This window comes from Oncorhynchus tshawytscha, linkage group LG11 (genome assembly GCF_018296145.1).
Source record: "Oncorhynchus tshawytscha isolate Ot180627B linkage group LG11, Otsh_v2.0, whole genome shotgun sequence".
Taxonomy (NCBI): Eukaryota; Metazoa; Chordata; class Actinopteri; order Salmoniformes; family Salmonidae; genus Oncorhynchus; species Oncorhynchus tshawytscha.
This window is the reverse complement of record NC_056439.1, coordinates 52,654,210-52,798,060: the sequence shown is the minus strand read 5'-3', so window position 1 is coordinate 52,798,060 and position 143,851 is coordinate 52,654,210. Positions and strand designations below refer to the sequence as shown.

Sequence of the window (143,851 nt, the reverse complement as noted above, 5' to 3'; positions counted from 1 at the left end):
AATGCAGAGAGATACTGTGATGAGATCCTGATGTCGTGCCATTCATCCACCGCCATCACCTCATGTTTCAGTATGATAAAGCACTGCCCCATGTCACAAAGATCTGTACACAATTCCTGGAAGCTGAAAATGTCCCAGTTTTTCCATGGCCTGTATACTCACCGGACATGTCACCCACTGAGCATGTTTGGGATGCTCTGGATCGACGTGTATGACAGCGTATTCCAGTTCCTGACAATATCCAGGAACTTCTCACACAGCCGTTGAAGAGGAGCGGGACAACATTCCACAGACTACAATCAACAGCCTGATCAACTCTGTGTGAAGGAGATGTGTCACACTGCATGAGGTAAGTGGTCACACCAGATACTGACTGGTGTTCTGATCCACACCCCTACTTTTGTTTAAGGTATCTGTGACCAACAGATGGACATCTGTATTCCCAGTCATGTGAAATCCATAGATTAGGGCCTAATTTATTTATTTTAATTGACTGATTTCCTCATATGAACTGTAACTCAGTAAAATCTTTGAAATTGTTGCATGTTGCGTTTATATTTTTTGTTCAGTATATAAGTATATTTATAACAAAACCAAAACTTTAACAGATTAAAAACATAATTGCGCTGCGATGACAGATATTTAGTTCAGATGGAGGCTGGGATACTTACGACTAGAGCCTTCTCAGACTCCACGATGTTCCAGCTACGATTCCTCTGGTTGATGTAGCTGGAGGAGACAGATGGACAGAGAGGTTTAGATACAGTGAAAGTATATTCAGACCTATTGACTTTCTCCACTTTGTTACGTTACAGCCTTATTCTAAAATAATTACTGATCACTCTACACACAATACCCAATAATGACAAACATTTTTTAGAAATGCTGGCAAATTTATAAAAAAAATCTCAAACTGAAATATCACATTTCCGTAAACAGGGGAGTTTCTCCCTTCCTTCTCTGCAGATCCTCTCAAGCTCTGTTAGGTTGGATGGGGAGTGTCGCTGTACTGCTGGGTGCTTAGGGTCGTTTCTTGTTGGAAAGTGAAGCTTCGCCCCAGTCTGAGGTCCTGAGCAAGTTTTCTTCAAGAATCTCTCTGCACTTTGCTCCATTCATCTTTCCCTCAATCCTGACTAGTCTCTCAGTCCCTGCCCCTGAAAAATATCCCCACAGCATGATGCTGCCACCACCATGCTTCACTGTAGGGATGGTGCCAGGTTTCCTCCAGATGTGACGCTTGGCATTCAGGCCAAAGAGTTCAATCTTGGTTTCATCAGACCAGAGAATCTTGTTTCTCATGGTCTGAGAGTCTTTAGGTGGCTTTTGGCACAAACTCCAAGCAGGCTGTCATGTGCCTTTTACTGGGGAGTGGCTTCCATTCGGCCACTCTACAATAAAGGCCTGATTGGTGGAGTGCTGCAGAAAAGGTTGTCCTTCTGGAAGGTCCTCCCATCTCCACAGAGGAACCCAGGAGCTCTGTCAGAGTGACCATCGGGTTCTTGGTCACCTCCCTGATCAAGGCCCTTCTCCCCCGATTGCGCAGTTTGGCCGGACCAGCTCTAGGAATCTTGACATTTACATTTAATTCAATGTTTCTTCACTTAAAAAAAAAACATTGTAAAAGTGAGGTTTACCTCATGCGTGTTTCATTGGATCGTACTATACAAACATTGCTATGTACGTACAAGCGATGCACTTCTACTCAGGTTGTTGTACGAACAGTTTTAAAATCAAAGACGCTAAAACAAGTGAAGTTCATTATAATAAAAAAATCGAATATGATTATTGTGTTTACCTGATGGCAGAGATGTTTTTGGTCCTCTGTCTGTCCAGATGCTCGGCCCTCTCCTCCAACTCATTCAGCTGGTCCTGGATCTCTTTGGCTCGGTCTCCTTCTCCACTCTCCTCAGCCATGGCCTGGAGGAAGACACAAGTCAAGTTCATTTGTCCTGCAACAGGATACACATGGTAATGAAATGCTGACCTGCAGGTTCAAGGTGGACACCACGTGAACAATAAATGGAATCAGAAAATACAACTCTTATGGAATCAACAGAGTGCACACACACACACACACACCGCACACACACCGCACACACACCGCACACACACACACACACACACCGTACTCAGGAGATGTTAATTTATCTACCTTATCTTTGAGTAGTGATGTTTTCTTCATGGCGTAGTTGGACGGAGCCTTTCTGAATCTGTCTTTCTCTTTAACAATCTGTGGATCAACAAACAAGGTCAAAGTTCAACACTGTAATGAACATCATTGATACGGCACAGAATAGGTATGACCGGGAAATGAGCCTGAACAAATGAGACCAACATTACATCCCCAATGGCACCCTATCCCCTATATAGTGCACTACTTTAGACCAGGGCCCTATTCCCTATATAGTGCACTACTTTAGACCAGGGCCCTATTCCCTATATAGTGCACTACTTTAGACCAGGGCCCTATTCCCTATATAGTGCACTACTTTAGACCAGAGCCCTATCCCCTATATAATGCACTACTTTAGACCAGGGCCCTATTCCCTATATAGTGCACTACTTTAGACCAGAGCCCTATTCCCTATATAGTGCACTACTTTAGACCAGGGCCCTATATAGTGCACTACTTTAGACCAGGGCCCTATATAGTGCACTACTTTAGACCAGGGCCCTATATAGTGCACTACTTTAGACCAGAGCCCTATAAAGTGCACTACTTTAGACCAGAGCCCTATAAAGTGCACTACTTTAGACCAGAGCCCTATAAAGTGCACTACTTTAGATCAGAGCCCTATAAAGTGCACTACTTTAGACCAGAGCCCTATAAAGTGCACTACTTTAGACCAGAGCCCTATAAAGTGCACTACTTTAGACCAGAGCCCTATAAAGTGCACTACTTTAGACCAGAGCCCTATAAAGTGCACTACTTTAGACCAGAGCCCTATAAAGTGCACTACTTTAGACCAGAGCCCTATAAAGTGCACTACTTTAGACCAGAGCCCTATAAAGTGCACTACTTTAGACCAGAGCCCTATAAAGTGCACTACTTTAGACCAGAGCCCTATAAAGTGCACTACTTTAGACCAGAGCCCTATAAAGTGCACTACTTTAGACCAGAGCCCTATAAAGTGCACTACTTTAGACCAGAGCCCTATAAAGTGCACTACTTTAGACCAGAGCCCTATAAAGTGCACTACTTTAGACCAGAGCCCTATTCCCTATATAGTGCACTACTTTTGACCAGAGCCCTATTCCCTATATAGTGCACTACTTTTGACCAGAGCCCTATAAAGTGCACTACTTTAGACCAGAGCCCTATAAAGTGCACTACTTTTGACCAGAGCCCTATAAAGTGCACTACTTTAGACCAGAGCCCTATAAAGTGCACTACTTTAGACCAGAGCCCTATTCCCTATATAGTGCACTACTTTTGACCAGAGCCCTATTCCCTATATAGTGCACTACTTTAGACCAGAGCCCTATTCCCTATATAGTGCACTACTTTAGACCCAAGCCCTATTCCCTATATAGTGCACTACTTTAGACCAGAAGTCTATGGGCCCTACATAAGGAATAGGGTCCCTGGTCTAAAGTAGTGCACAATATAGGGAAATAAGGTGATATTTGAGACGGACAGATACTTACGTCCTCGATGTCTTTGTCGTTGAATTTGTAGTTACAAGCCTCTTTGATGGCCTGCTCCTTCTTATTGATCTCATCTAGAGTAGGAACCTGCATACTGGCGATGATCATCTGTAGACAGAGAGGAAAACCATCAAGAGACTCTGCTCTCCGACAGGGCCGACGTAACCCGGTATAACAGAACCCTGCTTCTCCACGAGACACTCATCCAAGATCCACAACATTCATCTTTCCCTGTCACTTTGAATATTCCCTCATCTATTGTTACAAATCTTGCTGTCTACCAGGAGGAGGAGTTCAAGCAACCATGCTCCTCTATCCACAATCAGCATGTTCCCTCTGGTACTTCAAGTCAACCATCCAACCAACCAGAAATCTCAATTTCCCACTTCCTCAAGTCAACCATCCAATCAGCATGCTCCTTCCAGTCAACTCACCGCCTCCTTCCACTTCATGAACTCGTTTTCTGTGAACTCCTGATTGGACACAAACTCCAGTCTGAAGACTCGGGTATCACCACCATGCCTAGAGGAGAGAGAGATTATAGGACAGGGCACAGAGAAACCGTCACAGACGAAGAGACAGAAATAGTGAAACAGGAAGAGAAAAGGAGGAGAGAAAAACAGGAAGAGAAAAGGAGGAGAGAAAGATAGGAGGAGGAGAAAGAAAGAGAAACAGGAAGAGGCGAGAGAGAAAAAACAGGAAGAGGCGAGAGAGAGAGAAACAGGAAGAGGCGAGAGAGAGAGAAACAGGAAGAGGCGAGAGAGAGAGAAACAGGAAGAGGCGAGAGAGAGAGAAACAGGAAGAGGCGAGAGAGAGAGAAACAGGAAGAGGCGAGAGAGAGAGAAACAGGAAGAGGCGAGAGAGAGAGAAACAGGAAGAGGCGAGAGAGAGAGAAACAGGAAGAGGCGAGAGAGAGAAACAGGAAGAGGAGAGAGAAAGAGAAACAGGAAGACGAGGTGGAGAGAAACAGGAAGAGGCGAGAGAGAGAAACAGGAAGAGGAGAGAAAGAGAGAAACAGGAAGACGAGGTGGAGAGAAACAGGAAGAGGCGAGAGAGAAACAGGAAGAGGAGAGAGAGAGAAACAGGAAGAGGAGAGAGAGAGAAACAGGAAGAAGAGAAGCCAAGGGTAGTAGCAGGTAAGAGGCGAGAGAAACAGGAAGAGGAGAGAGAGAGAGAAACAGGAAGAGGCGAGAGAGAGAGAAACAGGAAGAGGCGAGAGAAACAGGAAGAGAAAAGGAGGAGAGAAAGATAGGAGGAGGAGAAAGAAAGAGAAACAGGAAGAGGCGAGAGAGAAAAACAGGAAGAGGCGAGAGAGAGAGAAACAGGAAGAGGCGAGAGAGAGAGAAACAGGAAGAGGCGAGAGAGAGAGAAACAGGAAGAGGCGAGAGAGAGAGAAACAGGAAGAGGCGAGAGAGAGAGAGAAACAGGAAGAGGCGAGAGAGAGAGAAACAGGAAGAGGCGAGAGAGAGAGAAACAGGAAGAGGCGAGAGAGAGAGAAACAGGAAGAGGCGAGAGAGAGAGAAACAGGAAGAGGCGAGAGAGAGAGAAACAGGAAGAGGCGAGAGAGAGAGAAACAGGAAGAGGCGAGAGAGAGAAACAGGAAGAGGCGAGAGAGAGAAACAGGAAGAGGAGAGAAAGAGAGAAACAGGAAGACGAGGTGGAGAGAAACAGGAAGACGAGGTGGAGAGAAACAGGAAGAGGCGAGAGAGAGAAACAGGAAGAGGCGAGAGAGAGAAACAGGAAGAGGAGAGAGAGAGAAACAGGAAGAAGAGAAGCCAAGGGTAGTAGCAGGTAAGAGGCGAGAGAAACAGGAAGAGGCGAGAGAGAGAGAAACAGGAAGAGGCGAGAGAGAGAGAAACAGGAAGAGGCGAGAGAGAGAGAAACAGGAAGAGGCGAGAGAGAGAGAAACAGGAAGAGGCGAGAGAGAGAGAAACAGGAAGAGGCGAGAGAGAGAGAAACAGGAAGAGGCGAGAGAGAGAGAAACAGGAAGAGGCGAGAGAGAGAGAAACAGGAAGAGGCGAGAGAGAGAGAAACAGGAAGAGGAGAGCGAGAGAGAAACAGGAAGAGGAGAGCGAGAGAGAAACAGGAAGAGGAGAGCGAGAGAGAAACAGGAAGAGGAGAGCGAGAGAGAAACAGGAAGAGGAGAGCGAGAGAGAAACAGGAAGAGGCGAGCGAGAGAGAAACAGGAAGAGGCGAGCGAGAGAGAAACAGGAAGAGGCGAGCGAGAGAGAAACAGGAAGAGGCGAGCGAGAGAGAAACAGGAAGAGGCGAGAGAGAGAGAAACAGGAAGAGGCGAGAGAGAGAGAAACAGGAAGAGGCGAGAGAGAGAGAAACAGGAAGAGGAGAGCGAGAGAGAAACAGGAAGAGGAGAGAGAGAGAGAAACAGGAAGAGGCGAGAGAGAGAGAAACAGGAAGAGGAGAGCGAGAGAGAAACAGGAAGAGGCGAGAGAGAGAGAAACAGGAAGAGGCGAGAGAGAGAGAAACAGGAAGAGGCGAGAGAGAGAAACAGGAAGAGGCGAGAGAGAGAAACAGGAAGAGGCGAGAGAGAAACAGGAAGAGGCGAGAGAGAAACAGGAAGAGGCGAGAGAGAAACAGGAAGAGGCGAGAGAGAAACAGGAAGAGGCGAGAGAGAAACAGGAAGAGGCGAGAGAGAAACAGGAAGAGGCGAGAGAGAAACAGGAAGAGGCGAGAGAGAAACAGGAAGAGGCGAGAGAAACAGGAAGAGGAGAGAGAGAGAGAAACAGGAAGAGGAGAGAGAGAGAAACAGGAAGAGGAGGTGGAGAGAAACAGCTACTGCCAAGGGTAGTAGCAGGTAAGAGGCGAGTAGTTTTAAATGAAGGATGTCGTACTGTAACTGTAGTCCTTTGTTCGTCCGGGTCGTTCCCAACTGGTACACTTTAGCCGTCTCTACCACGTCAACTATTTCAGCCACCTTATCACAGGGAATTACAAGAAATACTCATAATTGAACATAGCTAACTGAAAATATCAGAGTTAAATAGGAATAAGTTTCCCAGACACGGAGATTCACCATTGAGCAGGATTTTCAGTCTAGGACCAGGTTTAAACATGCACTCAAGCTATTTTATTTATTTATTTTGAAATAACTTTTACTGTTGTAAGTAATATCCCACGAATTAATACAGTAATGTACACACACATAAGGGTAAAGGAAATGTGTTTTGACCAAAATAGTTTTTTTCCCCGTTTATTTTTTTGACACAATTGCAAACTTCAAGGAGTAGTAGGCCGGTGCCCTCTAATGTCATCAGCCTCCATCTTGCCTGAGGAACAAAAGAGGAGCAATAGAGAACTAACGAGGAAGCCTCCCCCCACCCCCATGCCATGTGGATACCTGGACCACCTATTGAGATGTGCCTTTTGTTCAGTAAATCAGGTGATAAATGAGGTGAAAAAGGAGAGTGGGGTAGGACTTTAATCTGTCTCAGGGGAAACTGCCCCAATAAATGCATCTGGTTACCCTGTAAACTGGTTTGCTACTAATCTGGGTCCAGGAAACAGCCCCAATAAATGCATCTGGTTACCCTGTAAACTGGTTTGCTACTAATCTGGGTCCAGGAAACTGCCCCAATAAATGCATCTGGTTACCCTGTAAACTGGTTTGCTACTAATCTGGGTCCAGGAAACTGCCCCAATAAATGCATCTGGTTACCCTGTAAACTGGTTTGCTACTAATCTGGGTCCAGGAAACAGCCCCAATAAATGCATCTGGTTACCCTGTAAACTGGTTTGCTACTAATCTGGGTCCAGGAAACTGCCCCAATAAATGCATCTGGTTACCCTGTAAACTGGTTTGCTACTAATCTGGGTCCAGGAAACTGCCCCAATAAATGCATCTGGTTACCCTGTAAACTGGTTTGCTACTAATCTGGGTCCAGGAAACAGCCCCAATAAATGCATCTGGTTACCCTGTAAACTGGTTTGCTACTACTGTTCCCGATGCCGATCCGTACGAAGCAGCCGCTGACGGTCTTCTGGAAGAACGGCATGTGACACCAGCGCTCCAGTTTGTGGCGGGACAGACGGACACGGTTCAGCTCGTCTGGCAGTGACACGGGCTGAGATTTTGGTGGCGTCTCCTCTTTCCTGGAAACATCCCGAGACAGAAAACATAGAAACACTGGTCACTGATCGTTGGTCAAGCAGAACGGTTTCAAATATATATATATATATTTCAAATTCAACATAAAGTAATTTAGACCTATTAAGGAACTACTAATTTGCAGTGTTTAACATTGAGCTCTAGTAACCAGGAACACTTTAATAAAAAGATCAACCCACAGCTGATGGATAGATACTCACTCTTCGTCTTCGGAATAAGATGAAGAGCGTGAACTGCGATCGCTCTTTACTGAGGATTTGTCTTCATCCTCCTCCTCTTCCTCCTCCTCGTCGTCAGAGTACACCTCGCTGGTCTTCAGGGGCTGCCGTTTCGCCAGGAGCTCCGCTGTCCAAATCCATTGTTTTTTTTGTCATTTAGCAGACAAATCAAACTGTATTTAAAGTACATTTCACAAACACATATTCTGTTCTCCCAACAGAGATCAAAGGTCTGCAACATTTTCACTTCCTCCCGTTGACCCAGTGCATAAATGCAAACTATTGACGACACGTATCGCTTGACGACAATGGAAATGCGAGGGACAAACACTACACAGCCAACAGACCTGTCCTCGTTTTCTTTTTCTCTCTCTCCGCTTTCAGTTCCTCCATGGCCTGAGACTTTTTATCCAGCTTCTCATCCCGTTTAGTTCTCCTCTCCTTGTTGTGGGACATAACCTACAGGAGAACGCAGGCACAACGTACCGGTTAAGGACTATGGAACACAATGTGGCGTGTTGTTTAAAAATATACAGCACATTGGGAAAGTATTCAAGTGGACGTTTTCCACATTTTGTTATGTTACACAGCCTAATTCTAAAATGGATTAAATCATTTTTATCCCTCATCAATCTACACACAATACCCAATAATGGCAAAGCGGAAACAGATTTTTAGAAATTATAGCAAATGTATTAAAAATATATATATATTTTATTTACATAAGTATTCAGACCTTTTGCTATGAGACTCTAAATTGAGCTCAGGTGCGTCCTGTTTCCATTGATTATCCTTGAGATGTTTCCACAACTTGGAGTCCATCTGTGGTAAATTCAATTGATTGGATATGATTTCGAAAGGCATTTACCTGTCTGTATAAAGTCCCACAGTTGACAGTGCATGTCAGAGCAAAAAAGCCATGAGGTTGAAAGATTTGTCCGTAGCGCTCCGAGACAGGATTGTGTCGAGGCACAGATCTGGGGAAGGGTACCAAAACATTTCTGCAGCATTGAAGGTCCCCAATAACACAGTGGCCTCCATCATTCTTAAATGGAAGAAGTTTGGAACCACCAAGACTCTTCCTAGAGCTGGCCGCCTGGTCAAACTGAGCAATCAGGGGAGAAGGGCCTTGGTCAGGGAGGTGACCAAGAACTCGATTGTCACTCTGACAGAGCTTCAGAGTTCCTCTGTGGAGATGGGAGAACCTTCCAGAAGGACAACCATCTCTGCAGCTCTCCACCAATCAGGCCTTTATGATGGAAGCCACTCCTCAGTAAAAGGCACATTACAGCCCGCTTGGAGTTTGCCAAACGGCACCTAGAGACTCTCAGACCATGAGAAACAAGATTCTCTGGTCTGATGAAACCAAGATTGAACTCCTTGGCCTGAATGCCAAGTATCATGTCTGGAGGAAACCTGGCACCATGATGGCAGCATCATCATGCTGTGGGGGATGGTTTTCAGTGGCAGGGACTGGGAGACTAGTCAGGATCGAGGGAAAGATGAACAGAGCAGAGTAAAGTACAGAGAGAGATCCTTGTTGAAAACCTGCTCCAGAGCACTCTGGACCTCAGACTGGGGCGAAGGTTCACCTTCCAACAGGCGAATGACCCTAAGCACACAGCCAAGACAAAGCAGGAGTGGCTTCGGGACAAGTCTCAGAATGTCTTTGAGTTGCCCAGCCTTGAACCCAATCGAACATCTCTGGAGAGACCTGAAAATAGCTGTGCAGCGATGCTCCCCATCCAACCTGACAGAGCTTAAGTGGATCTGCAGAGAAGAATGGAAGAAAGTCCCCAAATACAGGTGTGCCAACCTTGTAGCGTCATACCCAAGAAGAGTTGAGACTGTAATCGCTGCCAAAGGTGCTTCAACAAAGCACTGAGTAAAAGGTCTGAATAGTTATGTAAATGTGATATTTCTAAAAACCTGTTTTTGCTTGGTCATTATGGGGCATGGTGATGTCATTATGGGGCATGGTGATGTCATTATGGGGCATGGTGATGTCATTATGGGGCATGGTGATGTCATTATGGGGCATGATGATGTCATTATGGGGCATGATGATGTCATTATGGGGCATTATGGGGCATTATGATGTCATTATGGGGCATTATGATGTCATTATGGGCCATGGTGTGTAGATTGCTGAGAAACAAACAATGTAATCCATTTTAGAATAACGTAACAAAATGTGAAAAAAGTCAAGGGGTCTGAATACTTTCCAAATGCACTATACTTTCACACGTGCTGCTGCTACTCTGTTCTTTATTTTACTCTTATTATCATCTATCCTGATGCCTAGTCACTTTACCTTCATGTACATATCTACCTCTAATACCTTATTATCATCTATCCTGATGCCTAGTCACTTTACCCTGCCTTCATGTACATATCTACCTCTAATACCTTATTATAATCTATCCTGATGTCTAGTCACTTTACCCTGCCTTCACATACATATCTACCTCTAATACCTTATTATTATCTATCCTGATGTCTAGTCACTTTACCCTGCCTTCATGTACATATCTACCTCATATACCTTATTATTATCTATCCTGATGCCTAGTCACTTTACCTTCATGTACATATCTACCTCTAATACCTTATTATTATCTATCCTGATGTCTAGTCACCTTACCCTGCCTTCATGTACATATCTACCTCATATACCTTATTATTATCTATCCTGATGCCTAGTCACTTTACCTTCATGTACATATCTACCTCATATACCTTATTATTATCTATCCTGATGCCTAGTCACTTTACCTTCATGTACATATCTACCTCTAATACCTTATTATGATCTATCCTGATGTCTAGTCACTTTACCCTGCCTTCATGTACATATCTACCTCTAATACCTTATTATTATCTATCCTGATGTCTAGTCACTTTACCTTCATGTACATATCTACCTCATATACCTTATTATTATCTATCCTGATGTCTAGTCACTTTACCTTCATGTACATATCTACCTCATATACCTTATTATTATCTATCCTGATGTCTAGTCACTTTACCCTGCCTTCATGTACATATCTACCTCAAATACCTTATTATTATCTATCCTGATGTCTAGTCACTTTACCCTGCCTTCATGTACATATCTACCTCGATACGTCGTACTCCTGCACAAAGCGTCTTTAGAAAATGTTTCCAGAAGATAAACTCACCACCTGCAGGTCCTGATGAGTCCGGTCTTCATGATGACCGGCTGATCTCTCTCGCTTCTTCCGTTCTTCCTCGTCCTTCTTTTTCTTCTCCTCTTTCTCCTTCTTCTTCGCCGTCTTCAGTTTCTTTTTAATTTCAAATCTGATACAGAAGATGTTCGATTATGGAATATAAATAGCAATAAATCAAGATATACATACCAAGGGATAGTCATTCACTTAAAAAAATATTTTTTTCCCTGTTTTGTAAAATTATATATTTTTATTTTATTTAACTTGGCAAGTCGGTTAAGATTATATTCTTATTTACAATGACGGCCTACACCGGCCAAACCCGAGCGACGCTGGGCCAATTGTGCGCCGCCCTAAGGGACTCCCAATTACAGTTCCATTGGTGATAGAGCCTGGATTCGAACCAGGGTGTCTGTAGTGACGCCTCTAGCACTGAGATGCAGTGCCTTAGACCGCTGAACCAGGGTGTCTGTAGTGACGCCTCTAGCACTGAGATGCAGTGCCTTAGACCGCTGAACCAGGGTGTCTGTAGTGACGCCTCTAGCCCTGAGATGCAGTGCCTTAGACCGCTGAACCAGGGTGTCTGTAGTGACGCCTCTAGCACTGAGATGCAGTGCCTTAGACCGCTGAACCAGGGTGTCTGTAGTGACGCCTCTAGCACTGAGATGCAGTGCCTTAGACCGCTGAACCAGGGTGTCTGTAGTGACGCCTCTAGCACTGAGATGCAGTGCCTTAGACCGCTGAACCAGGGTGTCTGTAGTGACGCCTCTAGCACTGAGATTCAGTGCCTTAGACCACTGTGCCACTTGGGAGCCCTCTCACAATCTACTGATCAGGCAATTAGGACAATCACAGGGATTTATGACATGTCTTTGGTGTGTTATTCAGGACTTTCTTTTAGAAATTCTTCATATACAGTGTGTGTGTGTGTGTATATATATATATATATATATATATATATATATATATACACACACACACACACACACACACACACACACACACACACACACACACACTGAGCAAAAATATCAACGTAACATGCAACAATTTCAAAGATGTTACAGAGTTACAGCTCATATAAGAAAATCTGTCAATGGAAATGAATTCATTAGGCCCTAATCTGTGGATTTCACATGACATGGAACACAGATATGCATCTGTTGGTCACAGAAACCTTTAAACAAATAATTGTAGGGTCGTGGGTCAGAAAACCACTCAGTTTCTGATGTGACCAACATCATGCAGGTGGACATCTCCTTTTGAGTTGATTAGGTTATGAATTATGGCCTGTAGAATGTTGTCCTGTTCCTTTTGAATACGCTGTCATACACGTCGATCCAGAGCATCCCAAACATGCTCAATGGGTGACATGTCTGGTGAGTATGCAGGCCATGGAAGAACTGGGACATTTTCAGGATCCAGGAATTGTGTACAGATCCTTGCAACATAAAATATGATTTAATTTTTTTTTTTAAAACCTTTATTTAACTAAGAGAGTCAGTTAAGAACAAATTCTAATATTGATAATGACGACCAAACCCGGGCAGCGCCGGGCAAATTGTACAGCCTGGATTCGAACCACGGTGTCTGTAGTGATGCCACTAGCACCGAGATGCGGTGCCTTAGACCACTGCGCCACTCGAGAATCCCTAAAGGCGATGGTGGTGAATGAATAACAACAATTGGCCTCAGGATTTAGTCAAGGTATCTCTGTGCATTCTAATTGCCATTGATAAAATGCAATTATGTGCCAATTCTCAAACACAACATTGGCAGCAGCTTATGGTAAAGAAATGAACATTTAAAATGTTGTTTTTATATTTTTGTTGAGCACACACACCATCTCAGTCTCAACTCTCCCGCCCGACGACAGTCTCAACTTTCCCGCCCGACGACAGTCTCAACTCTCCCGCCCGACGACAGTCTCAACTCTCCCGCTCATCCTAGTCTTACCTTATATTCTTCATATGAATAAATGAACGCAGCTCTGTACTCAAAGGATCACTTTTGCTTCTTAGTCCAGGACTAGGCTAAAATTTGCATCCAGGAAACTGTCCCTTATAGTTCCAACTTCCTGAAGTAGTCTTACCTCCTCTTGAGCACCTCCCTCTTCTCTATCCTGTTGAAGAGCTCCTGCTCCCTCTCCTTCTCGGTCATCTGCTCCAGCCGAGCCCTGTCCTCCTCGTCTCCCATCAGGTCCTCTCCGTAGTCGTCCCTGAAGACATCGTCCTCCGACGAGGAGTCTGAGCTGGAGGCAGAGCTGTTGCTCTCGGAGTCAGACACCTCACCTGGAGGAAGAGACCATTACATAATAAGAAACCCCAAGAGATGTTTATCTCAATGTGTCTTTCTGTGATTCCACGTCGCCGATCACCTGGAAGAGACCATTACAGTTAGTTAGTCAGGAGTTAGTTAGCATTATTAGTTGGTAGATACGCAAGAATCAAAATGGTCAAATAAACCACTGGCAGCAATCAACAACTCTTGGGATCTATCTCAATTAGTCTTTCAAAGATTCCTTGCATCCCATCTCCTTCTCAAGTGTATATAGAATGAGAAGATCAAGGTTTCTCACCTCGGGTCATCCTCTCCAATGTGTTTTTAGAAGGAGCCAAGGAGAGAGGATGAGAAGTAGAGGAAAGATGGAGGGGGGAGCTCGGGGTTTCAGGACAACATACCTTCCTCGGGGCAGAACTGTCAGCTGAACTGTCTCCACCAGAACTACCGGACGATGCAGCTTTATGTGCCTTCTTCTTCGCTGCCTCTTTCTTCTTCTCTGTTGTTGTCGGTTTCCCTGGCTTAACTTTCTTCTTGACTTTAGGACCACCGGCGGTCCACTAAGTGAAAACAACATGCACAGAAAAATCAGTAAACACAATGTTGTCACGTGGAGCATCAAGGACTGTATAAAAATATAGTGATAATAACATGACTCTTTCATGCCACCTAGTGTAAGGGCTGGTTTCCTGGACCCAGGTCAAGCCTAGTCAGGGACTAAAACATTTTTCAAAAAAAAAAAGAAGATCCTCAGTTGAGCATGCTTCTTAGTACAGGAAACCAGCCCTAAGGAGATCAACATAGATATAGAGAGGAAATTCATACCTCATCGTCGCTGTCTGATGTCTCCGAGTCTGATGAGGCTGCAGGCTTACTGACTGGCTGGTCATCCTGTTGGTTATCCTGTTGGTCATCCGAGTCCACCCTCTTCCTCTTGGTGGCCAGAGACAGAAGCTCCTGGGGGCCACAGGGTGAGAGACAGAGGTGAGTGCCTGAACTCCTGATACAGTATATCAAACAGACAAAGTGGAGAAGCTGACATCCTATTATAAAAATAGGTGTTGTTAACAGTTAATATGGATTGAGACGGAAGCGCCTGGGTGCCACAGGGTGGGATACACAAGACAGAGGGGTAAGTTTAAAGTAATGGGCGATTGTGTCTGAAAAGGCTTTCACAGTGATAAGACAATGGGCAGGTAGAATAGTGGAGGAGCTTACATCCTGTACAACATATATATTTTCAATAGTTAATATGGATTGACTTATACAGGATGAATTCTGTATGGCCTGCTCAGAGGACAGCAGAACAGGTAAATGTTACATTTTTGTTGACTAAACCTTTACAGTATATTTAGAGGCTGTTGCATGTGTGGAAACATAGTAGTACTATAGTTTATCACTCACTCGCTTTTATTATGTTGTCTTATTTTACAGTGAGAAACTTAAATGATTCTATTTTAATATGGTGCTGTGTAAAAATATATATATATATATATGAGCCATCATTGGGTAATATACCTCCCTGTTGAAGCTTGTGTCAACGTTTAACTGCATGTTTACCAAAACTCTGTCGGAGTTCGGAGTTCCGGCGCCGACAGAGATGGCCGCCTCGCTTCGCGTTCCTAGGAAACTATGCAGTTTTTTGTTTTTTTACGTGTTATTTCTTACACTAGTACCCCAGGTCATCTTAGGTTTCTTTACATACAGCCGAGAAGAACTACTGAATATAAGATCAGCGTCAACTCACCATCAGTACGACCAAGAATATGTTTTTCGCGATGCGGATCCTGTGTTCTGCCTTACAACCAGTGTAACCGAGTGGATCACATGCAGCGACCAAAAAAAAAAAAAAACGACTCAGAAAAAGAGGGAAACGAAGCGGTCTTCTGGTCAGACTCCGGAGACGGGCACATCGTGCACCACTCCCTAGCATTCTTCTTGCCAATGTCCAGTCTCTTGACAACAAGGTTGATGAAATCCGAGCAAGGGTAGCATTCCAGAGGGACATCAGAGACTGTAACGTTCTTTGTTTCACGGAAACATGGCTCACTGGAGAGACGCAATCCGAAGCGGTGCAGCCAACGGGTTTCTCCACGCATCGCGCCGACAGAAACAAACATCTTTCTGGTAAGAAGAGGGGCGGGGGCGTATGTCTTATGACTAACGTGACATGGTGTGATGAAAGAAACATACAGGAACTCAAATCCTTCTGTTCACCTGATTTAGAATTCCTCACAATCAAATGTAGACCGCATTATCTACCAAGAGAATTCTCTTCGATTATAATCACAGCCGTATATATCCCCCCAAGCAGACACATCGATGGCTCTGAACGAACTTTATTTAACTCTCTGCAAACTGGAAACGATTTATCCGGAGGCTGCATTCATTGTAGCTGGGGATTTTAACAAGGCTAATCTGAAAACAAGACTCCCTAAATTTTATCAGCATATCGATTGCGCAACCAGGGGTGGAAAGACCCTGGATCATTGTTACTCTAACTTCTGCGACGCATATAAGGCCCTGCCCCGCCCCCTTTCGGAAAAGCTGACCACGACTCCATTTTGTTGATCCCTGCCTACAGACAGAAACTAAAACAAGAAGCTCCCACGCTGAGGTCTGTCCAACGCTGGTCCGACCAAGCTGACTCCACACTCCAAGACTGCTTCCATCACGTGGACTGGGAGATGTTTCGTATTGCGTCAGACAACAACATTGACGAATACGCTGATACGGTGTGCGAGTTCATTAGAACGTGCGTTGAAGATGTCGTTCCCATAGCAACGATTAAAACATTCCCTAACCAGAAACCGTGGATTGATGGCAGCATTCGTGTGAAACTGAAGGCACGAACCACTGCTTTTAATCAGGGCAAGGTGTCTGGTAACATGACTGAATACAAACAGTGCAGCTATTCCCTCCGCAAGGCTATCAAACAAGCTAAGCGCCAGTACAGAGACAAAGTAGAATCCCAATTCAACGGCTCAGACACAAGAGGTATGTGGCAGGGTCTACAGTCAATCACGGACTACAGGAAGAAACCCAGCCCAGTCACGGACCAGGATGTCTTGCTCCCAGGCAGACTAAATAACTTTTTGCCCGCTTTGAGGACAATACAGTGCCACTGACACGGCCTGCAACGGAAACATGCGGTCTCTCCTTCACTGCAGCCGAAGTGATTAAGACATTTAAACGTGTTAACCCTCGCAAGGCTGCAGGCCCAGACGGCATCCCCAGCCGCGCCCTCAGAGCATGCGCAGACCAGCTGGCCGGTGTGTTTACGGACATATTCAATCAATCCCTATACCAGTCTGCTGTTCCCACATGCTTCAAGAGGGCCACCATTGTTCCTGTTCCCAAGAAAGCTTAGGTAACTGAGCTAAACGACTACCGCCCGTAGCACTCACATCCGTCATCATGAAGTGCTTTGAGAGACTAGTCAAGGACCATATCACCTCCACCCTACCTGACACCCTTGACCCACTCCAATTTGCTTACCGCCCAAATAGGTCCACAGACGATGCAATCTCAACCACACTGCACACTGCCCTAACCCATCTGGACAAGAGGAATACCTATGTGAGAATGCTGTTCATCGACTACAGCTCGGCATTCAACACCATAGTACCCTCCAAGCTCGTCATCAAGCTCGAGACCCTGGGTCTCGACCCCGCCCTGTGCAACTGGGTACTGGACTTCCTGACGGGCCACCCCCAGGTGGTGAGGGTAGGCAACAACATCTCCTCCCCGCTGATCCTCAACACTGGGGCCCCACAAGGGTGCGTTCTGAGCCCTCTCCTGTACTCCCTGTTCACCCACGACTGCGTGGCCATGCACGCCTCCAACTCAATCATCAAGTTTGCGGACGACACAACAGTGGTAGGCTTGATTACCAACAACGACGAGACGGCCTACAGGGAGGAGGTGAGGGCCCTCGGAGTGTGGTGTCAGGAAAATAACCTCACACTCAACGTCAACAAAACTAAGGAGATGATTGTGGACTTCAGGAAACAGCAGAGGGAACACCCCCCATCCACATCGATGGAACAGTAGTGGAGAGGGTAGCAAGTTTTAAGTTCCTCGGCATACACATCACAGACAAACTGAATTGGTCCACTCACACAGACAGCATTGTGAGGAAGGCGCAGCAGCGCCTCTTCAACCTCAGGAGGCTGAAGAAATTCGGCTTGTCACCAAAAGCACTCACAAACTTCTACAGATGCACAATCGAGAGCATCCTGGCGGGCTGTATCACCGCCTGGTATGGCAACTGCACCGCCCTCAACCGTAAGGCTCTCCAGAGGGTAGTGAGGTCTGCACAACGCATCACCGGGGGCAAACTACCTGCCCTCCAGGACTCCTACACCACCCGATGCTACAGGAAGGCCATAAAGATCATCAAGGACATCAACCACCCGAGCCACTGCCTGTTCACCCCGCTGCCATCCAGAAGGCGAGGTCAGTACAGGTGCATCAAAGCTGGGACCGAGAGACTGAAAAACAGCTTCTATCTCAAGGCCATCAGACTGTTAAACAGCCACCACTAACATTGAGTGGCTACTGCCAACACACTGTCAATGACACTGACTCTACTCCAGCCACTTTAATCATGGGAATTGATGGGAAATGATGTAAATATATCACTAGCCACTCTAAACAATGCTACCTTATATAATGTTACTTACCCTACATTGTTCATCTCATATGCATACGTTGATACTGTACTCTATATCATCGACTGCATCCTTATGTAATACATGTATCACTAGCCACTTTAACTATGCCACTTGGTTTACATACTTATCTCATATGTATATACTGTACTCGATATCATCTACTGTATCTTGCCTATGCTGCTCTGTACCATCACTCATTCATATATCCTTATGTACATATTCTTTATCCCCTTACACTGTGTATGACAGTAGTTTTTTTTGGAATTGTTAGTTAGATTACTTGCTCGTTATTACTGCATTGTCAGAACTAGAAGCACAAGCATTTCGCTACACTCGCATTAACATCTGCTAACCATGTGTATGTGACAAATAAAATTTGATTTGATTTGATTTGAAACAAAAAATCAACAGGCCGAATTGTTGCTAGCTACCTAACTAAATTACTATCAGGAGGTATAATAGCAAAGATAGCAAATTACCACCTTCACTGCTACATGTAAGGCTATGCTAAATCTACGATTGACATGTCTTTATAGCAACACCACTGGCTGTACAGAAACGGGACAGTCTATCGGACGCTAGCTGGTTAGCTAACATTAGCTAACTGTGTGTCAACATTTAACTTCAGCTGCGCCCCTTCGGGTCATGCAGAAAGATTGCGTTATAAATCCGTAGGTCACTGTATTATTTGATTAGCAAATTATCACAGATTATTGTCGTTGCCACATGATACTATAAACTGGAATTGAATAAAGCCAATAAAACGTCAGGCCTATAGCGCGGTGTTTTCCTCCAAAACTCCTAGGCACAGCTAACATTACCTAGGTTGTCAACACCGAGCGGAAAAACCCCCCCACATAGAAACCTCCTTACTTGATCTAAATTATCATCACTGGCGCTGTCTTCAGAGTCAGAGTCGATAACGACTCGACCTTTCCGTTTCTTTACATTCACCATGATTAAAGCTTTATGTTTCGTCTGTGGTGGCTGTTGAACTAAAACTCCGCAGTCCTCCACAACGGGCCGATATACAACTGAACATTGTCGCAACGACTAGAGAACAAGCGGAACTGAAAATCACCGGCAGTGATTTCAGGTAGGACTTTTATCTGGACGGAACACAACCTTGGATCGGTACGCTTCCGTATTAAAAAATAAAAAAAAAATCATAATTACACATTTATAAAAAATCGGTTAGAGATTATACTGATTTGTATTATACGCTACAAAGTGAAGAACACAATGCTGTTTACTTAAGGTCTGTTAGTAAATAAATTCGTGAGACCGATCCAACCGGTAACAAGTTCAGTTGTCAGTCACCGGGTAAGTAACGTTAACGACAGAAAAAAAACATTGCATTTCCTGCTATCAAAATGAGTTGATTGATATTGTACATTCTGTTATTCACTTAGCTTGTCTTCATATGACTATTAACCAGAACCTGGATGTCCTGTTACAGACTGTTGATGTGGTCATCTAGCTAATGGCTTAGTCCAAAATTTCACTAAAGGAGCCAAACGTTACTCCTTAGTCCAATGTTACATGTTTTGTATAAAGGGCGAATTGACTCTGTAAACCAAAACAGCCAAGTACTCATCTACATGTGTTGAAACAAATCCCTATACTTTAATATCACATCAAAATAATTTCTCAAACGCAAAATACACTTTTAATGTCAACAGTTTTAACCGGTCAACACAGTTGCAGCAGACAGTACCTTTTTTTAAAGTAACACGTTTGTGGCGTACCTAGCACAGGTTGTCCACTCTGTCTTCCGTCTGTTTTCCCGTAAACAAGCGCTGTAACATGGAGATATGGCCATGTGGGAATCCTAACCCTATAAACGGTGTGTATCAATTTAATTTATTTCTTGCCGATATGAAATATAAGGTCCTTATGCTTCCAAAACAGTACCGCAAGAAATCAGTGTTTTAATGTTCAGACTGAGCGTCGCGGCACAACAAAGCATACCTTTTTACAGAAGATGCTTTCGTCATCGACTTTTGTGTAATGGAACTGAGTGAGATGATCAAGGGATACCTATGGCAATGAACATGATAATGCCCTGGCTGTGACATTGTACTTGCTCCTCTTGACAGTCAATCCTTAACGACCACTTTTGTCTCTCCCCCCAACAGTAAGGCAAGAAACCAGGATTACTTTTTATGGCAGTGTCAAGAGCTACACATTTCACCCCAGCAGTGAGATTTCTTGGATCCTGCTACAAACAGAGACTCTTGACCCCACACCTGTCTGTGGGATGGAGGGCTATCTCTGGAGGAGAGTACAGACGGCCAGGCCAGACACAGGACAACACCCCCATATGGAAGAAGTTGGACTTCAATAAAGGTGTGGAGGGGATACGAAAGCATTTTACTCTGCTGAAGAATGAGTTTCTGGGCCGCTGGACAGGGCCAGAGGGAAAGCCACTGATCGAACATATCCTGGAACAGACCAGGGTGATCTGGGAGTTCAGAGGGCCAGAGAGCCTGGAGCAGTGGACAGTGTCTTCAGACCAAGAGATCGGCGGGAGGAGTGAGGCCTATCTGAAGCTAGGCAGAAACAACACTACATGTCTGATGTATGGGACCCTCTGTTCTGCTCCCCCCAGGGACGGAGAGACACGATATAGTGGATACTGCACTCTACGTTCCAAACCGCCCATGGTTAGTACTGATGTTGTCTTAACTTAGCCCAGGTGCCAGTCCGTTTCTGCCCTCTTGCCAATGAGTTGGCATGATTATACAAACACCGGTACTTGGGCTAGTCTTTCCTCCCCAGTAAGATTAAACGGCTGCCAAACATTGAGCACGTCCTTCCATCAGTTCCATGACTCATCCCTGGGAAGCATGGCCATGCGAGATGTTAACCCCCCCCCAAAATAACATGTTTTCTCTAGGGTTCGTTTGACAGTAAGAAGCATCACGATTGGTCCAGCTTCAACACCCTGCACCTGCGTATCCGTGGTGATGGGCGGCCATGGATGATTAACGTTGGTGCGGAGACCTACTTCTCACACCAGAAGGACGACATGTACAGTTACTTCCTGTACACACGGGGAGGACCTTACTGGCAAGATGTCAAGGTACAGCTTAGCCAGGGACACTTTCAGTTGCAAATGCCATGAAATAGAGACGTTATGATTCCATAGTCTACATATTAGAGGCATGTTTCGTTTTATTACAGACCATTTCCATCTGAACGGTGCGTTCTACTGAACGCGTTCCCAGTCTCCCTTGCTTGGTTTTGGATTTTCGTTTAGGGAAACTGTCTTCAATTGTTTGCGTCTCACACAGCACATAGGAAATGAGCAAGGCTATCACCGTGTGATCTTAGTTGTGACTACTATGGGACATGACCGAGGCTATCGCTGTGTGATCTTAGTTGTGACTACTATGGGACATGACCGAGGCTATCACCGTGTGATCTTAGTTGTGACTACTATGGGACATGACCGAGGCTATCGCTGTGTGATCTTAGTTGTGACTACTATGGGACATGACCGAGGCTATCACCGTGTGATCTTAGTTGTGACTACTATGGGACATGACCGAGGCTATCGCTGTGTGATCTTAGTTGTGACTACTATGGGACATGACCGAGGCTATCAGTGTGATCTTAGTTGTGACTACTATGGGACATGACCGAGGCTATCGCTGTGTGATCTTAGTTGTGACTACTATGGGACATGACCGAGGCTATCGCCGTGTGTCTTAGTTGTGACTACTATGGGACATGACCGAGGCTATCACCGTGTGATCTTAGTTGTGACTACTATGGGACATGACCGAGGCTATCGCTGTGTGATCTTAGTTGTGACTACTATGGGACATGACCGAGGCTATCGCTGTGTGATTTTAGTTAGTCCAGAAGTATTTGGGTGCTAACATTTGATTGCACATTTACAGATTCCATTCTCAAAATTCTTCCTCTCTAGTCGCGGGAGGGTACAAGATGATCAGCATCCTCTCTGGTTGGACAAAGTAAGAAAAATTATACTAAGTACTACATAGTACTCAGACAAGGGTAAAATGATGATTCACTTGCTAGGTTTTTGCAACTCTTAATGTCCGTTTTGTGCTCCTAGGTTAACACCATAGGAATAACATTGGGTGATAAGGCAGACGGTCCATTTCAACTGGAGATTGATTTTGTTGCCGTGTGTAGCGACCGTGCACACACAGAGGAGTTTGCATATGAGGTATACAAGAGGAACCCTGAAGTCTGAAGACAACAAGCACCAAGTCCCAAAAAATAAGAAGAAAAAAAGTCTGCTTCAGGAAATGCCAAATTTACTACATGTATTTACAATTCTGGAAAAAGTACAACACCTTATACGCACTGTAAAACATGTGAATTACAGATGACCAAAATATTTAACATGTTAATGTGAACAATAAAGTACATAACATTGTAATAGTGAAGTTGTTTGAGGAACTACAGAGTAAAATTGAACAATCATAACAGGTTAGAAGAGTACAGAGGACAGCCGCAGTAAAAACAGGCTCTAATCTTTACAGAAGAGTGGGGGGGAATGACAATAATTAGGTCATGACGAGGCCTCGTCTGGCTCCAAGCATGTTCACTTTCTTCTGCTTCCTGTCTTCAGTCTGTTTTGTCCTCCTTTCCTCCCTTGAATAAAAATAAATATGGAAATCAATACAGCCATTCGGAAAGAGAACAAGTTTCATGACACACTCAATTAGTTCCCTTGGACTTTTTTCATTGAGTAATCAATTAACGATTGACAAAAGCTGGGAATTCGATTACTCAAATTCCCCCTCCGCTTTTAACTTTTTTGTTCCCAACACTCACCTTGTCTGAACCGGGTGCTGTTTGTAGTTCTTCTGGTGTGAAAAAACAATCTGAGACTGGTCAGCTGTGTTCTCCTTGGTCTCTCCATAAGGCTTCAGCTTCCCTACAAACACGATAAACCGGGGCATTATTGACCAGACACCGATAAACCGGGGCATTATTGACCAGACACCGATAAACCGGGCATTATTGACTTACCCTTGTGAGGCTTGTAGGTGAGAGGCTTAGAGAGACTGGCCTTCAGATCAAAGTTGGCCTTGTTGGTTCCAGGAGTGTTAGAAAGAACACTGGTGTTTGCATTGAACACAAATGCTGTTCCTTATTAAAAAATAAAAGGAAAAATACCAAAGAAAACAGGAAGTAATCAATTCAGTTGTAATGCATAGATAATGCAAAGTAAAGACTACATAGAAATGAAATTTAACGTGATCTAGATTTAGAGAAGACGTTACCTGAGGAAACAGAAGGCTTGTTGACTTCACGTTTCCCGACAACTTTAGTCTCTTTCCCAGGAGTGACGAGCTCCACACGGGTTGACGCGCGCGCTGGTGTCTTGACCATGGACCTCTTGTGCTCATTATCCTGAGTAGCCTGAGAGAACCTTTACACAAACCAACAGTTGGACTTAATCTATAACATTTCATTCTAGAAAACGGTCACCTTTGAACAAAAGCTAGTGAGTTAACTTCTATTTTTCAGCAACTCATCATGGTGTGAAGTTCATCACAAGAGGTTTAACCAAGAAGTTTCAGCAGCACTGTAAAGTACTTTGTACTAACTAAATCAGACCAATGTTTTTAAAAAGACTCACCGAACATTGATCCTGCAAGTGGACAGGACTGTGGGTCTGAATGGAACAACAGTGTCCTGAGGGGAGTTGGTGCCAGAGACCCAGGTCTGTCTGCGTTTGTCTGTAGCTGGCTTACTGGCTGAGAGTCTACTTTTATCAGTGGCAGATTTGATGGCTGAGACCCGGGTCTGTCTGCGTTTGTCTGTAGCTGGCTTACTGGCTGAGTGTCTACTTTTATCAGTGGCAGATTTGATGCCTGAGAATCGGGTCTGTCTGCGTTGGTCTGTGGCAGGTCTCTGGGATGCTGGGCTGAACAGGGAGGCACAGCTCGACATCTGGAAAACACATCAATGACTGATCACACCAAGCAACAATTGAATAGGAACCAATTAAGAAGCTGAAAAAGATTCAACATGTACTGCTTACCCCTGGGGTTTTCCCTTCAGTCGGGTGAGAAAGAGTCTTATCGGAGAGAACCTAAAGAATATAAAAAGACAATATATAATTAACCATTTGATAAATTAGCTATGCTATTTTGTAATTAATAGTTCCTTGGGCTTATTTGAGATTGAACATCAAACCCCCACCTTGACCACAACACAAACACCACCTCTATTTATACACTGCTCAAAAAAATAAAGGGAACACTTAAACAACACAATGTAACTCCAAGTCAATCACACTTCTGTGAAATCAAACTGTCCACTTAGGAAGCAACACTGATTGACAATACATTTCACATGCTGTTGTGCAAATGGAATAGACAACAGGTGGATATTATAGGCAATTAGCAAGACAGCCCCAATAAAGGAGTGGTTCTGCAGGTGGTGACCACAGACCACTTCTCAGTTCCTATGCTTCCTGGCTGATGTTTTGGTCACTTTTGAATGCTGGCGGTGCTTTCACTCTAGTGGTAGCATGAGACGGAGTCTACAACCCACACAAGTGGCTCAGGTAGTGCAGCTCATCCAGGATCGAACATCAATGCGAGCTGTGGCAAGAAGGTTTGCTGTGTCTGTCAGCGTAGTGTCCAGAGCATGGAGGCGCTACCAGGAGACAGGCCAGTACAGCAAGAGACGTGGAGGAGGCCGTAGGAGGGCAACAACCCAGTAGCAGGACCGCTACTTCCGCCTTTGTGCAAGGAGGTGCACTGCCAGAGCTCTGCAAAATGACCTCCAGCAGGCCACAAATGTGCATATGTCTGCTCAAACGGTCAGAAACAGACTCCATGAGGGTGGTATGAGGGCCCGACGTCCACAGGTGGGGGTTGTGCTTACAGCCCAACACCGTGCAGGACATTTGGCATTTTCCAGAGAACACCAAGATTGGCAAATTCGCCACTGGCGCCCTGTGCTCTTCACAGATGAAAGCAGGTTCACACTGAGCACGTGACAGAGTCTGGAGACGCCGTGGAGAACGTTCTGCTGCCTGCAACATCCTCCAGCATGACCGGTTTGGCGGTGGGTCAGTCATGGTGTGGGGTGGCATTTCTTTGGGGGGCCGCACCTCCATGTGCTCGCCAGAGGTAGCCTGACTGCCATTAGGTACCGGGATAAGAATATTTCATTCATTCAGATCTAGGATGTGTTATTTTAGTGTTCCCTTTATTTTTTTTGAGCAGTGTAGTTCAACTCTGACCCTGCGAGGTCCAAAGACCGCTGGTTTTCTGTTCTACCTGATAATTAAAATTGCACCCACCTGGTGTCCCAGGTCTAAATTAGTCCCGGATTTTAAAAAACACAGTGGAACTGGCTTTGAGGTCCAGAGTTGAGGGATATAGTTCATTACCTTCAGTTCCTTCACGGAACTTCTGAACAAATCAACTTGCTTGGTCTTCCTTTCCACGTACGAATCGATTGACTCCATCCTCTTGAAATGTGCCTCGTGGAGCTTTCTGAAGTCTACAATAGAAAGGGTGTAAATAATATATATATTTTTTTTCTCTCTCCCCCAGGTCAGAATTTTCACTACTTATCTTGAGGCTTAATGTGTTCCCAGACAGACATTGTTTCAAGCAAGGACCTAAAAAAATGTTTTATCTTGAATGTTTTAGATCCTGTAGCTACAGAACATATGATTCAGATGACTAACTTGGTGTCGTAGGCTTCAGCATCGACTTAGTCCTCTTCAGGAGCCCCTCGTGGCGAGGGATCTTTCCTACTGGCTTCACCACCTTCTGTCCATCTCCTATGCAAAGCAATATGAGAATGGGATCAATAAACATTTTAATTTAAAAATTTTTTTTAGTAAATTTAGCAGATGTTCTTATCCAGGGTGACTTACAGGAGCAATTAGGGTTAAGTGCCTGGCTCAAGGACAGAAAGATTTTTTTTACCTAGTCGACTCTGGTATTCGAACCACCAACCTCTTGGTTACTGGCCCAATGCGCTTAACTGCTAGGCTACCTGCCACCCTAATGATGTTACTGAAACCAGAGTTGATCCTCTACATAGCACTTCCACGTCCACAAGACTAACCTCTCTCAAAAGTCACTGCTGGGGCTGCATCTTTGTGGCCAGGTTCGGGCTGTGTCTGAACATTGGTTTTCTGTGACTCCTCCACTGGTGCTGCCACCCCAGAATCCTTAGCGGCAGACGTTTTCCTTCTCTTAACACTCCCTTGGCCGATTCTGGGTTCAACCAGCTTCTCAAAGATCTAGATCAAAAACACCATAGTTCGGTTTCTCAAACAGAGCAAACACATATCCTTTCTTAACATAAAGACCACTGTCGGGGCACACACCTCTTCCTCATCTTCAGGCTCTTTCCTCTTCTTCGGTCGCCCTCTACCGCGACGTTTGGTAACAAACTCCTGAGCTTGTTGTTTTAGGAAAGGCTCATCGTCAACCTGTGAAGAACTGTTGACTTCCTGGGTTGAGTTGATGTCATCCTGTGCAGCGATGCCAGTCTCATCTCCCTGCTAAATACACAACCAGAGGTTATAAAATTATAATGCAAACATAGCTAGTTATAACCACACAGAAAGAAAGTTAAGGAGAAATCGGTGTACCTTGCAGATCGCGTAGAAGTGTAATAAGTTGCGGTTTTTAAATGTCAAGTGCACAAATTACAGTGAAATGCCTTTCTTGCAAAGAAGTTCTTCTCCCAACAATGCAGTAATCAATATCAATTTACACCTGTATTTAACTAGGCAAGCCGGTGAAGAACAAATTCTTATTGACAAAGACAGCCTACCCCGGCCAAACCCAGAAGACACGGGGCCAATTGTGCTCTGCCCTATGGTACTCCCAATCACGGCCCGGATGTGATACAGCCTGGATTCAAACAAGGGACTGTAGTGACACCTTTTGCACTGAGATGCAGAACCGTAGATACCTTAGACCGCTGCGCCACTCGGGAGCCCTATGCAGTAATCAATGTAGTAGTATAAAGTATATGCATAGTCACTTTACCTCTACCTACATGTAAATGTTAACCTCAACTAATCTGTGCCCCCACACATTGACTCTGTACCTGTACCCATTGTATATAGACTTGTTACTGTTATTTTATTGTTGCTCTTAAAATTAAGTCATTTTTCTATTTTCTTGTTTACTTCCAAGTTTATTTAGTAAATACCTTTACACATCTGCATTGTTGGTTAAAAGGCTTGTAAGTATGTTGTATTAGGCGCATGTGACCAATTAAAATTGTGATTTTTAATGAAAAATAGAACAAAAACGAGAGAGAAAATAAAAAAAGATAATTTGAACAGAAGTTGGAGGGAGATTCAAGCCAGAACTTAACGTACCTCCACTGCAACATCTCCCTGCTGCTGGAAATGCTCCTTGAGCACCTTCAGAAGCTTATCAGCCTTAAAAAACACACACACACACACACACACACACACACACACACACACACACACATAAAACACAAAATTAGCTTGGTTATACACTGCAAAACAACGTGATGGATAATATAGTAAGTTAACTAGCTGTTAGTTGGGTAACGTTAGCGTTAGCTAACCCACCAACAACCCAATACAGTTACTGTTTACGACTTATTGTACCTTCAGTTTTGAGGTTTTGAGCCCAATCTCCTTCGCAAGACTGCGTAATTCGGCATACTTCATGGAATCCAATTCCATTTTTTTTCTTCTCCGTGTTTTACCTAAAAAAACCAAAAACAAATTTAGTTTGTCGCTTGAACACGTTTTATCTAATCCGCTCCGACTCACAGACAATTTATTTTGTCGCGCCTGACGGTTAAAATGCTCAGGTTCAAAAAACTGGAGTATAAGACATTTGATTGGCTGGCGGATGTACACGGAAGTACCTCGCAACCAATCAAAACTTATTTCTATTAGCACCTTCGTTCTCCACTAGATGGCAGCAAAAACACGGAATAAAACAACCGAAAAAGACACTTAATAAAATAGATGTTTTGGGTCAGAAATTGAAATAACGTGACATTTTAAATAAAATAATAGAAACATGTATGATTTCGAGTCATTTCAATACTGCGATACAAATGACCAAAGCCTGGAGAATGAGTCAGTTAACCAAGCCATTGTCGGGCATCCAGCAACTTTCCATTGAGGACGATGGAACAGTGTGGGCTGATTCCCGAGCGATATGTGAAGAGGCAACATGTCAACTCACTCAATTTGTCTTAGTAAGTTGCTCCATTACAACTAGCTAGTTAGGTGTTTAATGTTTTGTCAACAAGAAATTCAATTGAATATTACTAGTGTGTTTACGTTGTCAGGTTTATAACGAGGGGGAACACGGTCTGAGAGGTGTTTGAACCAGCAACGCTGCCCCTATGAGTAACTCGTACTAAACTAGGGCGGAGACCCCTCGAGCAGGGTTGGCCAACTGGCTTCTTCTTTGGTGGTTTATCGGTTGGCATTGGTTATTGTTTGGCATCCAACGTTATGGTGCATTACCACCACCTACTGTACTGGAGTGTGGGCCAGAGACAGGGAGAAACTAAATCCTACCTGCCAGCCCTATTGCTCTTAAAAAAGATAACTAAATATTTGAGAGGATATCTAATATGACGTTTTACTCAATATACGATTTAAACTAATTTCCTGAATCTCCTTCATACTAGATCTCAGCCTCTCTATTTCCCTCTGATACTGCCCACATTGTATCAATACATGCTCCACGCTCTCTGTTTCCTGGTAATACTCACACTTTCCTGTTAGGAAAGCTCCTATCACATTAAGGTCTTATTCAACAGACTGTGTCACACCCTTAATCTTGTAAAAATAGCCTCCTCTCTTCTGTCCCTCCCTTACCGTCCTCCCCTCCTCGACTTTCCTCTGTACTTGAAATAAATGCCTGCCCTTTAGTATCTCTAGTCAACTGCTCCTGCCATCTCTACACCATCACTGTCCATATCAGGCTTTTTGCCTCTGCCTTGCTCATTGAAACTACAACATCAACATCCCCACTACTAAGTGCTTGTTTAGTCAGTACATCAACTGCCTCGTTCCCCTCCAACCCCACATGGGCTGGGACCCAAGTCAATGTTATCTGTTTACCCATCTGTCTAATCCTACTATGGGGTTGTAGCACCTCATGAAGCAGGTCTTGTCTGCTAACTGACCTAAAGGACAGCAGACTCATCAACACTGCACATGAATCAGAGCAAATAACTCCTCTGTGTGGCTTGACTTCCTCCACCCACTGCAAGACCAACAGTACGGCCATCAGCTCTGCCTTATATACAGCCAGACGATCTGTAATACATTTCCTGATTTCCACCCCACATTCCCGCACTACAAATGTTGACCCAGAACTTCCTGTCCTTGGATCTCCTTGAACCATCTGTGTATATGGCCACAAAATCCTGATACACAATATCCAGATGTCTCTTAAACAAATTAGGTGGATCAACACCCTCCCTATCTGTCCCTAGTCTCTCCAATCAGATGGATCAACACCCTCCCTATCTTTCCCTAGTCTCTCCAATCAGATGGATCAACACCCTCCCTATCTGTCCCTAGTCTCTCCAATCAGATGGATCAACACCCTCCCTATCTGTCCCTAGTCTCTCCAATCAGATGGATCAACACCCTCCCTATCTGTCCCTAGTCTCTCCAATCAGATGGATCAACACCCTCCCTATCTTTCCCTAGTCTCTCCAATCAGATGGATCAACACCCTCCCTATCTGTCCCTAGTCTCTCCAATCAGATGGATCAACACCCTCCCTATCTTTCCCTAGTCTCTCCAATCAGATGGATCAACACCCTCCCTATCTTTCTGTAGTCTCTCCAATATTTCCAGATCCTCTACTGGAGGTGGGAGGAGCCATGGTGGATTTACAGGAATAGCTACTGTTGGACAAAACTCCCTTTCCATACAGTCCCATCTCCTTCACCTGTGTATTACCCAGCTACCCAAAAGCTCGTGTTCTGTCTTCACTCATGTTCCCAGCATGCCTGTAAAATCCCTTTCGCAGGATGAGACACCCCATGTCCCTGTAGGTTGACACCATAATGAATTGTCTCCTAATCTGCAATTGCATACCCCCCCATCTCCACCTGTAGTTCAGTCACTGGGGAGGTCCGAAACACCCCACTACATATTCTGAGTCCTTGCCCCTGTATGACTTTCCAATGATGTCCGGGATGCTGAACCATACGCTATGCTGCCACAGTCTATTACAGATCAGATCAGTGCAACATACATGGTCCTCAATGAGGAACGCCCAGCCCCCAGTCCTTCCCTGTCAGACCGGATCAATGCAACATACATGGTCCTCAATGAGGAACGCCCAGCCCCCACTCCTTCCCCATCAGACCGGATCAATGCAACATACATGGTCCTCAGTGAGGAATGCCCAGCTCCCTACTCCTTCCCCGTCAGACCGGATCAATGCAACATACATGGTCCTCAATGAGGAACGCCCAGCCCCTCCACTCCTTCCCCGTCAGACCGGATCAATGCAACATACATGGTCCTCAATGAGGAATGCCCAGCTCCCTACTCCTTCCCCGTCAGACTGGATCAATGCAACATACATGGTCTTCAATGAGGAACGCCCAGCCCCCCCTCCACTCCTTCCCTGTCAGACCGGATCAGTGCAACATACATGGTCCTCAATGAGGAACGTCCAGCCCCCCACTCCTTCCCCGTCAGACAGCGCATCACATTTAGCACCTTCTTACACGTTTCCACCACTCTCTCAATGTGTTCTGCCCAGGTCAGTCTAGGGTCAAAGTTTACCCCAAGGAACCTGAAGGACCCCACCCTCTCCAAGTTTCTCCCATATAACCTCAAGCATACCTCATCTCCCACCTTCCTCCTGGTAAAGAACTGAGTTTTCTCTACAGAGAACCTGAATCCCCACATTAATGCCCACCACTCTACCTCATCAATTGCTTCCTGTACCTTCCTGACTATGTATGGCACATTTCTTCCCCTCTTCCATAAGGCCCCATCTTCTGTAAATAACGACCTCCCAATATCCGTCCGTACATGAGAGTAAACATCATTGATCACGATTGAGAACAACAGAAGACTAATCACGCTCCCCTGCGGTGTATCGTTATCCACAGGGTAGCTGGGTGATAGAGACTTCCCCACCCTCACCTGGATAGACCTTCCAAACAGGAAGTCCTTTATCCAGTGGTGTGTTCTTCCTCCTACCCCCATAATATCCACCTTGATTAACAACCCCTCCTTCCACATCATACACCTTCTCCACATCAAATAATACAGCTACAACAGTCTCCTTGTTCACCTGAGCCTTCCTGACCCCTCCTTCCACATCATACACCTTCTCCACATCAAATAATACAGCTACAACAGTTTCCTTGTTCACCTGAGCCTTCCTGACCCCTCCTTCCACATCATACACCTTCTCCACATCAAATAATACAGCTACAACAGTCTCCTTGTTCACCTGAGCCTTCCTGACCCCTCCTTCCACATCATACACCTTCTCCACATCAAATAATACAGCTACAACAGTCTCCTTGTTCACCTGAGCCTTCCTGACCCCTCCTTCCACATCATACACCTTCTCCACATCAAATAATACAGCTACAACAGTTTCCTTGTTCACCTGAGCCTTCCTGACCTCTGCTTCCAATCAGAGCACTGTGTCCATAGTTCCCCTTCCTGACCTCTCCTTCCAATCAGAGCACTGGGTCCATAGTTCCCCTCCTCTTCCTGATCTCTCCTTCCAATCAGAGCACTGGGTCCATTGTTCTTAATCTTACATACTTGTGATGTTAAAGCTATTGGCTGATAGCTTGTTGGCCTCATTGGGTCCTTTCCTGGTTTCCGGATTGGTACCACTACTGCCTTCTTCCAGCTACCTGGTAGTTTCCCCTCCTCACACACTCTGTTGTACAACACCAATACCTTATCCAGTGCCTCATCACTAAGATGGGCCAACATAATATAACACACCTCATCTTTCCCAGGTGAAGTTAACCCAGCCGTACCTATTGCCCTTTTGACCTCAGCCATGACACATTCAACGTATCATTTACATCCTCCCTCCTATCCAACACTCCAGGAAGCTCCTCTCTCGCTCTCTCTCTCCCCCTCTGCCCCTCCTCTGACAAATTTACAGAGCTATTCACTTGGACAAACACTTTCGCCATCATCTCTGCCTTCTCATCTGTTACTGCCACATCCTTCCCACTCGCCAACACTGTATAATCCCACTCGCTTCTAACCCCACTCATCCTCTTAAGCATCCCCCACACCTCTCCCACAGGTGTCGCCCTTCCAATGGTGTCACAGAAATGACACCAACATGACCTCTTTGCCCGAGGGATAGTTCTCCTCACCAGGGCCTGGGCCTGTTGATACTGAATCAGACTGAGGGATAGTTCTCCTCACCAGGGCCTGCTGATACTGAATCAGACTGAGGGATAGTTCTCCTCACCAGGGCCTGCTGATACTGAATCAGACTGAGGGATAGTTCTCCTCACCAGGGCCTGTTTATACTGAATCAGACTGAGGGATAGTTCTCCTCACCAGGGCCTGTTTATACTGAATCAGGCTGAGGGATAGTTCTCCTCAATAGGGCCTGTTTATACTGAATCAGACTGCAGGATAGTTCTCCTCAATAGGGCCTGCTGATACTGAATCAGACTGAGGGATAGTTCTCCTCACCAGGGCCTGTTTATACTGAATCAGACTGAGGGATAGTTCTCCTCACCAGGGCCTGCTGATACTGAATCAGACTGAGGGATAGTTCTCCTCACCAGGGCCTGTTTATACTGAATCAGACTGAGGGATAGTTCTCCTCACCAGGGCCTGTTTATACTGAATCAGACTGAGGGATAGTTCTCCTCAATAGGGCCTGTTTATACTGAATCAGACTGCGGGATAGTTCTCCTCAATAGGGCCTGCTGATACTGAATCAGACTGAGGGATAGTTCTCCTCACCAGGGCCTGCTGATACTGAATCAGACTGAGTGATAGTTCTCCTCGCCAGGGCCTGCTGATACTGAATCAGACTGAGGGATAGTTCTCCTCACCAGGGCCTGTTTATACTGAATCAGGACTGAGGGATAGTTCTCCTCACCAGGGCCTGTTTATACTGAATCAGACTGCGGGATAGTTCTCCTCACCAGGGCCTGCTGATACTGAATCAGACTGAGGGATAGTTCTCCTCACCAGGGCCAGCTGATACTGAATCAGACTGAGGGATAGTTCTCCTCACCAGGGCCAGCTGATACTGAATCAGACTGAGGGATAGTTCTCCTCACCAGGGCCTGTTTATACTGAATCAGGCTGAGGGATAGTTCTCCTCACCAGGGCCAGCTGATACTGAATCAGACTGAGGGATAGTTCTCCTCACCAGGGCCTGTTTATACTGAATCAGGCTGAGGGATAGTTCTCCTCACCAGGGCCTGCTGATACTGAATCAGACTGAGGGATAGTTCTCCTCACCAGGGCCTGTTTATACTGAATCAGGCTGAGGGATAGTTCTCCTCACCAGGGCCTGCTGATACTGAATCAGACTGAGGGATAGTTCTCCTCACCAGGGCCTGGGCCTGCTGATACTGAATCAGACTGAGGGATAGTTCTCCTCACCAGGGCCTGCTGATACTGAATCAGACTGAGGGATAGTTCTCCTCACCAGGGCCTGCTGATACTGAATCAGACTGAGGGATAGTTCTCCTCACCAGGGCCTGTTGATACTGAATCAGACTGATGGATAGTTCTCCTCACCAGGGCCTGTTGATACTGAATACGACTGATGGATAATTCTCCTCACCAGGGCCTGTTTATACTGAATCAGACTGAGGGATAATTCTCCTCACCAGGGCCTGCTGATACGGAATCAGACTGAGGGATAGTTCTCCTCACCAGGGCCTGCTGATACGGAATCAGACTGATGGAGGTTCTGTGTCCTTTTTAGTACTCTAAATGCCCAGTTCCTACTCCACACTCCTCCTTCCACCATGGGACTGCTTTCTTCCTCCTCCTACCTGAACTCTTAGGTATCGCCTCAGTAGCTGCCCCCACTAATGCTGTTCTCACCCAGTTATTCATACTGTCCACATCCCCTCTCATATCCACCCATCACCTGTTCACTCATCAGCTCCTGAAACTGATCCCACTTTGCCCTTCCAAACACCCACCTGCCTACTCCATCCACTGACACCTCCTCCTCCCTCCAGCCTACTGTGCATAGTAGTGATCACTCCCTACTGTCGACTCCTCCCATACCTCCTACTCACAGAATCCTGCCATCACTAGATACCAGAGTGAGGTCCAAGGCAGATTCTTTCCTTGTGGCTGCATCGATCCTAGTCCCTCGACCATCATATCTTTAACTTTAACTTCTATTATATTTTCTATCACTTGGCCATTTCTATCCATCAGTCCCCCCGAGAGGAGCTAGACGTCACCTTGGACATTATATCCTTAAGAGGCGCTATGTGTCACCTTGGACATGATATGCTTAAGAGGCAATATGTGTCACCTTGGAAAGCCCTGCTATCCTTAAGAGGCGCTAGACATCACCTTGGAAAGCCCTGCTATCCTTAAGAGGCGCTAGACATCACCTTGGAAAGCCCTGCTATCCTTGGGAGGCGCTAGACATCACCTTGGAAAGCCCTGCTATCCTTGGGAGGCGCTAGACATCACCTTGGAAAGCCCTGCTATCCTTGGGAGGCGCTAGACGTCACCTTGGAAAGCCCTGCTATCCTTGGGAGGCGCTAGACGTCACCTTGGAAAGCCCTGCTATCCTTGAGAGGCGCTAGACGTCACCTTGGAAAGCCCTGCTATCCTTGAGAGGCGCTAGACGTCACCTTGGAAAGCCCTGCTATCCTTGGGAGGCGCTAGACGTCACCATGGAAAGCCCTGCTATCCTTGAGAGGCGCTAGACGTCACCATGGAAAGCCCTGCTATCCTTGGGAGGCGCTAGACGTCACCATGGAAAGCCCTGCTATCCTTGGGAGGCGCTAGACGTCACCTTGGAAAGCCCTGCTATCCTTGGGAGGCGCTAGACGTCACCATGGAAAGCCCTGCTATCCTTGAGAGGCGCTAGACGTCACCATGGAAAGCCCTGCTATCCTTGAGAGGCGCTAGACGTCACCATGGAAAGCCCTGCTATCCTTGAGAGGCGCTAGACGTCACCTTGGAAAGCCCTGCTATCCTTGAGAGGCGCTAGACGTCACCATGGAAAGCCCTGCTATCCTTGAGGCGCTAGACGTCACCATGGAAAGCCCTGCTATCCTTGAGAGGCGCTAGACGTCACCACGGAAAGCCCTGCTATCCTTGAGAGGCGCTAGACGTCACCACGGAAAGCCCTGCTATCCTTGGGAGGCGCTAGACGTCACCTTGGAAAGCCCTGCTATCCTTGGGAGGCGCTAGACGTCACCATGGAAAGCCCTGCTATCCTTGAGGCGCTAGACGTCACCATGGAAAGCCCTGCTATCCTTGAGAGGCGCTAGACGTCACCATGGAAAGCCCTGCTATCCTTGAGAGGCGCTAGACGTCACCACGGAAAGCCCTGCTATCCTTGAGAGGCGCATTATCTTACTGTGATGAAGAGTCCAGACCTTGGTAGAGAATTGGACTCAGGAATGAAGATATGGGAGAAGGTGTGAGTTGTAATGCCACACAAACCAGTCCAGTCATTCCTGTCATTGGCACCATGCTGCTTTTTATTGCTACATTTCTGATGCAGATTTCTTCAGTTAATCCACAACCGAGACGGGAGACTCCGTTGCTCCAGCATGCCCCAGGGCCTCTCGCTGGAGTGCATAGTCACACCACAACGCACAGTCAACTCATTCTGTTTGTTTACAAGTAATACTTGGATCAACAGCCTGAAATCCAGTCTTTTGGGCCATCATTCCACTCCTTGACATTAGAATGATAGTAGAATGATAGTCAAATGATAGTAGAATGATAGTCAAATGATAGTAGAATGATAGTCGATGATAGTCTAATGATAGTAGAATGATAGTAGAATGATAGCGCAAACAGCCTGGATTTCAGGCTGTTGATCAACATCGTACATTCTTTTTATCAAAACAATGTGCTCAGGGTGATGTCAACAACCATCCCCTGTTATTCAAGACCTGTAAAACGTATTACTACCTTATATCACAGCGCCACAATATCAACCTTTCAGTATCACAGATCTAATGATCAACGCAAATTCCCAAGTTGATTAGTGCCCGCGATACAAATCATTGATTACTTTTAGTCATGCATAATATTTTCTCCTCGCATTTAATATAGTTTTAAACGATCGATACATTCTAGATTTACCTATCCTAAGCATTGCCACATTATGTAGCGTTACAATTTTTTTAATATATATTTTTTTAAACACAGTATTCAAGACAGGAAGTGAATTAGTTCACACAGGAAGTGAATTAGTTCACACAGGAAGTGAATTAGTTCACACAGGAAGTGAATTAGTTCACACAGGAAGTGAATTAGTTCACACAGGAAGTGAATTAGATCACACATGTCAAGAAAGGGTTACAGCATAATTATTATTATATATATTTTTTTGCTCAGTCGTTTCTCCTTGAGGCAGCTCTATTACGTTCAATTAAATAGGAAGGATGCATAATAATTCACATGCATACATAGTTCGATTGATATGGACAACGGTGCAACATTTGAACAGAATGTAAACCGTGAAAAGAGGCATCAACACAGGCCTCCTAAATCAGTGGGTTCTTAGTTCTTACAGAATGATGCTGTACGAGTCCGAGGCTACTTCCAAAAATGACACCCTATTCCCTACATAGTGCACTACTTTGTACCAGAGCCCTATGCCCCCCTCCCCGGTCAAAAAGTAGTGCACTAGTACCATAGGGAACGTAGCTTGAACATTGAATTTCCCCAGAAGACCGTTTTGCCAATTCAAATGTCAGTCGTTCTGTTTCAACATGTGGTACTTCACGCACCGTTGGGTGTTTCATATGAGGAACATACATCCTCCTAAACCACAGTATACACCATAGTCTTCCCTCTAAACAAAAAAAAAACATTAAATTATATAGCTACTAATATGCTAAACATTCCTTTAAAAACAGAGATTACAATAGATCAAATAAACTGAAAAATCGTGCAGAATTTTTTTATTTTCTTCTGAAATGTCTAGATGCCTTGCTTTTTAACTAAATATATTCTCATATTCTAGATCGTTATTTTATTGATCAAGGCTGTTTCCACAGGAAGCACAACTCTAATATGTTGTCTAATTATTGGCAAAAGAGAAGATCTGATTGGCCAAAAATACCAATTAGTGGCAAAAGAGCCGATCTGATTGGTCAAAAAGACCAATTAGTGGAAAAAAAAGATCAGAATTGGGCTGCCTGTGTAAACACACTGGATGTCAATATGTCTGCTTCTAAAGGTGTTAATTCCATAAAATACCGTTTAGATAACTGTATATCTGTGGTGAAATTCACTCTGAATAGAATTTAACAATTTAATCAAATCTCCCAAACATGTTCTGTTTTTAGAAAACAATGTTTCCTTATTTTTTTTAACTACGCAAGTCAGTTGAGAAACAAATTGTTATTTTACAATGACGGCCTAGGAACAGTGGGTTAACTGCCTTGTTCAGGGGGCAGAACAACAGATTTGTACCTTGTCAGCTCGGGGATTTGACCTCGCAACCTTTTGGTTATTCATAAAGCAAGCAACACCAGCAACCCTTCATGCATGGTTAGTTATAATATTGGCACCACAGTCCCTCTAAACAAGCTAATGCATATAAAGACTATAAATATTTCTTAATGGAAGACGTTGGTAATTTTGTTGTTTTCAAACAACGTGTCACTTGTTCATACAATATTACATATTCATATCCACATCATGACAGGTAATAAGATACCATATTGCACATATCCCGGAAGGAGTGAAGGTGGTGGACCACAAATGAAAAGAAAAAGTCCCTTAATGAAATAGAAAATGTTGCCTGGGGCACAACACATACATCTACCTAACTCTATGGGGCTCAACACATAAACCTACCTAACTCTATGGGCTCAACACAAACATCTACCTAACTCTATGGGGCTCAACACAAACATCTACCTAACTCTATGGGGCTCAACACATACATCTACCTAACTCTATGGGCTCAACACATACATCTACCTAACTCTATGGGTACAACACATAAATCTACCTAACTCTATGGGTACAACACATAAATCTACCTAACTCTATGGGTACAACACATAAATCTACCTAACTCTATGGGTACAACACAAATCTACCTAACTCTATGGGTACAACACATAAATCTACCTAACTCTATGGGTACAACACATAAATCTACCTAACTCTATGGGTACAACACATAAATCTACCTAACTCTATGGGTACAACACATAAATCTACCTGTTGGGCCTGTTTCCCAGATACAGATTAAGCCTAATTCTGGACAATTTCAATTTGTTTAACTAGGCAAGTCAGTTAAGAACAAATTCTTATTTACAATGACGGCCTACCGGGAAACAGTGGGTTAACCGCCTTGTTCAAGGGCAGAACGAGAGATTTTTACCTGGTCAACTCTGGGATTCGATCCAGCAACCTTTAGGTTACTAGTCCAATGTTCTAATCACTAGGTTACCTGCACCTAAAACACTTTTTCAATGGAACTTCTCCTCGACAAGGACTGTGTGTCTGGGGATCCGGTCCTATAACTAGGACTGTGTGTCTGGGGATCCGGCCCTATAACTAGGACTGTGTGTCTGGGGATCCAGTCCTATAACTAGGACTGTGTGTCTGGGGATCCGGCCCTATAACTAGGACTGTGAGTCTGGGGATCCGGCCCTATAACTAGGACTGTGTGTCTGGGGATCCGGTCCTATAACTAGGACTGTGTGTCTGGGGATCCGGTCCTATAACTAGGACTGTGTGTCTGGGGATCCGGTCCTATAACTAGGACTGTGTGTCTGGGGATCCGGTCCTATAACTAGGACTGTGTGTCTGGGGATCCGGTCCTATAACTAGGACTGTGTGTCTGGGGATCCGGTCCTATAACTAGGACTGTGTGTCTGGGGATCCGGTCCTATAACTAGGACTGTGTGTCTGGGGATCCGGTCCTATAACTAGGACTGTGTGTCTGGGGATCCGGCCCTATAACTAGGACTGTGTGTCTGGGAATCCGGCCCTATAACTAGGACTGTGTGTCTGGGGATCCGGTCCTATAACTAGGACTGTGTGTCTGGGGATCCGGCCCTATAACTAGGACTGTGTGTCTGGGGATCCGGTCCTATAACTAGGACTGTGTGTCTGGGGATCCGGCCCTATAACTAAAATAACATAATCTGGGACTCTGTGCCATTCATACAAACTCTGATAAGGTTATCGAATGAATCAATATGGTGTAAGAGTGAATGAATCAATATGGTGTACGAGTGAATGAATCAATATGGTGTACGAGTGAATGAATCAATATGGTGTAAGAGTGAATGAATCAATATGGTGTAAGAGTGAATGAATCAATATGGTGTACGAGTGAATGAATCAATATGGTGTAAGAGTGAATGAATCAATATGGTGTATGTAAGAATGAATCAATATGGTGTAAGAGTGAATGAATCAATATGGTGTAAGAGTGAATGAATCAATATGGTGTAAGAGTGAATGAATCAATATGGTGTACGAGTGAATGAATCAATATGGTGTATGTAAGAATGAATCAATATGGTGTATGTAAGAATGAATCAATATGGTGTAAGAATGAATTGCGTTTTTTCACTTTTGGTACAGTATGTTATGTTGGGCTATATGGTCCCTACTTCGTCTAAGGGAAATGACGATATTCATTTGCCTCGAACTCTAGGACCTGGGTTAGTGTACTGTTGTTGTCTTTACACTGGTTAATATCATAGAGAAAAGCCCCAACTGTCCTGGTGCAAAACATGGCAATGAGGTAAAGCAATAAAAACATCTTTCCACCACAGATCAACAATCATAAGAGGGAGGGACTACTAATCTAATCTCACAGAGCCAGACGAGAGGCTCAGAATCTGGTATGATAAGGTACAGGGCTGCCCAGCCCTCTTCCTAGAGATCTACTGGTCCTGTAGGTTTTCAGTCCAACCCTCTTCCTGGAGATCTACTGGTCCTGTAGGTTTTCAGTCCAACCCTCTTCCTGGAGATCTACTGGTCCTGTAGGTTTTCAGTCCAACCCTCTTCCTGGAGATCTACTGTCCTGTAGGTTTTCAGTCCAACCCTCTTCCTGGAGATCTACTGGTCCTGTAGGTTTTCAGTCCAACCCTCTTCCTGGAGATCTACTGGTCCTGTAGGTTTTCAGTCCAACCCTCTTCCTGGAGATCTACTGTCCTGTAGGTTTTCAGTCCAACCCTCTTCCTGGAGATCTACTGTCCTGTAGGTTTTCAGTCCAACCCTCTTCCTGGAGATCTACTGTCCTGTAGGTTTTCAGCCCAACCCTCTTCCTGGGGATCTACTGTCCTGTAGGTTTTCAGTCAAGGTCTGGTACAATATATTAGAACAAACCAACTCTGTAGCAGTAAAGTCTGACATGCGACATTAGGAGGCGACAAGATCTTTGATACAGTTTGGAACATCTACTATGTTTTACTCCATTGTTGAAGGTTGGGAACGAGGCTTTTCAGAACAACAACAAACTCACTGTCCACAGCACATCTGAAACTAGACCTACACTTTGTTCATTATAATGGTAAATTGCTTGGTTCAGACAAAAGGGTGATTATTGGGTTACTAAAAGGCAGTAGAACAGAGATCCTCCATTTCAGGAGGGGAAAAAACCTACCGAGATGTCTGTGAATAACTTTAAATGCAAATGGAACCAATTCTGGGGATGATTCCACCAACTAGCTGACATATGTTCTGTTCGATCCCTAGTTATGAAAATAACAGGACACGACTTGACAGATATCATCGTCGTCTACAAGCAGTGGTGGGGACAGATAGATGAGGATAGAGGAGAGAGAGAGAGAGAGGGGGGACAGACAGGTCCAGCCTGGAACTGTCTGTAGTTGCCAGTCTCGCCTGTATCCCCATACATCCCTGGAGTTTAGTCCACTGTCTGTTCTCTGCAGAAATAGTGGCAGAGGTTGAGCTCTTGATCCATCTCTGGTCTGAACAGCTGGGCGTGACAATTGGGAGATGTTACCCCAAATCTGGATGTGTCTCACGTGAAGAGCTGCGGTCTGGACATTTCCCCACGAAGTCTGGCACTCGTTCACTTCGCATCTGTTTAGGGATTTGAGTCACAAATGAGAGAATGACAAAGTATGTAGCTAGTAGCTGGTAGCTAGCTACATATCATTATGATATGGCTGAGAAGACCTTTGTCAAATGCTGGACAGGTTGTTGCACTGTCAGAGATGATCTTGTCTGGAAGCTGGAGAGGCAGCCTGTGGATGGACAAACATACATACCCCATTCAAAATATAGCTAGGACATTTATTTATATATATAAATATAGCTAAGAAAGTAGGTAGCTGTTTTTAAATTGCACAAATGACCTTCCACAAATGTGATCCAAATGAGCTATTATGGCAAACAACCTGTGGCACATTAGAGAGGAATACAATGACAACCAATAATTTGTGCTACATATGTTTAGTGTTAGCTAGCTAGCTATTGTGGCAACCCCATTCATAGTCGCTAACTGCTTTAGCACGTATTGACGATAGTATTTTCTGGCCAGGGGAATTTTGTTAACATCCCCGACGCTCACTTTGAACTTTAAAACGCATCGCTTGTGGCACGGTTTTGGAAACATAAGGAACGTATATTTTATAAAACGAGAAATTATATACAGTACCAATCAAAGGTTTGGACACACCTACTCATTCAAAGGGTTTTTCTTAATTTTTTACTATTTTCTACATTGTAGAATACTAGTGAAGACGTGTTATTTCATAATTTTGACATATGGAATCATGTAGCAACCAAAAGGTGTTAAACAAATCAAAATATATTTTAAATTCTTCAAAGTACATTTTGGCTGATTTTCCTTCACTCTGTGATCCAACTCATCCCAAACCATCTCAATTAGGTTGAGGTCGGGTGATTGCGGAGGCCAGGTCATCTGATGCAGCACTCTATCACTCTCCTTCTTCCCTTTACAACTGACTAGGTATCCCCCCCTTTACCTGTACAACTGACTAGGTATCCCCCTGTACAACTGACTAGGTATCCCCCCCTTTACCTGTACAACTGACTAGGTATCCCCCTTTCCCTGTACAACTGACTAGGTATCCCCTGTACAACTGACTAGGTATCCCCCTTTCTCTGTACAACTGACTAGGTATCCCCCTGTACAACTGACTAGGTATCCCCCTGTACAACTGACTAGGTATCCCCCCCTTTCTCTGTACAACTGACTAGGTATCCCCCTGTACAACTGACTAGGTATCCCCCTGTACAACTGACTAGGTATCCCCCTTTCTCTGTACAACTGACTAGGTATCCCCCTGTACAACTGACTAGGTATCCCCCTTTCCCTGTACAACTGACTAGGTATCCCCCCTTTACCTGTACAACTGACTAGGTATCCCCCTGTACAACTGACTAGGTATCCCCCTTTACCTGTACAACTGACTAGGTATCCCCCCCTTTACCTGTACAACTGACTAGGTATCCCCTGTACAACTGACTAGGTATCCCCCTTTCCCTGTACAACTGACTAGGTATCCCCCCTTTCCCTGTACAACTGACTAGGTATCCCCCCTTTCCCTGTACAACTGACTAGGTATCCCCCCTTTCCCTGTACAACTGACTAGGTATACCCCCCTTTTCCCTGTACAACTGACTAGGTATCCCCCCTTTCCCTGTACAACTGACTAGGTATCCCCCTTTCCCTGTACAACTGACTAGGTATCCCCCTTTACCTGTACAACTGACTAGGTATCCCCCCTTTACCTGTACAACTGACTAGGTATTCCCCCTTTCCAACTGACGAGGTATCCCCCCTTTCCCTGTACAACTGACTAGGTATCCCCCTTTCCCTGTACAACTGACTAGGTATCCCCCTTTCCCTGTACAACTGACTAGGTATCCCCCCTTTCCCTGTACAACTGACTAGGTATCCCCCTTTCCCTGTACAACTGACTAGGTATCCCCCCTTTCCCTGTACAACTGACTAGGTATCCCCCCTTTCCCTGTACAACTGACTAGGTATCCCCCATTCCCTGTACAACTGACTAGGTATCCCCCTTTCCCTGTACAACTGACTAGGTATACCCCCCTTTCCCTGTACAACTGACTAGGTATCCCCCCTTTACCTGTACAACTGACTAGGTATTCCCCCTTTCCAACTGACTAGGTATCCCCCTTTCCCTGTACAACTGACTAGGTATCCCCCCTTTCCCTGTACAACTGACTAGGTATCCCCCTTTCCCTGTACAACTGACTAGGTATCCCCCCTTTCCCTGTACAACTGACTAGGTATCCCCCTTTCCCTGTACAACTGACTAGGTATCCCCCCTTTCCCTGTACAACTGACTAGGTATCCCCCCTCCCTGTACAACTGACTAGGTATCCCCCTTTCCCTGTACAACTGACTAGGTATCCCCCCTTTCCCTGTACAACTGACTAGGTATCCCCCCTTTCCCTGTACAACTGACTAGGTATCCCCCCATTCCCTGTACAACTGACTAGGTATCCCCCCATTCCCTGTACAACTGACTAGGTATCCCCCCTTTCCCTGTACAACTGACTAGGTATCCCCCTTTCCCTGTACAACTGACTAGGTATCCCCCCTTTCCCTGTACAACTGACTAGGTATCCCCCCTTTCCCTGTACAACTGACTAGGTATCCCCCCTTTCCCTTTACAACTGACTAGGTATCCCCCTTTCCCTTTACAACTGACTAGGTATCCCCCCTTTACCTGTACAACTGACTAGGTATCCCCCTTTCCCTGTACAACTGACTAGGTATCCCCCCTTTCCCTGTACAACTGACTAGGTATCCCCCCTTTCCCTGTACAACTGACTAGGTATCCCCCTTTCCCTGTACAACTGACTAGGTATCCCCCTTTCCCTGTACAACTGACTAGGTATCCCCCCTTTCCCTGTACAACTGACTAGGTATCCCCCCTTTCCCTGTACAACTGACTAGGTATCCCCCCTTTCCCTTTACAACTGACTAGGTATCCCCCCTTTCCCTTTACAACTGACTAGGTATCCCCCCTTTACCTGTACAACTGACTAGGTATCCCCCCTTTCCCTGTACAACTGACTAGGTATCCCCCTTTCCCTGTACAACTGACTAGGTATCCCCCTTTCCCTGTACAACTGACTAGGTATCCCCCTTTCCCTGTACAACTGACTAGGTATCCCCCTTTCCCTGTACAACTGACTAGGTATCCCCCTGTACAACTGACTAGGTATCCCCCTGTACAACTGACTAGGTATCCCCCCTTTCCCTGTACAACTGACTAGGTATCCCCCTGTACAACTGACTAGGTATCCCCCTTTCCCTGTACAACTGACTAGGTATCCCCCTGTACAACTGACTAGGTATCCCCCTTTCCCTGTACAACTGACTAGGTATCCCCTGTACAACTGACTAGGTATCCCCCCCTTTACCTGTACAACTGACTAGGTATCCCCCCTTTACCTGTACAACTGACTAGGTATCCCCCTGTACAACTGACTAGGTATCCCCCCTTTCCCTGTACAACTGACTAGGTATCCCCCCTTTCCCTGTACAACTGACTAGGTATCCCCCCTTTCCCTGTACAACTGACTAGGTATCCCCCTTTCCCTGTACAACTGACTAGGTATACCCCCTTTCCCTGTACAACTGACTAGGTATCCCCCCTTTCCCTGTACAACTGACTAGGTATCCCCCCTTTCCCTGTACAACTGACTAGGTATCCCCCCCTTTACCTGTACAACTGACTAGGTATCCCCCCTTTACCTGTACAACTGACTAGGTATTCCCCCTTTCCAACTGACGAGGTATCCCCCTTTCCCTGTACAACTGACTAGGTATCCCCCTTTCCCTGTACAACTGACTAGGTATCCCCCCTTTCCCTGTACAACTGACTAGGTATCCCCCCTTCCCTGTACAACTGACTAGGTATCCCCCTTTCCCTGTACAACTGACTAGGTATACCCCCTTTCCCTGTACAACTGACTAGGTATCCCCCCTTTCCCTGTACAACTGGCTAGGTATCCCCCATTCCCTGTACAACTGACTAGGTATCCCCCCTTTCCCTGTACAACTGACTAGGTATACCCCCTTTCCCTGTACAACTGACTAGGTATCCCCCCTTTACCTGTACAACTGACTAGGTATTCCCCCTTTCCAACTGACTAGGTATCCCCCCCTTTCCCTGTACAACTGACTAGGTATCCCCCCTTTCCCTGTACAACTGACTAGGTATCCCCCCTTTCCCTGTACAACTGACTAGGTATCCCCCCTTTCCCTGTACAACTGACTAGGTATCCCCCCTTTCCCTGTACAACTGACTAGGTATCCCCCTTTCCCTGTACAACTGACTAGGTATCCCCCCTTTTCCCTGTACAACTGACTAGGTATCCCCCCTTTCCCTGTACAACTGACTAGGTATCCCCCCTTTCCCTGTACAACTGACTAGGTATCCCCCTTTCCCTGTACAACTGACTAGGTATCCCCCCATTCCCTGTACAACTGACTAGGTATCCCCCATTCCCTGTACAACTGACTAGGTATCCCCCTTTCCCTGTACAACTGACTAGGTATCCCCCTTTCCCTGTACAACTGACTAGGTATCCCCCTTTCCCTGTACAACTGACTAGGTATCCCCCTTTCCCTGTACAACTGACTAGGTATCCCCCCTTTCCCTGTACAACTGACTAGGTATCCCCCTTTCCCTGTACAACTGACTAGGTATCCCCCTTTCCCTGTACAACTGACTAGGTATCCCCCTTTCCCTGTACAACTGACTAGGTATCCCCCATTCCCTGTACAACTGACTAGGTATCCCCCATTCCCTGTACAACTGACTAGGTATCCCCCCTTTCCCTGTACAACTGACTAGGTATCCCCCTTTCCCTGTACAACTGACTAGGTATCCCCCCTTTTCCCTGTACAACTGACTAGGTATCCCCCTTTCCCTGTACAACTGACTAGGTATCCCCCTGTACAACTGACTAGGTATCCCCTGTACAACTGACTAGGTATCCCCCTTTCCCTGTACAACTGACTAGGTATCCCCCTGTACAACTGACTAGGTATCCCCCCTTTCCCTGTACAACTGACTAGGTATCCCCCTGTACAACTGACTAGGTATCCCCCTTTCCCTGTACAACTGACTAGGTATCCCCCTGTACAACTGACTAGGTATTCCCCCCTTTCCCTGTACAACTGACTAGGTATCCCCCTTTACCTGTACAACTGACTAGGTATCCCCCCTTTACCTGTACAACTGACTAGGTATCCCCCTTTACCTGTACAACTGACTAGGTATCCCCCCTTTACCTGTACAACTGACTAGGTATCCCCCCCTTTACCTGTACAACTGACTAGGTATCCCCCCTTTACCTGTACAACTGACTAGGTATCCCCCCTTTACCTGTACAACTGACTAGGTATCCCCCCTTTACCTGTACAACTGACTAGGTATCCCCCCCCCTTTACCTGTACAACTGACTAGGTATCCCCCTCTTTCCCTTTCCACTATGCTTCACGGTGGGAACCACACATGCAGAGATCATCCGTTCACCTACTCTGCGTCTCACAAAGACACAGCGGTTGGAGCCCAAAATCTCACATTTGGACTCATCAGACCAAAGGACAGATTTCCACCGGTCTAATGTCCATTGCTTGTGTTTCTTGGCCCAAGCAAGTCTCTTCTTCTTATTGGTGTCCTTTAGTAGTGGTTTCTTTGCAGCAATTCGACCATGATGGCCTGATTCACGCAGTCTCCTTTGAACAGTTGATGTTGAGATGTGTCTGTTACTTGAACTCTGTGAAGCATTTATTTGGGCTGCAACCTGAGGTGCATTTACCTCTAATTAACATATCCTCTGCAGCAGAAGTAACTCTGGGTCTTCCTTTCCTGTGGCGGTCCTCATGAGAGACAGGTAACTCTAATGAACTGATCCTCTGCAGCAGAGGTAACTCTGGGTCTTCCTTTCCTGTGGCGGTCCTCATGAGAGACAGGTAACTCTAATGAACTGATCCTCTGCAGCAGAGGTAACTCTGGGTCTTCCTTTCCTGTGGCGGTCCTCATGAGAGCCAGTTTCATCATAGCACTTGATGGTTTTTGCGACTGCACTTGAAGAAACTTTAAAAGTTCTTGAAATGTTCCGTATTGACTGACCTTCATGTCTTAAAGTAATGATGGACTGTCGTTTCTGTTTGCTTATTTTAGCTGTTCTTGCCATAATATGGACTTGGTCTTTTACCAAATAGGGCCATCTTCTGTATACCACCCCTACCTTGTCACAACACAACTGACGCATTTAGGAAAAAAATTCCACAAATTTACTTTGAACAAGGCAAACCTGTTAATTGAAATGCATTCCAGTTGACTACCTCATGAGGCTGGTTGAGAGAATGCCAAGAGTTTGCAAAGCTGTCATCAAGGGTGGCTACTTTGAAGAATCTCAAATATATTTAGATTTGTTTAACACTTTTTTGGTTACTACATGATTCCATATGTGTTATTTCATTGTTTTGATGTCTTCACTATTATTCTACATTTTTTTTAAAAAGTCTAATAAATCAATTGAATACACACCATCACAATAAATGATTTACTTATTTTAGGCAGGTCTAAAGAAACAGTATGATATGAAGGAAATGTGTTTCAGAAGAACAGAATGAGTTGGCCTACTGTACATTATATGGCTATGCTCCATGCCATAGGCTGTTGGTTTGTTCATTTAGCAGACAAGAAGAATTAGCTGAAAAGGATATTTCTCCCATCCAGGAGCGAGTGAGCATATGAAGCAGGTCTTATACATTTGATTTTGAGTTATTTGGCAACTTTAGCGGTGAATGATACAAACCTTAACGTGTTTAAGACATTCTAATGCAGGAACAAGTGTGATGATTGAGAGGGGCGGTACAGGTGTTTATGATGCTAATGATCTGTTTCCGTTTCTACCGTTGTGACTAGATGGAGGTCTACAGCTCCAAAGTGGCCGCGTCGGGGACAACAGTTGTTGACAACCGTAGCGTTGTCGCTAAGCCTAACCCTTTTCTTAACCTTAACCTCAATTCTCCCAAGCCACTACGTTAATTCACCTAACCTGTTAAAACGAATTATCCTAACCTACTTTATAAAACGAACCATCTGCCCTGACATACCATCAGTATTACCACACAGGAATGCGCACACATGTACGAAAACCCCAAATTGAGGGCCGCAATCATATTATTATCTCGCAGATGGCTACATAAGTAAACAAAGGACTGCCCAGCAAAAACTGGTCATCCAACAACCCTCACGTTTTAATCCTATTATAATCATTTAATTAAGATACTCACAGAAACTCTTCAAAGACACCAACATCATCAGTAAATGCTATATTCCCGGGGGGCAGGCAGGCAATGTCCGTATTTGACACCCCCTTGCGAGCTTTTACGAGAACCAGTTCTACGATTTTGTTTGCCCCCAGCCGTCTGACTGCCCTTTACGGAGATTGCGCTGTTGAACTGTCACACAAATCCTAAAGCCCTCCCCTCAATTTTCCTCCCATTACTGTAATTATGTTAAAAAATAAAAAACGTCTGAAACTAGATTGCCAGCATACTGGTGTTGACGAGAGAGAAAACAACTGTAGGGGGAGGTTTTCTTTTGCACTGTTCGACCAATCCAATGGAGAAGTTAATATGGAGTCCTTGATAACACAGAGTTTCTAAAGCCAGAGGCGCAACATCGCGGTACTTCCGGGAACACTTGCGAAACAGACCAGACCGGTGTTTGAGAAGTCAATGAGAGAAGTGAACAATTCTTCCATCGACAACTAAAAGGCACAGCCTACATCCGAGCCAATGTCTTATACGTAGTTCAACGTGTTATTACTCCAACCTCGTGAAGGTAAAACATGCATAAAAAAACTGACAAGTTTGCATTTTCGTTAAAAAAAAAATCAAAAACTTTATACAGGAGTGCCTTTTGATTTGACGTCATGCACATGCGCAGTTCGGCGATATATAGGACCGTTAGTCCCAATGACGTGATTCTACCATGAGCTTTTTTCTTTTGCCAGCCAAGGTCGCCATGTGTGATCGGATAAGCAGCTTTTAGCCTGTCTTCATACCAAAGATGTGTATATAACTAACCCAAGAGACCACAGCCTGTCCACTTCCAAATATGAAAAAATGTCATAGTGGGGGAGAATAATTTATTATTTATTTATCTTGCACCCCAGTATCTCTACTTGCACATCCATCTTCTGCATTGTAATTACTTCACCACCATGGCCTATTTATTGCCTTACCTCCCTTATCCTACCTCATTTGTACACACTGTAAATATACCTTTTCTACTGTATTATTGACTGTTTGTTTACTCCATGTGTAACTCTAATGTTTGTGTCGAACTGCTTTGCTTTATTCTTGGCCAGGTCGCAGTTGTAAATAAAGGTGAAATTAAAAATTTAAAAAACAAGCAAGGTGGGCAGAGCCAAGCACCAGCTAGTGAGATCCTATTGGCGCATTGTAGCATTTATTTGCATATTTCCGTTAGGGAACGCCTACTATGTGAAGTGCGCCCGTGACGTAACTAAACTTGCCTTCGGACTTCTAAACTACGCATTTTTTATTACTTTGGCAAAGAGTCAAGTTTCTAGACAGATCAATCTGGCTATATCTTCTCTGCTGCTCACTGGGCTTCCAACATATTTGGTAGTGTGAGTAGAAACGCCAACCAGATGCTACATTAGCTCATTTGAGGCTTTTATTTAACTAGGCAAGTCAGTTAAGAACATATTCTTATTTACTATGACGGCCTACCCCCGGACGACGCTGAGATAATTGCGCGCCGCACAAATGGGACTCCCAATCACGGCCGGTTGTGATACAGCCTGGAATCGAACCAGGGTGTCTGTTGTGACACCTCAAGCGCTGCGCCACTCAGGAGTCCATTGATAAGCTTAGTACAATAATACAATTTGATATTAGGCCATCCAAAATGAAACAAACATAACATTTCATTTTGAGCAAGCATGGCACATATGTTTTATTTAAATCAAATCATATATGTATTTTTTTTACAATTTTGCCCTAACATTTCACAAGATAAAATATATATATAATATAGTACATTTGACTTTGATGATCACATTTTGATTAATAAAAACTGATGAAAAAGAAAATGTCTACTTCCAGCATCAAGGAGCAGCTGGTGAAGCTATACAATTGTTATCATTTAAAAAAAGACAGACCCACAAACACAAAGCTTAATGTTCTGCAATATATTAACATCTTACTGGTTCAATTACATAAGCAGAAATCAAATTCTAATGTTGTGGTTTTTTTTCCCCTTCAACTCTCCATCAGAAGTACCTGGAACTAACCTGATGATCATCAAAACAATGAAAGACATTGTACAGTGTGTAATGTTATTAATACAAGGCTACAATATATCTAGATTGATTCACAATGAGTATTAAAATGTTCTATTGATCCTGGACAGACCGCTGTGTGTGTGTGTGTGTGTGTGTACGTAGACTGGTTCTGAGCCTCTGCACCATACAGTCACGAGACCAGAGAGGGTCAGGGCTAGGTCTGATGCAGTCGAAAATGAAGGTTGTTCCAAATGGCACCGTATTTCCCCCAGGATTAGAGGGATAGGAGACCCATAGGCCTCTGGTCTAAAGTAGTACACTTATATATATATATATATATATAGAGAGAGAGAGAGAGAATTGGGTGCCATTTGGGTAATGGCCAGTTGACTGGCAGTAACTAGGTAGAGGTTGACCCGTAAGAAAAAATAAAAACATGATCATTTGGTTCTCATTTAACCCGTATGATTGACAGATGGGAGCCAAAAACATGAACCCGACAAAACTTTTTTTTTTAAATAGTGTCTGTGTATATTAATAGTGAGAGAGGCCAAGCTCCAATTGGCAGAGACTGAGGCAGCTCAGGGGACTGTCCCAAATGGCACCCTATTCCCTACATAGTGCACACTCCTGTCGACCAGAGCCCTATTCCCTACATAGTGCACACTCCTGTCGACCAGAGCCCTATTCCCTACATAGTGCACACTCCTGTCGACCAGAGCCCTATTCCCTACATAGTGCACACTCCTGTCAACCAGAGCCCTATTCCCTACATAGTGCACTCCTGTCAACCAGAGCCCTATTCCCTACATAGTGCACACTCCTGTCGACCAGAGCCCTATTCCCTACATAGTGCACACTCCTGTCGACCAGAGCCCTATGGGAATCCTATGGCACCCAGTCAAAATGAATTCTCCGTTATAAAGAGGAGAGTGCCTTTTAGGAAGCAGCCTCGTTCTAGAAAAACAAGTCGTAGCTCAAGTGAAGAGGAAGGGACATCGATTCTCGTTAGCGTTAACAACCCCCATGCATGTTACCGTCATAGATCTGCATATTCATACGGACACAGAAAACAGCAACATATTTTCCTCATCATGGAATTGATAAGTTAGTTTAAATAAGAAGCTAAATTAGGCCTGTTCTGCCCTGTGGCTAACAATACATCACAATAACAAAGATACCTTTACCATTACATGGAACGACATCTAACAAACAGGTTGAAAGGTGGTATAACGTAGAGCCTTGGTAATAACCACAGGTCTACTTCCACAAGGAGTGGTCTAAACCATAAGGTTCCATCTCTGAGAGAAGCCGTAGTCGTGACAACAACATAAAGCAACCCAAGGCACGCAAGTACTCCCTTTTAGTTTACAGAGCGGTGCAAGGCAGAACAGACAAGAGACTAAATAATACAAACTATAAAATGTTATCTTATCTAACAAATCCTTGGTCAGCAAAAGAGCATAGTACTGTATGGAGGAGGAGGAGACAGCATAGTACTTTATGAAGGAGGGGTCAGAGAAGGAGAGAGAGCATAGTACTGTATGGAGGAGGAGGAGACAGAGATAGCATAGTACTGTATGGTGGAGGAGACGACATAGTACTGTATGGTGGAGGAGACGACATAGTACTGTATGGTGGAGGAGACGACATAGTACTGTATGGTGGAGGAGACGACATAGTACTGTATGGTGGAGGAGACGACATAGTACTGTATGGTGGAGGAGACGACATAGTACTGTATGGTGGAGGAGACGACAGAGAGATAGCATAGTACTGTATGGTGGAGGAGACGACAGAGATAGCATAGTACTGTATGGTGGAGGAGACGACAGAGATAGCATAGTACTGTATGGAGGAGGAGACAGAGAGGGGATAGTACTGTATGGAGGAGACAGAGAGATAGCATAGTACTGTATGGTGGAGGAGACGACAGAGATAGCATAGTACTGTATGGAGGAGGAGGAGACAGAGAGAGAGGGGATAGTACTGTATGGAGGAGGAGACAGAGATAGCATAGTACTGTATGGAGGAGGAGGAGACAGAGAGATAGCATAGTACTGTATGGAGGAGGAGGAGACAGAGAGATAGCATAGTACTGTATGGAGGAGGAGGAGACAGAGAGAGGGAGGGGCTAGTACTGTATGGAGGAGGAGGAGACAGAGAGGGAGGGGCTAGTACTGTATGGAGGAGGAGGAGACAGAGAGAGGGAGGGGCTAGAACTGTATGGAGGAGGAGAGAGAGAGGGAGGGGCTAGAACTGTATGGAGGAGGAGGAGACAGAGAGGGAGGGGCTAGAACTGTATGGAGGAGGAGGAGACAGAGAGGGAGGGGCTAGAACTGTATGGAGGAGGAGGAGACAGAGAGAGGGAGGGGCTAGAACTGTATGGAGGAGGAGTAGACAGAGAGAGGGAGGGGCTAGAACTGTATGGAGGAGGAGGAGACAGAGAGGGAGGGGCTAGAACTGTATGGAGGAGGAGGAGACAGAGAGAGGGAGGGGCAAGTACTGTATGGAGGAGGAGGAGACAGAGAGGGAGGGGCTAGAACTGTATGGAGGAGGAGGAGACAGAGAGAGGGAGGGGCTAGAACTGTATGGAGGAGGAGGAGGAGACAGAGAGGGAGGGGCTAGTACTGTATGGAGGAGGAGGAGACAGAGAGAGGGAGGGGCTAGAACTGTATGGAGGAGGAGGAGACAGAGAGAGGGAGGGGCTAGAACTGTATGGAGGAGGAGGAGACAGAGAGAGGGAGGGGCTAGAACTGTATGGAGGAGGAGGAGACAGAGAGAGGGAGGGGCTAGAACTGTATGGAGGAGGAGGAGACAGAGGGAGGGGCTAGTACTGTATGGAGGAGGAGGAGACAGAGAGAGGGAGGGGCTAGAACTGTATGGAGGAGGAGGAGACAGAGAGAGGGAGGGGCTAGTACTGTATGGAGGAGGAGGAGACAGAGAGGGAGACACAGCTTAGGTCATGTTCCAGCGGGCATGGTGGTGGTAGTAAAATATCCAGCCAATCAGAGAGACAGTCCTGTCAGGAAGTGCAACCAATCAGTGTCTCAGTGCAGGAAGCGGATGCTCATCTTCTGTTCAACATCTACCTTCTCCAGAACCTGAGGAGGAAAGGAACAGCGTCAGTCGCTATCCTCAACAACACGGTATTAGTTGGTTCTAGATCCTGTCCACTGCTGGCAGCAGCCTTTCACCAAGTCAAACTCTGGGTATATGCAAATGTCCTTGGCAAGTAACGGTGATTCTAATGTATTACCTTCGACATTACCTTACCAGACGTTACATTGGCCTGTCAACGTTACATTGGCCTGTCAACGTTACATTGGCCTGTCAACGTTACATTGGCCTGTCAACGTTACATTACAGTTGACAGTGAATGTTAAAGCAGAAACCAAGCCATGAGGTTGAAGGAATTGTCCGTAGAGCTCAGAGACAGGATTGTGTCGAGGCACAGATCTGGGGAAGGGTACCAAAACATTATTGCAGCATTGAAGGTCTCCAAGAACAATGGCCTCCATTTTTCTTAAATGGAAGTTTGGAACCACCAACACTCTTCCTAGAGCTGGCCGCCTGGTCAAACTGAGCAATCAGGGGAGAAGGGCCTTGGTCAGGGAGGTGACCAAGAACCCAATGGTCACTCTGTGACAGAGCTCCAGAGTTCCTCTGTGGAGATGGGAGGACCTTCCAGAAGGACAACCATCTCTGCAGCTCTCCACCAATCAAGCCTTTATGGTAGATTGGCCAGACGTGCATTTTACTGAGAAGTGGCCTCCATAACAGCCCGCTTGGAGTTTGCCAAAAAGCACTCTCAGAAACAAGATTCTCTGGTCTGAATGCCAAGCGTCACATCTGGAGGAAACCTGGCACCATCCCTACGGTGAAGCATGGTGGTGGCAGTGTCAAGATGTGGGGATGTTTTTCAGCTGCAGGGACTGGGAGATTAGTCAGGATCGAGGGGAAGATGAACAGAGCAAAGTACAGAGAGATCCTTGATGAATACCAAGGATCCAGAGCACTCAGGACCTCAGACTGGGATGAAGGTTAATCTTTCAACAGGACAACGACCCTAAGCACACAGCCAAAATGCAGTAGTGGCTTCGGGTCAATTCTCTGAATGTCCTTGAGTGGCCCAGCCAGAGCCCAGACTTGAAACCCAATCAAACATTTCCTGAGAGACCTGAAAATAGCTGTGCAGCGACACTCCCCATCCAACCTGACAGAGCTTGAGAGGATCTGCAGAGAAGAACGTAGAAACTCCCCAAATACAGGTGTGTCAAGCAGGTAGCATCATACCCAAGAAGACTAAAGGCTGTAATCGCTGCCAAAAGGTGCTTCAACAAAGTTCTGGGTAAATAGTCTGAATGTTTATGGAAATGTCATATTTCCATTTTTACCCCCCCAAAAACAACAACTTGTTTTTGCTTTGTAATTATGGGGTATTGTGTGTAGATTGATCAGGGGGAAAAAAACAATTTAATCAATTTTAGGAATAAGGCTGTGGAAAAAGGGGACTGAATACACAAACGGAATAAATATCAACTGACTTGGCACACACTGGTACACACTCAGTCCTGTAGAACTGACAACAGAATGTAGCTTAGTATTAGGTAATGATCCCCGGCCCAAACATTAATATGTTGTAAGTTTCCAACCTTGATGAACTCATTAAAGGAAATGGAGTTGTCTCCGTTCTGGTCGGCCTCCTGGATGGTCCTATCAGCGATGCTGCCCAGCTGCTCGTCAGAGATGTTCACACCAACCATCATCCTGAGAACCTGGAATAAATCACGTTCACACCAACCATCATCCTGAGAACCTGGAATAAATCACCTTCACACCAACCATCATCCTAAGAACCTGGAATAAACCACGTTCACACCAACCATCATCCTGAGAACCTGGAATAAACTACGTTCACACCAACCATCATCCTGAGAACCTGGAATAAATCCCATTCACACCAACCATCATCCTGAGAACCTGGAATAAATCCCGTTCACACCAACCATCATCCTGAGAACCTGGAATAAACCACGTTCACAACAACCATCATCCTGAGAACCTGGAATAAATCCCGTTCACACCAACCATCATCCTGAGAACCTGGAATAAATCCCCTTCACACCAACCATCATCCTGAGAACCTGGAATAAATCCCCTTCACACCAACCATCATCCTGAGAACCTGGAATAAATCCCCTTCACACCAACCATCATCCTGAGAACCTGTAATAAATCCCGTTCACACCAACCATCATCCTGAGAACCTGGAATAAATCCCGTTCACACCAACCATCATCCTGAGAACCTGGAATAAACCCCGTTCACACCAACCATCATCCTGAGAACCTGGAATAAACCACGTTCACACCAACCATCATCCTGAGAACCTGGAATAAACCACGTTCACACCAACCATCATCCTGAGAACCTGGAATAAATCCCGTTCACACCAACCATCATCCTGAGAACCTGGAATAAATCCCCTTCACACCAACCATCATCCTGAGAACCTGGAATAAACCACGTTCACACCAACCATCATCCTGAGAACCTGGAATAAATCCCGTTCACACCAACCATCATCCTGAGAACCTGGAATAAATCCCCTTCACACCAACCATCATCCTGAGAACCTGGAATAAATCCCGTTCACACCAACCATCATCCTGAGAACCTGGAATAAACCCCGTTCACACCAACCATCATCCTGAGAACCTGGAATAAACCCCGTTCACACCAACCATCATCCTGAGAACCTGGAATAAACCACGTTCACAACAATCATCATCCTGAGAACCTGGAATAAACCACGTTCACACCAACCATCATCCTGAGAACCTGGAATAAACCACGTTCACACCAACCATCATCCTGAGAACCTGGAATAAATCCCGTTCACACCAACCATCATCCTGAGAACCTGGAATAAATCCCCTTCACACCAACCATCATCCTGAGAACCTGGAATAAATCCCCTTCACACCAACCATCATCCTGAGAACCTGGAATAAATCCCCTTCACACCAACCATCATCCTGAGAACCTGGAATAAATCCCGTTCACACCAACCATCATCCTGAGAACCTGGAATAAATCCCGTTCACACCAACCATCATCCTGAGAACCTGGAATAAATCCCGTTCACACCAACCATCATCCTGAGAACCTGGAATAAATCCCGTTCACACCAACCATCATCCTGAGAACCTGGAATAAACCATGTTCACAACAACCATCATCCTGAGAACCTGGAATAAACCACGTTCACACCAACCATCATCCTGAGAACCTGGAATAAATCACGTTCACACCAACCATCATCCTGAGAACCTGGAATAAACCACGTTCACACCAACCATCATCCTGAGAACCTGGAATAAACCACGTTCACACCAACCATCATCCTGAGAACCTGGAATAAACCATGTTCACACCAACCATCATCCTGAGAACCTGGAATAAATCACGTTCACACCAACCATCATCCTGAGAACCTGGAATAAACCACGTTCACACCAACCATCATCCTGAGAACCTGGAATAAATCACGTTCACACCAACCATCATCCTGAGAACCTGGAATAAATCCCCTTCACACCAACCATCATCCTGAGAACCTGGAATAAATCCCCTTCACACCAACCATTATCCTGAGAACCTGGAATAAATCCCCTTCACACCAACCATCATCCTGAGAACCTGTAATAAATCCCCTTCACACCAACCATCATCCTGAGAACCTGGAATAAATCCCGTTCACACCAACCATCATCCTGAGAACCTGGAATAAATCCCGTTCACACCAACCATCATCCTGAGAACCTGGAATAAACCACGTTCACACCAACGTTCCCAAGGGTATAAAGTTGACAGTTTTCTCCAAGTCTTAACAGCAGAGTTGTAAAGTACAAGAGGACATCCTAAATGTACTATACATAAAATGACAAATAATGAGTATAAGTGAGAGAAAAAAAAAAAATATATATATATATATATATATACTTCAATGTGCTGGTAACATGAAGAGTGCAGAAACTGATTCAGGCTGGAAGTTCCTGTGTCGATAAGCTCTACAAAAGGCCCGTTCATGGCGTCACGAACAACGTTAGGCAGCAATGTTGTTTGCAAAACAAGAGATCGGTTTTCACTGAGTCATTGAACCCGGAGATTACAGTGATTGTAGGTCATAATCCCAGACCAGTCACACAGAGAAGAGCAGGGGTGTATTTATTTAGTTTAAAAGTTTATTGGACAAATTCAGTTAGGTCCCGTCCTGGTTTCTTCTGTTTGGCTCAGAGTAAAAACACACCAGGTGTCATAGGGCACTGCACTGCCAATGACATGGAATAAACAGGAGCTAGAATGGGGACAATGTAGTATGACAAAAACAACATTTAGTTAGTTAGAGGAGGGAGGGAGAGACAGGAGGAGAGGGAGCTAGAATTGGGACAATGTAGTATGACAAAAACAACATTTAGTTAGTTAGAGGAGGGAGAGAGACAGGAGGAGAGGGAGCTAGAATTGGGACAATGTAGTATGACGAAAACAACATTTAGTTAGAGGGGGGAGAGAGAGAGGAGGAGAGGGAGCTAGAATTGGGACAATGTAGTATGACAAAAACAACATTTAGTTAGTTAGAGGAGGGAGGGAGAGACAGGAGGAGAGGGAGCTAGAATTGGGACAATGTAGTATGACAAAAACAACATTTAGTTAGTTAGAGGAGGGAGGGAGAGACAGGAGGAGAGGGAGCTAGAATTGGGACAATGTAGTATGACAAAAACAACATTTAGTTAGTTAGAGGAGGGAGGGAGAGACAGGAGGAGAGGGAGCTAGAATTGGGACAATGTAGTATGACGAAAACAACATTTAGTTAGAGGGGGGGAGAGAGAGGAGGAGAGGGAGCTAGAATTGGGACAATGTAGTATGACAAAAACAACATTTAGTTAGTTAGAGGAGGGAGGGAGAGACAGGAGGAGAGGGAGCTAGAATTGGGACAATGTAGTATGACAAAAACAACATTTAGTTAGAGGGGGGAGAGAGAGGAGGAGAGGGAGCTAGAATTGGGACAATGTAGTATGACGAAAACAACATTTAGTTAGAGGGGGGAGAGAGAGGAGGAGAGGGAGCTAGAATGGGGACAATGTAGTATGACAAAAACAACATTTAGTTAGAGGGGGAGAGAGAGAGGAGGAGAGGGAGCTAGAATTGGGACAATGTAGTATGACGAAAACAACATTTAGTTAGAAGGGGGGAGAGAGAGAGGAGGAGAGGGAGCTAGAATGGGGACAATGTAGTATGACGAAAACAACATTTAGTTAGAGGGGGTGGGGAGAGAGAGGAGGAGAGGGAGCTAGAATTGGGACAATGTAGTATGACAAAAACAACATTTAGTTAGAGGGGGGAGAGAGAGAGGAGGAGAGGGAGCTAGAATGGGGACAATGTAGTATGACGAAAACAACATTTAGTTAGAGGGGGGAGAGAGAGAGGAGGAGAGGGAGCTAGAATTGGGACAATGTAGTATGACGAAAACAACATTTAGTTAGAGGGGGAGAGAGAGAGGAGGAGAGGGAGCTAGAATGGGGACAATGTAGTATGACAAAAACAACATTTAGTTAGAGGGGGGGGGAGAGAGAGGAGGAGAGGGAGCTAGAATTGGGACAATGTAGTATGACAAAAACAACATTTAGTTAGTTAGAGGAGGGAGGGAGAGACAGGAGGAGAGGGAGCTAGAATTGGGACAATGTAGTATGATGAAAACAACATTTAGTTAGGGTTGGAAATTTACACAATTGTTTACTGTCCAGGGCAAATTCCCTCTCCTTCTCAATGCCAAAAACACTTTGAAATTCCCGTCAGTATATGCTGAGCAGCAGGGCTCCTGACAAATAAATCTTTTCCTCATTGTCCGTCTTGGTATTAACTTTAATAGGCTCAAATTACATTATGACACGAGGAACAAACGGAAGGACAATTCTCTCTCTGCCTAAGATCTTGTTATTCAGCCCTAGGGTAATTTCCTTCATCAGGGGGAAGAGATACCTGGTCCCCCTTGATGAAAACTCTTAACATCAAACTACTCCACAACATTCAAGCCCTGATTGTTGAATGAGAATATGGTGTTGAGGTCTGGTATCAAGAGATTAAGGTCCCCCCCCCCCCAAAAAAAAAACAACAAAGATTTCTAGTGGGGAACCACAAGAGTGTGTAATTTCAACCCTGACTCTATTCTCACCTGTAGCAGCTCGTCGCGGGAGATCTTATCATCTCTGTCCAGGTCGTACAGCTGGAAAGCAACTGGAAGGGGGGAGAACGAGAGACAGGAGAAAAGGGGTTTTGAGGTCAAATAATCGTTTTCAAAATACATTTATATCCATCAGATTGGGAAAGAAGAGTCAGTTGGTATATAGTATTCTATAGTACAGTTAACCAACAGCCTGTTGGTATATAGTATTCTATAGTACAGTTAACCAACAGCCTGTTGGTATATAGTATTCTATAGTACAGTTAACCAACAGCCTGTTGGTATATAGTATTCTATAGTACAGTTAACCAACAGTCTGTTGGTATATAGTATTCTATAGTACAGTTAACCAACAATATAGTATTCTATAGTACAGTTAACCAACAGCCTGTTGGTATATAGTATTCTATAGTACAGTTAACCAACAGTCTGTTGGTATATAAATTCAGCAAAAAAATATTTTTTTTCATAAAAATCCAAATAACTTCACAGATCGTCATTGTAAAGGGTTTAAACACTGTTTCCCATGAACCATAAACAATTAATGAACATGCACCTGTGGAACGGTCATTAAGACACTGACAGCTTACAGACGGAAGGCAATTAAGGTCACAGTTATGAAAACTTAGGACACCAAAGAGGCCTTTCTACTGACTCTGAAAAACACCAAAAGAAAGATGCCCAGGGTCCCTGCTCATCTGTGTGAACATACCTTAGGCATGCTGCAAGGAGACATGAGGACTGCAGATGTGGCCAGGGCAATAAATTGCAATGTCCGTACTGTGATAGCCCTACAGGGAGACAGGACGGACAGCTGATCGTCCTCGCAGTGGCAGACCACGTGTAACAACACCTGCACAGGATCGGTACATCCGAACATCTCACCTGCAGGACAGGTACAGGATGGCAACAACAACTGCCCGAGTTACACCAGGAACGCACAATCCCTCCATCAGTGCTCAGACTGTCCGCAATAGGCTGAGAGAGGATGGACTGAGGGCTTGTAGGCCTGTTATAAAGCAGGTCCTCACCAGACATCACCGCAACAACGTTGCCTATGGGCACAAACCCACCGTCGCTCGACCAGACAGGACTGGCAAAAAGTGCTCTTCACTGACGAGACGCGGTTTTGTCTCACCAGGGGTGATGGTCGGATTCACGTTTATCGTTGAAGGAATGAGCGTTACACCGAGGCCTGTACTCTGGAGCGGGATTGATTTGCTCGTTCTGTGCGGGATTTCCTGCAAGACAAGAGCCCGGATCTCAATCCCATTGAGCACGTCTGGTACCTGTTGGATTGGAGGGTGAGGGCTAGGGCCACTCCCCCCCCAGAAATGTCTGGGAACTTGCAGGTGCCATGGTGGAAGAGTGGGGTAACATCTCTCAGCAGGAACTGGCAAATCTGGTGCAGTCCATGATGAGGAGATGCACTGCAGTACTTAATGCAGCTGGTGGCCACACCAGATACTGACTGTTACTTTTGATTTGGACCCCCCTTGTTCATGATCACATTTTTCCATTTCTGTTAGTCACATGTCTGTGGAACTTGTTCAGTTTATGTCTCAGTTGTTGAATTTTGTTTGCTGAAAATAAACGCAGCTGACAGTGAGAGGACGTTTCTTTTTTTGCTGAGTTTAGTACTCTATAGGAAATTGTCAACTGATCTGGCCTGGGTCGCAGATCTGTTTGTCTTGACTACTTGTCCCTCATCATTTATTGTCAAGACAGCACAAACAGATCTGGGACTCGGGCTAGGACCCCACCCTCTGATTAGACTTACAGAGCAGCTTATTGGTCCTGCTGTTGAGAGGTTCAGAGGCAGTGGGGTCCTTGTTCTTCTCGTTGTCTTCTATAGGACGGAAGTGAGCCAGGGTTCTCATGAAGCCCCTGAAGTTCACCTGGTCCTCCCTGAGAAAACACACAGCCGGGACAACAACAATTACATCAACCCGACCAGAAGAGCCTTCATAGAGACATAGGATATTTATATTTTTAAACTGTATAATTTGCTGAATAGACACAGCAAAACAGGTCATTCACATGATTGGTCATGACTTGGGAGGTCAGAACACCTTAGACCAACGCGACCTTCTAATATCAGGCTATTCATTGTGGTCCATATGACTAGGGCTGTGGCGGTCATGTCCCCCCCCCCCAGCTGGTAACTGTCATGCAAATAACTGCCGGGCTCACGGTAATTTAAAGTTAACAAACATTTCGCATCTCCGGGCTTCCACACAGCCTACAAGCCACTGATGCAGACCTTTGGAACATCTACATTTAAAAAGTACAATACATCTATTTAATAGACAATAATAGATAGGGGCGGTAGGGTAGACTATTGGTTAGAGTGTAGAGGAGGTAGGGTAGACTATTGGTTAGAGTGTAGAGGAGGTAGGGTAGACTATTGGTTAGAGTGTAGAGGAGGTAGGGTAGACTAGTGGTTAGAGTGTAGAGGAGGTAGGGTAGACTAGTGGTTAGAGTGTAGAGGAGGCAGGGTAGACTAGTGGTTAGAGTGTAGAGGAGGCAGGGTAGACTAGTGGTTAGAGTGTAGAGGAGGCAGGGTAATAGTGGTTAGAGTGTAGGGGCGGCAGGGTAGCCTAGTGGTTAGAGTGTAGAGGCGGCAGGGTAGCCTAGTGGTTAGAGTGTAGAGGCGGCAGGGTAGCCTAGTGGTTAGAGTGTAGAGGCGGCAGGGTAGCCTAGTGGTTAGAGTGTAGAGGCGGCAGGGTAGCCTAGTGGTTAGAGTGTAGAGGCGGCAGGGTAGCCTAGTGGTTAGAGTGTAGGGGCGGCTGGGTAGCCTAGTGGTTAGAGCGTTGGACTAGTAACCGGGAGGTTCAAAACCCCGAGCTGACAAGGTACAAATCTGTCATTCTGCCCCTGAACAGGCAGTTAAACCCACTGTTCCCCAGTAGGCCGTCATTGAAAATAAGAATTTGTTCTTAACTGACTTGCCTGGTTAAATAAAGGCAATTTTTTAAATGTATATATTTTTTTTAACCATTATTTAACTAGGCAAGTCAGTAAAGACCAGCACAACCAGTCAGTATCTATCTATCTATCTATCTATACACACACACACACACACACACACACACACACACACACACACACACACACAATCCCTATAAGTCAATGATTGATTTTAGACAGAGCTAAAGAAACATTGTGACATGAATTTTTTTTTGTCTATTTCAGAAGAACAGAATAGCATACTCACTCTGAGTTGTCCTCATGTTAGGGTCCTGATCTGACTATGCCGTAAGGCTGTGGGCTACGCTGGTTCATTTCGCAGACGCTAGTTCCATTTTGCAGACGCTAGTTCCATTTTGCAGACGCTAGTTCATTTTGCAGACGCTAGTTCATTTTGCAGACGCTAGTTCATTTAGCAGACGCTAGTTCATTTAGCAGACGCTAGTTCATTTAGCAGACGCTAGTTCATTTAGCAGACGCTAGTTCATTTAGCAGACGCTAGTTCATTTAGCAGACGCTAGTTCATTTAGCAGACGCTAGTTCATTTAGCAGACACGATCTGCTTGGACTTACCGTGGCATTATTTTATAGTATGAACAATACAACTGAACATGGCTGAATAAAAATTGATTTCCGCCTTGAGACAATTGAGACATGGATTGTGTATGTGTGCCATATAGAGTTTAAATGGGCAAAAGATGCCTAAGTGCCTTTGAACAGGGAATAGAGCTCTGAGTACCAGGCCATTAGGACCTGATGAAGGGACAAGAGAGCCCTGAGTACCAGGCCATTAGGGCCTGATGGAGGGACAATAGAGCCCTGAGTACCAGGCCATTAGGACCTGATGGAGGGACAATAGAGCCCTGAGCACCAGGCCATTAGGACCTGATGGAGGGACAATAGAGCTCTGAGCACCAGGTCATTAGGACCTGATGGAGGGACAATAGAGCTCTGAGTACCAGGCCATTAGGACCTGATGGAGGGACAATAGAGCTCTGAGTACCAGTCCATAGGACCTGACAGAGGGACAATAGAGCCCTGAGTACCAGGCCATTAGGACCTGATGGAGGGACAATAGAGCCCTGAGTACCAGGCCATTAGAACCTGATGGAGGGACAATAGAGCTCTGAGTACCAGGCCATTAGGACCTGATGGAGGGACAATAGAGCTCTGAGTACCAGTCCATAGGACCTGACGGAGGGACAATAGAGCCCTGAGTACCAGGCCAAAAGCAACTGGTTGTTAGCAAGCCTGGTAGGCTACTAATGACCATCAGCAGCAGCACCGTTTTAGAGAAGCCTAGTTACTGTGACTCAATGGTCACATGGAATTTGACTGCGGTCATGACATTGTTATAAGCTCAAATTAAGTCGTCTACACACTGTACGTTTGGGGATTGTAAATGATATAGGTCTATCCAAGGCTGTTTGTTTGGGGATTGTAATGATATAGGTCTATCCAAGGCTGTTTGTTTGGGGATTGTAAATGATATAGGTCTATCCAAGGCTGTTTGTTTGGGGATTGTAAATGATATAGGTCTATCCAAGGCTGTTTGTTTGGGGATTGTAATGATATAGGTCTATCCAAGGCTGTTTGTTTGGGGATTGTAATGATATAGGTCTATCCAAGGCTGTTTGTTTGGGGATTGTAATGATATAGGTCTATCCAAGGCTGTTTGTTTGGGGATTGTAAATGATATAGGTCTATCCAAGGCTGTTTGTTTGGGGATTGTAAATGATATAGGTCTATCCAAGGCTGTTTGTTTGGGGATTGTAATGATATAGGTCTATCCAAGGCTGTTTGTTTGGGGATTGTAAATTATATAGGTCTATCCAAGGCTGTTTGTTTGGGGATTGTAAATGATATAGGTCTATCCAAGGCTGTTTGTTTGGGGATTGTAAATGATATAGGTCTATCCAAGGCTGTTTGTTTGGGGATTGTAAATGATATAGGTCTATCCAAGGCTGTTTGTTTGGGGATTGTAATGATATAGGTCTATCCAAGGCTGTTTGTTTGGGGATTGTAATGATATAGGTCTATCCAAGGCATGTTGTCAAAAAAAAACACAAAACTTTCATGTGAATTTCAAAGACCAGCACAACCGGTCATACACACTTAAAAACTTAAGAAAATGCATTACAATATAAATACAATATTAAGGTAGACTCAAACAAAGGAATGTTTACTGTATGTTTATCGTACATTACTAAATGGGTTTGTTCGTGTGGCGAGTGACTCGAGTCAAAGCTATGTGCATCTTTAAAGAAATCAGGGAAGGACACATTCTACTCACCCCTCGGGAAAGAAGGCATTGATGATTCTGTCTCCCAGAGGATTGATGGCCAACTCTGGGATCCTTTGGAAATCTTCCCGACTTCAGAAACAGGAGAGGAGAGGAAGAATTTACTCAATGACAACAAAGGGAACTATGGACTATTTTCCAAGGCTGCGTTTACACAGGCAGCCCAATTCTGATCTTTTCCCCCTCCAACTAATAGGTCTTTTGACCAATCACATCTGACCTTTTTCAGTGCTGATCGGATTGGTCGAAAGATCAATTAGTGAAACATATCAGAATTGGGTTGCCTGTTTAAACGCAGCCTATGAGTTTGACTCCACTTCCAATCACACACCATGGATCAAAGACCAGCAGATGAGTGGAGAGACATCACTCTGGGTAATGTCTTGTTGAAATGACATCACTCTGGGTAATGTCTTGTTGAAATGACATCACTCTGGGTAATGTCTTGTTGAAATGACATCACTCTGGGTAATGTCTTGTTGAAATGATATCACACATCACTTAGGTCAATTGGAGGTGTACCTGTGGATGTATTTCAAGGCCTACATTCAAACTCAGTGCCTCTGTTTGACATCATGTGGAAATTAAAAGAAATCAGCCAAGACCTCAGAATTTTTTTGTTGTAGACCTCCACAAGTCTGGTTCATCCTTGGGAGCATTTTCCAAACGCCTGAAGGTACCACATTCATCTACAAACAATAGTACGCAAGTACAAACACCATGGGACCACACAGCCGTCATACCGCTCAGGAAGGAGCGGTCTCCTAGAGATGAACGTACTTTGGTGTGAAAAGTGCAAATGACCTTGTGAAGATGCTGGAGGAAACGGGTACAAAAGTATCTATATCCACAGTAAAACGAGTCCTATATCGACATAACCTGAAAGGCCGCTCAGCAAGGAAGAAGCCACTGCTCCAAAACCGCCATAAAAAAGCCAGACGCCGGTTTGCAACTGCACATGGGGGGGGACAAAGATCATACTTTTTGGAGAAATGTCCAAAAATCTCAAGACATCAGTCAGGAAGTTAAATGTGTCTTCCAAATGGACAATGACCGCAAGCATACTTCCAAAGTTGTGGCAAAATGGTTTAAGGACAACAAAGTAAAAGGTACTGGAGTGGCCATCACAAAACCCTGACCTCAATCCTATTGAAAATTTGTGGGCAGAACTGCATGCTAGCTCCACTGTATACCCCAATACAGACTGGATGCTAGCGCCACTGTATACCCCAATACAGACTGGATGCTAGCGCCACTGTATACCCCAATACAGACTGGATGCTAGCCCCACTGTATACCCCAATACAGACTGCATGCTAGCTCCACTGTATACCACAATACAGACTGCATGCTAGCTCCACTGTATACCACAATACAGACTGCATGCTAGCTCCACTGTATACCACAATACAGACTGCATGCTAGCTCCACTGTATACCACAATACAGACTGCATGCTAGCTCCACTGTATACCCCAAAACAGACTGCATGCTAGCTCCACTGTATACCCCAAAACAGACTGCATGCTAGCGCCACTGTATACCACAATACAGACTGCATGCTAGCGCCACTGTATACCCCAAAACAGACTGCATGCTAGCGCCACTGTATACCACAATACAGACTGCATGCTAGCTCCACTGTATACCCCAAAACAGACTGCATGCTAGCGCCACTGTATACCACAATACAGACTGCATGCTAGCTCCACTGTATACCACAATACAGACTGCATGCTAGCGCCACTGTATACCACAATACAGACTGCATGCTAGCGCCACTGTATACCACAATACAGACTGCATGCTAGCTCCACTGTATACCCCAAAACAGACTGCATGCTAGCTCCACTGTATACCACAATACAGACTGCATGCTAGCGCCACTGTATACCACAATACAGACTGCATGCTAGCTCCACTGTATACCCCAAAACAGACTGCATGCTAGCTCCACTGTATACCACAATACAGACTGCATGCTAGCGCCACTGTATACCCCAAAACAGACTGCATGCTAGCTCCACTGTATACCACAATACAGACTGCATGCTAGCTCCACTGTATACCTGACGTAGCTGTAGTGTTGTGGCAACTGATGAATGATTAAGACAAGTCACCTTGGATTCACCAGACCAGCTTTAAAAATCCGGCCCAGCGCCACTGTTTATCCCAATACAGACTGGACGCTTCATTGAGAGGACACAGAAAACCCACACTTGTTGTGTGTAAACAGACTAAGTGGTGCAGTTACATTTCAGTATTATACCTGGTTAATGACCCCCACCCGGCTTAATAGTCAGTAGTAACATCCTTTCATAGACAGACTGGATAAATGCGGTCAATGTGTGGCTGGAATCCCGGAGGTTTCTTTCCGCATAGTGGGTGAAAACTATGGAGCCTAGGCCACTCAGAGAGAGAACAGAGCTGGAGTTGAACTGTGATGGGATTTAAAAATGACCGATTGTTTTCCCTCTGAAGGTCAGCGAGCAATTGAGATCTCTGAGGTCAATCACACCGTCTTCCACGTCTGTTTGCAATGTCATGTTAATTTGCTGTCACTCACACATAGATGTGGAAATAAAGAACTACATAGTGAGGTCTGCTGCAGTTCATATCGAAGTTCGAGGTCAAAACAATCTGGTTCTTCTAGACAGAGCTTATACCCAGTGACACACACACCAGTATGGGTAGTAGGGTACTGCAGGCAACGCCCGAGCCAAGAGTGATGCATCTTGGGAAGCCTCTTGAACCAAAGGAGTAGTGTGTTCACAGACCAGAGTTTTTAAAAATTTATTTTACCTTTTATTTAACTAGGCAAGTCAGTTAAGAACAAATATTTATTTTCAATGACGGCCTAGGAACAGTGGGTTAAATGCATGTTCAGGGGCAGAACGACAGATTTGTACCTTGTCAGCTCGGGGATTTGAACTTGCAACCTTTTGGTTACTAGTCCAACTCTCTAACCACTAGGCTACCCTCAAGCACCAGGGAAATGGTCACGTGCCTCTAAATGATATTCACTGACATGGAGGCATACTGTGTTCCTACACAACATTGCCAAGTTGGCTCTGATGGTCACAGAGAAGTAATATGGGGACGAAGGGCAATCATGAACACAGTCAAGTAAATGTCTTACAACTGTCTCACATCCTCAATTACTCTCTTCGTTTGTGGTCGACTACATTCCATAACCAATAGAACGTAAAGAACAGCAGCCATCGGCATACATCAACTATTTTCCATTGGACAAACACCATTAGCTGTAATTTAAATGAATTGTAAATCATTTACAATGCCTCCTAGGGCTGGGAATTCCCAGGAACCTCACCGTAGGATATTATCACCATACCTAGGTGCTGTTTTGAAGTGAACTACACATGTAGAGTGATTCTCCATGAATAGGGTGATTCAATTCTCCATGTAGAATGATTCACCATGAATAGGGTGATTCGATTCTCCATGTAGAATGATTCTCCATGAATAGGGTGATTCGATTCTCCATGAATAGTGTGATTCTCCATGAATAGGGTGATTTGATTCTCCATGAATAGTGTGATTCTCCATGTAGTGTGATTCTACATTAATAGTGTGATTCTACATTAATAGTGTGATTCTACATTAATAGTGTGATTCTATATGAAGTGTGATTCTCCATGAATAGGGTGATTCGATTCTCCATGAATAGTGTGATTCTCCATGAATAGTGTGATTCTATTCTCCATGAATAGTGTGATTCCCCATGAATAGTGTGATTCTATTCTCCATGAATAGTGTGATTCTACATGAATAGTGTGATTCTATTCTACATGAATAGTGTGATTCTATTCTACATGAATAGTGTGATTCTCCATGAATAGTGTGATTCTCCATGAATAGTGTGATTCTATTCTCCATGAATAGTGTGATTCTATTCTCCATGAATAGTGTGATTCTATTCTCCATGAATAGTGTGATTCTATTCTCCATGAATAGTGTGATTCTATTCTACATGAATAGTGTGATTCTATTCTACATGAATAGTGTGATTCTATTCTACATGAATAGTGTGACTACATGAATAGTGTGACTACATGAATAGTGTGATTCTACATGAATAGTGTGATTCTATTCTCCATGAATAGTGTGATTCTATTCTCCATGAATAGTGTGATTCTACATGAATAGTGTGATTCTATTCTCCATGAATAGTGTGATTCTACATGAATAGTGTGATTCTATTCTCCATGAATAGTGTGATTCTACATGAATAGTGTGATTCTATTCTCCATGAATAGTGTGATTCTATTCTACATGAATAGTGTGATTCTATTCTACATGAATAGTGTGATTCTCCATGAATAGTGTGATTCTCCATGAATAGTGTGATTCTATTCTCCATGAATAGTGTGATTCTATTCTCCATGAATAGTGTGATTCTATTCTCCATGAATAGTGTGATTCTATTCTCCATGAATAGTGTGATTCTATTCTCCATGAATAGTGTGATTCTATTCTCCATGAATAGTGTGATTCTATTCTCCATGAATAGTGTGATTCTATTCTCCATGAATAGTGTGATTCTATTCTACATGAATAGTGTGATTCTATTCTACATGAATAGTGTGATTCTATTCTACATGAATAGTGTGATTCTATTCTACATGAATAGTGTGATTCTATTCTACATGAATAGTGTGATTCTATTCTACATGAATAGTGTGATTCTATTCTACATGAATAGTGTGATTCTATTCTACATGAATAGTGTGATTCTATTCTACATGAATAGTGTGATTCTCTTCTACATGAATAGTGTGATTCTATTCTCCATGAATAGTGTGATTCTACATGAATAGTGTGATTCTACATGAATAGTGTGATTCTACATGAATAGTGTGATTCTACATGAATAGTGTGATTCTACATGAATAGTGTGATTCTACATGAATAGTGTGATTCTACATGAATAGTGTGATTCTATATGAATAGTGTGATTCTATATGAATAGTGTGATTCTATATGAATAGTGTGATTCTATATGAATAGTGTGATTCTATATGAATAGTGTGATTTTATATGAATAGTGTGATTCTATATGAAGTGTGATTCTATATGAATAGTGTGATTCTACATGAAGTGTGATTCTACATGAATAGTGTGATTCTACATGAAGTGTGATTCTACATGAAGTGTGATTCTACATGAAGTGTGATTCTATATGAAGTGTGATTCTATATGAATTTTCGATTCAAAAGTGTTATTTGATGTTCCAAACATATTCCTCACTATATCTGCTGTAGAGAGACAAGAGCGTAAGAAAATGAAAATAAGTGCTGAAAAAAGGCCCCCCTATTTAAAATGACTGAGAACAAGCTATAGGATTAAAAATAGCTGAGTTTTGGCTAACACTACCTACAGTTGCAATACATATATATATTTTTTTAAATGATACGAGTCAAATATCGATTTAATATCGTCCAAAAATAATATTGCAACTATGGATCCCCCCATCACTAATGCCCCCCTCCCACAGAGAGTCAAAGGACATCACAGATTCACCTTGTCCTGCTTTCTGTGTAGGCCTATCGAGTCGCGGCTATGACTTCAGTGTTTGGCTGGAAGTCTGAGGGTGTGTTCGTAAATTCAATCTGCAGTGCAAGAGAGTGTTCAGAGTGCACACTGGGCCTTGGTCAATTCTGAGCTTTTCGCTCCCCCGAGCGTTCAGAGTGCACACTGGGCCTTGGTCAATTCTGAGCTTTTCGCTCCCCCGAGCGTTCAGAGTGCACACTGGGCCTTGGTCAATTCTGAGCTTTTCGCTCCCCCGAGCGTTCAGAGTGCACACTGGGCCTTGGTCAATTCTGAGCTTTTCGCTCCCCGAGCGTTCAGAGTGCACACTGGGCCTTGGTCAATTCTGAGCTTTTCGCTCCCCGAGCGTTCAGAGTGCGCTCTGGGCCTTGGTCAATTCTGAGCTTTTCGCTCCCCGAGCGTTCAGAGTGCGCTCTGGGCCTTGGTCAATTCTGAGCTTTTCGCTCCCCGAGCGTTCAGAGTGCGCACTGGGCCTTGGTCAATTCTGAGCTTTTCGCTCCTCCGAGCGTTCAGAGTGCACACTGGGCCTTGGTCAATTCTGAGCTTTTCGCTCCCCGAGCGTTCAGAGTGCACACTGGGCCTTGGTCAATTCTGAGCTTTTCGCTCCCCGAGCGTTCAGAGTGCGCTCTGGGCCTTGGTCAATTCTGAGCTTTTCGCTCCCCGAGCGTTCAGAGTGTACACTGGGCCTTGGTCAATTCTGAGCTTTTCGCTCCCCGAGCGTTCAGAGTGCACACTGGGCCTTGGTCAATTCTGAGCTTTTCGCTCCCCCGAGCGTTCAGAGTGCACACTGGACGCTCTGGTCCAGGATTAGGGTTGATCCGATCGTTCTGACCTCACAACGGCAGTCAAGCACCCAAGCTAACTGGCTAACGTTGGCTAGCTTGTCACCTACTTCCAGACACAAATGAGAGAACAGCTCTCTGACCATTTTACTCTCCCTAGCAGAGCTGGTTAGGCTGTTTTCATGTCATCCAGAGCGTTGGTGACTGTAACTCTGCTGCTGGCAACAATTTAATAATGTTTTTTTGCTGACGTTAACTGACACCGGCCATATTCAACGGGTGTGGAGTGTTCGTAAATTCATCAGTTATTCTGCCCTCTGGCACACTCAGACGAGAGTGCTCTGAAAGTCAGAGTAGACAGCCAAAGTGAATTTACGAAAGCATCCAGAGTGTTTCATCAAGCTTGTTGTTGTGTGTGTCCCAGTGGCATTGCGTGATGGGGCTGCTGTCTGTACCTGAGTGTGCCGTTCTCTCCTTTGTCCAAGCTGGTGAAGCGACTGTAGAGCCGGGTGATCTGGCTGTGGGAAACTGCAAAGAAACACACCATGTTAGTGACAGGGATTGTTGGGATCATGCTTTTAAAGGCCTCGGGTCTTAATGTACGAACAACACTTCTACACAGGACTACGATGATGTAAAGGAGATTGATAGCTTGTCCATACTTTGTTTCATTGTTGTGATCCACTGGACTAACACACGTGTAATGATTTAGTAGAGCTTTCCTCTGGTAACAATAATGGCTCTGCTCAAGTCACAGATCAGCAGAGAAACCCAAAACTCACCGTCACCAGGCATAACATACCACAACACCAGGATACATAACACTACATGATCAAAAGAATGTGGACACCTGCTCGTTGAACATCTCATTCCAAAATCATGGGTATTAATATGGAGTTGGGCTCCCCCGTTGCTGCTATAACAGCCTCCACTCTTCTGGGAAGGCTTTCCACTAGATGTTGGAACATTGCTGCTATAACAGCCTCCACTCTTCTGGGAAGGCTTTCCACTAGATGTTGGAACATTGCTGCTATAACAGCCTCCACTCTTCTGGGAAGGCTTTCCACTAGATGTTGGAACATTGCTGCTATAACAGCCTCCACTCTTCTGGGAAGGCTTTCCACTAGATGTTGGAACATTGCTGCGGGGGACTTGCTTCCATTCAACCATGGGCATTAGTGAGTACGGGCACTGAAACAGGAAAGGTCATTCCTCAGACTGTTGCCAAAATATTGGCTGCACAGAACCGTCTACAATGTCATTGTACGCTGTAGCGTTACGATTTCCCTTCACTGGAACTAAGTGGCCAAGTCTGAACCATGAAAACCAGCCCCAGACCATTATTCCTCATCCACCAAACTTTATAGTTAGTAATATGAATTGGGGCAAACCCAGATTAGTCCGTCGGTGAAGCATGATTCATCACTCCAAAGAATGCTTTTCCACTGCTCCAGAGTCCAATGGCGGCGAGCTTTACACCCCTCCAGCTGACGATTGGCATTGCGCATGGTGATCTGAGGCTTGTGTGCGGCTGCTCGACCATGGAAACCCATTTCATGAAGCTCCCGACAAACAGTTATTGTGCTGACGTTGCTTCCAGAGGCAGTTTGGAACTTGTTATTGAGTGTTGCAACTGAGGACAGACATTTTTTTATTTTTTTTACGACCTACATGCTTCAGCACTCGGCAGTCCAGTTCTGTGAGATTGTGTTTACCTACCACTTCGGTGTTGCTCCTTGACGTTTCCACTTCACAATAACAGCACTTACAGCTGACCGGGGGGCAGCTCTAGCAGGGCAGAAATTTGACAAACTGACATGATGAGAAGGTGTCACCCTATGACGGGAGCTCTTCAGTAAGGCCATTCTACTGCCAATGTTTGTCTATGGGGATTGTATGGCTGCGTGCTCGATTTAATACACCTGTCAGCAACGGGTGTGGCTGAAAAGCCGAATCCACTATTTTGAAAGGGTGCCAACAAACTTCTGTATATATAGCTTAGCTAGTTATGTGAAATAACAACGTGCTATGATATTACAAGATAGTAAGAGCTTGTCATTAACGGCTAGTTGGCCCCACACCCGCTTTGGTAAAAGTGGAGAACTCAACTCACAGCCTGTCTCCTTTTTGATTTCTTCAATCTCCTCTTCTCTCAGTAATGTCGATGCTCTGGATCCCATTGTAAAGTCCTTCCTTCACAACAAAAGCTCAAAAAAAAAAAATAATAATAATACAATTTTAAAAAATCCGTAGTTACGCTAACAAGTTGTTTGACGCAGGTTTCGAAGAGATTTGTTAGCTAACGTTTGCTGATTCGTGCTAAATAGCGGAAGAGAGAGACAGAGAAAAAAAAAAACTGGATATACACGAAGCAAGCTAGCAAATTTCGCAACGTTTCGATAGTCTACGTTGAATCCAATTGTCTACCGTTAATAATTTCCTTGTAATCGTTTAAAAAAAAAAAAAAAAGATTTATTCCGAGTTAGCCTGTGAAACAGCTGACCGGAGAGCTGTCAGTTTGCTCTGTTCAGCACTGTGGAGAGGTCACGGGGGGGTCACGGGGGGGTCACGCCTGACGCGCCGAATTCATGACGTAGCCACGCAGAGTGAGTCGAATGGAAATGAAATGATTCATTTTCCTACATAATTATAATAACATTTTTTTCTGTGATTACAATTGCACTAGAATTGTTTATTTAAAAAATATATGTTTCGTTTGTTTGTTCGTTCCAGTATTTTCTCATTAATACCTGCGTTCTGTTTTGCTGTAATGTAAGAACGTAAATTGTTGATCTGTATTTTGAATTAAAAAATCAAATAGAAAGAGACGATGAGCATTTCAACGCTGCGATTGGGTTGGTCTTCATTTAAGGTTAGAGTTACGCATAAGATTAGCAGTGTGGTTAAACTCATGGTTTAGGGTTCAAATCTGAATTTAAGAAGATAAATTGTATGAATAGGCGGGGTTTAGGCAATAATTATGACTTTGTGGCTGTGGGAACTAGTGACAACCCGTGATTTTACTACACACTCCAGTACAGTAGGTGGCGGCACTTGTTAGCGGACAGACACAATATTATAGAAGAGCCTTTCGCAGAGCACCTCGACACGACACCGTTGTACTGGTCATTCGTAACGGGTTGCCGTTACGTTACCTAATTGGCATGTTACGATGGCATCCAGATGACCAATATCAAACTAAACACAACTTTATTTTACAAGTTTTAACTAGCGCCATGCTGCTACTTAACCTTTATTTAACTAAACAACTCAGTTAATAACAAATTCTTATTTACAATGATGGCCTAGTGGGTTAACTGCCTTGTTCACATTTTACCTTGTCAGCTAGGGGATTCGATCTCGCAACCTTTCAGGTCCAATTCCAACGCTCTAACCACTAGGCTACCTGTGGTTGCCAGCATAAACTAGATTGTTGGGAAGGGCTCATCAGCACCACTTCTATGGTAATGTGAATTCCGTTACCTGCTGGGCAGGATCGAAACAGGATTCCGAAAAAAACAAAACATAACGACATATATCAATGGAGGCTGCTGAGGGGAGGACAGACGGCTCATAATAATGATAAATAAACACACCATGAATACTTCATACAGACACTAGTTATTGTGCAGGCTATGCATTGAAAGGTGTGACTTGGGCCAGCAGAAAATTACCCAGCATCCCACTGCTGCCTTGGCTCTGAAGCTAATGTCACCGATGTGAAATGGCTAGTTAGTTAGCGGTGGTGCGCGCTAATGGCGTTTCAATCGGTGACGTCACTTGCTCGTGAGATCTCGAAGTAGTTGTTCCCTGCGTGATATGAAGAATCATCAACTCAAATTGCTCCTTTTGTAATGACCACCCAGAAACAGTTGTGCATCTTTTTTGGCATTGTATGCATGTAAGAAAACTGTGGCAAGACATCAGTAGGTTTATAATTGAACACATTTATGAAGATTTTACACTATTGTGGAGAGATGTACTGTTTGGATTCTTTACATACAATAGAAATAAGCGGAATCATTTTTATGTAATTCATTTCATTATTCTTTTGGCCAAATTTCATATACACAAATGTAAATTTACAAACAGAAAACCACATTTTCGTACCCTACAAAAAGAAATTGAACTGTATTTTAAGACGGTTAAATACTCTACTAACAAAAAAGCTGTTAGAATTGTAAGTATATGTATGTCCCTTAAGGTCCTTGTGTAATTGTAATGTGATATTGTACCCCCTAGCCCCGCCCCTAGCCCCGCCCCCAGCCCCACCCCTAGCTCGATTGTCCATTGCTTGTAATCTATGTATGCTTGTGTTCCCTCATGTGCTTTATGTATTGATTTGATATTAATAAAATAAAATAAAAAAAGTTGTTCCCTGCGTGCTCAAATCATTTTGATGCACTATGAGAGGTAGGCACGCTTTTTCTGTCTTCAGAAAAGTTAGATTCTTTTAATTAAGCACAAAGTCATACACACAGTGTTCTGTTCATGAATAATGATGTATATTTAGAGGTTACTCATAAGTGGATGGTATTGTTAAGATGCACTTGTAATTGTACTTTTTAGGATGATTTCAACATTCTGAATTCAACATGTGGTTAATAGCTAGCTAAGGTATTAGCAGGCTATTGTATGTGTGAACGATGGCTAGCTCCTCGAATGATCCCAGTCCCTCCTATTGTGCATCTGTTGTAGAAAGAGGCGACGATTCGCAGACCATATGTGCTCTACAAATGTTTTATTTCCTTTTGGATGCAGAATGCAGAGAGTGAGTTCTGCTTGACTAAAACTACCCGATCGCCAAAGTCCACGTCTATAGTCTCAATCAACCAACACAACACAGAGCTACAGCGGTGCAGTATAGCACCGTTTACACTGGGTTGCTTCTGAAGCTAAGCAGGGTTGGTCCTGGTCAGTCCCTGGATGGGAGACCAGATGCTGCTGGAAGTGGTGTTGGAGGGTCAGTAGGAGGCACTCTTTCCTCTGGTCTAAAAAGAAGATCCCAATGCCCCAGGGCAGTGATTAGGGACACTGCCCTGTGTAGGGTGCAGTCTTTCGGATGGGATGTTAAACGGGTGTCCTGACTCTGAGGTCATTAAAGATCCCATGGCACTTATTGTCAGTAGGGGTGTTAAGCTGTCCCGCATACAGTCACCTAATCATCCCCAGTTTACAATTGGCTCATTCCTCTCCTAAGTAACTATTCCCCAGATTGTTGCTGAAAATGACTACTTACCTGGTTTTAAGAATGTCATGGCAACCATTAAACAATACTGAATTATGAGCAAACCAGTCTCCACTTCAAAATGGGTGTGTGTAATTGGGTGTACAGCCTGTAAATTGAAGGCAATAAAAAGACATGTCTGAACAGAGGTTTTATTTACACAATTGCTGCAGTCCGCTCCTCAATTCCTTCCACCGCCATTCAGAAACTTCACCTTTTAAAAAGAGAATTGTGTCCGTTGTACCTATCCTCAGCAAAACCAGGTACAGCAGCTGTATCGTTTAACTCAAACAATCCTAATATGATAACAATTATCTGACTCGGGCAATATCTTAATTAAACCTTGACTAGATATAAAAGGTACCGACGGCGAGAGCAATGACTAGTCCACAGCTGTTTTAGACTGTCCAGGTTATATTTCAAAATCCGTGTGACAACATCAACATAGCCTGATCCTTTAAAAACAGGAGATTGGTTTATCTTGCAGATCATGTGTGATGCTGTAGGATTCAACCTCCAGGTCAGTCTCGCTCAGGGGTGAAGTCCCTTCTACAAGTCATAAACTTAACCATTGGTGGGGGGGGGGAAAGCAGAACTGACATTAAGATCAGAAACTAGGTGAACTTCACCCTACTGCAGCAGAGCTACCAGCAGAGCAGAGCAACCAGCAGAGCAGAGCTGACAACCAGCAGAGCAGAGCAACCAGCAGAGAAGAGCAGAGCAACCAGCAGAGCAGAGCAGACAACCAGCAGAGCAGAGCTGATAACCAGCAGAGCAGAGCTGATAACCAGCAGAGCAGAGCTGATAACCAGCAGAGCAGAGCTGACAACCAGCAGAGCAGAGCTGACAACCAGCAGAGCAGAGCTGACAACCAGCAGAGCAGACAACCAGCAGAGCAGACAACCAGCAGAGCAGAGCTACCAGCAGAGCTACCAGCAGAGCAGAGCAGAGCAGACAACCAGCAAAGCAGACAACCAGCAGAGCAGACAACCAGCAGAGCAGACAACCAGCAGAGCAGAGCTGATAACCAGCAGAGCAGAGCTACCAGCAGAGCAGAGCTGACAACCAGCAGAGCAGACAACCAGCAGAGCAGAGCTACCAGCAGAGCAGAGCTGATAACCAGCAGAGCAGAGCTACCAGCAGAGCAGAGCTGACAACCAGCAGAGCAGAGCTACCAGCAGAGCAGAGCTGACAACCAGCAGAGCAGAGCTACCAGCAGAGCAGAGCTGACAACCAGCAGAGCAGAGCTGACAACCAAGTGGGCAAACTGGCTCCTGATCTCCTCTCATTAGTGTTCATAGAAATCAGAGCAGTAAAAAAAAATGAGAAAAACATTCTTCTCATCAAAAACAAAACAAACTCTCACAGGGATATAGTGAAATTCATCATAAAAACACATCTTTAAAAAAAGGTCTCATTAAAACCGGAGGGGAAAAAACAAGTTTGAAATCAAAGCTATGATTAGAAGAGAGTAGTGATTAAAAAATAAAATAAAAAAAGATTCAAACTGTATTCCTTGTCAGTGAAAAGACGAGACTTGTCTTCTCAGACCCTACTGTCCGCAGACACCGCAACCTGTCTCTTCAACTAGACACACTTTCTCTATTGTCATCAGGATACTGAGGAGGGAGACAAAAAAATAACAATATTAGACCATGGAAGCAGCTCACTGGAAATGAAATAAACCTTGAACAAAATCATTTTTGTTTTGTTTTTGTTGGTCAAATCGTGCATTAGTGAAACTTGTCTTCATTGAAAAGCTTGAATTGACATGGATAGTGGAACGCAAGGTTGGGGTCACTTCCAATCATCTTCAATGCGGAAAAAGTGGAATTTTCTGAATAGAAAATTGAATTGATCTAAACCCTTGTGGGGAAGTATAAAAAGAGGGAGGTATGAGATGGATACAGTACCTTTCTCTTCCATATCTCGACACACACAGGTTGAACAACATGTACAGGTCCCGCAGATAATACTCACGCTGCAACACAAGAACACACACCACAACTTCCACATACTGTACTCTGATCTAACTTAAAATCACAACAATGACAACTGGGTCAGCGCTGGGAAGTCCTTGGGGCTGGGTCAGAGCTGGGGAGACCTGGGGGCTGAGTCAGAGCTGGGGAGGCCTGGGTCAGAGCTGGGTCAGAGCTGGGGAGACCTGGGGGCTGGGTCAGAGCTGGGGAGACCTGGGAGCTGGATCAGAGCTAGGGAGACCTGGGAGCTGGGTCAGAGCAGGGGAGACCTTGGGGCTGGGCCAGAGCTGGGGATGCCTGGGTCAGAGCTGGGGATGCCTGGGTCAGAGCTGGGGAGGCCCGGGTCAGAGCTGGGGAGACCTGGGTCAGAGCTGGGGAGGCCTTGGGGCTGGGTCAGGGCTGGGTCAGAGCTGGGGAGGCCTGGGTCAGAGCTGGGGAGACCTGGGGGCTGGGTCAGAGCTGGGGAGACCTTGGGGCTGGGTCAGAGCTGGGAAGGCCTGGGTCAGAGCTGGGGAGGGCTGGGTCAGAGCTGGGGAGGGCTGGGTCAGAGCTGGGGAGACCTTGGGGCTGGGTCAGAGCTGGGGGTGGGTCAGAGCTGGGGAGACCTGGGGGCTGGATCAGAGCTGGGGAGGCCTGGGTCAGAGCTGGGGAGACCTGGGTCAGAGCTGGGGAGACCTTGGGGCTGGGTCAGGGCTGGGTCAGAGCTGGGGAGGCCTGGCTCAGAGCTGGGGAGACCTGGGTGCTGGGTCAGAGCTGGGAAGACCTTGGGGCTGGGTCAGAGCTGGGGAGACCTTGGGGCTGGGTCAGAGCTGGGGAGACCTGGGGGCTGGGTCAGAGCTGGGAAGACCTGGGGGCTGGGTCAGAGCTGGGGGCTGGGTCAGAGCTGGGGGATGGGTCAGAGCTGGGGGCTGGGTCAGAGCTGGGGGATGGGTCAGAGCTGGGGAGACCTGGGGGCTGGGTCAGAGCTGGGGTGACCTGGGGGCTGGGTCAGAGCTGGGGGCTGGGTCAGAGCTGGGGAGACCTGGGGGCTGGGTCAGAGCTGGGGAGACCTGGGGGCTGGATCAGAGCTGGGGAGGCCTGGGTCAGAGCTAGGGAGACCTTGGGGCTGGGTCAGAGCTGGGTCAGAGCTGGGGAGACCTTGGGGCTGGGTCAGAGCTGGGGAGGCCTGAGTCAGAGCTGGGGGCTGGGGAGACCTGGGGGCTGGGTCAGAGCTGGGGAGACCTGGGTCAGAGCTGGGGAGACCTTGGGGCTGGGTCAGAGCTGGGGAGGCCTGGGTCAGAGCTGGGGAGACCTGGGTCAGAGCTGGGGAGACCTGGGTCAGAGCTGGGGAGACCTTGGGGCTGGGTCAGGCCTGGGTCAGAGCTGGGGAGACCTGGGGGCTGGGTCAGAGCTGGGGGCTGGGTCAGAGCTGAGGGCTGGGTCAGAGCTGGGGAGACCGGGGGCTGGGTCAGAGCTGGGGTGACCTGGGTCAGAGCTGGGGAGGCCTTGGGGCTGGGTCAGAGCTGGGGAGGGCTGGGTCAGAGCTGAGGGCTGGGTCAGAGCTGGGGAGACCGGGGGCTGGGTCAGAGCTGGGGTGACCTGGGTCAGAGCTGGGGAGGCCTTGGGGCTGGGTCAGAGCTGGGGAGGGCTGGGTCAGAGCTGGGGAGACCTGAGGGCTGGGTCAGAGCTGGGGAGACCTGGGGGCTGGGTCAGAGCTGGGGAGACCTTGGGGCTGGGTCAGAGCTGGGGGCTGGGTCAGAGCTGGGGAGGCCTGGGTCAGAGCTGGGGAGACCTGGGGGCTGGATCAGAGCTGGAGAGGCCTGGGTCAGCGCTGGGGAGTCCTTGGGGCTGGGTCAGAGCTGGGGAGACCTGGGGGCTGGGTCAGAGCCTGGGAGACCTGTGTCAGAGCTGGGGAGGCCTGGGTCAGAGCTGGGAAGACCTTGGGGCTGGGTCAGCGCTGGGGAGACCTTGGGGCTGGGTCAGAGCTGGGGAGGGCTGGGTCAGAGCTGGGGAGACCTGGGGGCTGGGTCAGAGCTGGGGAGACCTGGGTCAGAGCTGGGGAGACCTGGGGGCTGGATCAGAGCTGGGGAGGCCTGGGTCAGAGCTGGGGAGTCCTTGGGGCTGGGTCAGAGCTGGGGAGACCTGGGGGCTGGGTCAGAGCTGGGGAGACCTGGGGGCTGGGTCAGAGCTGGGGAGACCTGGGGGCTGGGTCAGAGCTGGGGAGACCTGGGGGCTGGGTCAGAGCTGGGGAGACCTGGGGGCTGGGTCAGAGCTGGGAAGACCTTGGGGCTGGGTCAGAGCTGGGGGCTGGGTCAGAGCTGGGGTGACCTGGGGGCTGGGTCAGAGCTGGGGGCTGGGTCAGAGCTGGGGAGACCTGGGGGCTGGGTCAGAGCTGGGGTGACCTGGGGGCTGGGTCAGAGCTGGGGTGACCTAGGGGCTGGGTCAGAGCTGGGGAGGCCTGGATCAGAGCTGGGTCAGAGCTGGGGAGGCCTTGGGGCTGGGTCAGAGCTGGGGAGGGCTGGGTCAGAGCTGGGGAGACCTGAGGGATGGGTCAGAGCTGGGAAGACTTTGGGGCTGTGTCAGAGCTGGGGAGACCTTGGGGCCGTGTCAGACCTTGGGGCTGGATCAGAGCTGGGGGCTGGGTCAGAGCTGGGGAGACCTGGGGGCTGGGTCAGAGCTGGGGAGACCTGGGGGCTGGGTCAGAGCTGGGGGCTGGGTCAGAGCTGGGGAGACCTGGGGGCTGGGTCAGAGCTGGGAAGACCTGGGGGCTGGGTCAGGGTTGGGGTGACCTGAGGCCTGGGTCAGAGCTGGGGAGGCCTGGGTCAGAGCTGGGGAGGCCTGGGTCAGAGCTGGGGAGACCTGGGTCAGAGCTGGGGAGACCTGGGGGCTGGGTCAGAGCTGGGGAGACCTGGGTCAGAGCTGGGAAGACCTGGGGGCTGGGTCAGAGCTGGGGAGACCTTGGGGCTGGGTCAGAGCTGGGGAGACCTTGGGGCTGGGTCAGAGCTGGGGAGACCTTGGGGCTGGGTCAGAGCTGGGGAGACCTTGGGGCTGGGTCAGAGCTGGGGAGACCTTGGCGCTGGGTCAGAGCTGGGGAGGGCTGGGTCAGAGCTGGGGAGACCTGGGGGCTGGGTCTGAGCTGGGAAGACCTTGGGGCTGGGTCAGAGCTGGGGAGACCTGGGGGCTGGATCAGAGCTGGGGAGACCTGGGGGCTGGATCAGAGCTGGGGAGGCCTGGGTCAGCGCTGGGGAGTCCTTGGGGCTGGGTCAGAGCTGGGGAGACCTGGGGGCTGGATCAGAGCTGGGGAGGCCTGGGTCAGAGCTGGGTCAGAGCTGGGTCAGAGCTGGGTCAGAGCTGGGGAGACCTGGGGGCTGGGTCAGAGCTGGGGAGGCCTGGGTCAGAGCTGGGTCAGAGCTGGGGAGACCTGGGGGCTGGGTCAGAGCTGGGGAGGCCTGGGTCAGAGCTGGGGAGGCCTGGGGGCTGGTCAGAGCTGGGTCAGAGCTGGGGAGACCTGGGTCAGAGCTGGGAAGACCTGGGGGCTGGGTCAGAGCTGGGGAGACCTGGGGGCTGGGTCAGAGCTGGGGAGACCTGGGGGCTGGGTCAGAGCTGGGGAGGGCTGGGTCAGAGCTGGGGAGGGCTGGGTCAGAGCTGGGGAGGGCTGGGTCAGAGCTGGGGAGACCTGGGGGCTGGGTCAGAGCTGGGAAGACCTTGGGGCTGGGTCAGAGCTGGGGAGACCTGGGTCAGAGCTGGGGAGACCTGGGGGCTGGATCAGAGCCGGGGAGGCCTGGGGGCTGGGTCTGAGCTGGGGAGACCTGGGGGCTGGGTCCGAGCTGGGTCAGAGCTGGGGAGGCCTGGGTCAGAGCTGGGGAGACCTGGGTCAGAGCTGGGGAGACCTGGGTCAGAGCTGGGTCAGAGCTGGGTCAGAGCTGGGTCAGAGCTGGGTCAGAGCTGGGTCAGAGCTGGGTCAGAGCTGGGGAGACCTTGGGGCTGGGTCAGAGCTGGGGAGACCTGGGGGCTGGATCAGAGCTGGGGAGACCTGGGGGCTGGATCAGAGCTGGGGAGGCCTGGGTCAGAGCTGGGGAGACCTTGGGGCTGGGTCAGAGCTGGGGAGGCCTGGGTCAGAGCTGGGTCAGAGCTGGTGAGACCTGGGAGCTGGGTCAGAGCTGGGGAGACCTGGGGGCTGGGTCAGAGCTGGGGTACACTGGGCCGGGCTATACGTACCTCAGGGGAAAACCATCTAAAGCAATGTTTCTTGTAGTGACTGACAGCATCCTTGTAGCACTGGTGCTGCATCTTATCCATCTTCACATTCAGAATCTTCGGATTCTCGCGGTTAACGCCCGTCACACACTGCACCACCTTTTGCATATTCTGTTTCAGCTGCTCAATACCCTAGTGGACACACAGGACAGTTCTCCAAGGTCCCCACTTCTATTAAATAACAAAAGCATCTTATGATAAAGCCTGGGTCATGTTCATTAGGCACGAAACGGAAAACGATCCAAAATAGAGCGAAATGGGGAGGTACCATGCGACTTCATTGAGAAAACGCTTTGGTTTCCATTACAGTGTGCCCAAATGCATACAACCCAGGTTCGTCAGGAAATAATAACGAAAAAGTGTAAAGTAAACACTATTTCCTGTCCATTACGCCTCAGAGACGGAACGCAACACACCCTGCTACATCTCAACTCCCCGTGGAGTGAAACAGGTATGGGACTGTAGGTGCGAGTAAGGATGACAAAGGCAGAATGTGGTACCGTTTACAAGGACTTTATTCCTTTACACGGTAATATGGGGAAAAGGGGCTGGACGGAACCAAAGCAAAGAAAGTAAATCTCAAAGCCCCCCCCTCCTATCTTACCTGCCTACCCACTACTTACCTAACCTATCTAACCTGCCTACCCACTACTTACCTAACCTATCTAACCTGCCTACCCACTACTTACCTAACCTATCTAACCTGCCTACCCACTACTTACCTAACCTATCTTACCTGCCTACCCACTACTTACCTAACCTCTGCTATCTTACCTGCCTACCCACTACTTACCTACCCTACCCTCTCCTATCTTACCTGCCTACCCACTACTTACCTAACCTGCCTACCCACTACTTACCTAACCTATCTAACCTGCCTACCCACTACTTACCTAACCTATCTAACCTGCCTACCCACTACTTACCTAACCTGCCTACCCACTACTTACCTAACCTCTCCTATCTTACCTGCCTACCCACTACTTACCTACCCTACCCTCTCCTATCTTACCTGCCTACCCACTACTTACCTGCCTACCCTCACCTATCTTACCTGCCTACCCACTACTTACCTCACCTATCTTACCTGCCTACCCACTAATTACCTCACCTATCTAACCTGCCTACCCACTACTTACCTCACCTATCTTACCTACCCTACCCTCACCTATCTAACCTGCCTACCCACTACTTACCTCACCTATCTAACCTGCCTACCCACTACTTACCTCACCTATCTTACCTGCCTACCCACTACTTACCTCACCTATCGTACCTACCCACTACTTACCTCACCTATCTAACCTGCCTACCCACTACTTACCTCACCTATCTTACCTACCCTACCTTCACCTATCTAACCTGCCTACCCACTACTTACCTAACTTACCCCACCTACCTTACCTGCCACCCCCTACCTTACCTGCCTACCCACTACTTACCTAACCTACCCTCACCTATCTAACCTGCCTACCCACTACTTACCTAACCTCTCCTATCTTACCTGCCTACCTACTACCTACCTACCCTACCCTATCTTACCTGCCTACCCACTACTTACCTAACCTACCCTCACCTATCTAACCTGCCTACCCACTACTTACCTAACCTCTCCTATCTTACCTGCCTACCTACTACCTACCTACCCTACCCTCTCCTATCTTACCTGCCTACCCACTACTTACCTAACCTACCCTCACCTATCTAACCTGCCTACCCACTACTTACCTAACCTCTCCTATCTTACCTGCCTACCTACTACTTACCTACCCTACCCTCTCCTATCTTACCTGCCTACCTACTACTTACCTACCCTACCCTCTCCTATCTTACCTGCCTACCCACTACTTACCTGCCTACCCTCACCTATCTAACCTGCCTACCCACTACTTACCTCACCTATCTAACCTGCCTACCCACTACTTACCTCACCTATCTTACCTGCCTACCCACTACTTACCTCACCTATCTAACCTGCCTACCCACTACTTACCTCACCTATCTAACCTGCCTACCCACTACTTACCTCACCTATCGTACCTACCCTACCCTCACCTATCTAACCTGCCTACCCACTACTTACCTCACCTATCTAACCTGCCTACCCACTACTTACCTCACCTATCTTACCTACCCTACCTTCACCTATCTAACCTGCCTACCCACTACTTACCTAACTTACCCTCACCTACCTTACCTGCCACCCCCTACTTACCTAACCTACCTTACCTGCCTACCCACTACTTACCTAACCTACCCTCACCTATCTAACCTGCCTACACACTACTTACCTAACCTACCTTACCTGCCTACCCACTACTTACCTAACCTCACCTACCTTACCTGCCTACCCACTACTTACCTACCCTACCCTCTCCTACCCACTACTTACCTACCCTACCCTCACCTACCTTACCTGCCACCCCTACTTACCTAACCTACCTTACCTGCCTACCCACTACTTACCTAACCTACCCTCACCTATCTAACCTGCCTACACACTACTTACCTAACTTACCCTCACCTATCTAACCTGCCTACCCACTACTTACCTAACCTACCTTACCTGCCTACCCACTACTTACCTAACCTACCTTACCTGCCACCCCCTACTTACCTAACCTACCTTACCTGCCTACCCACTACTTACCTAACCTCACCTGCCTACCCACTACTTACCTACCCTACCCTCTCCTACCCACTACTTACCTAACCTACCCTCACCTATCTAACCTGCCTACACACTACTTACCTAACTTACCCTCACCTATCTAACCTGCCTACCCACTACTTACCTAACCTACCTTACCTGCCTACCCACTACTTACCTACCCTACCCTCTCCTACCTTACCTGCCTACCCACTACTTACCTAACTTGCACCACCTGGTGCACTAACCAAAATACAGGGGGTGGTCCTCCCAGGTCTTACCTAGTGTCCCTAGACAGTAAATACTACAGGTTATGTATGCCCGCAGGCCTCTTGCCTAAGCACTCCCAAGGTGCCTTCCCCTTCCCCCCCTGGGAACAAAAACAGAATACAACCATTCAATCATCAAAACGGACCTTTGGAGATAAACAAACCTCCACACGACCAGCTACAAAAACACTTCACAAAAAAAAAAAAACTCTGAGAAACAACCAACACAGGATATAACAATAAGCCCTCTCCCCCCGATCAAACACAGACTTTTATAGCTTCAGAAGGAGTCTGGAATTAAAGACAGCTGTTTCTGACAAGAGGGTAGAGGTCAGCTCCAATCATCAATGGGGCCGACCAATCAGCTGATTGGGGGAATTTCACACACACACAAACAAAACCACAACACAGAAACTGGGGAACGTAACAATTACCTTGAGGTGTGAGCGGAGCTGGTAGACATGCCCCTTGGCTGTGGCTGTCCTATTGAGGATGGCCATAGGGACGTCAGGGCTGGGGATTAGACCTGGCTCCACTACAGGCTGCAGGGTCATGGGGGGGGCAGGCCGGGCTTTGGCATTACCTTGAAAAGCCTTTACCTTCATGTTGGCCAGAGTCTAGGGAAAGATTACACAAACATAGATATAGTTGGTTCAACACCGAGACCCCCAGTTGGTTCAACACCGAGACCCCCAGTTGGTTCAACACCGAGACCCCCAGTTGGTTCAACACCGAGACCCCCAGTTGGTTCAACACCGAGACACCCAGTTGGTTCAACACCGAGACCCCCAGTTGGTTCAACACCGAGACCCCCAGTTGGTTCAACACCGAGACCCCCAGTTGGTTCAACACCGAGACACCCAGTTGGTTCAACACCGAGACACCCAGTTGGTTCAACACCGAGACCAGTGGCTACCAGTCATTCAGGGTCTGTTTTGAGCCCCACATTTTTAGCAACAAAAAAAGGGAGGGGGCTTGTCTGTTTTGCATGTTATGTTGGCATTAATACGAGTCACATATCAGTTTGCAAACAATGTAAAAAGATCACAGAGTTAATAAAGCCACTACAAACATGGTCTCTGTTTTGCTTTCTTGAGTAAGGCAGCTCCAAAATGCAGGTGTTTCAGCCTAGCTCAGTGCTTTCTGTGGTAGTGGGGCGAGCCAGCAGAAAATACGTAGCGTTGCGCCGTGATTGGCTCAGTGTTCTGTCACTCATGGAGACACATCACTGCAAAATCTACAGGGAGAGCTCGAAAATTCAAGCCCCTTTGGGTGCTGCCATAGAGTTACATTAGAAGTGCCCATCCGATAAGGCTCAGTGTCATTGGCCACAGATGACTTGACGTCAAATCACGTTATATCGACCGTAGCTTTGATTGGACTGATCAGGTCAACATCTAACTTTCAAAATCTTAGCTAACAGTCATCATCATGAATCATGGGACGGCAAGGTAGCGTAGTGGTTAGGGCGTTGGACTAGTAACCGGAAGGTTTCAAGTTCAAACCCCCGAGCTGACAAGGTACAAATCTGTCGTTCTGCCCCTGAACAGGCAGTTAACCCACTGTTCCTAGGGCCGTCATTGAAAATAAGAATTTGTTCTGAACTAACTTGTCTCGTTAAATAAAGGTAAAATAAAAATAAAAAGTTGATAATCTACTGGCTAATCCTTGTCATATGAGAAAGTATATGTAACAGTATAACTTTAGACTGTCCCCTCGCCCATACCCGGGCGCGAACCAGGGACCCTCTGCACACATCAACAACAGTCACCCCTCGAAGCATCATTACCCATCACAGTCACCCCTCGAAGCATCATTACCCATCGCTCCACAAATTGCCGATGAGCATCTATACGTAAATGTGAAATCGCTAGTTTAGTTAGCGGTGCGCGCTAAATAGCGTTACAATCGGTGACGTCACTCGCTCTGAGACCTTGAAGTAGTTGAGCAAAGGGGGAACAACTACTTCAAGGTCTCAGAGCGAGTGATGTCACCGATTGTAACGCTATTTAGCGCGCACCGCTAACTAAACTAGCGGTTTCACATTTACGTATAGATGCTCATCGGCAATTTGTGGAGCGATGGGTGGAGCGATGGGTAATGATGCTTCGAGGGGTGACTGTTGTTGATGTGTGCAGAGGGTCCCTGGTTCACGCCCGGGTATGGGCGAGGGGACAGTCTAAAGTTATACTGTTACATATACTTTCTCATATGACAAGGATTAGCCAGTAGATTATCGACTTTTTATTTTTATTTTACCTTTATTTAACGAGACAAGTTAGTTAAGAACAAAGAGCAAAGGGGGAACAACTACTTCAAGGTCTCAGAGCGAGTGACGTCACCGATTGTAACGCTATTTAGCGCGCACCGCTAACTAAACTAGCGGTTTCACATTTACGTATAGATGCTCATCGGCAATTTGACAAACATTACACAACAAGTCGGAAATCGCAAATTCGACAACGAGTGGTTTGGGAATGAATCAGTGGCTAACTGCAAGCTTTACATCAGTGGTGGGCCGTCAGGGCCAGCAAGGCCTTCTCTGCTGGCCTAAACATCATCAGAATATAATTTAACCACGGCACGCCACTGCTTTACATACACCTTAGCCAAATACATTTAAATTCAGTTTTTCACAATTCCTGACATTTATTCCTAGTAAAAATTAATTGCCTGTCTTAGGTCAGTTAGGATCACCACTTTATTTTAATAATGTGAAATATCAGAATAATAGTAGAGAGAGTGATTTATTTCAGCTTTTATTTCTTTCATCACATTCCCAGTGGGTCAGAAGTTTACATACACTCAATTAGTATTTGGTAGCATTGCCTTTAAATTGTTGAACTTGGGTCAAACGTTTCAGGTAGCCTTCCACAAGCTTCCCACAATAAGTTGGGTGAATTTTGGCTCATTCCTCCTGACAGAGCTGGTGTAACTGAGTCAGGTTTGTAGGCCTCCTTGCTCGCACACACTTTCAGTTCTGCCCACAAATTTTCAATAGGATTGAAGTCAGGGCTTTGTGATGGCCACTCCAATACCTTGACGTTGTCCTTAAGCCATTTTGCCACAACTTTGGAAGTATGCTTGGGGTCATTGTCCATTTGGAAGACCCATTTGCGACCAAGCTTTAACTTCCTGATTGATGTCTTGAGATGTTGCTTCAATATACCCACATACTTTTCCTTCCTCATGATGCCATCTATTTTGTGAAGTGCACCAGTCCCTCCTGCAGCAAAGCACCCCCACAACATGATGCTGCCACCCCTGTGCTTCACGGTTGGGATGGTGTTCTTCGGCTTGCAAGCCTCCCCCTTTTTCCTCCAAACATAACGATGGTCATTATGGCCAAACAGTTCTATTTTTGTTTCATCAGACCAGAGAACATTTCTCCAAAAAGTACAATCTTTGTCCCCATGTGCAGTTGCAAACCGTAGTCTGGCTTTTTAATGGCAGTTTTGGAGCAGTGGCTTCTTCCTTGCTGAGCGGCCTTTCAGGTTATGTTGAAATAGGACTCGTTTTGCTGTGGATATAGATACTTTTGTACCCGTTTCCTCCAGCATCTTCACAAGGTCCTTTGCTGTTGTTCTGGGATTGATTTGCACTTTTCAGACCAAATTACATTAATCTCTAGGAGACCGAACACGTCTCCTTCCTGAGCGGTATGACGGCTGCGTGGTCCCATGGTGTTTATACTTGCATACTATTGTGTTAATAGAATTATATGATTAGAATATTACCCTCTGAGACCATAACTCTGAAACCATATGATAGTATGAAATTGATTAGCATCATTAGACTATTTTAATGCCGTGTGTGATTTAGTCAGTAGAATTATATCTGAGAGTGTAGTTCGTAGTCAGAATGAATGTTTTGGTGACAATATATCTAGTGTCTTGATAACGGACTGTCTGAGCAAGATTCGGGGCCGACGTTGGCCGGGGCACTGAGAACTTCCCAGAGTCTCGGCAGAGAGCTTCCCAGGGTCTCTCCCTATGTCGGCTGGGTAGCAGGACAGTGTGGGCGTATGATAACTAATGTTTTGTGTGTAAGTAAGTGTGTCACTATAAAATTAGGTCTTTGTACTGTGTACGCCAGAACGTTCCCGTGAATAAACATGTGACTATTGTGGATTGGGCCTCTGTCAGTTTTCATTCGACCAGGATCTTACAAATTCTGGTGTGCAGACAGAGTAATATAATTACATTGGGTTATGTACCTAGAGAACATAATTCTCTGATCATATTGTAGGAACGTGTCTCCTTCCTGAGCAGTATGACGGCTGTGTGGTCCCATGGTGTTTATACTTGCGTACTATTGTTTGTACAGATGAACGTGGTACCTTCAGGCGTTTGGAACTTGCTCCCAAGGATGAACCAGACTTGTGGAGGTCTACAATTCTTTTTCCGAGGTCTTGGCTGATTTCTTTTGATTTTCCCATGATGTCAAGCAAAGAGGCACTGAGTTTGAAGGTTGGCCTTGAAATACATCCACACTGGTTATACATCCACAGGTACACACTAAGTCAACTTAGTGTATGTAAACTTCTGATACAGTGAATAAGTTAAATAATCTGTCTGTAAACAATTGTTGGAAAAATGACTTGTGTCATGCACAAAGTAGATGTCCTAACCGACTTGCCAAAACTATAGTTTGTTAACAATTTGTGGAGTGGTTGAAAAACAAGTTAATGACTTCAACCTAAGTGTATGTAAACTTCCGACTTTAACTGTGTGTATATATATTTTATCAATTCCTTTCTTAGATTTATGTGTATTTTGAGTATATGTTGTGAAACTGTTAGATGTTACTTGTTAGATATTACTGCCCTGTCGGAGCTAGAAACACAAGCATTTAGTTAGATATTACTGGTTAGATATTACTGCCCTGTCAGAGCTAGAAACACAAGCGATTAGTTAGATATTACTGCACTGTCGGAGCTAGAAACACAAGCGATTAGTTAGATATTACTGCACTGTCGGAGCTAGAAACACAAGCGATTAGTTAGATACTACTGCACTGTCGGAGCTAGAAACACAAGCATTTCGCTACACCCACAATAACATCTGACCAATACATTTTATTTAAAAACGTGTTTAACAAATATTTTTGATTCTTCAAATAGCCACCCTTTAGCTTTGACAGCTTTGCACACTCTTGGTATTCTCACAACCAGCGTCAGCTGGAATGCTTTTTCAACAGTCTTGAAGGAGTTCCCTCATATGCTGAGCACTTGTTTGGCTGCTTTTCCTTCACTCTGCGGTCCAACTCATCCCAAACCATCTCAATTGGGTTGAGGTCGGATGATTGTGGAGAAAAGGTCATCTGATGCAGCACTCCATCACGCTCATTCTCGGTAAAATAGCCCTCACCCAGCCTGGAGGTGTGTTTTGGGTCATTGTCCTGTTGCAAAAGCCATGATAGTCTCACTAAGCTCAAACCAGATGGCGTATTGCTGCAGAAGGCTGTGGTAGCCATGCTGATTTTAGTGTGCTTTGAATTCTAAATATAACACTGACAGTGTCACCAGCAAAGCACCCCTACACCATCACACCACCTCCTCCATGCTTCACGGTGGGAACCACACGTGGAGCTCATCCGTTCACCCACACAGCGTCCCACAAAGACAAACTGGTTAGGACCAAAAATCGCACATTTTGACTACAGATCAAAAGGACAAATTTCCACCGGTCTAATGTCCATTGTTCGTGTTTCTTGGCTGAAGCACGTCTCTTCTTCTTATTGGTGTCCTTTAGTAGTGGTTTCTTTGCAGCAGTTCGACCACGAAGGCCTGATTCACACAGTGTCCTCTGAACAGCTGATGTATCTGTTACTTGAACTCTGAAGCATTTATTTGGGCTGCAATTTCTGAGGCTAGTAACTCAAATGAACTTATCCTCTGCAGCAGAGGTAACTCTGAGTCTTCCTTTCCTGTGGCGGTCCTCATGAGAGACAGTTTCATCATAGCGCTAGATGCTTGTTGCGACTGCACCTGAAGAAACTTTCAAAGTTAAAATTTTCCGTACTGACTGACCATCATGTCTTAAAGTAATGACGGACCGTCGTTTCTCTTTGCTAATTTGAGCTGTTCTTGCCATAATATGGACTTGGTCTTTTACAAAATAGGAGTATCTTCTGTATACCACGCCTACCTTGTCACAACTGATTGTCTCAAAAAGCATTAAGAAAAAATATTATCCTATTTAACTTTTCTTTTAGATTTAAAGCTAGACAATAGATTTGAAGTTAACAGAATATATTGTGATTCCTTATCGCTAGCCATTTCAATGGGAATTAGGTACTTTTTCTCCCCTCTGAATCCCTCACCTTGTTTCCAAATTGCATGACGTGTCTGGTCTTGCTCCGGACGACCTTGAACTGTCTCATTAGGGTCTCCTTGCTCAGGTCCTCCTGGACAACAAAATCAGGGAGAGGAAGACATTAAATCACATCAGAGTCTTCCATCCAGTTAAATCAAATCAAATGTATTTATATAGCCCTTCGTACATCAGCTGATGTCTCAAAGTGCTGTACAGAAACCCAGCCTAAAACCCAAAACAGCAAGCAATGCAGGTGTAGAAGCACGGTGGCTAGGAAAAACTCCCTAGAATGGCCAAAACCTAGGAAGAAACCTAGAGAGGAACCAGGCTCTGAGGGGTGGCCAGTCCTCTTCTGGCTGTGCCAGGTGGAGATTATAACAGAACATGGCCAATATTTTTCAAATGTTCATAAATGACCAGCATGGTCAAATAATATTAATCACAGTGAACAGTTAACACTGTACCAGACTTACCACATCAGAGTTTTCCATCCAATTAACACTGTACCAGTCCCCCAGGTAGGTATTCCTCTTCTCGTCATAGTAACAGGCATAGGAGTTGGTTGCTGTGGTGGCATACACTGAAGGAGAGACAGACCGATTTATTAAGACACTGGAAGAGGGAGAGTGTTAAAAACAGGCTATATGGCTTCCAGGACACTGGTTATACACCATCACAAAATATGGTAGAGGCCATGGCTGCGAATACAGAGTTCTCCCTCCGGAAACCTCTCTCAAAGCTAAGGAGCCGGATCACGTTCTGATCAGGAGTAATTTAACGTGGCTACTGCTCACCCCCCTGGCTTTAGGTTTCTCTCTATGAAGAGAGAAATGATGAAGTCTCTCTCTACCTCATAATTCTAAACAGCTGAAATAAAAACCCTGCAATGATTTGAACGAACAATCCCCCAAAATATTTACTGAAGGCCATACTACCTTCTCTGTCTGTCTGATATTACAGTTGCACAAGCAGGACTGGAGTACAAACAATACACGGTTTGTGCAATGATTTAGGCTAAATCTTTATAGTTGCTGCCATATCAGAGCCACTAGTCAGAGTTCCAGAAAAAGAGCCCAACTTTTTAGACAGTTCGAGCTCAACTACTGCTTTAGACTGTCTCCTATTGGTGATGATAATCTACATCGTTATTCTGCTTTAGACTGTCTCCAATTGGTGATGATAATCTACAGTTATACTGCTGCTTTAGACTGTCTCCTATTGGTGATGATAATCTACATAGTTATTCTGCTGCTTTAGACTGTCTCCTATTGGTGACGATAATCTACATAGTTATTCTGCTGCTTTAGACTGTCTCCTATTGGTGACGATAATCTACATAGTTATTCTGCTGCTTTAGACTGTCTCCTATTGGTGACGATAATCTACGTAGTTATTCTGCTTTAGACTGTCTCCTATTGGTGACGATAATCTACATAGTTATTCCGCTTTAGACTGTCTCCTATTGGTCATGATAATCTACATAGTTATTCTGCTTTAGACTGTCTCCTATTGGTCATGATAATCTACATAGTTATTCTGCTATATCATAACAAGAGTTGCTGAAAAAATAACTAGCCAATGTTTGCAATAATGATACAGTCACTATTTTGACTGCCTGTATGTCTTGCTTCTGTTCGGTATGCTTGCCTAAATATACTGTTGTTACAACAGACTACAAAGTTTGTAAAAACACGTTGATCAGGTATTTTGTGTACAACATGATCTCTGCATGTAGCCTAAACAAACAAAAACACATTAAATCACGCTTGAGGTATGAATAGCCACGACAAGTCAGGCTCGCAGCCATTCCATATGTTCTAAGTTATAAATTAAACATCCATAGCGTTCTTGAGTGTTTTTACTGTTTTAACGCAACGTCGAGCTCGTCATGATTTATTGCTGTACTGTAGACAAAGGAAGACTTTGGCCTGTTGGTAACAATACAACGTTAACAGAAATATCACCTTTATTTAACCAGGTAGGCTAGTTGAGATCACCTTTATTTAAGCAGGTAGGCTAGTTGAGATCACCTTTATTTAACCAGGTAGGCTAGTTGAGAACAAGTTGTCATTTACAACTGCGACCATGTCTGTCTGCTCCTCACAGCTAGGAGAGGTTAAAAATAGCACCGATACGTCTGTCTGCTCCTCACAGCTAGGAGAGGTTAAAAATAGCACCGATACGTCTGTCTGCTCCTCACAGCTAGGAGAGGTTAAAAATAGCACCGATACGTCTGTCTGCTCCTCACAGCTAGGAGAGGTTAAAAATAGCACCGATACGTCTGTCTGCTCCTCACAGCTAGGAGAGGTTAAAAATAGCACCGATACGTCTGTCTGCTCCTCACAGCTAGGAGAGGTTAAAAATAGCACCGATACGTCTGTCTGCTCCTCACAGCTAGGAGAGGTTAAAAATAGCACCGATACGTCTGTCTGCTCCTCACAGCTAGGAGAGCGTAAAAATAGCACCTTTATAGTTGAAGTCTCTTTTGAGGCATAAAAGTGCATTGAAATAACTTAGAAACTGGTGTGTTTGGGGGGTGGAGTCAAAGAGCCGTTAAAGGGCGGTCAACCTCGTCCCGAGGGACGGTCAACCTCGTCCCAGTCACGAGGGACGGTCAACCTCGTCCCAGTCAACCTCGTCCCAGTCACGAGGGACGGTCAACCTCGTCCCCCGTCACGAGGGACGGTCAACCTCGTCCCCCGTCACGAGGGACGGTCAACCTCGTCCCCCGTCACGAGGGACGGTCAACCTCGTCCCCAGTCACGAGGGACGGTCAACCTCGTCCCCCGTCACGAGGGACGGTCAACCTCGTCCCCCGTCACGAGGGACGGTCAACCTCGTCCCCCGTCACGAGGGACGGTCAACCTCGTCCCCGTCACGAGGGACGGTCAACCTCGTCCCCCGTCACGAGGGACGGTCAACCTCGTCCCCCGTCACGAGGGACGGTCAACCTCGTCCCCCGTCACGAGGGACGGTCAACATCGTCCCCCGTCACGAGGGACGGTCAACCTCGTCCCCCGTCACGAGGGACGGTCAACCTCGTCCCCCGTCACGAGGGACGGTCAACCTCGTCCCCCGTCACGAGGGACGGTCAACCTCGTCCCAGTCAACCTCGTCCAGTCGACAGGGACGGTCAACCTCGTCCCAGTCACGAGGGACGGTCAACCTCGTCCCAGTCACGAGGAACGGTCAACCTCGTCCCAGTCACGAGGGACGGTCAAGTGCATCTTTAAAGATTAAAAAAATTTGTGATACTGTTTTGGGTTTGTTCCTGGAAAGTGATAGAGTCACAGGGGAGGTTCAAGCGCAGCGTAACTCACCATTGATGTCATCAGGCAGCTTGGTCATCATTGATCCTGAATCACAGGCATCAATATAGAACACCAACTGTGTAGGAAGATTAAGAACAAGATGAGTCAGTCGACACTATCTTCTCCTGTACTTTCAATGGAAGTAACGCTATGACAATGTTCGCCAAAATATTTAAATCAACTGGAGAACCGGGAAAGAAATATCAATAAACAAGAATCCGATTTTAAAATCAAAAATCAGAAGAAAAGAAAAAAGATTTAAAAAGCGGTAAAAATTACACCTAAACCTGCTGACTAGACCGGGTACACGAGTGCGTATGTTGATTTTGTCTACCCACACCAGATGCGATCAGGACACGCAAGTTGAAATATCAAAACGAACTCTGAACCAACTATATTAATTTGGGGACAGGTTGAAACGCATGAAAGAGTCAACTCAATTCAGCTAGCTAGCTAGCTTGCTGTTGCTGGCAAATTTTTCCTGGGATATAAACCTTGGGTTGTTATTTTACCTGAAATGCACAAGGTCCTCTACTTGACAATTCATCCACAGATAAAAAGGTAAACAGAGTTTGTTTCAAGTAATCTCTCCTCCGTCAGGCTTCTTCTTCTTCTTCTTTGGACTTTATAAGGCGGTTGGCAACCAACTTTAAGGTGCGTTACCACCACCAACTGGACTGGAGTGTGAACCTCAGTTCATCTTTCAATCACCCACGTGAGTATATGCTCCTTAACAACCAATGAGATGGAAGAGGCGGGACTTGCAGTGCGTCAAGCATCACAAATAGAATCAAGTTCTATATTAGCGCCTGGCTACGCAGACACTCGTTGACGCGCGCAAGCAGGTTGGATGAAATGATTGAATAGCATGCAGGTGTACATTTATTGTATAACGCGAGCAGTGTGGCCAGAATGGAACAGCAGGGACTGTGGAGAGACACACACAGTAATATAGTTGTATGGTGGTATTATACATGTTGTATTGTAGATATATAGTGGTGTAATAATGTTATATGATGTACTGATTTATCTGTTGTTTTATGGGTAATGTAAGTAGTATCTTAATGTGTTTGGGCCCCAGGAAGAGTAGCTGTTGCCTTGGCAGGAACTAATGGGGATCCATAATAAACCCCAGGAAGAGAAGCTGCTGCCCTGGCAGGAACTAATGGGGATCCATAATAAACCCCAGGAAGAGTAGCTGCTGCCTTGGCAGGAACTAATGGGGGCTCCATAATAAACCCCAGGAAGAGTAGCTGCTGCCTTGGCAGGAACTAATGGCAGGAACTAATGGGGATCCATAATAAACCCCAGGAAGAGTAGCTGCTGCCTTGGCAGGAACTAATGGGGATCCATAATAAACCCCAGGAAGAGTAGCTGCTGCCTTGGCAGGAACTAATGGGGATCCATAATAAACCCCAGGAAGAGTAGCTGCTGCCTTGGCAGGAACTAATGGGGATCCATAATAAACCCCAGGAAGAGTAGCTGCTGCCCTGGCAGGAACTAATGGGGATCCATAATAAACCCCAGGAAGAGTAGCTGCTGCCTTGGCAGGAACTAATGAGGATCCATAATAAACCCCAGGAAGAGTAGCTGTAGCCTTGGCAGGAACTAATGGGGATCCATAATAAACCCCAGGAAGAGTAGCTGCTGCCTTGGCAGGAACTAATGGGGATCCATAATAAACCCCAGGAAGAGTAGCTGCTGCCTTGGCAGGAACTAATGGGGATCCATAATAAACCCCAGGAAGAGTAGCTGCTGCCTTGGCAGGAACTAATGGGGATCCATAATAAACCCCAGGAAGAGTAGCTGCTGCCCTGGCAGGAACTAATGGGGATCCATAATAAACCCCAGGAAGAGTAGCTGCTGCCTTGGCAGGAACTAATGAGGATCCATAATAAACCCCAGGAAGAGTAGCTGTAGCCTTGGCAGGAACTAATGGGGATCCATAATAAACCCCAGGAAGAGTAGCTGCTGCCCTGGCAGTAACTTTGTGTACTATCAATCAAAATACCTTATGTCTAAGATCAACATTAAATGTCATTTTGGCATATTGTTCCACGAGATTTCATCAACTGCAGCCTGTCACGTGATGATATGTCCTCCACGGCCACAAACAATAACAAGTTAAACTTCCGCACCTTTTTGTATTTCTTGTTCTTATGCATGTATTCAATAACGTCCATGAGGTCGGCAGCATAGAGCTGTAGAAAGAAGAAAAACATAACATCAAAGTTTCATTTGTGTGTTTTTTTTTTTTACCCTCGCCCCCCAGTACAATAACATTTATTATAGCTTAAACCCCCCAGTACAATAACATTTATTATAGCTTAAACCCCCCAGTACAATAACATTTATTATATCTTAAACCCCCCAGTACAATAACATTTATTATAGCTTAAACCCCCCCCAGTACAATAACATTTATTATATCTTAAACCCCCAGTACAATAACATTTATTATAGCTTAAACCCCCCAGTACAATAACATTTATTATAGCTTTAAACCCCCCAGTACAATAACATTTATTATATCTTAAACCCCCCAGTACAATAACATTTATTATAGCTTAAACCCCCCAGTACAATAACATTTATTATAGCTTTAAACCCCCCAGTACAATAACATTTATTATAGCTTTAAACCCCCCAGTACAATAACATTTATTATAGCTTTAAACCCCCCAGTACAATAACATTTATTATAGCTTTAAACCCCCCAGTACAATAACATTTATTATATCTTAAACCCCCCAGTACAATAACATTTATTATAGCTTAAACCCCCCCCAGTACAATAACATTTATTATAGCTTAAACCCCCCAGTACAATAACATTTATTATAGCTTTAAACCCCCCAGTACAATAACATTTATTATATCTTAAACCCCCCAGTACAATAACATTTATTATATCTTAAACCCCCCAGTACAATAACATTTATTATATCTTAAACCCCCCAGTACAATAACATTTATTATAGCTTAAACCCCCCAGTACAATAACATTTATTATATCTTAAACCCCCCAGTACAATAACATTTATTATATCTTAAACCCCCCAGTACAATAACATTTATTATATCTTAAACCCCCCAGTACAATAACATTTATTATAGCTTAAACCCCCCAGTACAATAACATTTATTATATCTTAAACCCCCCCCAGTACAATAACATTTATTATATCTTAAACCCCCCAGTACAATAACATTTATTATATCTTAAACCCCCAGTACAATAACATTTATTATAGCTTTAAACCCCCCCCAGTACAATAACATTTATTATATCTTAAACCCCCCAGTACAATAACATTTATTATAGCTTAAACCCCCCAGTACAATAACATTTATTATAGCTTTAAACCCCCCCCAGTACAATAACATTTATTATAGCTTTAAACCCCCCAGTACAATAACATTTATTATAGCTTTAAACCCCCCCAAAAAAAAGAGGCACCAGAAACGCATGAGGTCCAAGCCACAAAAGTCAATGACAAGATCCATTCTGTTTTTTTGCCTTTACCTCCCTTATCTCACCTCATTTCCTCACATTGTATATAGACTTATTTTTCTACTGTATTATTGACTGTAGGTTTTGTTTATTCCATGTGTAACTCTGTGTTGTTGTCTGTGTCGAACTGCTTTGCTTTATCTTGGCCAGGTCACAATTGTAAATGAGAACTTGTTCTCAACTAGCCTACCTGGTTAAATAAAGGTGTTCTCAACTAGCCTACCTGGTTAAATAAAGGTGTTCTCAACTAGCCTACCTGGTTAAATAAAGGTGTTCTCAACTAGCCTACCTGGTTAAATAAAGGTGTTCTCAACTAGCCTACCTGGTTAAATAAAGGTGTTCTCAACTAGCCTACCTGGTTAAATAAAGGTGTTCTCAACTAGCCTACCTGGTTAAATAAAGGTGTTCTCAACTAGCCTACCTGGTTAAATAAAGGTGTTCTCAACTGGCCTACCTGGTTAAATAAAGGTGTTCTCAACTGGCCTACCTGGTTAAATAAAGGTGTTCTCAACTAGCCTACCTGGTTAAATAAAGGTGTTCTCAACTAGCCTACCTGGTTAAATAAAGGTGTTCTCAACTAGCCTACCTGGTTAAATAAAGGTGTTCTCAACTAGCCTACCTGGTTAAATAAAGGTGTTCTCAACTAGCCTACCTGGTTAAATAAAGGTGTTCTCAACTAGCCTACCTGGTTAAATAAAGGTGTTCTCAACTAGCCTACCTGGTTAAATAAAGGTGATATATATATATATTTTTATTATTCAGTCACTCACTCTTTCCCACAAAAAAAAAACTTACTGCTGAGTGAGAGAACATGACTTTCATTCATCCAGTCTTAAGTATTAGATCTTTATGATAAACTTTTCTGAACAATTGTTTAAAAAATAACTATATATGTCAGCGGTCTATTTCACAGGGCAGAAATAGGTCATTCATCCACATGCAAAGGGACAAGTGTCCCAAACAACACCCTATAAAGCACACTATTTTTTGGACCAGGGCCCTGTGAATAGGGAGGCATTTGTGACAGACCCGATAGCGTTGAGACAAACAGGAAGTGTTACCTCATCATTGGGGAAGGCCAGCAGACCAGGCGCTCCTCGGGCAGAGATGTACACAAACACGTGGTCGTTGGGACCGCTGTCAACAGGAAGAGAAAAATAAAGCCTTCTTTGAACAAAATGTGAACTGAAAGATGACAAAAAAAAGTTTTTTTTTTTAGAGAACACAAGTAAAGTACAGAAACATTCCCTGAAAAAAAAATTTTTAAATAAAAAAAATGAAAATTCTGTCCAGAAAATGTGTAACAATACCTTGTTCTAACAAATTATTTTCATATAATTTTAGAATTCTACCTTAAAGTTCTGGAATAATTTCTCCCTCGTGTAGACCTTTCTATAATATATTCCAACCCATCCTCCATGCACTCACTCAAATTCCTTTTCTCCATCATTTCTCAATCCTCCCTCTCATTACTTGCCTCTTCAGCACCTTTCCAGAACCCAGCTGTGTACTGGCAGAGTCACCCTTCAGCACCGCCAGGAAGTTGTCAGGGGTCACAGCCTGCAGGACACAAAACACATCATTAATTAGACAAACACAACACGACATTGTGAACATTACACTATACTGCATGTAAACAGAAGATATATATCTTATCTGTTCCATTTGTATAAACCATTGATTGACACACACACACACACACACACACACACAGGCATTTGAAAGGTTCCATTTTCCTTCCACTCACGTTCCCAGTGTAGTCTTTGGGGACTCCCTTGTAGACGTTTGTCCCACTGGGTCGGTTGATCACCACACCTGGGGTGGGGTTTCTGAAAAACAAAGAGGGTAAATAACCTGAATCAGATACATTCCAGGAGGAAACACAGGATCTGACAGATCTGTTTTATGACCGTAAAAAAACGTACAGGACATCTATACACTCACTTCCATGTGACCTTAACCTCTCTAGGGTACGTGGGACGCTAGCATCCCACCCCGACAACAGCCAGTGAAACTGCAGGGCGCCAAATTCAAAACAACAGAAATCGCATAATTAAATTTCCAAAATACATGTATTTTACACCATTTTAAAGTTGTTGTAAATCCAGCCACAGTGTCCGATTTCAAAAAGGCTTTAGGACGAAAACAAACCAAACGATTATGTTAGGTGAGTGCCTATTCACAGAATAACATTTTTCCAGCCAAAGAGAGGATTCACAAAAAGCAAAAATATAGATAAAATTAATCACTAGCCTTTGATGATGTTCATCAGATGGCACTCATAGGACTTCATGTTACACAATACATGTATGTTTTGTTCGGTAAAGTTCATATTTCTATCCAAAAATCCAAATTTACATTGGCGCGTTACAGTCAGAAATGCATAGTCTCAAACAAACATCCGGTGAAAGTGCATAGAGCCACATCAAATGACAGAAATACTCATCATAAACATTGATAAACTATACGAATGTTTTCATGGAAATACAGATAAACTTCTCCGCTGTGTCAGATTTCAAAAATGCTTTACGGAGAACACACACTTTGCGATTATGTTAGGTCTGCACCTAGCCACAGAAACGCATACAGCCATTTTCCAGCCAAGGAGTGTCACCAAAGTCAGAAATAGCATTAAAATTAATCACTTACCTTTCATGATCTTCATCTGGTGGCACTCCCAGGTCTCCATGTTAGACATTAAATGTTTGTTTTGTTCGATGATGTCCCTCTTTATGAGCAATAACCTCCTTTTTGTTCGCTAGTTTTGTCCATTAATCTGAATGCAGAAGGTGCGAGCTAATGCCAGGATGAAAGTTTTTTTTTAAAGTACAATAAAAGTTAGTAGAAACATGCCAAACGATGTTTAAAATCAATCCTTCGGTTGTTTTTGTCATAAATAATCAATAATATTTCAACCGGACAAAAATTTGGTCAATAGGAAAGGAGAAACAAGAAAGGCGCGTTCACGATCAGGGCACGTGGCTGATGAATGGAAATTTCCACTGGCCACTGATTGAAAGTGCTGCATCTCCCTCATTTTTCAGAGTAAAAGCCTGAAACAATGCCTAAACACTGGCCACATGTAGAGGAAGCCATAGAGATCGTGAACTGAGTCCTAAGTATTTGTATGGTGGACAGGCTTTCAATGGAAAAACAGCCTTTCAAAATAATAGCACTTCCTGGTTGGATTTTCCTCGGGTTTTCGCTTGCTATATCAGTTCTGTAATACTCACAGACATTATTGTAACAGTTTTGGAAACTTTAGAGTGTTTGCTATCCAAATCTACTAATTATATGCATATCCTATATTCTGGGACTGAGTAGCAGGCAGTTTAATTTGGGCATGCTTTTCATCCAAAATTCCGAATGCTGCCCCCTATCCTAGTGAAGTTAAGCAAAGCACTTAACCACAAAACTAGCATCGGGGTAGTGTACTGTGGCTGATCCGCGCGTGTGGGCGGAGAGTGTACTCTGATGGGGTTCACCTTGGGGTCATGAGAGGGGCTGCACCAAATGATTGATGTATTATAATAATTGATTATGCTTATGTTGTATTAATAGAAGTGGAAGGGCTATAAGACCCCTCCCCCACTAAATCTATAGGGTCCTGGACCACAGATTAGCAATATATACATTCATTCTAAGGTTTAATACCTTTTCACAGTCCACTTCTAGTCTTTGTCCCTTATAAAGAAACGGTCTGAGAGATGTGTGAGTTATTTGCAGTCAAAATAGGGTGTCTGTGAGAAAGCGCCTCAAGGCTAAAAGAGATTCATAGACACAGAACCCTGCAGGGGAGTGAAAGAGATGAGACTAGGCAGATATAACACGATGAAGCATCTTGGGGACAACTACTGCTCAGTCCTGCTGAGAACTATTTTCTCTCCTGCAAGTTTGTATAACTATATATGCATGGTCTTGGTCTCATGAGTAGAAGGTGTTAACGTAGGCAGTGACATCACTAGGGGTTGACTGCAAGCGTATTAAAGCAACTTGGACCCTTTCCTATTTGGCAGAACTTACTCGGAAACATGCGCGCTATGTTCCCGTTGTCAACTTCTAGTCTGCAATTGCATTCATAAAAGTTTGATTGATTTACATAAAGATATTGTCAAATTGCTGATTTCACCAATAAGCCAATGATTGACAAGGAACATACCCCAACAACTCTATGGCAATACACAATAGTACTGTAAAACATGGGTAATTCCAAATGCCAGTGGTGATTAGGTTATTAGGTGATAGCTTGGAAAAATCTATAGTCTCCTTATCAAAAACATACAATATCACTTCCTCTGTCCTCCAATAACTGGAATCACACTGTCATTTAGTCCAAGAGTTGTTCAAACAAAACCCACCGATACTGAAAACCAGCTTTAACCAAAGCAGCATTTAAATCATTCAGAGTACTTGACAAAGTTAACCAAAGGTTGACCAACATTATGACTTACCAACGACAGAGATGAACAGCTCCAATAACTGCTTATGACTTACCAATGACTGATGTTGCTACTAAAACTACTAAACAATTAGAGACATAATGACACAATCATATTTTTCTTAGATCTTCAGCCTCTAACACAGCTTGTGAGTCTCGTGTCTCCCATCTAGGGCCCATAACTCCCAGGCCTGGCAAGTCTCGTGTCTCCCATCTATGGCCCATAACGCACAGGCCTGGCAAGTCTCGTGTCTCCCATCTAGGGCCCATAACTCACAGGCCTGGCAAGTCTCGTTTCTCCCATCTATGGCCCATAACTCACAGGCCTGGCAAGTCTCGTTTCTCCCATCTATGGCCCATAACTCACAGGCCTGGCAAGTCTCGTTTCTCCCATCTATGGCCCATAACTCACAGGCCTGGCAAGTCTCGTTTCTCCCATCTATGGCCCATAACTCACAGGCCTGGCAAGTCTCGTTTCTCCCATCTATGGCCCATAACTCACAGTACTGGCAAGTCTCGTTTCTCCCATCTATGGCCCATAACTCACAGGCCTGGCAAGTCTCGTTTCTCCCATCTATGGCCCATAACTCACAGGCCTGGCAAGTCTCGTTTCTCCCATCTAGGGCCCATAACTCACAGGCCTTGCAAGTCTCGTGTCTCCCATATAGGGCCCATAACGCACAGGCCTTGCAAGTCTCGTTTCTCCCATCTAGGGCCCATAACGCACAGGCCTTGCAAGTCTCGTTTCTCCCATCTAGGGCCCATAACGCACAGGCCTTGCAAGTCTCGTTTCTCCCATCTAGGGCCCATAACGCACAGGCCTTGCAAGTGTCGTTTCTCCCATCTAGGGCCCATAACGCACAGGCCTTGCAAGTCTCGTTTCTCCCATCTAGGGCCCATAACGCACAGGCCTTGCAAGTCTCGTTTCTCCCATCTAGGGCCCATAACGCACAGGCCTTGCAAGTCTCGTTTCTCCCATCTAGGGCCCATAACGCACAGGCCTTGCAAGTCTCGTTTCTCCCATCTAGGGCCCATAACTCACAGGCCTGGCGAGAGGAGAGGAGCTAAATGACATCCTTGTGACTTCCACAGCAGCGTCTCACGAGTTCCAAACGGTTTACCCGTGGGCCTGGCCGTCTGCACAACACAGCACGGCGAGGACAGGGTTTAGGCCTGTGCATCCACAGATAGGATGATGTACATGCTCTGCCTTAGTCTCAAGAACGTAACTATTGCAGAACAAACTCCTACTAACCATCTAGTGCTGGTGACATCAGAGGACTGTATGGCTATGGTGATTATAAACTATTTACATGTGTAAATATTTGAATGAACATAACAAGCTTCAACAACCGAGACATAAACTGAACAAGTTCCACAGACATGTGACTAACAAAAATTGAATAATGAGTCCCTGAACAAAGGGGGTGGGGGGTCAAAATCAAAAGTAACAGTCAGTATCTAGTGTGGCCACCAGCTGCATTAAGTACTGCATAGCATCTCCTCCTCATGGACTGCACCAGATTTGCCAGTTCTTGCTGTGAGATGTTACCCCACTCTTCAACCAAGGCACCTGCAAGTTCCTGGACATTTCTGGGGGGAATGGCCCTAACCCTCACCCGCCGATCCAACAGGTCCCAGACATTTCTGGGGGGAATGGCCCTCACCCTCTGATCCAACAGGTCCCAGACATTTCTGGGGGGGATGGCCGTAGCCCTCACCCTCCGATCCAACAGGTCCCAGACATTTCTGGGGGATGGCCCTAGCCCTCACCCTCCGATCCAACAGGTCCCAGACATTTCTGGGGGAATGGCCCTAGCCCTCACCCTCCGATCCAACAGGTCCCAGACATTTCTGGGGGGAATAGCCCTAGTCCTCACCCTCCAATAAACTTGTCAGTGAAGAGCACTTTTTGCCAGTCCTGTCTGGTCCAGCGATGGTGGGTTTGTACCCATAGGTGACGTTGTTGCCGGTGATGTCTGGTGAGGACCTGCCTTACAACAGGCCTACAAGCCCTCAGTCCAGCCTCTCTCAGCCTATTGCGGACAGTCTGAACACTGATGGAGGGATTGTGCATTCCTGGTGTAACTCGGGCAGTTATTGTTGCCATCTTGTACCTGTCCCGCAGGTGTGATGTTCGGATGTACCGATCCTGTGCAGGTGTTGTTACACGTGGTCTTCCACTGCGAGGACGATCAGCTGTCCGTCCTGTCTCCCTGTAGCCCTTAGGCGTCTCACAGTACGGACATTGCAATTTATTGCCCTGGCCGCATCTGTAGTCATCATGCCTCCTTGCAACATGCCTAAGGCACGTTCACGCAGATGAGCAGAGACACTGGGCATCTTTCTTTTGGTGTTTTTTCAGAGGTAGTAGAAAGGCCTCTTTAGTGTCCTAAGTTTTCAAAACTGTGACCTTAATTGCCTACCTTCTGTAAGCTGTTAGTGTCTTAATGACCGTTCCACAGGTGCATGTTCAATACTTGTTTATGGTTCATTGAACAAGCATGGGACAGTGTTTAAACCCTTTACAATGAAGATCTGTGAAGTTACTTGGATTTTAACCAATTGTCTTTGAAATACAGAGTTTATATGTAGGGCTGGGCGATATGGTAAAGATAACATATCACAATATTTTTCACATTTGACGGTATTTTATGTTGTCTAATAATAACATTTCTAAATGTGCTTTATGAGTAGTGAGACCCTGCAACACTATAAGTGATGTCAATGGGTCTTTCTCTATTCTGATTGTTTTATACTGTTCAATTCAAATTCAAATTCAACCAAAAATAAATTTCTGCATTTTCATACATTTCTGCATTTCCTGCACTAGAGAATTTCCACACTGCCATGTAGGGCTGCACGATATTGGCAAAAACTCTAGGCCTTATCTTTAACCAAATGTTGCATTTGCGATTTGATTTGACTTGTGATTTAGATCAAACCACTTGGGTGAACTGTTGGAATCAGGAAAATATCATATTAATTCTATATTTAGAATATAAATAATAGTGAGCACTTTGAATACGGTTAACTAGGAATTAGCAGCTAAGACAATTTGGCTAAAACTTGCAGACTGAACACAAGTGTCTTGTGGCCAAACAGATACGCTCCTTGAGTGACAGGGGGTGGGCCTAGATCTGTGGTAAGCGTCATGGCAACTGTGCAGGGGGTGGGCCTAGATCTGTGGTAAGCGTCATGGCAACTGTGCAGGGGTGGGCCTAGATCTGTGGTAAGCGTCATGGCAACTGTGCAGGGGTGGGCCTAGATCTGTGGTAAGCGTCATGGCAACTGTGCAGGGGTGGGCCTAGATCTGTGGTAAGCGTCATGGCAACTGTGCAGGGGTGGGCCTAGATCTGCGGTAAGCGTCATGGCAAGTGTGCAGGGGTGGGCCTAGATCTGTGGTAAGCGTCATGGCAACTGTGCAGGGGTGGGCCTAGATCTGTGGTAAGCGTCATGGCAAGTGTGCAGGGGTGGGCCTAGATCTGTGGTAAGCGTCATGGCAACTGTGCAGGGGGTGGGCCTAGATCTGTGGTAAGCGTCATGGCAAGTGTGCAGGGGTGGGCCTAGATCTGTGGTAAGCGTCATGGCAACTGTGCAGGGGTGGGCCTAGATCTGTGGTAAGCGTCATGGCAAGTGTGCAGGGGTGGGCCTAGATCTGTGGTAAGCGTCATGGCAACTGTGCAGGGGTGGGCCTAGATCTGTGGTAAGCGTCATGGCAAGTGTGCAGGGGTGGGCCTAGATCTGTGGTAAGCGTCATGGCAACTGTGCAGGGGTGGGCCTAGATCTGTGGTAAGCGTCATGGCAAGTGTGCAGGGGTGGGCCTAGATCTGTGGTAAGCGTCATGGCAACTGTGCAGGGGGTGGGCCTAGATCTGTGGTAAGCGTCATGGCAAGTGTGTGTAAACTATTTTTTTTTTAAATGGACGTTACACACGGCATATCACATTTAACAAACCAAACATTAAAATACCATTATAGAAGGTAAAAGCCCAAACCAGTCAATGCATCAGTACCGGTATATAGTAAAATACCGTATACCGCCTAGCCCTAAATTAATGTGATGACAGTCATCCTTTATATCGTTATATATAGGCTTAGATAGTTGATTAAATTATTGTTGATGTCGCCCAACCTTAGGACACAGTTCAGATGGAGAACAGAAATGTCAAGGAAGTGAATACTCACTGCTTATTGGTCGCCAGATCATCATACATCATCACAACAATCTGCTTGTCAGGGATGCCATTCTTGTGGACGATCTGGTACGCATGGCAAGCATCGGCCTAGGAAGAAAAATAAGGTACTGTAAGTCAACAAATGAACTCCATCACATTCTGATAAATGAAAATCAATAAGTGCATCGAGGACATCATCCCCACAGTGACTGTACGTACATACCCCAACCAAAAGCCATGGATTACAGGCAACATTCGCACTGAGCTAAAGGGTAGAGCTGCTGCTTTCAAGGTGCGGGACTCTAACCCAGAAGCTTATAAGAAATCCTGCTATGCCCTCAGACGAACCATCAAACAAGCAAAGCATCAATACAGGACTAAGATTGAATCATACTACACCGGCTCTGATGCTCGTCGGATGTGGCAGGGCTTGAAAACCATTACAGACTACAAATGGAAGCACAGCCAAGAGCTGCCCAGTGACACAAGCCTACCAGACAAGCTAAATCCCTTCTATGCTCGTGCCGAGACAAGCAACACTGAGGCATGCATGAGAGCATCAGCTGTTCCGGACGACTGTGTGATAACGCCCTCCGTAGCCGACATGAGTAAGACCTTTAAACAGGTCAACATTCACAAGGCTGCATATAGAATAACTATCTTCAAAGTAATGACTCGGGACGTCGGGTTTGAAATGAAAGCTTCTTTTAGTAATACTACTTGTTCACGTTGTATTTAACAACTTTAGATTCTACAAAACAATAAAAGAAAGTTGCTAGCGAAAGTCAGAATAATCACTTGTACATAACTGGTTCTCTCTCTACTTCCTGTTGCAAGGCATTCTGGAACTTGCAGTCAAAAGCGTAATCCAATACTAACTAATACAAACAAAAATATGTATGTAGTTCTCTCAATCTCCAACACATGAATTCTAATACAATTACATATGTAAATAACTGTAAAGAAAATATCTGTAGATACAGCTCAATGAATTAACTGTAAACATCAACTCTGTAACCCATTAAAGTTACAACACCGCAGGGCCAGACAGATTACCAGGACGTGTGCTCTGGGCATGTGCTGGCCAACTGGCAGGTGTCTTTACTGACATTTTCAACAAGTCCCTGATTGAGTCTGTAATACCAACATGTTTCAAGCAGACCACCATAGTCCCTGTGCCCAAGAACACAAAGGTAACCTGCCTAAATGACTACAGACATGTAGAACTCACATCCATTGCCATGAAGTGCTTTGAAAGGCTGGTAATGGCTCACATCAGCACCATAATCCCAGAAACCCTAGACCCACTCCAATTTGCATACCGCCCAAACAGATCCACAGATGATGTAATCTCTACTGCACTCCACACTCCCCACCTGGACAAAAGGAACACCTATGTCAGAATGTTATTCATTGACTACAGCTCAGCGTTCAACACCATAGTGCCCTCAAAGCTCATCAATAAGCTAAAGACCCTGGGACTAAACACCTCCCTCTGCAACTGGATCCTGGACTTCCTGAAGGGCCACCCCCAGGTGTTGAGGGTAGGTAGCAACATATCCGCCACGTTGATCCTCAACACTGGAGCCCCTCAGGGGTGCGTGCTCAGTCCCCTCCTGTACTCCCTGTTCACTCATGACTGCATGGCCAGGCACGACTCCAACACCATCATTAAGTTTGCTGACGACAACAGTGGTAGGCCTGATCACCAACAACGATGAGGCAGCCTATAGGGAGGAGGTCAGATACCTGGTCGTCTGGTGCCAGGACAACAACCTGCCCTCAACATGATCAAGACAAAGGAGATGATTGTGGACTACAGGAAAAGGAGGACCGAGCACGCCCCCATTCTCATCGTTGGGGCTGTAGTGGAGCAGGTTGAGAACTTCAAGTTCCTTGGTGTCCACATCAACAACAAACTAGAATGGTCCAAACACACCAAGACAGCCGTGAAGAGGGCACGACAAAACCTATTCCCCCTCAGGAGACTGAAAAGGTTTAGCATGGGTCCTCAGAACCTCAAAAGGTTCTACAGCTGCAACGTCAAGAGCATCCTGACTGGTTGCATCACTGCCTGGTACGGCAACTGCTCGGCCTCCGACCGCAAGGCACTACAGAGGGTAGGGCGTACGGCCCACATCACTGGGGCTAAGCTGCCCGCCATCTAGGACCTCTATACCAGGTGATGTCAGACAAAGGCCCTAAAAATTGTCAAAGACCCCAGCCACCCCAGTCATAGACTGTTCTCTCTGCTACCTCATGGCAAGAGGTACCGGAGTGCCAAGTCTAGGACAAAAAGGCTTCTCAACAGTTTTTACCCCCAAGCCATAAGACTCCTGAACAGGTAATCAAATGGCTACCCGGACTATTTGCATTGTGTGCCCACCCCTCCCCCAACTCCTCTTTTTACTCTGCTGCTACTCTGTGTTTATCATCTACGCATAGTCAATTTAACTATACCGACATGTACATATTACCTCAACTAACCGGTGTCCCCGCACATTAACTCTATACCAGTACCATCAGTATATAGCCTCGCTACTGTAATTTTCATTTCTTTACCTAATAACCATTTTTTAACTTAAAAATTGCAATGTTGGTTAAGGGGCTTGTAAGTAAGCATTTTCACTGTAAGGTCTACAGTGGTTGTATTTCAGTGCACGTGACAAATCAAATTTAATTTGAAATCAACTGAGGAGAGGTGGTGGGGGGGGTTATTGAGTATATTATGTACATTTTTCTTTCCAGCAACGCTAGAGACAGTCCTGTAGTTACATAACAGAGGTCAATGGCAGGTCTGTATTCATAGTCTCAAATAGTAAATACTCAGTCTACTGATGGTGGAAATGTGGTAACAGATTGTACATGTTCTAACTTGAACTTCACACTTGCCTGGTGTCTGTAGTTGTGCCAGCCATTGGAGCCAGCGACAATCACCACCCAGTTCTTCCCATTTCCAGACTGCTGTGTGGGGAAAGCATTAGCCACCAGTCCTATACTGAGGCCCAGAAGAGTCAACGTCAACATGATCCTCTCCCAGTGTCCGTCTGTGTTTCTGGAAAAGCATAAATTACATAAAAAAAATAAAAAAAAAGGTGTTATCACTGTGATCACATTCACTGCATATGGACAGGATGTCATGATGCTTAGCGTGTTCCACTTTCCCCTGATTTCGGGCACCTACACAGTGCTCAAACTCCTCACCCCTGCTTCAAAAAACACTTAAGTGTCTTCCTACCGGTCGCAGCCACTCAAAAAAGTAGCAACTGACCAGCGCAAAACGTGGACACAAGGCCGAGGAGTATGTTTCACATCTCCATGTTACTAAATAAATGTTTAGTTTTAGTCTCCACTGTCCTTACACAGTCAACGATGATACTCACACACATTCTTTTGTAAAATACTAGTTAGCTACAGAGCAGTGGATGTTGGAGTGTTCCCCTGGCTATCTGTAAATGATGTCTGAGTGTTGGAATGTTCCCCTGGCTATCTGTAAATGATGTCTGAGTGTTGGAGTGTTCCCCTGGCTATCTGTAAATTATGTCTGAGTGTTGGAATGTTCCCCTGGCTATCTGTAAATGATGTCTGAGTGTTGGAATGTTCCCCTGGCTATCTGTAAATGATGTCTGAGTGTTAGAGTGTGCCCCTGGCTATCTGTAAATAATGTCTGAGTGTTGGAATGTTCCCCTGGCTATCTGTAAATGATGTCTGAGTGTTGGAATGTTCCCTGGCTATCTGTAAATGATGTTTGAGTGTCCCCTGGCTATCTGTAAATGATGTCTGAGTGTTGGAGTGTTCCCTGGCTATCTGTAAATAAAGAATGGTGCTGTCTGGTTTGCTTAATATAAGGATTTTGAAATTATTTATACTTGTCCTACTTAAGAATATTTTAGCAGTTACATTTACTTTTGAAACTAAAGTATATTTAAAACCAAATACTATTACTCAAGTAGGATTTTACTGGGTGACTCATTTTCTATTAAAAAGGTATCTTTACTTTTACTCAAGACATGCCACCAGGGGTCTTTTCATCGTCCCCAAATCCAGAACAAATTCAAGAAAACGTACAGTATTATATAGAGCCCTTATTGCATGGAACTGCCTAGTCAAAGGTTACATCAAATAAACCCGGCAGGGTAGCCTAGTGGTTAGAGTGTAGAGGAGGCAGGGTAGCCTAGTGGTTAGAGTGTAGAGGCGGCAGGGTAGCCTAGTGGTTAGAGTGGAGGGGCGGCAGGGTAGCCTAGTGGTTAGAGTGGAGGGGCGGCAGGGTAGCCTAGTGGTTAGAGTGGAGGGGCGGCAGGGTAGCCTAGTGGTTAGAGTGGAGAGGCGGCAGGGTAGCCTAGTGGTTAGAGTGGAGGGGCGGCAGGGTAGCCTAGTGGTTAGAGCGTTGGACTAGTAACCGGAAGGTTGCAAGTTCAAACCCCTGAGCTGACAAGGTACAAATCTATCGTCCTGCGCCTGAACAGGCAGTTAACCCACTGTTCCTAGGCCGTCATTGAAAATAAGAATTTGTTCTTAACTGACTTGCCTAGTTAAATAAAGGTAAAATAAAATGTACCATTGTGCTCTCATTGAAAACACTGACAAACTATTTCCACTTTAAGTTGACTTAAAAGTGCAGATCTCGGTTCCTTATCTCCTACGTTTGACTCATCCTACAGTTTAAACTTTTATATCATCTTTGTTGTTTTGTCTCTTATTTTTATTTGCTAAACAATTTCAAACAGATTTTTGCTTTTTCCCCCAAGAGTCTCACTCAATTTTAGCTGATGCCAACTTCTGGAGGTCACAGTGGGGCAACGATATTTGGCTTTCCCGAAGATCTGAACCCTCCGCTTGGGTCACTACAATGAAAAATACCTTTGGTGGTAATATTCTATACTCGGAATGTGACCCCTTTGGTCACTTTATTTGTCTTGTGATCCGTTACAATGACATTACGCTCATTACTGTATAATTCTACAACACCAAACATGAGAATGATCAGTTGCTTAAATCTATAGAGAAACATATACTTCATTGGTTATCTAAATTTCTCAATTCGTTATTATTGATAGGAGGGGACTTTAACATCACTATAGATAATTAAACTGATCGATGGCCACCAGGTAGGCCAACCAATCAGAATGTGGGTTTAATATGACTGATATATGGAGAGAAAGGTTTCTGGCCAACTTTCTGTTCACTTAAGAGTATCAAAACAGGTGCCAGACAGTCTGGCTGACGATACTACACTTTTTTTCTGAAAGACGATATCCAAATTCCCATACGATCGATGTGATTACAATCCTTTTTCCAAAGCGTCTGGTCTATATCTTAACATTAATAAAAGTGAACTCATGGCTGTCAAAGATTGTGTGACACCTTCATATTATGGTATTCCAGTAAAAGAACTTACATATTTAGGCATAACCATTTCAAAGGATCAGAAGTCTAGAGGCTTATTACATTTTAACCCTCTTATTAAAAAAACCCAGAAGAAACTAAATCAATGGCTACAGAGGGACTTATTTTTAAAAGGAAGAGACCTTCGGACTCGGTTATTAGGTATCTCTAAACTAACATATGGCGCTCTGTCTTTATATCTTGACGGTAAAATAAGCAAGGAGATAGACCAGATGCTTTTCAACTTTCTGTGGAGAAACCGTACCCATTACATTGGGAGAACTGTTGTAATGAACATTTATGATTATGGTGGGCTGAGTTCTCTGGACCTTCCGACCTTTAAATAATACTTTTAAGATCAATTGGATAAAACAATTCCTAAGAATAAGACGCACTTCTATGTGGAATGTTATTCCTTGTCGTGTCTTCTCTACTTTTGGTGGCCTTAACTTCATGTTGTTTTGCGATTATAATATTGACAAAGTTCCAGTGAAACGTTCAGCTTTTCATCGGCAGCTTTTCTTGTCATGGTCCTTCATTTATAAACATAATTTTTCTCCACACAGATATTATAAATGGAATAATCGGGACATACTGTATAAAAAGACTTCTATGTTTTTAGAATATTGGTTCTGAAAAAATATCCTATTGGTGAGCCAACTGGTAAATGCAGAGGGTCTTTTACTCAGTTATAAGGAATTCGTATCACTTTACAAGGTCCCTGTAACACCTAAAGATGTTGTAATTGTTTTTAGATGCCATTCCCTCAGGTGTTGCTGTATTTTTCAGGAACGTGTCATGCCTTATTGGAACAGATTTATTCATAATATCTGTTGGAAAAACGTTTGGATGTTGACACGCATATACCTACTTGTTATTGTCCTGCCAACCACTATATGAAGAAGTTGAAGGAAAACATCAACTCAAATTGCTCCTTTTGTAATGACCACCCAGAAACAGTTTTGCATCTTTTTTGGCATTGTATTAATATAAGAAAACTGTGGCAAGACATCAGTAGATTTATAATTGAGCACATTCATGAAGATTTTACACTATTGTGGAGGGATGTCCTGCTTGGATTCTTTACCTATGATAGAAATAAGCTGAAACTATTTTATGTAATTAATTTCATTATTCTTTTGGCCAAATTTCATATTCACAAATGTAAATTTACAAACAAACACACCACATTTTCTTGCCTTACAAAAATAAAATGAACTGTATTTTAAGACAAATAATCTACTAACAAAAAAGCTGTTAGATTTATGAGTGTCTGTATGTCCCTTAAAGTCCTTGTGTAATGTGATATTATACACCACAATTGTCCTTTGTATATTATTTATATATACTTGTGTTCCCACATGTACTTCCTGTATTGATTTGATGTTAATAATAAAATGTTTAAATAAAACACTGACATCCGGTTGCCGGTAGTACCATCTAAGAGCATCATACGTGCTGTTGATCCTATGGCTGCCAACAAACATTGCTAGCTAAGTTAGCTGTTACCTACTTCATCATTTTCAAAGCACAGGTCTAGCTAGATTTTAGAGGTACCATAGAAAATTTAAAAACCTTTGATTACCTTACCTCTTTGTTGCTATCAGGAAGACTCCAAAAACGTGTGTAGCTGGGACATGCTAGGAGACAGGACTTTTATACACATGTTGGAGATGGGGAAAACATGAGGGTTTTGGCCGACAGCCAATCAGACTGCGCCAAGCCGACAGCCAATCAGACTGCGCCAAGAGCGGGGAAGGGGGGGGACGATGACCGTAAACACAGGATTCAAAGAAATGCACTTTTTCTCTTTCTTTGATAAAATCAGCGTCTTTGAAAGTACTGTCTTTACTGTTTAAACAAACAATAGGACATTTTGTGTTAAATCTAGCTTTCCTATATTAGGTTATACTGTACTAACAATTTGGACAAAGGTTGATTTTGATTTCATTTTACGAGGAAGACACATATAACACGATGTGTTATATGTATGCATAAAGAAAACAGTAATGCTAACATGTATGTTTGAATAACTGCAAAGGGGTGGTTATTTTAGTCACTGATGTTTGTTATACTGTAAGTCACCCAAATAACACTGATGTGCACAATATATATAAATATGATGCACTTCACTTGTCTCTCCATAAACTCCCATATTGGCACCGTCTTGTGACCCATTTCTAAGAAAACTTTTATTTTATTGGACTGCTCAGCAGAAATTGTACAGCGACATCCTGAACACCATAGATACCTTGTGACTAGTTTTAGTAGATCCAACCTACTCAGTTCAGCACCTGCCCCTGTGTACTATGGAACTAGGGTGAAATGTTCCTGGATTTATACTGTTCTTGATGGCTCTCCATCATTAGGGGCGGCAGGGTAGCCTAGTGGTTAGAGTGTAGAGGGGGTAGGGTAGCCTAGTGGTTAGAGTGTAGAGGAGGCAGGGTAGCCTAGTGGCTAGAGCGTTGGACTAGTAACCGCAAGGTTGCAAGTTCGAATCCCCGAGCTGACAAGGTACAAATCTGTCGTTCTGAACAGGCAGTTAACCCGCTGTTCCTAGGCCGTCATTGAAAATAAGAATTTGTTCTTTAATTGACTTGCCTAGTTAAATAAAGGAAAAATAAAAAATACTGCATAGGTCTAGACAAACTACTGCAGTGTCATGAGTACGGAAACCCTTTAAAATCTCTATTATTTGTATAGTAAATTGTTCCTTTGTGTATCTGAATAATAGTTTGTATGTTTATAACTGAAATATTTTTTTTTTTAAATGTATACGCCATTTTTTAAAAGTTGCACATTAATTGATACCAATAGCTAATATATAGTTTATAATAGGTTTCCATCCAATTGGTGACAACTGATATTATAAAATCAGCATCAAAATTAAAAAAATCTCAAAAGTTTTGCGTTTCTTTTTCCCTAATAACATACAGACACTTATAAATCTAACAGTATTTAATTGTCTTAAAATACAGTGCAATTTATTTTTTTAAGGTAAGAAAATGTGGTGTTTCGTTTGTAAATTTACATTTGTGAATATGGAATTTGGCCAAAAGAATAAATGAAATTAATTACATAAAACTGTTTCAGCTTATTTCTATCATAGGTAAAGAATCCAAGCAGTACAACCCTCCACAATAGTGTAAAATCTTCATAAATGTGTTCAATTATAAATCTACTGATGTCTTGCCACAGTTTTCTTACATGCATACAATGCCAAAAAAGATGCAAAACTGTTTCTGGGTGGTCATTACAAAAGGAGCAATTTGAGTTGATGTTTTCCTTCAACTTCTTCATATAGTGGTTGGCAGGACAATAACAAGTAGGTATATGCGTGTCAACATCCAAACGTTTTTCCAACAGATATTATGAATAAATCTGTTCCAATAAGGCATGACAACATCCTGCTGAAACAAAGTCCATATCGCTCTGCTGTTCAATGGACCAAAAGAGAAACAAATCTTTCCTACTGATGAGTCAACAGGGTCAACAGAAGGTCGGCTCTGAGGGTCTTGACACGTTCCTGAAAAATACAGCAACACCTGAGGGAATGGCATCTAAAAACAATTACAACATCTTTAGGTGTTACAGGGACCTTGTAAAGTGATATGAATTCCTTATAACTGAGTAAAATACCCTCTGCATTTACCAGTTGGCTCACCAATAGGATATTATTTCAGAACCAATATTCTAAAAACATAGAAGTCTTTTTATACAGTATGTCCCGATTATTCCATATATAATATCTGTGTGGAGAAAATTCTGTTTATAAATGAAGGACCATGACAAGAAAACCTGCCGATGAAAAGCAGAACGTTTCCTGGATGGCAGGCAGCTTAGCCCCAGTGATGTGGGCCGTACGCCCTACCCTCTGTAGTGCCTTGCGGTCGGAGCCCGAGCAGTTGCCGTACCAGGCAGTGATGCAACCAGTCAGGATGCTCTTGACGTTGCAGCTGTAGAACCTTTTGAGGTTCTGAGGACCCATGCTAAACCTTTTCAGTCTCCTGAGGGGGAATAGGTTTTGTCGTGCCCTCTTCACGGCTGTCTTGGTATGTTTGGACCATTCTAGTTTGTTGTTGATGTGGACACCAAGGAACTTGAAGTTCTCAACCTGCTCCACTACAGCCCCATCGATAAGAATGGGGGCGTGCTCGGTCCTCCTTTTCCTGTAGTCCACAATCATCTCCTTTGTCTTGATCACGTTGAGGGAGAGGTTGTTGTCCTGGCACCCGACGACCAGGTATCTGACCTCCTCCCTATAGGCGGTCTCATCGTTGTTGTTGATCAGGCCTACCACTGTTGTCGTCAGCAAACTTAATGATGGCGTTTGAGTCATGCCTGGCCATGCAGTCGTGGGTGAACAGGGAGTACAGGAGGGGACTGAGCACGCACCCCTGAGGGGCCCCAGTGTTGAGGATCAGCGGATATGTTGCTACCTACCCTCAACACCTGGGGGTGGCCCTTCAGGAAGTCTAGGATCCAGTTGCAGAGGGAGGTGTTTAATCCCAGGGTCTTTAGCTTATTGATGAGCTTTGAGGGCACTATGGTGTTGAACGCTGAGCTGTAGTCAATGAATAGCATTCTGACATAGGTGTTCCTTTTGTCCAGGTGGGGAAGGACGGTGCAGTAGAGATTGCATCATCTGTGGATCTGTTAGGGCGGTATGCAAAATGGAGTGGGTCTAGGGTTTCTGGGATGATGGTGTTGATGTGAGCCATTACCAGCCTTTCAAAGCACTTCATGGCAATGGATGTGAGTTCTACAGGTCTGTAGTCATTTAGGCAGGTTACCTTTGTGTTCTTGGGCACAGGGACTATGGTGGTCTGCTTGAAACATGTTGGTATTACAGACTCAATCAGGGACATGTTGAAAATGTCAGTGAAGACACCTGCCAGTTGGTCAGCACATGCCCGGAGCACACGTCCTGGTAATCCGTCTGGCCCTGCGGTGTTGTAACTTTAATGGGTTACAGAGTTGATGTTTACAGTTAATTCATTGAGCTGTATCTACAGATATTTTCTTTACAGTTATTTACATATGTAATTGTATTAGAATTCATGTGTTGGAGATTGAGAGAACTACATAAATATTTTTGTTTGTATTAGTTAGTATTGGATTACTCTTTTGACTGCAAGTTCCAGAATGCCATGCAACAGGAAGTAGAGAGAGAACCAGTTATGTACAAGTGATTATTCTGACTTTCGCTAGCAACTTTCTTTTATTGTTTTGTAGAATCTAAAGTTGTTAAATACAACGTGAACAAGTAGTATTACTAAAAGAAGCTTTCATTTCAAACCTTAGTCATTACTTTGTAGATCGTTATACTATATTTTGGTGGCGAAACCCGGGAAAAGTATGAGCTGCGACGAAGATCGTAGGGATGAAGTGGCTGAAATGGCTGAGGAGGAACGTCGGCATGAAGCAGAAAGAATGAGACGAAAGCGGGGTACCATTCGAGGCGCCACAACGCGGATTTTGAATCAGATTGACGTGGAAATAACCCAGTCAAATCTGGATACCGATCACTTGAGTACATTGTTGGAATTGCTTTCAGGTTAGGAGGACAGCTTGTTTGAACTTGATCGTGGAATTGAACAGTTAACGCCATTGGACGGATTGGAGGCAGAGATTGTGGAGGATAAGAAAGAGCCCGTTATCATGCTGAAGAGCCATGCACAACGAGTGATAAAGAAAAAACCGGACGTCAATCCACTACCAGCACGTGTGAGTGACGCTAACTCAAACAGATCACAGAGGGAATCAAAGTTGATTATTGAGAAATGGAGATGTCAGTATGTGGCAGGAGTTTTGGAGCCAGTATGAGACAGCTATTCACAACAATGATTCATTGTGAAATAAAGAGAAGTTTACCTATCTGAAAACATATCTCACTGGACCAGCTGCAAAGGCAGTAGCAGGACTGATGTTAACAGACCGTAACTATGATGATGCAATCGCTCTACTCAAGAGCATATTTGGAAGGAAAGATCTTGTGATTAGTGCTCATATGTCAAAGCTGCTGAATCACACCTGTGAAGAAATCCTCTGATCTAAATGCATTGAGGCAGCTATATGATGAATGTGAAATTCAGATTAGGAGCCTGGAATCACTGGGTGTCGTGTCAGAAACCTATGGAAGCCTACTTTTCCCAATCTTCCTGCAGATGATTCCAGAGGACATAGCTCTTGACTATAGTCGTCAGAGGGGAGTAGATGATGAATGGAAAGTGTCTGAGATGATCAGTTTCCTACAGAAAGAGGTTCAGAGCAGGGAGAGAGCGCTACAAATGACAAGATCATGCAACCAACAGAAAGAGAGCAAACCATGGAACAAGTCATGCTCCTCCAATGAAATGAAAACAAAAAGACCCATCATGCCCTCTGCTGCAGCACTGCATACAGCCAGCCAGAAGGAACAACAAACGTGTCTATTCTGTGACAGTGCAGACCACAAATCAGAAAACTGCCCTGACCACAATATTGCTACACGCAAAGAGAAACTAAAGAACATGGGAAGATGCTTTGTATGTTTAGGACAGAGACACATAGCAACATTCTGTAAGGTCAAAGATGTGTCATGTGCAACATGTGGAAGGAGACATCACGTTGCTGTGTGTACCAGTAAGAGGAGTGAGGTTCAACCCCCTACTGTTTCTGAAGCAGACATCACGTTGCTGTGTGTACCAGTAAGAGGAGTGAGGTGCAACCCCCTACTGTTTCTGAAGCAGACATCATGTTGCGGTGTGTACCAGTAAGAGGAGTGATGTTCAACCCCCTACTGTTTCTGAAGCAGACATCATGTTGCTGTGTGTACCAGTAAGAGGAGTGAGGTGCAACCCCCTACTGTTTCTGAAGCAGACATCATGTTGCTGTGTGTACCAGTAAGAGGAGTGAGGTTCAACCTCCTACTGTTTCTGAAGCAGACATCATGTTGCTGTGTGTACCAGTAAGAGGAGTGAGGTGCAACCCCCTACTGTTTCTGAAGCAGACATCATGTTGCGGTGTGTACCAGTAAGAGGAGTGAGGTGCAACCCCCTACTGTTTCTGTAGATGCTGTTGTTTCCTCAGTTATTCCCCATTCAGTGAAGATGAAACCAGATGGACAGAACACTGTGTTGCTACAAATGGCAAAGACATGGGTAGAAGGCCCATCGGGCAGGAAGACAGCTCGTTGCTTACTAGATGGAGGCAGTCAGAGACGCTTCATACATGAAAACCTTGTGAAGGGCTTGAAGCTACCAGTAATCAGACAAGAGGCACTCACTCTTCACACGTTTGGCTCCTCTGCCCCAGCAACATCCCAACGCAACACAGTGAAAGTCATCTTGGAGAATGTCTGGGAAAAACAGCAGAGAATAGAGATAGAGGCGATTGAAACCCCACAAGTGTGCACAGCTGTGATGAAGGTTCCTGGTGAACGGATTCAGCATGAGCTCAGTAAAAGGGGACTGCAGCTCGCAGACTTTCCAGGAGATGACAATGATCCTGAACTCTCTGTCCTGATAGGAGCAGACTACTACTGGCAGATAGTATCAGGCAGAGTGGAGCGACTGACGAAGACGCTAGTTGCTTTAGAGAGCACCTTTGGATGGTCGGTGCAGAGACCCGTGTCCATGTCAAGTGTCGCCGAGGCAACCTGCATGTTCATCCCACTTGATGAAGACACACTAGTATCCAAACAACTGCATGCATTCTGGGAGCTTGAGTCTCTGGGTATTCTAAGCGAGAAAACACAGAACCCAGAGGAAACCGAGGCTCTACAAAGGTTCGAGAAAACACAGAACCCAGAGGAAACCGAGGCTCTACAAAGGTTCGAAGAAACACAGAACCCAGAGGAAACCGAGGCTCTACAAAGGTTTGAAGAAACATAGAACCCAGAGGAAACCGAGGCTCTACAAAGGTGGAAACAACCACCTTCAAAAGATGGACGATACCACGTGGAGTTGCCATGGAAACACAGAACCCAAAGGAAACCGAGGCTCTACAAAGGTTTGAGGAAACACAGAACCCAGAGGAAATAGAGGCTCTACACAGGTTCGAGAACACACAGAACCCAGAGGAAACCGAGGCTCTACAAAGGTTCGAGAACACACAGAACCCAGAGGAAACCGAGGCTCTACAAAGGTTTGAGGAAACACAGAACCCAGAGGAAACAGAGGCTCTACAAAGGTTTGAGAACACACAGAACCCAGAGGAAACAGAGGCTCTACAAAGGTTCGAGAACACACAGAACCCAGAGGAAACAGAGGCTCTACAAAGGTTCGAGAACACACAGAACCCAGAGGAAACCGAGGCTCTACAAAGGTGGAAACAACCACCTTCAAAAGATGGACGATACCACGTGGAGTTGCCATGGAAACGAGAAATGCCAGAACTCCAAGACAACTACAGAATCGCCAAGAAACGGTTTTGAAGGTCTGAAGAAAAAGACGTGACGTTGTACAGCAGATCCAATGAAGTGGTAGAGGACTACTTACAACAGGATATGGCAGAGGACGTGCCCAAGGACAACGCATCAAGCGCAGACAGCGTAAAATACTACTTACCTCACCATGCAGTACTCCGAGAAGATAAGGTGACAACAAAACTGAGTGGTGTTTGATGGCTCGTCCCATGAAGATGGCTGTCCATTCCTCAATGACTGTCAACTCACAGGACCGAACCTGAATCCGGATCTGCTCAGCGTTCTGATAAAGTTCAGACTACATGAGATCCCATGAAGATGGCTGTACATCCCTCAATGACTGTCTACTCACAGGACCGAACCTGAATCCGGATCTGCTCAGCGTTCTGATAAGGTTCAGACTACATGAGATCGCATTCATGGCAGACATCAAGAAAGCTTTCCTGCAGATATCCCTAGCAGAGAGAGACAGAGACGCTGTGAGATTTCTATGGCTCACAGGCCCACCAAGGGGAGAAAATGAAGAGGAGCTGTGTGTGCTGAGGATGAAAAGAGTGGTATTTGGAGCTTCGCCAAGTCCATTCTTGCTGGCAGCTACAACCAGGAAGCACCTGAAACAATATGTAACAGAACAACCAGAAGTTGTAGAGATACTGAGAGAGTCACTCTACGTAGATGACTTCATTGCAAGTTCACGCAATGTTGAAGAGGCTTACCTTGTGACAACAACTGCAAAGTGAATGTTGTCGATTGCAGGCATGGACCTCTGCAAGTGAATGACCAACTCTCCGGAATTGAAAACAAAATGGGAGGAGAGTACGACAACTGACCACCCGTTGACGTTACAAACACAAGGATTAGTGCTGAAGGTTTTAGGTTTAATATGGTTTAATATGGAGGCCGGAAACGGATGACTTTGTGTTTGACCTCAGGCCGTTACTGAGCATTCTAAGGCAAAAGGAGAACACAAAGAGAAGTGTTCTGCAGTCGTCTGCACGTATCTTCGACCCTCTTGGTTTCTGAACTCCCTTCACCATCAGGATCAAGTGCATGTTCCAGGAAATGTGAGAGAGGGGACTCAGCTGGGACGAAGAATTACCACCTGATCTGACACGAGAATGGCAACAGTGGTGTTCAGACCTACCCCAGTTACACCAGCTTGGCTGTGCTTCCATTTGTAGTCTGTAATGGTTTTCAAGCCCTGCCACATCCGACGAGCATCAGAGCTGGTGTAGTATGATTCAATGATTGATATGATTCAATCTTAGTCCTGTATTGACGCTTTACCTGTTTGATGGTTCTTCGGAGGCAGAGCAGGATTTTCTTATAAGCTTCTGGGTTAGAGTCCCGCACCTTGAAAGCAGCAGCTCTACCCTTTAGCTCAGTTGGAATGTTGCCTGTAATCCATGGCTTTTGGTTGGGGTATGTACGTACAGTCACTGTGGGGACGAAGTCCTCGAAGCACTTATTGATTTTCATTTATCAGAATGTGATGGAGTTCATTTGTTGACTTACAGTACCTTATTTTTCTTCCTAGACCGATGCTTGCCATGCGTACCAGATCGTCCACAAGAATGGCATCCCTGACGAGCAGATTGTTGTGATGATGTATGATGATCTGGCAACCAATGACAAGTGAGTATTCACTTCCTTGACATTTCTGTTCTCCATCTGAACTGTGTCCTAGGGTTGGACGACGACAACAATAATTTAATCAACTATCTAAGCCTATATATAACGATATAAAGGATGACTGTCATCACATTAATTTAGGGCTAGGCGGTATACGGTATTTTACTATATACCGGTACTGATGCATTGACTGGTTTTCAACTATGACAGACAAAATGAGAAAAAAAATCCAGAAAATCACATTGTAGGATTTTAAATTTATTTATTTGCAAAATATGGTGGGAAAAAAGTATTTGGTCACCTACAAACAAGCAAGATTTCTGGCTCTCACAGACCTGTAACTTCTTCTTTAAGAGACTCCTCTGTCCTCCACTTGTTACCTGTATTAATGGCACCTGTTTGAACTTGTTATCAGTATAAAAGACACCTGTCCACAACCTCAAACAGTCACACTCCAAACAATTGGTGGCTGACTAAATACTTTTTTGCCCCACTGTATATACAGTTACTACCTATCCTGATTTATAATGCAGTTTACTTTCCTCATGAGAATGGAGACAGACTATACTATATAGACATACTGACAAGATGAATGTGCTTTGAACATGAAGTCATACCAGCTCCGGTAAAGAGATCATAGATTCGGGTGACTCTGGGTTGAGTCACTGATGTGGTCATCCTGTCTGGGTTGGCGCCCCCCCTTGGGTTGTGCCGTGGCGGAGATCTTTGTGGGCTATACTCGGGCTATACTCAGGATGGTAAGTAGGTGGTTGAAGATATCCTTCTAGTGGTGTGGAGGCTGTGCTTTGGCAAAGTGGGTGGGGTTATATATTTGATTTGATGACTTCTACATCATTTTTACTAAACAACACAATTAACAGGGGGCGGCAGCGTAGCCTAGTGGTTAGAGTGGGGGGCGGCAGGTAGCCTAGTGGTTAGAGTGGAGGGCGGCAGCGTAGCCTAGTGGTTAGAGTGGAGGGGCGGCAGCGTAGCCTAGTGGTTAGAGTGGAGGGGCGGCAGCGTAGCCTAGTGGTTAGAGTGGAGGGGCAGCAGCGTAGCCTAGTGGTTAGAGTGGAGGGGCGGCAGAGTAGCCTAGTGGTTAGAGTGGAGGGGCGGCAGCGTAGCCTAGTGGTTAGAGTGGAGGGGCGGCAGCGTAGCCTAGTGGTTAGAGTGGAGGGGCGGCAGCGTAGCCTAATGGTTAGAGTGGAGGGGCGGCAGCGTAGCCTAGTGGTTAGTGTGAAGAGGCGGTAGCGTAGCCTAGTGGTTAGAGTGGAGAGGCGGTAGCGTAGCCTAGTGGTTAGAGTGGAGAGGTGGTAGCGTAGCCTAGTGGTTAGCGCGATGGACAAGTAACCAAAAGGCTGCAAGATCGAATCCCCGAGCTGACAAGATCTGTCGTTCTGCCCCCTGAACAAGGCAGTTCCAAGATCGTCATTGTAAATAATAATTTGTTATTTAACTGACTTGTTAAATAAAAGTCCAATAAAAAATAACACAGCAGACAACAACAACTGCGTCACAACAACACAGTTGTTTGAGAAACCTTGCCTTGTTAGACCCTGTGGTGTGAACACATAATCATATCAAATTGTATTTGTCACATGTGCCGAATACAACAGTGAAATGCTTACTTTCAAGCCTTTAACCAACAACGCAGTTTTAAGAAAAATACCCACAAAAAATACAAATTAAGAAAAAAAGTGAGAGAAGAAAAACATCATTAAAGAGCAGCAGTAAATAACAATAGCGGAGGTGAAATAGAGGGGGTACCGGTACAGAGTCAATGTGGAGGCTATATACAGGGTATTACGGTACAGAGTCAATGTGGAGGCTATATACAGGGGGTACCGGTACAGAGTCAATGTGGAGGCTATATACAGGGAGTACCGGTACAGAGTCAATGTGGAGGCTATATACAGGGGGTACCGGTACAGAGTCAATGTGGAGGCTATATACAGGGGTACCGGTACAGAGTCAATGTGGAGGCTATATACAGGGGGTACCGGTACAGAGTCAATGTGGAGGCTATATACAGGGGTACCGGTACAGAGTCAATGTGGAGGCTATATACAGGGGTACTGGTACAGAGTCAATGTGGAGGCTATATACAGGGGGTACCGGTACAGAGTCAATGTGGAGGCTATATACAGGGTATTACGGTACAGAGTCAATGTGGAGGCTATATACAGGGGGTACCGGTACAGAGTCAATGTGGAGGCTATATACAGGGGTACCGGTACAGAGTCAATGTGGAGGCTATATACAGGGGGTACCGGTACAGAGTCAATGTGGAGGCTATATACAGGGGTACCGGTACAGAGTCAATGTGGAGGCTATATACAAGGGGTACCGGTACAGAGTCAATGTGGAGGCTATATACAGGGGGTACCGGTACAGAGTCAATGTGGAGGCTATATACAGGGGGTACCGGTACAGAGTCAATGTGGAGGCTATATACAGGGGGTACCGGTACAGAGTCAATGTGGAGGCTATATACAGGGGGTACCGGTACAGAGTCAATGTGGAGGCTATATACAGGGAGTAAAGGTACAGAGTCAATGTGGAGGCTATATACAGGGAGTAAAGGTACAGAGTCAATGTGGAGGCTATATACAGGGAGTAAAGGTACAGAGTCAATGTGGAGGCTATATACAGGGGTACCGGTACAGAGTCAATGTGGAGGCTATATACAGGGGGTACAGAGTCAATGTGGAGGCTATATACAGGGGGTACCGGTACAGAGTCAATGTGGAGGCTATATACAGGGGGTACCGGTACAGAGTCAATGTGGAGGCTATATACAGGGGGTACCGGTACAGAGTCAATGTGGAGGCTATATACAGGGGGTACCGGTACAGAGTCAATGTGGAGGCTATATACAGGGGGTACCGGTACAGAGTCAATGTGGAGGCTATATACAGGGGGTACCGGTACAGAGTCAATGTGGAGGCTATATACAGGGTATTACGGTACAGAGTCAATGTGGAGGCTATATACAGGGGGTACCGGTACAGAGTCAATGTGGAGGCTATATACAGGGGGTACCGGTACAGAGTCAATGTGGAGGCTATATACAGGGGGTACCGGTACAGAGTCAATGTGGAGGCTATATACAGGGGTACCGGTACAGAGTCAATGTGGAGGCTATATACATGGGGTACCGGTACAGAGTCAATGTGGAGGCTATATACAGGGGGTACCGGTACAGAGTCAATGTGGAGGCTATATACAGGGGTACCGGTACAGAGTCAATGTGGAGGCTATATACAGGGAGTACCGGTACAGAGTCAATGTGGAGGCTATATACAGGGGGTAACGGTACAGAGTCAATGTGGAGGCTATATACAGGGGTACCGGTACAGAGTCAATGTGGAGGCTATATACAGGGGTACCGGTACAGAGTCAATGTGGAGGCTATATACAGGGGGTACAGAGTCAGTGTGGAGGCTAAATACAGGGGGTACCGGTACAGAGTCAATGTGGAGGCTATATACAGGGGTACCGGTACAGAGTCAATGTGGAGGCTAAATACAGGGGTACCGGTACAGAGTCAATGTGGAGGCTATACACAGGGGGTACCGGTACAGAGTCAATGTGGAGGCTATATACAGGGGGTACCGGTACAGAGTCAATGTGGAGGCTATATACAGGGGGTACCGGTACAGAGTCAATGTGGAGGCTATATACAGGGGGTACCGGTACAGAGTCAATGTGGAGGCTATATACAGGGGGTACCGGTACAGAGTCAATGTGGAGGCTATATACAGGGGGTACCGGTACAGAGTCAATGTGGAGGCTATATACAGGGGGTAACGGTACAGAGTCAATGTGGAGGCTATATACAGGGGGTACCGGTACAGAGTCAATGTGGAGGCTATATACAGGGGGTACCGGTACAGAGTCAATGTGGAGGCTATATACAGGGGGTGCCGGTACAGAGTCAATGTGGAGGCTATATACAGGGGGTACTGGTACAGAGTCAATGTGGAGGCTATATACAGGGGGTACCGGTACAGAGTCAATGTGGAGGCTATATACAGGGGGTACCGGTACAGAGTCAATGTGGAGGCTATATACAGGGGGGTACCGGTACAGAGTCAATGTGGAGGCTATATACAGGGGGTACCGGTACAGAGTCAATGTGGAGGCTATATACAGGGTATTACGGTACAGAGTCAATGTGGAGGCTATATACAGGGGGTACCGGTACAGAGTCAATGTGGAGGCTATATACAGGGTATTACGGTACAGAGTCAATGTGGAGGCTATATACAGGGGTACCAGTACAGAGTCAATGTGGAGGCTATATACAGGGGGTACCAGTACAGAGTCAATGTGGAGGCTATATACAGGGGGTACCGGTACAGAGTCAATGTGGAGGCTATATACAGGGGGTACCAGTACAGAGACAATGTGGAGGCTATATACAGGGGGTACCAGTACAGAGACAATGTGGAGGCTATATACAGGGGGTACCAGTACAGAGACAATGTGGAGGCTATATACAGGGGGTACCGGTACAGAGACAATGTGGAGGCTATATACAGGGGGTACCGGTACAGAGACAATGTGGAGGCTATATACAGGGGGTACAGGTACAGAGACAATGTGGAGGCTATATACAGGGGGTACCGGTACAGAGTCAATGTGGAGGCTATATACAGGGGGTACTGGTACAGAGTCACTGTGGAGGCTATATACAGGGGGTACCGGTACAGAGTCAATGTGTCGAGGTAATTGAGATAATTATGTACATGTAGGTAGAGTTATTAAAGTGACTATGCATAGATAATAACAGAGTAGCAGCAGCATAGAAGGGGGGGGGGGCAATGCAAATAGTCTGGGTAGCCATTTGATTAGATGTTCAGGATTCTTATGGCTTGGGTGTAGAAGCAGTTTAGAAGCCTCTTGGACCTAGACTTGGCCCTCCGGTGATGTACTTGGCCGTACACACTACCCTCTGTAGTGCCTTGCGTTCTGAGACAATTGCCATACCAGGCAGTGATGCAACCCGTCAGGATGCTCTCGATGGTGCAGCTGTGAAATCTTTTGAGGATCTGAGGACCCATGCCAAATCTTTTCAGTCTCCTGAGGGGGAATAGGTTTTGTCGTGCCCTCTTCACGACTGTGTGTGCTTGGACCATGATAGCTTGTTGTTGATGTGGACGCCAAAGAACTTGAAGCGCTCCACTGCAGCCCCGTCGATGAGAATGGGGGCGTGCTCAGTCCTCCTTTTCCTGTAGTCCACAATCATCTCCTTTGTCTTGATTACGCCGAGGGAGATGATATCAGTTTCCTGTCTATCTGGTTCTGTTTCCATCTGTTTAATGCATGGGATATCATCATATCATACATGTTTATAAGCATTCCTCTGTTTTGATAAGACATGTGGGAGCTTGTCAGCCGCTCTGCACGAAGCAAACACAGATCCATGACTTTCTGTTACGTAATCTCTATATCCATATCACTGTGTGCACCTACAGTATATTGGGATCACTGTACAATTAAAAAATTACAAAAGTGTGTCGTTACTGTGGTGTAGCAGAGGTGCTTTGTGATACAGTTGAAGTGGGACGTTTACATCCACTTAGGTTGGAGTCATTACAACTAGTTTACACACACTTAGGTTGGAGTCATTACAACTAGTTTATATACACTTAGGTTGGAGTCATTACAACTAGTTTATATACACTTAGGTTGGAGTCATTAAAACTAGTTTACTTACACTTAGGTTGGAGTCATTACAACTAGTTTACATCCACTTAGGTTGGAGTCATTACAACTAGTTTACCTACACTTAGGTTGGAGTCATTAAAACTAGTGTACATCCACTTAGGTTGGAGTCATTACAACTAGTTTACATCCACTTAGGTTGGAGTCATTACAACTAGTTTACATACACTTAGGTTGGAGTCATTACAACTAGTTTACATCCACTTAGGTTGGAGTCATTACAACTAGTTTACATACACTTAGGTTGGAGTCATTACAACTAGTTTACATCCACTTAGGTTGGAGTCATTACAACTAGTTTACATACACTTAGGTTGGAGTCATTAAAACTTGTTTTTCAACCACTCCACATATTTTTTAAAAAGCTATAGGTTTTGTCAAGTCGGTTAGGACATCTACTTTGTGCATGACACAAGTCATTTTTCCAACAATTGTTAACAGACAGATTAATTCACTGTATCACAATTCCAGTGGGTCAGAAGTTTACATACACTAAATTGACTGTGCCTTTAAACAGCTTGGAAAATTCCAGAAAATGATGTCATGGCTTTAGAAGCTTCTGATAGGCTAATTGACATCATTTGAGTCAATTGGAGGTGTACCTGTGGATGTATTTCAAGGCCTACCTTCAAACTCAGTGCCTCTTTGCTTGACATCATGGGAAAATCAAAAGAAATCAGCCAAGACCTCAGAAAAAAAATTGTAGACCTCCACAAGTCTAGTTCATCCTTGGGAGCAATTTTCAAACACCTGAAGGTACCACGTTCATCTGCAAACAATAGTACGCAAGTATAAACACCATGGGATCAAGCAGCCATCATACCGCTCAGGAAGGAGACGCGTTCTGTCTCCTAGAGATGAACGTACTTTGGTGCGAAAAGTGCAAATCAATCCCAGAACAGCAGCAAAGGACCTTGTGAAGATGCTGGAGGAAACAGGTACAAAAGTATCTATATCCACAATAAAACGAATCCTATATCGACATAACCTGAAAGGCCGCTCAGCAAGGAAGAAGCCACTGCTCCAATACCCCCATAAAAAAGCCAGACTACGGTTTACAACTGCACATGGGGGGGGACAAAGCTCGGACTTTTTGGAGAAATGTCCTCTGGTCTGATGAAACAAAAATAGAACTGTTTGGCCATAATGACCATTGTTATGTTTGGTGGAAAAAGGGGGAGGCTTGCAAGCCGAAGAACACCATCCCAACCATGAAGCACGGGGGTGGCAGCATTATGTTGTGGGGGTGCTTTGCTGCAGGAGGGTCTGGTGCATGGCATCATGAGGCGGAAAATGATGTGGATATATTGAAGCAACATCTCAAGACATCAGTAAGTTAAAGCTTGGTCGCAAATGTGAATTCCAAATGGACAATGACCCCAAGCATACTTCCAAAGTTGTGGCAAAATGGCTTAAGGACAATACAGTCAAGGTATTGGAGTGGCCATCACAAAGCCCTGACTTCAATCCTATAAAACATTTGTGGGCAGAACTGAAAAAGCATGTGCGAGCAAGGAGGCCTACAAACCTGACTCAGTTACACCAGCTCTGTCAGGAGGAATGGGCCAAAATTCACCCTACTTATTGTGGGAAGCTTGTGGAAAGCTACCCGAAACATTTGACCCACGTTAAAAAATTTAACGGCAATGCTACCAAATACTAATTGTGTGTTTGTAAACCTCTGACTCACTGGGAATGTGATGAAATAAATCACTACTATTATTCTGACATTTCACATTTGTAAAATAAAGTCGATCCTAACTGACCTAAGACTATATATCAATGATGTCGCTCTTGCTGGTGATTCTTTGATCCACCTCGACGCAGACGACACCATCCTGTATACATCTGGCCCTTCTTCGGACACTGTGTTAACAAACCTCCAAACGAGCGTCAATGCAATACAATACTCCTTCTGTGGTCTTCAACTGCTTTTAAACGCGAGTAAAACTAAATGCATGCTCTTCAACCGATCGCTGCCCGCACCCACCTGCCCTACTAGCATCACTACTCTGGACGGTTTGGACTTAGAATATGTGGACAACTACAAACACCTAGATGTCTGGTTAGACTGTAAACTCTCTTTCCAGACTCATATTAAGCATCTCCAATCCAAAATTAAATCTAGAATCGGCTTCCTATTTCGCAACAAAGCCTCCTTTACTCATGCTGCCAAACATACCCTCTTAAAACGGACTATTCTGCCAATCTTTGACTTTGGTGATGTCATTTACAAAATAGTCTCCAACGGTCAGAAAATTGGATGCAGTCTATCAAAGTGCCATCCGTTTTGTCACCAAAGCCCCATATACTACCCACCACTGCAACCTGTACGCTCTCGTTGGCTGGCCCTCGCTACGTATTCGTCGCCAAACCCACTGGCTCCAGGTCATCTATAAGTCTTCGCTAGGTAAAGCCCCGCCTTATCTCAGCTCACTGGTCACCATTGCAACACCCACCCGTAGCACACGCTCCAGCAGGTATATCTCACTGGTCACCATAGCAACACCCACCCGTAGCAAGCGCTCCAGCAGGTATATCTCACTGGTCACCATAGCAACACCCACCCGTATCACGCGCTCCAGCAGGTATATCTCACTGGTCACCATAGCAACACCCACCCGTAGCACACGCTCCAGCAGGTATATTCCACTGGTCACCATAGCAACACCCACCTGTAGCACGCGCTCCAGCAGGTATATTCCGCTGGTCACCCCCAAAGCCAACACCTCCTTTGGCTGCCTGTCCTTCCAGTTCTCAGATGACAATGACTGGAACTAATTGCAAAAATCACTGAAGTTGGAGACATATCTCCCTCACTAACTTTAAGCATCAGCTGTCAGATCACTGTACCTGTACACAGCCCATCTGTAAATAGCCCATCCAACCAACTACCTCATCCCCATACGTTCTTTTCCTGCTCTTTTTCACCCCAGTATCTCTACTTGCATATCCTCATCTGCACATCTATCACTCCGGTGTTAATTGCTGAATTGTAATTACTTCGCCACTATTGGCCTATTTATTGCCTTACCTCCTTACTTCATTTGCAGAAACTGTATATAGATGTTTCTATTGTGTTATTGACTGTACGTTTGTTCATCCCATATGTAACTCTGGGTTGTTGGTTTTTGTTGCACTGCGTTGCTTTATTCTTGGCCAGGTCGCAGTTGTAAATGAGAACTTGTTCTCAACTATCCTACCTGGTTAAATAAAGGGGGAAAGAAATACATTTTATTTTTTTTAAAGACAGGGAATTTAGGATCTAGGATTAAATGTCAGTAATTGTGAAAAACTGAGTTTAAATGTATTTGGCTAAGGTTTATGTAAACTTCTGACTTCAACTGTAGGTACATACATCATTTACATATAACATTAGACTTTAAATTAAACAGAGTCATCGATTAAAAAATAAATTTAAAAAAATGAACAAGTGGTCTTAAACTGAACTACCACTCTCCAGATGGGATGAACCCGGGTGCCCGAAAAACCTGATTGGTTGGATTCGACTTTCATTTTTCCAGCCATGGAGGGGGATCTTGAAAGAACGTCTCCCTAGTTTGTAGCTTCCATCTGTTAAATGTGTTTAAATATGAACAAACACATTTTGACACACAACTTTCAAAACCTACGACTTTCAAAAAGTTGTAGGATTTATCCTGATAAACTAGAGGCAGTGGTTAATGAAACATAGCTAAGACAGGTTGTATTTCTAGCAAAGAATAAGATTGGTCATGAGCAACTTCGTTTTACAGTAAACAAACAATAACAAAAGGAAAAATTAAATTTAGGGGGTTCGGGTTAAACACTTTTGACTCCGCCCACATTGAGCCCCGCCCCCGAACTGCACATTGCAGTCAGGAGCTCCTCCATTAAACAGCACGATCATTACACAGGTGCACCTCGTGCTAGGAAAAATAAAAAAGGCCACCCTAAAATGTGCAGTTTTGTCACACAACACAATGCCACAGATGTCTCAAGTTTAAGGGAGTGTGTAATTAGCATGCTGACTGCAGGAATATCTACCAGACCCATTGCCAGAGAATTTAAATGTTAATTTCTCTACCATAAGTCAATTTATGTCCAACTGGCCTCGTAACCATAGATCACGTGTAACCACGGGAACCCAGGTCCTCCACATCCGGCTTCTTCACCTGCGGGATTGTTTGAGACCAGCTACCCAGACAGCTGATAAAACTGTGGGTTTTGCACAAACGAAGCATTTCTGCACAAACAGTCTCAGTGAAACTCGTCGTCCTCACCAGGGTCTAGACCTGACTTCAGTGGACAAATGCTCACCTTCAATTACCACTGTCACGCTGGAGAAGTGTGCTCCTCACGGATGAATCCCGGTTTCAACTGTACCTGGCAGACAGCGTGTATGGCATCTTGTGGGCGAGCGGTTTGCTGATGTCAACGTCGTGAACAGAGCGCCTCATGGTGGCGGTGGGGTTATGGTATGGGCAGGCATAAACTACGGACAACGAACATAATTGCATTTTATTGATGGCGATTTGAATGCACTGAGATCCAGAGGCTCATTGTCATACCATTCATGCGCCGCCATGATAATGCAAAGCCCCATGTCGCAAAGATCTGAACACAATTCCGAGCTGTAAATGTCCCAGTTCTTCCCATGGCCTGCATTACTCAACAGACATGTCACACAACTTCGCACAGCAATTGAAGAGGAGTTGAGAGGAGGTTAACAGGCCACAATCAACAGCCTGATCCACTCTACGCGAAGCGTTGCGCTGCACGAGACAAATGGTTTTCTGACCAACAGATGCATATCTGTATTCCCAGTCATATGTAATCCATAGAATAGGGCCTAATGAAATTTATTTTAATTGACGCATTTCCTTATATGAACTGTAGCTCAGTAAAATCTATTCAATTGTTGCACGTTGCGTTTATATTTGCGCATGTAAGATTTTCCACCGATATTTCTCGCATAATTAATTTTACCAGCACAGAAAGATCAGACCATGTCAAACGAACTAATGATCTGTCGGCATTCATAAAAATGATACCTAAACTTCCATTTTCCATCACAGCTGTCGTGATTTATTTTTTAAAATATGACTTAACTCGCAATAAACCTGTATGGAAATGTGGTTTGTGACTGTATTTTTTAGAACTCTTTGCATATAAAAAGATATACCAGCTGTAAATCAAACGCTTTTTATTTCTCCATATAGAAAAGGAATTAAGTTAAATCGGGAAACAGTCCATCAGAAATTCACCATCTTGTTTTTCCAACCGATGGTCCGTGATACATTTATATAACATTTGTCCCATAAATGAAAAAAAAGTAAGAAAATGTAAATACTATGTTCACAGTAATAAATATTAAAAACAAAAATATTTTGTACATTGATATATATATAAACGAAAATGGCTGAATAATAAACAATGACGAACCATTATTTTAAATTCCCAAGGCATCGGTAACCATGGCCACTAAGATTCTGTAATAAATTCAATAAGGTGATATCTCAGACTGTAGTGTGTCACTGTAAATAAAATTAAAATAAATCATAGTGCAAGTTATTTCCTGCAACTTCCAAAAAACAAAACCAATAAGAATGACAATGAGGACAAAGTAAATCATGTCTGGTACAGCACCTGCATGTCTTCCCTCGTGGTCTACTACTCCTTTCTGCATCTCTGTAGTCTTGGCAACGACACGTCCTGCCACGTGTGAAACCACGGCCACTTTCAGGACCAGGCTTGTTTGGAAAATTATTTTGAAACCAACAAGAAAAAAAAATAATATTTTTTTACATAACTTCCTCACACTCAATTCTGTCATAATCATAAATCAAACCGTCATCATGAATTTGTGCACATGTGTGTGTATATGTGTGTATATGTGTGTATATATATATATATATATATATATATATATATATATATATATATATATATATATATATATATATATATATATATATATATATATCACGTTGTGTGTGTGTTTGTGCAGTCTGTGTACACAAGTCAGTCAAAGTAATAAGGAAATGCATAGAAAAAGAAGAATTACCATTGGTAGCCACTTAACAGGGTGTCATGTAATATGTTGTGACACAGAGCAAGGCAGAAACAGTGCCTTGCAAAACTATTCATTTTATTGTTTCACAAAGTGGAATTAAAATGGATTTAATTGTACTTCTCTGTCAACGTGGATTTATTATTATTATTTTTTACATTTAAGACTGCATAATTATTCAGCTCCCTGAGTCAATACATATAATATAAACCCCTTTTTGGCAGCAGTTACATCTGTGGGTCTTCTCGGGTAAGTCTCTAAGAGCTTTGCAAACCTTGATTGTACAATAATTACCCATTATTCTTTTCAAAATTCTTCAAGCTCTGTCAAGGTGTTGGGGATCATGGCTAGAAAGCTCTTTTCAAGTCTTGCCATAGAGTTTCAAGCAGATATAAATCAAAACTGTAAGTTGCCCACTCAGGAACATACCCAGCCTCCTTGATAAGCAACTCCAGTGTAGATTTGGCCTTGTGTTTTAGGTTAATGTCCTTCTGAATAGGTGAAATCATCTCTCAGTGTCTGGTGGAAAGCAGACAAAGGATTTTGACCGTGCTTTGCTCCACCTAGTTTCTTTTTATCCTGAAAACCTCCTCAGTATTTGCATTTGTCAAGCATACCCATAACATGATGCAGCCACCAACATGCTTGAATATAAGGAGGCAGTTAAGTACTTTGTGTTGTATTTAGGCCAAAAAAGTATATTTCTGAACAGTGTTTTCTCATTCTCATTATCACTCTGCTGCATACCAGATGTATATTTTGCATTCTTGTCACTGTTATTTAAGTCATTATTGTGGAGTCCACTACAATGTTGATCCAACCTCTTGTTTTCATCCCATCACAGCCATTTGAACTTGACCATTTTAAAAATCACCAATGGCCTCATGGTAACATCCAATCGCCATGGTAACATCCAATCGCCATGGTAACATCCTTGTCCTGTACCTCAGTTCAGAAGGGAGACTGTATCTTTGATGTGTCTGGGTGGTTTTAATAAATCATCCACGGCATCATTATTAACGTGACCGTGCTTGAAGAGATATTAAAATTCATCGTTTGCTTTGATATTGTTACCCGTCTACCAATCACTACCATTTATTATTATTATTTTTTTTTTAAACAAGGCTTTTGAAAAGCTCCCTGGTCTTTGTAGTTGAATCTGTGAAGAGGGGGGAAGGGTTAGTCATTCAGAAATAAATGTCAACACCTATTTTATCACACAGAGTCCATGTCACTTATTACGTTAAGTCACATTTTACTCCTGAACTAATTTACACCTAAACAAAAAGGGTCTGAATACTATTTTAGCTTTCGAATTACTTTTAAATCTTTAACATGGTTGCATTCCACTTTGAGAGACCACATGAGTTGACTAATTAAAATACATTTGAATCCCACTTTTTGCAACACAATAAAAAATGTGAAGAAATCCAAAAAAAAAGGGGGGGGTATGAATACTTTTGCAAGTCACTGTAGATGTGTGGACTGCCGTCTGTCTCCTCCACCGCCACTCGTCCCTGGATTCTCTTTCCCCTCAAACATATAGTTTGTCCTAAACAGCACCCTATACTGCAAAAAGTAGTGCACTATATATATATATATAGGGAGATATGGTGCCGTTTTGAATGTAGATTATGAGCCTTTTCTCCATTTGATTTCTTCCTGCGGCCTCTCTCCTTTTGAAAAAAGGTCAAATCGAGGAGGCGAGGGAGAGGGGAAAGTGGACGAAAATGCGCTTGAATGAAATGAAACTGTCCCCTTTTCCTGTTTCCTGTTCCATCAGGCGAATGACGTTTACAGGGGTGGATTCCAAAATAAATGTGTTACGTGATAAATATGAATGAAGTTAGTTATGCGATACGTTTTATAGATAAAGGATAAATAGCATATTGTTTAAAAAACACAAACGTGTCCGTGCTTTTCTCCTCTGGCAATACAACAGCTGATTCAAAAGGGTGCGTGGCAGATATCCAAGCTCTTCCGTTTGTAGGATACACTTGTGCTTCCTCGTCAAAAGGAGGCTTAGACAAGGAGGAGAGGACCGTCTTCCGTTCGCCTACTAACGAACTGATACACTCCTCGACCACTCATCGGTTTCCGGGTCACGGAGGAGAGACGACAGAGGAGAGTGGATGGAAGAGAGAGGACAGAGACGACAGAGAGGAGAGTGGACGGAAGAGAGAGGACAGAGAGAGTTGGGGGGGATCCCTTCCTTTCCTCACTGTCAGCAGGCTGGTCTGCTCTTCGGCCTGCAGTAAGGTGAACCCTGACCTCTAACTCGTGACTGGGTTACTCCCAGGAGGACTAGGGTGTAGTCATTAGGGCAGACCGTATTCACCCCAGGTTTCAAAACAAGCATTTCTCATTCGACCAAGTCCAAGTCTATGACAGTTTTATAATCCACCTGAGCCAGTGGTTCAGTCAGACCTCAGCCCCCAGCTCTATGACCCCAGTCTCTACGATGGGAACCAGTTTATAATCCACCTGAACCAGTGGCTCAGACCTCGGCCCCCAGCTCTATGACCCCAGTCTCTACGATGGGAACCAGTTTATAATCCACCTGAACCAGTGGTTCAGTCAGACCTCGGCCCCCAGCTCTATGACCCCAGTCTCTACGATGGGAACCAGTTTGTAATCCACCTGAACCAGTGGTTCAGTCAGACCTCGGCCCCCAGCTCTATGACCCCAGTCTCTACGATGGGAACCAGTTTATAATCCACCTGAACCAGTGGTTCAGTCAGACCTCGGCCCCCAGCTCTATGACCCCAGTCTCTACGATGGGAACCAGTTTATAATCCACCTGAACCAGTGGTTCAGTCAGACCTCGGCCCCCAGCTCTATGACCCCAGTCTCTACGATGGGAACCAGTTTATCATCCACCTGAACCAGCAGGATGGTCTTGTCTATATGGGAACGGCTGGTGAGGTCACGGCTACAAGGCACCCACCGGTGAATCACCTGGAGAGAAGGGTCGGTGACAAAAGGGGGGAGAGAGGGAGAGAGCGAGAGAGAGAGAGAGAGGAGGGGAGAGGAGAGAGAGAGAGAGCGAGAGAGAGAGAGCGAGAGAGAGAGAGCGAGGGAGGGAGAGAGAGAGAGCGAGGGAGAGAGAGAGAGCGAGGGAGAGAGAGAGAGCGAGGGAGAGAGAGAGAGCGAGGGAGAGAGAGAGAGCGAGGGAGAGAGAGAGAGCGAGGGAGAGAGAGAGAGCGAGGGAGAGAGAGAGAGCGAGGGAGAGAGAGAGAGCGAGGGAGAGAGAGAGAGCGAGGGAGAGAGCGAGCGAGGGAGAGAGCGAGGGAGAGAGCGAGAGAGAGCGAGGGAGAGAGCGAGGGAGGGTTGGTGACAGAGGGGAGAGAGAGGGAGGGAGAGGAGAGGAGAGAAGGGTTGGTGAGAGATGGGAGAGAGAGGGAGGGAGAGGAGAGAGGGAGAGGGGGAGAGAGAGGGAGAGAGAGAGCGAGGGGGAGAGAGAGAGCGAGAACAGAGTCATTCCTTGATATGTATGAATAACTTTAATATAATATTGAAAACAACATGAATATATTGAAGTTTTATTTTTTTAAATTCTAGAAGTGATAATTGTAAAACTGAGATGTGTACTACTTGTAGTACTATGAAACGATGGTAAACGTGACCTCTCGGAGGAAGTAGAGAACCTACATGTCCCTCCATGCCCTCCAGGGGGCTCCAGTCCCTCCAGCAGCTGCGTCCTGCCCTCAGCCTCACCGTCTCATCAGGCCATTGCAGCTCCTTCCGCTTCGACAGGTTAATGATGTCCAGCACCTGGCTCACATCCACGATCTGGTGGGAGAAATATGTGCAGTCAAGATCAGCAACATCAAATAACTTAAAAAATGTTTTTAGGGGGAGGGGGGAGGTTATCAACTCCAGTCCTCGAGACCCCGCCCCCGCATCACATAGGTACACATATTAACTGTGGCCCCAGGACAAGCACACCTCATTCAACTTATCAAGGGCTTGAGGATTAGTTGACAAGTTGCATCTGGTGTGCTTGTCCTGGGGCCACAGTTAATATGTGTACTGTTTAGGGGTCCTGCAGGAATGGATCAGAGAAACGCCATCTAAAGTAAAGTTTCAAAATGACGTACAAATATTTATTTACCCTGAAAGCAGTCAATGGAAAAGAAACCATAACTCATTTTGTAATTTAGGTGAACTGTTCCTTTTAACACCTCTGAGAAACAGCCTCTGTTGATTCCAACATTTCTATCAAAGCGTTTTGTGTTTTTCTCCTGACCGACCTGCACTCTGTAGGAGATGTCGTCTCGTCGCACGGCGGACAGAGCCGGGACGTGTTGGTCCAGCGGGTCTACCATGGCGCCACTACCCAGCCCGTCGTTACCCAGCAGGCCTACCAGGGTGTGTCTCTTACAGGGCGGGATACTGTGGGAGGAGAGTGAGGCAGAGGGGCCGGCGGGGTCCGAGGACGACCCGGAGCCCAGGCGGAGCTGTAGGGAGGTGGGGAGGGTACGGTGGGACAGTTGGCTGGTAGAGTAGCGCCGGCAGGGCTCCAGGCCAGTGGCTGAGGTACGGAGAGACGAGTGGCGACTGCTGTTATAGCGGTACGATGAAGACTGGCTGGTTACGGAGGCTCGGGCTGGAGAGTGGTGCACAAGGCCAGACTGGACCGACTGGGAGCTCTGACTGGTCCCTGAATGGAGAGGAGAGATACAGGTTAGTTGGTGTCTGTGTGGAGAGGAGAGATACAGGTTAGTTGGTGTCTGTTTGGAGAGATACAGGTTGGTTGGTGCCTGTGTGGAGAGGAGAGATACAGGTTAGTTGGTGTCTGTGTGGAGAGGAGAGATACAGGTTAGTTGGTGTCTGTGTGGAGAGGAGAGATACAGGTTAGTTGGTGTCTGTGTGGAGAGGAGAGATACAGGTTAGTTGGTGCCTGTGTGGAGAGATACAGGTTAGTTGGTGTCTGTGTGGAGAGATACAAGTTAGTTGATGCATGTTTGGAGAGATACAGGTTAGTTGGTGCCCGTTTGGAGAGATACAGGTTGGTTGGTACCTGTTTGGAGAGATACAGGTTGGTTGGTGCCTGTTTGGAGAGGAGGGATACAGGTTAATTAGTGCCTGTATGGAGAGGAGAGATACAGGTTAGTTGGTGCCTGTATGGAGAGGAGAGATACAGGTTGGTTGGTGCCTGTTTGGAGGGGAGAGATACAGGTTAGTTGGTGCCTGTGTGGAGAGGAGAGATACAGGTTAGTTGGTGCCTGTGTGGAGAGATACTTGTTAGTTGGTGCCTGTGTGGAGAGGAGAGATACAGGTTAGTTGGTGTCTGTGTGGAGAGATACAGGTTAGTTGGTGCCTGTGTGGAGAGATACAGGTTAGTTGGTGCCTGTTTGGAGAGATACAGGTTAGTTGGTGCCTGTTTGGAGAGATACAGGTTGGTTGGTGCCTGTATGGAGAGATACAGGTTAGTTGGTGCCTGTATGGAGAGGAGAGATACAGGTTAGTTGGTGCCTGTATGGAGAGGAGAGATACAGGTTGGTTGGTGCCTGTATGGAGAGATACAGGTTAGTTGGTGCCTGTGTGGAGAGGAGAGATACAGGTTAGTTGGTGCCTGTGTGGAGAGGAGAGATACAGGTTAGTTGGTGCCTGTGTGGAGAGGAGAGATACAGGTTAGTTGGTGCCTGTATGGAGAGATACAGGTTAGTTGGTGCCTGTGTGGAGAGGAGAGATACAGGTTAGTTGGTGCCTGTGTGGAGAGGAGAGATACAGGTTAGTTGGTGCCTGTGTGGAGAGGAGAGATACAGGTTAGTTGGTGCCTGTGTGGAGAGGAGAGATACAGGTTAGTTGGTGCCTGTATGGAGAGGAGAGATACAGGTTGGTTGGGCCTGTGTGGAGAGGAGAGAAGGTAACCAGGTCAGAACACAGTTTTTTGTGATATCTGGGAAACATTTTTAGAGATTTGATCATTTTCAGTCAATTCAGGAAATTGCTTTTAATTTCCCCGAATTGAGAAGGACTCACCCCAGCCCTGGTGTACGTGGTGGTGGTGCTCACTCATATTGTGTGGCTGGTAGGCCAGGGGAGCGGCCGGTCTTGACAGCCCCCCCTGGGACACCGAGCTCTGCTGGGAGTCACCGCTCAGCCCTGTCCCATTACCACTGGTGCAGGACAACCCCCCTGCATCAGAATCCTCAATGTTCCCACCACTGTTACAGCCAGCTCCACAGCCCTTACGCAATCTACAGAGAGAGGTGGTGGAAGACAGAAAAGAGGGATGAGAGAGCGAGAGGGGAGGGACGAGAGAGGAGGGACAAGAGGTGAGGGGGACAGAGCGAGAGGTGAGGGGGACAGAGCGAGAGGTGAGGGGGACAGAGCGAGAGGTGAGGGGGACAGAGCGAGAGGTGAGGGGGACAGAGCGAGAGGTGAGGGGGACAGAGCGAGAGGTGAGGGGGACAGAGCGAGAGAGATCATGGGATTACAAAAGAAACATTCAGAGAGAACATAGTGACAGCCTGCTGGCACAAATAATGACAGAAATACATCTGACAATAACATCATGTGTCACAGTGTTTTACAGTAACCAAGCCAAGACCCCAAAAAGCAAAAAATGTTTTACAGTAACCAAGCCAAGACCCCAAAAAGCAAAAAATGTTTTACAGTAACCAGGCCAAGACCCCAAAAAAGCAAGCAGTGGAACGTTATCTCCCTAGAATACATTTTAAAGAGAGAGTCCCAATACTATCTCCATTCTCCTGAAGTGTACACTCGTTCACTACTTCCCCACAAATCTAAAATCTTTGGATCGGTAGAGGCATGGGCTTAACGGGAGTTTCCACAAATACTTGTTATACCAGTCATTGCGTTTTTAATCAGTGAAGAGAAGTGAACAAGTACACACTTTAGGAGGGAAGAAAGATAATTGGGACATACGCAGAATGCTGATTGGTCCTCCCAGGATGTGACCTACCTGTGCCAGGTACTGACGATTAAGTTCCTTATATTGCCAATGCTGATTAGTCCTCCCAGGATGTGACCTACCTGTGCCAGGTACTGACGATTAAGTTCCTTATATTGCCAATGCTGATTAGTCCTCCCAGGATGTGACCTACCTGTGCCAGGTACTGACGATTAAGTTCCTTATATTGCCAATGCTGATTAGTCCTCCCAGGATGTGACCTACCTGTGCCAGGTACTGACGATTAAGTTCCTTATATTGCCAATGCTGATTGGTCCTCCCAGGATGTGACCTACCTGTGCCAGGTACTGACGATTAAGTTCCTTATATTGCCAATGCTGATTGGTCCTCCCAGGATGTGACCTACCTGTGCCAGGTACTGACGATTAAGTTCCTTATATTGCCAATGCTGATTGGTCCTCCCAGGATGTGACCTACCTGTGCCAGGTACTGACGATTAAGTTCCTTATATTGCCAATGCTGATTGGTCCTCCCAGGATGTGACCTAGCTGTGTGTGAGAGTTGCAATAGGACGTAGTCAGGGGCGACACGTAGATGGGGTATCCAATGGGCTGGTCACACGAGGAGTTGATCATGTTGCGTAACGCCTGTTTGGCGTTCTGGATGCTTCCTCGTTCTGGGTTCCTGTTCCGTAAGAACACCAGCTCCTGCTGTTGTCCCGCCCACAACCCACGGACACATTCCTTGTTCACCTGCAAGACGACGATCACACACAATCAATTTAGATACTTCATACGGTTTTTAAAAAACTAGTTCATTCTTTAGTCCCGTTGTGTAACACAAGTTAACAAGTTAATGAATGTATAAATGACATGGGGAGTTGAGCGAAATCTACAGTTCACAACATCTGGTTTCCTTTCTGTCCTCTCTTCCTATCCCCCCCGCATGTTTCCTGGCTATCTGATCTGTCCTGGTCTCCCTTCTCTCTCACGGTCTCCTCTCCTCCCTAAGGTCTGTCCTGGTCTCCCTTTTCTCTCCAAGATCTGTCCTGGTCTCCCTTTTCTCTCACGGTCTCCTCTCCTCCCTAAGATCTGTCCTGGTCTCCCTTTTCTCTCCAAGATCTGTCCTGGTCTCCCTTCTCTCTCATGGTCTCCTCTCCTCCCTAAGATCTGTCCTGGTCTCCCTTCTCTCTCACGGTCTCCTCTCCTCCCTAAGATCTGTCCTGGTCTCCCTTCTCTCTCACGGTCTCCTCTCCTCCCTAAGATCTGTCCTGGTCTCCCTTTTCTCTCCAAGATCTGTCCTGGTCTCCCTTTTCTCTCCAAGATCTGTCCTGGTCTCCCTTTTCTCTCCAAGATCTGTCCTGGTCTCCCTTTTCTATCCAAGATCTGTCCTGGTCTCCCTTTTCTCTCCAAGATCTGTCCTGGTCTCCCTTTTCTCTCCAAGATCTGTCCTGGTCTCCCTTTTCTCTCACGGTCTCCTCTCCTCCCTAAGATCTGTCCTGGTCTCCCTTTTCTTTCACGGTCTCCTCTCCTCCCTAAGATCTGTCCTGATCTCCCTTTTCTCTCACGGTCTCCTCTCCTCCCTTAAGATCTGTCCTGGTCTCCCTTTTCTCTCACGGTCTCCTCTCCTCCCTAAGATCTGTCCTGGTCTCCCTTTTCTCTCACGGTCTCCTCTCCTCCCTAAGATCTGTCCTGGTCTCCCTTCTCTCTCCAAGATCTGTCCTGGTCTCCCTTTTCTCTCACGGTCTCCTCTCCTCCCTAAGATCTGTCCTGATCTCCCTTCTCTCTCCAAGATCTGTCCTGGTCTCCCTTCTCTCTCCAAGATCTGTCCTGGTCTCCCTTCTCTCTCCAAGATCTATCCTGGTCTCCCTTCTCTCTCACGGTCTCCTCTCCTCCCTAAGATCTGTCCTGGTCTCCCTTCTCTCTCCAAGATCTGTCCTGGTCTCCCTTCTCTCTCCAAGATCTGTCCTGGTCTCCCTTCTCTCTCCAAGATCTGTCCTGGTCTCCCTTCTCTCTCCAAGATCTGTCCTGGTCTCCCTTCTCTCTCACGGTCTCCTCTCCTCCCTAAGATCTGTCCTGGTCTCCCTTCTCTCTCACGGTCTCCTCTCCTCCCTAAG

General features: G+C 45.2%; 6 protein-coding genes and 1 long non-coding RNA gene across 12 annotated transcripts in view; 1 reads left to right on the top strand and 6 right to left on the bottom strand.

Annotated features, from left to right (window-relative positions):
* Positions 1–19,208, bottom strand: part of LOC112262246 (RNA polymerase-associated protein RTF1 homolog) — a 28,614-nt gene extending 9,406 nt beyond the window's left edge. The window contains exons 1-14 of the mRNA XM_042330330.1: positions 19,013–19,208; positions 14,289–14,420; positions 13,866–14,023; positions 13,276–13,476; positions 11,175–11,313; positions 8,337–8,448; positions 7,972–8,116; positions 7,578–7,755; positions 6,498–6,580; positions 4,083–4,170; positions 3,649–3,756; positions 2,153–2,230; positions 1,796–1,917; positions 672–729 (exon numbers count right to left, since the gene is read on the bottom strand). Of these exons, the coding sequence (XP_042186264.1) occupies positions 672–729; positions 1,796–1,917; positions 2,153–2,230; positions 3,649–3,756; positions 4,083–4,170; positions 6,498–6,580; positions 7,578–7,755; positions 7,972–8,116; positions 8,337–8,448; positions 11,175–11,313; positions 13,276–13,476; positions 13,866–14,023; positions 14,289–14,420; positions 19,013–19,096 (1,686 nt within the window). The 5' untranslated portion in view covers positions 19,097–19,208. The remainder of the gene's footprint in view (positions 1–671; positions 730–1,795; positions 1,918–2,152; positions 2,231–3,648; positions 3,757–4,082; positions 4,171–6,497; positions 6,581–7,577; positions 7,756–7,971; positions 8,117–8,336; positions 8,449–11,174; positions 11,314–13,275; positions 13,477–13,865; positions 14,024–14,288; positions 14,421–19,012) is intronic.
* Positions 19,209–19,232: 24 nt separating this feature from the next.
* On the top strand, positions 19,233–22,556 carry ndufaf1 (NADH:ubiquinone oxidoreductase complex assembly factor 1). Of its 3 annotated transcripts, none has more exons than XM_042330327.1 (5): positions 19,233–19,462; positions 20,278–20,805; positions 21,039–21,224; positions 22,048–22,122; positions 22,227–22,556. In XM_042330327.1, exons 2-5 carry the CDS (start codon positions 20,305–20,307, stop codon positions 22,365–22,367), a joined length of 903 nt encoding a protein of 300 aa, XP_042186261.1. In that variant the 5' UTR covers positions 19,233–19,462; positions 20,278–20,304; the 3' UTR covers positions 22,368–22,556. The 3 variants fall into 3 exon arrangements, with proteins under 3 accessions (XP_042186261.1, XP_042186263.1, XP_042186262.1); XM_042330329.1 differs by having other exon boundaries at positions 22,077–22,122; positions 22,227–22,387; XM_042330328.1 differs by lacking the exon at positions 19,233–19,462 and adding an exon at positions 19,659–19,985.
* Positions 22,415–28,018, bottom strand: nusap1 (nucleolar and spindle associated protein 1). Of its 3 annotated transcripts, none has more exons than XM_042330325.1 (12): positions 27,756–28,018; positions 27,495–27,557; positions 26,487–26,660; positions 26,222–26,399; positions 25,836–25,931; positions 25,533–25,645; positions 24,171–24,221; positions 23,766–24,079; positions 23,407–23,555; positions 23,153–23,272; positions 22,955–23,057; positions 22,415–22,771 (listed from the first exon to the last, which is right to left on the bottom strand). In XM_042330325.1, exons 1-12 carry the CDS (start codon positions 27,831–27,833, stop codon positions 22,684–22,686), a joined length of 1,527 nt encoding a protein of 508 aa, XP_042186259.1. In that variant the 5' UTR covers positions 27,834–28,018; the 3' UTR covers positions 22,415–22,683. The 3 variants fall into 3 exon arrangements, with proteins under 3 accessions (XP_042186259.1, XP_042186260.1, XP_042186258.1); XM_042330326.1 differs by having other exon boundaries at positions 23,153–23,266; positions 26,487–26,663; positions 27,756–28,017; XM_042330324.1 differs by having other exon boundaries at positions 26,487–26,663; positions 27,756–28,014.
* A 7,798-nt stretch (positions 28,019–35,816) lies between these two features.
* On the bottom strand, positions 35,817–40,354 carry LOC121847754. Its single transcript, XR_006084656.1, has 2 exons — positions 38,550–40,354; positions 35,817–38,518 (listed from the first exon to the last, which is right to left on the bottom strand). It is a non-coding gene; the product is annotated as an uncharacterized LOC121847754 (long non-coding RNA).
* A 13,173-nt stretch (positions 40,355–53,527) lies between these two features.
* Positions 53,528–74,092, bottom strand: LOC112262158 (calcineurin B homologous protein 1-like). Its single transcript, XM_042330323.1, has 7 exons — positions 73,642–74,092; positions 71,984–72,056; positions 65,171–65,251; positions 61,688–61,815; positions 59,899–59,960; positions 55,316–55,438; positions 53,528–53,764 (listed from the first exon to the last, which is right to left on the bottom strand). The coding sequence occupies exons 1-7, from the start codon at positions 73,706–73,708 to the stop codon at positions 53,711–53,713; spliced, it is 588 nt and encodes a 195-aa protein (XP_042186257.1). The 5' UTR covers positions 73,709–74,092; the 3' UTR covers positions 53,528–53,710.
* Positions 74,093–76,893: 2,801 nt separating this feature from the next.
* On the bottom strand, positions 76,894–114,743 carry lgmn (legumain). Of its 2 annotated transcripts, none has more exons than XM_042330321.1 (14): positions 114,622–114,743; positions 110,539–110,701; positions 107,657–107,754; positions 100,779–100,860; positions 100,509–100,591; positions 100,093–100,168; positions 97,656–97,718; positions 95,527–95,593; positions 92,680–92,786; positions 92,214–92,297; positions 86,324–86,506; positions 82,932–83,102; positions 78,669–78,736; positions 76,894–78,374 (listed from the first exon to the last, which is right to left on the bottom strand). In XM_042330321.1, the coding sequence occupies exons 2-14, from the start codon at positions 110,671–110,673 to the stop codon at positions 78,308–78,310; spliced, it is 1,284 nt and encodes a 427-aa protein (XP_042186255.1). In that variant the 5' UTR covers positions 110,674–110,701; positions 114,622–114,743; the 3' UTR covers positions 76,894–78,307. The 2 variants fall into 2 exon arrangements, with proteins under 2 accessions (XP_042186255.1, XP_042186256.1); XM_042330322.1 differs by having other exon boundaries at positions 114,617–114,695.
* Positions 114,744–136,035: 21,292 nt separating this feature from the next.
* pcnx1 (pecanex 1) overlaps positions 136,036–143,851 on the bottom strand; it is a 95,665-nt gene continuing 87,849 nt past the window's right edge. The window contains exons 31-35 of the mRNA XM_042330320.1: positions 142,213–142,487; positions 140,841–141,058; positions 139,106–139,515; positions 138,504–138,644; positions 136,036–137,810 (exon numbers count right to left, since the gene is read on the bottom strand). Of these exons, the coding sequence (XP_042186254.1) occupies positions 137,670–137,810; positions 138,504–138,644; positions 139,106–139,515; positions 140,841–141,058; positions 142,213–142,487 (1,185 nt within the window). The 3' untranslated portion in view covers positions 136,036–137,669. The remainder of the gene's footprint in view (positions 137,811–138,503; positions 138,645–139,105; positions 139,516–140,840; positions 141,059–142,212; positions 142,488–143,851) is intronic.

Bases quoted from the DNA above. Each gene is read 5' to 3' on its own strand.
- nusap1 (XM_042330324.1), bottom strand. From the start codon at position 27,833: ATGGAATTGGATTCCATGAAGTATGCCGAATTACGCAGTCTTGCGAAG. The intron at 25,646-25,835 runs GTTAGTCATCTG...TTTCTATTGTAG, and splicing joins GCTGAAGCCTACGACACCAA to ACTTCAGAAAGCTCCACGAG. The intron at 23,058-23,152 runs GTAAGTCAATAA...TCGTGTTTGTAG, and splicing joins CACCTACAAGCCTCACAAGG to GGAAGCTGAAGCCTTATGGA.
- ndufaf1 (XM_042330327.1), top strand. From the start codon at position 20,305: ATGGCAGTGTCAAGAGCTACACATTTCACCCCAGCAGTGAGATTTCTT. The intron at 20,806-21,038 runs GTTAGTACTGAT...TGTTTTCTCTAG, and splicing joins TACGTTCCAAACCGCCCATG to GGTTCGTTTGACAGTAAGAA. The intron at 22,123-22,226 runs GTAAGAAAAATT...TTGTGCTCCTAG, and splicing joins ATCCTCTCTGGTTGGACAAA to GTTAACACCATAGGAATAAC.
- lgmn (XM_042330321.1), bottom strand. From the start codon at position 110,673: ATGTTGACGTTGACTCTTCTGGGCCTCAGTATAGGACTGGTGGCTAAT. The intron at 100,861-107,656 runs GTGAGTATTCAC...TTTGTTTTTCAG, and splicing joins GATCTGGCGACCAATAAGCA to AAACCCCACCCCAGGTGTGG. The intron at 95,594-97,655 runs GTGCGGAAGTTT...CTTCCTACACAG, and splicing joins AGAACAAGAAATACAAAAAG to TTGGTGTTCTATATTGATGC.
- LOC112262158 (XM_042330323.1), bottom strand. From the start codon at position 73,708: ATGGGATCCAGAGCATCGACATTACTGAGAGAAGAGGAGATTGAAGAA. The intron at 72,057-73,641 runs GTGAGTTGAGTT...GTTTCTTTGCAG, and splicing joins AATCAAAAAGGAGACAGGCT to TTTCCCACAGCCAGATCACC. The intron at 59,961-61,687 runs GTAAGTCTAATC...CCCCCCTTCCAG, and splicing joins CAGGACCAATAAGCTGCTCT to TTGCTTTCCAGCTGTACGAC.